This window comes from Antennarius striatus, chromosome 20 (genome assembly GCF_040054535.1).
Source record: "Antennarius striatus isolate MH-2024 chromosome 20, ASM4005453v1, whole genome shotgun sequence".
Classification (NCBI taxonomy): domain Eukaryota; kingdom Metazoa; phylum Chordata; class Actinopteri; order Lophiiformes; family Antennariidae; genus Antennarius; species Antennarius striatus.
Genome location: NC_090795.1, coordinates 2,574,272 through 2,707,606, shown reverse-complemented (window position 1 = coordinate 2,707,606; position 133,335 = coordinate 2,574,272). Strand labels below are relative to the sequence as shown.

Genomic DNA, 133,335 nt, shown 5'->3' with positions numbered 1-133,335 from the left:
ACCTGCTGTGTAAAGTACAACAGTATTTTATACATTTATAGGAACGTATGTCCAAAATATACTAACAAGACTTAAAAATGACTAAAAAAAGAATCGAATATAATGATTATTCCAACAACCATCATACAACTACTCAGAGCAATAATCAATAGTATAGACTATGAACTTTTGTTGATTATTAATTATTTTGCTTATGTTACGAGTGGAGGTATGTTATGTTTATGTTGTTTCCCCTTGGTTTGTGTTTGTGTTCACCAGATCCGTCACTTCTCAATAGGTTTCTCCCGTGTGATCAACCGAGGCCTTCACAGCTGAGACCAGTTGATCATCAATCAAGAACTCACCAATCATCTCTCCTCTGGTTTCTATATTACAGTTCAGTTGTTTGATTTGTGGAGAGAGGTGACAGCTCTCATTTCTGGCTCATCTTGTTTTCCCAGCCTTGTTACAGTTTAGTTGTGGTTTTGCTTATGACCATGTGTTTGCCTTTGTTTGATATGTTATTTTCACTTTGCACAGGTATACATCATGTTGCCAACTCACAGTCAACTGTTATGACCCCGGTCTAGGGGAACTTTGGACACAACACGCTTGTGCGCCCCCCCCCCCCCCGTTATAAAACATTTATAATGTTCAGCGTTTTAAAATGTCATTTGATTGTTACTGATTAATCCTTCTGCTCAGGCAATCAACCATGGGGCTCGACAACCAATCCCTGGCTCTACTCTAAGGAGGTGTTCAAGGCACGTCCGAATGGGAGGAAGCCTCTGAAAAGATCTGGGATGCGTCTGAGGGACTTTGTCTCTCGGCTGGCCCGGGAACGTCCTGGGATCCTCAAAGAGGTGAGATTGATGGAGAGAAATACGGGAATCCCTGCTGAGAGGTTTGCCTCCGGACGCGGCTCCAGATAATCCATTGAAGATGGTTCGATGGATAGGTGGCTGAGTTCTTCTTGTTCTTCAGTGCTGAAAACAGATTCAATGGAATTGTGTTGTGTTCTGAAACATGTCAGACTAAGGCAAGATGCATTATCATCTTGAAAAATGATTTCATCATCCCAAAACATCCTTTCAATTGATGGGTAAAGAAAAGTGTCCAAAATGTCAACGTAAACTTGTTTATTTATTGAACATGTAATGACAGCCATCTCCCCAGTGCCTTTACCTGACATGCAGCCCTAGATCTTCAATGACTGTGGAAATTTCAATGTTTTCTACAGGCAGTCGTCTTCATAAATCTCATTGAAGTCCCAGCATTGTCACTGAATATGACTTTCATCCAGTCAGCAAACTTCATTTGAACTCAAGAAAGCAGTGCATCCCTGGGATGCGCTTCAAAAAAATGTTTGCATCTCAACATGATGTTTATGCATCCCAGAAGTAATTACAAAATATACGGTAGAAGCCGTATGCAAGGATTGAGTTTTGCCAATAGTACAATATAAGGACTAAACAAACTTAATTTTAACAATTTTATTAATAAAGATGTCATAAAAAGTCAAAAACATTTGCACATTTTTATCAAAATGTTACAGCCTTTTAGTCATTTAAAAAAAAATCAGTTTTAGAAATAAAGATATAATGCCATTTTTTCCACTTTAGCTTTTCAATCGGTAGTTTTCTCAGCCTTAAATTCATATATTCATAATTAGCGTAACTTAAGGTAATTCAAAATAACAAAAATGAATCACAAACATGATCCCAAATTCCCCTGGACTTAACCAGTTCACAAAATTAACAACAGAAGGTAATGTAAATACATGAAAAGCCTGAAAAATCTCAATAATCCAGAAAAGGATTTTTATAAATGAGCAGGCCTCTGGATTGGACTCAATGAACATCAGGAAGAACTGAGAAGAAACAGTATAATGAATAAAAAACAAGCACAAACATGCCATGCAGCTAGCTGGATATGTCCAGCACAAAAATCACACACAAAAGCTTGACCTTTCTGGGGTTGGGGAGATAATCCCGAGCTGGAATCACAGCATGGACTCCACTAAAAAGCGACGGCAGCATGGAGCGGTCCCTTTTTAGTGGAGTCCGATACGAGAAACCAGAATCAATAACTCCATATCGATGGGTTTTAGTTCTTCATCCCCCAGACGTGATTGATCCCTCGATCACTGGAACGTTTTCTAACTCATCAGTAGTGCAGATGTCAGGGTTTAAGTTTAACCCTAACATCCCCAAAATGAGTGTGTGTGTGAATGGTTGTATGTCTTTGTGTGTGGCTCTGCAGTGCACTGGCGTCGTGCCCGGAGTGTCCCCCGCCTCACGCCCGATGCCACCAAGGTAGGCTCTGGTTCCCTGTGACCCGCTGAGGCGGATACAGCGGTGGTAATCTGAAGATGACTGACTGATTATTACTGCAAGACTTTAATCACTACATTCCCGGTGTTTTCATTCTCATCCCAAACATTTATAATGTTCAGCGTTTTAAAATGTCATTTGATTGTTACTGATAATCCTTCTGCTCAGGCAATCAACCATGGGGCTCGACAACCAGTCCCTGGCTCTACCCTGAGGAGGTGTTCAAGGCACGTCCGAATGGGAGGAAGCCTCTGAAAAGATCTGGGATGCGTCTGAGGGACTTTGTCTCTCGGCTGGCCCGGGAACGTCCTGGGATCCTCAAAGAGGTGAGATTGATGGAGAGAAATACGGGAATCCCTGCTGAGAGGTTTGCCTCTGGATGCGGCTCCAGATAATCCATTGAAGATGGTTTGATGGATAGGTGGCTGAGTTCTTCTTGTTCTTCAGTGCTGAAAACAGATTCAATGGAATTGTGTTGTGTTCTGAAACATGTCAGACGTCCCAATCTCATTTTAATTCTTTCTCATCATATCAAAATCCTGCAGACATTTGACGTCTTGCATTTCATTTACCTTGACTTGTATTCTTGTTGGATCTTTTCCTTCTTTTCTCGTGGTTTCTGTCATTCCAAAAAACATCCATATTAAAAATAACACAGACAATCACACCTTATTTTTCATGTTATTCGTGTCACTTACATATCTGTCTTTTTGACCAGTTTGTAATGTACGTATGATGTAGAGTAGGATCAAAACTACGACTACAAATAAAACACCAACCACTCCAGCTACAACCGTCAAATAAAATTTGTCTGAAATGGAAGCAGACAGAAAGATTAAAAACCTACACGTAAACATGGTGGAGTGTTAAAGAACATGTGACAGATAATAGAGGCTCTACTACCTTGACTCTCCTCTATCCTCAGGAAGAAGCTGCTCACATACGTCTCCTCATGGTTGCTGAGTTCACAGGTGTAGATTCCATCCTGGCTCAGCTTGAAGTCTTGTAGCGTGAGGCTGCCTGACATGGAGGAAGTCTTCACCTGCTGCCTCCACTCCTCTGAGACGTAGCTGACGTCCTTCTCCGTCTGCTTCAGGATGATGTGAGTGTGGTTGAACCTCCAGACGAGGCTGGTAAAGGAGGTTTTAGGGGCAGAGCAGTGGATCGTTGTCCCAGAGGATGAACTTGTCATCATCTTAGGTGGTTGAAACAGAGTGGCTGTCCTCCTACTCCTGCCACTGCTGACGGTGCAGCTGTAAACCAGATCAGTCCCATTGTCTGAAGGAATCACAGAGCTACTGATTGTGTAGAGCAGCTGTTCAGTCTGCTGGACTGTGGGTTTGTCTGGTGGGGTGATGCTGGATGGGGGGCTGGTGGACCAGGTGAGCTCAGGCTGAGGGTAGATCCCCTCAGAGCGGCAGGTGATCCGGTCGTCCACTTGCTGAAGGTCCACTTTAGTCACCGGAGCTGCAAAGAAGAAGAAGAAGAAGAAGAAGTGAAGCTCTGAAGCAGGAGACTGGATGATGTCACCTGTCAATCAAAATGTCAGCGACGCTCTCCAGGATTTACTATCTTCTTTCTGGATATTAATCATTAATATTAAGACAAACATCATCAAGGAGGAATCAACAACTGTCAAAGAATCTTTATTTAAAATAAAATATGAAGTTTTCAGTGATTTCTGTGTAAAACTCGAAACATGAAAAATATCATTGGGATTTAAAGATTTCCAGATGTTTACCCTGGATCTACAAGAGAACCAAGTCACATCTTTAATGTTTTCTCTACTTTGTTTTTCCCCACCTTCCACATCAAGGTTGATATATAAATCATCCTGGTCGGTGAGGGTGCTGATGAAGCACCGATATCTCCCCTGGTCCTGAACCTTCACCCCTCTCAGTTTCAGCGATGCGTTCCCCTTTGAAATCTGGTCCTTGAACAGAGATGTTCTGTTCCTGAAGCACTGGTCTTGAAGTGAGAGCTGGTCATTTTTTTGATAGTAAGAGTGGACCGAAGCGTCTCCTGGTAACCTCCTCCAATGGATGATCACATCTTCTCCAGGCTCAAATCTGCAGGGTAGGATGCAGCTGTCCATGAACTGGTAGAGCTCACAACCTGTGAAGAAACATCCATCAAAGGAGAAAACAACAGAAATGTATTTCAAACCTTATTTTGGGAGCATTGTTTGTACATTGTGTGGAGATGGGTGATGCTGGTGGGGCTGAAGCTGGATTTATTAGTTTCTCATTGGGTGCACCATGAAGGGGCGCCCGCCACTCTACCTCCCCATTATTACACGCCTACAGGCCCCCTGTGTGTTTGTGTGTTAAGGGACTCTACTCACATATATATGGGTGTGACTAACAATCAATGCACCAGAGTGGACAAATCATTTCTCCTACGGGGGATCAATGAAGTTGACCTCACCAACGTGTGAGCAGAGATTAAATATTATGTCTGGAAATTCAAAAACTTTGAAGTGTGCATTATTTTGAAAGGAAGTGTGTCTGAATGTCACCAAGGAGGTTCTGCAAGCTTTATTTATTGTCTTTACAGTCTTATTACTATAACAGACTTCACATTCATCACATTTGCAACATCAACAAAATCCGAAAAAGAAAAAAATTGCTGACAGGTAGAAGCCAATGGGCGTATAAAATTCCCGTCCTCATAATCAACATCATAAAGCTGTTCAACAGGTTGTTAAAATTTATGGAAGTATGATCCACATGTGCAATATCCACCAGCGTTAAGTCCACAGCAAACGTCAACGAATATTCTTAGACGTTATGCTGTGTGTGTGACTTTATCTTCATTCATTCATTCATTCATCTTCCAACCCGCTTAAACCGCTAACGCAGGTCGCGGGGTAGCCAGTGCCTATCCTGGCAGTCTCAGGGCGTGAGGCGGGGGACACTCCGGGCACGACGCCAGTGTACCGCCACATAGAAACAAACAACCACTCACACACACACTCACTCACTCCTATGGTCAATTTGGGACCGGCCAATCAACCTGAAGCGCATGCTTTTGGAGGTGGGAGGAAGCCGGAGAACCCGGAGAGAACCCACGCAGACACGGGGAGAGCATGCGAACTCCGCACAGAGCGGGACTCGAACCCGGGTCCGCCGTGTTGTGAGGCAGCAGCGCTAACCACTGCGCCACTGTGCCGCCCTCACTTTATCTTCACTGTTTTAAATGCGACTTACAGCAAAACAAGAGTTTATATTTCATAAATGTTTTTTAAAACTGAAGGAAGCACACATATAGATGATTATGATGATAGTCTTGGTTCACCACATGTAAAACTGTCTGAATCTCCCAAATCAGCTGTTACTGCTTTATCTGTCAATGTAGATCTAAACCTGTCAGCCATGTAAGACCAGAACACCATCAGACGTGATCGACTCACTCACCTCCTCTGGTCCAGGTCCAGGAAAGAATCAGGACCACCAGAAAAGACCATCTGAACACTGACATCCTGCTGAAGAGGTCCTCTGTCGACGCTCTGGTGATCAATATGAAACTAAAGCTGCGAGGATCCTGAGATCATAAAGAGTACGATATCTTCTGTTGGTGTGGGTAGGTTCATGTTATCAGAACTAAAGATTACGTCTCCCTTTGTAATAAGGTCCGTCTGCCTTTACAACTGATTTATTGTTTTACTACCTCCAAAGACTGGATGGTCACACCGAAAGCGAATGCACCTTGAGGTGTTTACAAAAGGTTTTAAATTTTCATCCAGAAGAGGTTCTTTCTTAAGACAAAATGTTGCTTTCTAGTATGGACGTGTATTTGGTGTTTATTTATTTAGTGGGTACGAAAACCTTTTGTACAAACAACAAAAACAACCAACCAGATAAAAACCCCAAAACTGTTTTCAGTCATGAGAACAAAAAAAATCCCCCGAGCATCAAAAGATATCTGAACCAGAAGAGACAGACAGACAGACAGACAGACAGACAGACAGACAGACAGACAGACAGACAGACAGACAGACAGACAGACAGACAGACAGACAGACAGACAGACAGACAGACAGACAGACAAATACTGCATCAATTCATGAGGTTGAAAGGGTCAAGGGTCTTTGGCTTTGCCAGGGCTCCTCTGCACTCTGACAAAGAGATGGGCAAAAAGCTACGAGGAAGATGTGAAGAACTTGTCAGCCATGACTTCAAGGTGGCAACGGTCAAACGGTTTGACAACAGACCAGTTGTCATGGCCTCCAACTTTGTTGGTGTTGGCAGAATGGATAAAGTCCAGCAGTAGGACAAACAGAGGGTTAAATATGTGATGGTGTTGCATCCAAAAGTGGTGAAGCTGTACAACGAAGCACCAGGACAGGATGTAATTCCTCTACCTGAAGCGAAGTATGACATGTTTGACCTCATGCCTACTTAAAATGAAAAGGAAGAGGATACCAAATACATGCTGTACAGGAAAGACACCTATTTCTGACAAGTACAATATCCACCTGGTTCAAAGCTGCTCGTTGTAAATATTACATAAAAACCTGATGCCTGCTCAAATTCGAGTTCCATTCCAAGTGTTATCAAGGATAACCACCATGTTAGCATTTCTTTTCTGCCCAATCAAATTACTTGGACTGATGCCAGATTGCCAGATCTGGAACAGATACTTCAGCTATGGCCCCATCTAGTGTTTAGGTCTGGAAGTACAAGTACTGATGCCTCTTGATGACTGACCTCTGACTAAAGGGAGACCTGTCACCTCCTCGCGATCTTTTCTGTGCTTCGAGGTGTTTCCTGGGTGAGAGATGAGAGAAATATATCTCGTGTGAGAATATCTGAAATGATAATTGTAGTAAAGTTGAGATTTAGCTCTTACATCCTAATCCAAATGAAGATAAATCTCTCACCCTTTACTCTTCCTCTAATCCCTTTATCCTGCAGCATACACATGCTGCTTACACTGATTCACCAGGATTGATGAACGTAGAAGTGAGAGAAGGAGGGTTATTTGCTTCATAGATTATTCTGTCATATAAATCCCAGAATATTTCTACCCAGGCTTAATTTAAGGATATGAATGCATACATTCTTCAGTTATTGTAATTTGCTTTCCTCGACTTCCTGAGGCCTTCAGTTGATTTTCACATCATCTTTACCTCTCAGCGTCAGGTAGGCCAGCATTCACACCAGAGCCAGAACCAACACGGAAATCACCAAACCGACAACCCACCAGTAAATGTCTGTTTCGTTGTTGCTTCACGACTGCAATAAACCTGGAAATACTTAAAATATCTCGTAGCTCCTGGTTTGACTTCAGCTCACCCGTGTGATCCGTGTGAGGAAACAGTTCTTAACGTTTTACATGCGTGATATAAAGTCCAGTTCATGTTTATATGAGAACAAAACATGTTACTGTTCCGTCATCTCACAGCAAGAAGGTTCAGGGTTCAGTTCCTTCCTGTGTGGAGTTTGTCTGTGTGTGTGTGTGTGTGTGTGTGTGTGTGTGTGTGTGTGTGTGTGTGTGTGTGTGTGTGTGTGTGTGTGTGTGTGTGTGTGTGTGTGTGTGTGTGTGTGTGTGTGTGTGAGAGAGAGAGAGACAGAATTACCAGCAAACTTTCAAGTTGGTCTCAAACTGAAACGTTTATTGAACTTTTATCTTTGTACAGTCAGAAACAGATAAGATAACAAGAGTTCCTTTCTAGTAGATGAAGGTCAAAAAGACAAACATAATTCACAAACATGATCCCCATTTCACCAGGGCTTAGTTCACAAAATAAACAACAAAAGGTGTTAAAAAAATACAGTAAAACACGTAAAAAATGATAATCCAGGAAAGGATTTTTTTATAAATAAGCAGGTATCACTTTACTCGTTCAAAAGAATTGAGTAGAATGAACAAAAAGTGTAATACACAAGAAATAGCAGAAAAGATGCCATGCTGCTAGCTGGGTATGTCCAACAAACAAATCACTCACAAAAGCTTGACCCCTTTGGGGTTGTGGAGATAATCCTGAGCTGGAATCACAGCATGGAGCAGTTGCTTCTTGGTGGTGTCCGATACGAGAAGCCAGAATCAATAACTCCATTTCGATGGGTTTTAGTTCCTCATCCCCCAGACGTGATTTCACTGGAACGTTTTCTAACTCATCAGTAGTACAGATGTCAGGGTTTAAGCTTAACCCTAACATCCCCAAAATAATATTTGATTATTACCAAAAGACTTTAATCACTACATTCCCGGTGTTTTCATTCTCATCCCAAACATTTATAATGTTCAGCGTTTTAAAATGTCATTTGATTGTTACTGATTAATCCTTCTGCTCAGGCAATCAACCATTGGGCTCGACAACCAGTCCCTGGCTCTACTCTGAGGAGGTGTTCCAGGCACGTCCGAATGGGAGGAAGCCTCTGAAAAGATCTGGGATGCATCTGAGGGACTTTGTCTCTCGGCTGGCCTGGGAACGTCCTGGGATCCTCAAAGAGGTGAGATTGCGAGAGAGAAATACGGGAATCCCTGCTGAGAGTTTTGCCTCCGGATGCGGCTCCAGATAATCCATTGAAGATGGTTCGATGGATTGGTGGCTGAGTTCTTCTTGTTCTTCAGTGCTGAAAACAGATTTAATGGAATTGTGTTGTGTTGTGAAACATGTCAGACGTCCCAATCTCATTTTAATTCTTTCTCATCATCTCAAAATCCTGCAGACATTTGACGTCTTGCATTTCATTTACCTTGAGTTGTATTCTTGTTGGATCTTTTCCTTCTTTTCTCGTGGTTTCTGTCATTCCAAAAAACATCCATATTAAAAATAACACAGACAATCACACCTTATTTTTCATGTTATTCGTGTCACTTACATATCTGTCTTTTTGACCAGTTTTTAATTTACGTATGATGTAGAGTAGGATCAAAACTACGACTACAAATACAACACCAACCACTTCAGCTACAACCGTCAAATAAAATTTGTCTGAAATGGAAGCAGACAGAGATTAAAAACGTACACGTAAACATGGAGGAGTGTTAAAGAACATGTGACAGATAATAGAGGCTCTACTACCTTGACTCTCCTCTATCCTCAGGAAGAAGCTGCTCACATACGTCTCCTCATGGTTGCTGAGTTCACAGGTGTAGATTCCATCCTGGCTCAGCTTTAAGTCTTGTAGCGTGAGGCTGCCTGACATGGAGGAAGTCTTCACCTGCTGCCTCCACTCCTCTGAGACGTAGCTGACGTCCTTCTCCGTCTGCTTCAGGATGATGTGAGTGTGGTTGAACCTCCAGACGAGGCTGGTAAAGGAGGTTTTAGGGGCAGAGCAGTGGATCGTTGTCCCAGAGGATGAACTTGTCATCATCTTAGGTGGTTGAAACAGAGTGGCTGTCCTCCTACTCCTGCCACTGCTGACGGTGCAGCTGTAAACCAGATCAGTCCCATGGTCTGAAGGAATCACAGAGCTACTGATTGTGTAGAGCAGCTGTTCAGTCTGCTGGACTGTGGGTTTGTCTGGTGGGGTGATGCTGGATGGGGGGCTGGTGGACCAGGTGAGCTGAGGCTGAGGGTAGATCCCCTCAGAGCGGCAGGTGATCCGGTCGTCCACCTGCTGGAGGTCCACTTTAGTCACTGGAGCTGCAAAGAAGAAGAAGAAGAAGAAGAAGAAGAAGAAGAAGAAGAAGTGAAGCTCTGAAGCAGGAGACTGGATGATGTCACCTGTCAATCAAAATGTCAGCGACGCTCTCCAGGATTTACTATCTTCTTTCTGGATATCAATATTTTCTGTGACTCAGAAGACAATTATCATCAAGCAGGACTCAAAAACTATTAAAAATATTTAAAATAATTTTTCAAAAATAAAACATGAACTTTTAAGTGATTTCTGTGTAAATCTCGAAGGATGACAAATATCATTGGGATTTAAAGATTCCAGCGAGATGTTTACCCTGGATCTACAAGAGAACCAAGTCACATCTTTTGTGTTTTCTCTACATGTTTCCCACCTTCCACATCAACGTCGATATATGAGTCGTATTTGTTGGAAATGATGTTGGTGTCACACGCAAAAGTCCCCTGGTCCTGAACCTTCACCCCTCTTAGTTTCAGCGAGGCGTTCCCCTTTGAAATCTGGTCCTTGATCAGAGATGTTCTGTTCCTGAAGCGCTGGTCTTGAAGTGAGAGCTGGTCGTCATTGTGATAATAAGCGTGGACTAGAAGGTCTCCTGGTAACCTCCTCCAATGGATGAACACATCTTCTCCAGGCTCAAATCTGCAGGGTAGGATGCAGCTGTCCATGAACTGGCAGACTTCACAACCTGTGAAGAAACATCAACAAAGGAGAAAACAACAGAAATGTATTTCAAACCTTATTTTGGGAGCATTGTTTGTACATTGTGTGGAGATGGGTGATGCTGGTGGGGCTGAAGCTGGATTTATTAGTTTCTCATTGGGTGCACCATGAAGGGGCGCCCGCCACTCTACCTCCCCATTATTACCCACCTACAGGCCCCCTGTGTGTTTGTGTGTTAAGGGACTCTACTCACATATATATGGGTGTGACTAACAATCAATGCACCAGAGTGGACAAATCATTTCTCCTACGGGGGATCAATGAAGTTGACCTCACCAACGTGTGAGCAGAGATTAAATATTATGTCTGGAAATTCAAAAAATTTGAAGTGTGCATTATTTTGAAAGGAAGTGTGTCCGAATGTCACCAAGGAGGTTCTGCAAGCTTTATTTATTTATTTTCTTTACAGTCTTATTACTATAACAGACTTCACATTCATCACATTTGCAACATCAACAAAATCCGAAAAAGAAAAAAATTGCTGACAGGTAGAAGCCAATGGGCGTATAAAATTCCCGTCCCCATAATCAACAACATCATAAAGCTGTTCAACAGGTTGTTCAAATTTATGGAAGTATGATCCAGATGTGCAATATCCACCAGCGTTAAGTCCACAGCAAAGGTCGTCAACGAATATTCTTAGACGTTATGCTGTGTGTGTCACTTTATCTTCACTGTTTCAAATGCGACTTACAGCAAAACAAGACTTTATATTTCATAAATGTTTTTTAAAACTGAAGGAAGCACACATATAGATGATTATGATGATAGTCTTGGCTCACCACATATAAAACTGAATCTCCCAAATCAGCTGTTACTGCTTTATCTGTCAATGTAGATCTAAACCTGTCAGCCATGTAAGACCAGAACACCATCAGACGTGATCGACTCACTCACCTCCTCTGGTCCAGGTCCAGGAAAGAATCAGGACCACCAGAAAAGACCATCTGAACACTGACATCCTGCTGAAGAGGTCCTCTGTCGACGCTCTGGTGATCAATATGAAACTAAAACTGGGAGGATCCTGAGATCATAATGAGTACGTGATCTTCTCTTGGTGTGGGTAGGTTCATGTTATCAGAACTAAAGATTACGTCTTCCTTTGTAATAAGGTCCGTCTGCCTTTACAACTGATTTATTGTTTTACTACCTCCAAAGATTGGAGCGAAAGCGAATGCACCTTGAGGTGTTTACAAAAGGTTTTAAATTTTCATCCAGAAGAGGTTCTTTCTTAAGACAAAATGTTGCTTTCTAGTATGGACGTGTATTTGGTGTTTATTTATTTAATGGGTACGAAAACCTTTTGTACAAACAACAAAAACAACCAACCAGATAAAAACCCCAAAACTGTTTTCAGTCATGAGAACAAAAAAAATCCCCCGAGCATCAAAAGATATCTGAACCAGAAGAGACAGACAGACAGACAGACAGACAGACAGACAGACAGACAGACAGACAGACAGACAGACAGACAGACAGACAGACAGACAGACAGACAAATACTGCATCAATTCATGAGGTTGAAAGGGTCAAGGGTCTTTGGCTTTGCCAGGGCTCCTCTGCACTCTGACAAAGAGATGGGCAAAAAGCTACGAGGTAGATGTGAAGAACTTGTCAGCCATGACTTCAAGGTGGCAACGGTCCAACGGTTTGACAACAGACCAGTTGTCATGGCCTCCAACTTTGTTGGTGTTGGCAGAATGGATAAAGTCCAGCAGTAGGACAAACAGAGGGTTAAATATGTGATGGTGATGCATCCAAAAGTGGTGAAGCTGTACAACGAAGCACCAGGACGGGATTTAATTCCTCTAACCCTGACCCTGATGCCTCTTGATGACTGAAACGTTTATTGAACTTTTATCTTTGTACAGTCAGAAACAGATAAGATAACAAGAGTTCCTTTCTAGTAGATGAAGGTCAAAAAGACAAACATAATTCACAAACATGATCCCCATTTCACCAGGGCTTAGTTCACAAAATAAACAACAAAAGGTGTTAAAAAAATACAGTAAAACACATAAAAAATGATAATCCAGGAAAGGATTTTTTTATAAATAAGCAGGTATCACTTTACTCGTTCAAAAGAATTGAGTAGAATGAACAAAAAGTGTAATACACAAGAAATAGCAGAAAAGATGCCATGCTGCTAGCTGGGTATGTCCAACAAACAAATCACTCACAAAAGCGGAACGTTTTCTAACTCATCAGTAGTACAGATGTCAGGGTTTAAGCTTAACCCTAACATCCCCAAAATAATATTTGATTATTACCGAAAGACTTTAATCACTACATTCCCGGTGTTTTCATTCTCATCCCAAACATTTATAATGTTCAGCGTTTTAAAATGTCATTTGATTGTTACTGATTAATCCTTCTGCTCAGGCAATCAACCATGGGGCTCGACAACCAGTCCCTGGCTCTACCCTGAGGAGGTGTTCCAGGCACTCTCCAGGATTTACTATCTTGTTTCTGGATATTAATCATTAATCATGGGGGCGGCAGTGGCTCAGTGGTAAAGCAGGCGGTAGAGCGGATCGTCCTATGATTTCAAGATCGGCGGTTCGATTCCCGCTCCCGCCCAAAAAAAATACCCGGAGGTGAGCTGACAGTGGGAGGTGTCAGCTCACCTCTGGAGCACTGCCGAGGCGCCCTTGAGCAAGGTGCCGTCCCCTTTACAAATTGCTCATTTAAGGCGCACCAAGATGGAGCTGCCTGCCACTCTACCTCCCCTGCATGCCTACAGGCCCCCTTGTGTATGTGTGTGTGTGCTACAGGGGCCTGTACACACTAATATATATATGCATGCGTTTGAATCAGTAGCTAGAGTGTGCGTTCTTAATTTCCCTTCGGGGATCAAAACAGTATATAAAATAAAAAAAAAAAAATTAATATTAAGACAAACATCATCAAGCAGGAATCAACAACTGTCAAAGAATCTTTATTTAAAATAAAATATGAAGTTTAAAGATTCCAACAAGATGTTTACCCTGGATCTACAAGAGAACCAAGTCACATCTTTAATGTTTTCTCTACTTTGTTTTTCCCACCTTCCACATCAAGGTTGATATATAAATCATCCTGGTCGGTGAGGGTGCTGAAGAAGCATCGATATCTCCCCTGGTCCTGAACCTTCACCCCTCTCAGTTTCAGCGATGCGTTCCCCTTTGAAATCTGGTCCTTGAACAGAGATGTTCTGTTCCTGAAGCGCTGGTCTTGATGTGAGAGCTGGTCATTTTTTTGATAGTAAGAGTGGACCGAAGTGTCTCCTGGTAACCTCCTCTGATGGATGATCACATCTTCTCCAGGCTCAAATCTGCAGGGTAGGATGCAGCTGTCCATGAAAAGGTAGAGCTCACAACCTGTGAAGAAACATCCATCAAAGGAGAAAACAACAGAACATTTAGAAGTTGGAAAAGACAAAGTGATTCTTTGGGATGCGGACGATGTGGATTCGACTCACTGTGACATCAGAGGCAAAATTCATTTTAAAACATTATTTGGGGGCATTGTTTGCCTTTCATGGAATAAAAACCTTTGTCACGGTTCGGCGTGGCAGGGAGAGGCCAAGCTGGTGGGTTTTGCACCTTGCCCGTGTAGTTGTTTGTTTTTGATTAAAGGTATGGACAAAACTGGTCTCTTTGGTGTTCTGCATTTGGGTCCAAACCCCTACCCTCGGACCCTCGTGTGTGTGTGTGTGTGTGTGTGTGTGTGTGTGTATGCGTGCGCGTGTGTATTTTGATTCCCCTATTGGAAATCAGATCCCATTCAATTTCAAGCAGCCAGGTCTTGTAGGAAGTGTCTTTTAGTCCTGTCTTTGTTAGTGTCTGGGACACTAGAGAAAATACTGTGTGCCAAGTTAAAATGATATATCCCATCAGCTGAAAAGACTGCCATTTCATGATCTGTACTAAGATTAACATGCTGTTATAAGGTTTAATATGATCACATGGTCATGAGAGACAATTCATAAGTTGTGTTTTAAAATGGGTTAATACGTTTATAACTCATGGTGTCTTTACAAAGGGCTAAAAAGTTGAAATACCAAAAAGTTTCTCACTAATTCATTGTTAAAAATTCAGATGTAACAGTGTTTTATCATCCATCCATCCATCTACATCCGCTCATCCATATTCCGGTCGTGGGGTAAGCAGCGTCAACAGCGAACCCCAAACTTCCTTTTCTCCGACCACATCAACCAGCTCTGACTGGGGGATCCCAAGGTGTTCCCAAGCCAGTGTCGAGAGATAATCCCTCCACCTGGTCCTGGGTCTGCCCCGAGGTCTCCTCAGAGCTGGACGTGCCAGAAACACCTCCCTAGGGAGACGCCCAGCTTTAGTTTCACATTGATCACCAGAGCGTCAGCAGAGGACCTCAGGCAGCAGGATGTCAGTGTTCAAATGGTCTTTTCTGGTGGTCCTGATTCTTTCCTGGACCTGGACCAGAGGAGGTGAGTGAGTCGATCACGTCTGATGGTGTTCTGGTCTTACATGGCTGATAGGTTTAGATTAACATTGACAGATAATGCAGTAACAGCTGATGAAGGAGGTTCAGACAGTTGAGCCAAGACTATCATCATGATTACAGTATTTTCATTTGTGGTTCCTTCAGTTTTGAAAAGCAACATTCATCAAATCTAAAATCCTGTTTTGCTGAAACTTGAATTTAAAACACTGAAACAAAATCAAGCATTCTCCAAAGTCAAATCGATTATTAGAAACAACAAAATAAATGTTATGAAGTACTATAAACTGAAGAGGAAGAGCTTTATGATGAAAGTCTAAAGATTGCAGAACCTCTTTGCAGATATTGTGACACATATTCTTTAAATGCAATGTCTGCTTTCATTTCTCCTTTTGAATCTTTAAGAATCATAATGCATCCCTGCTCACATGTTAACCCAATTTCAGCCCCACCAGCATCAACCATCTTCCTTGATGGATGTTTCTTCACAGGTTGTGAAGTCTGCTTTTTTATGGACAGCTGCATCCTACCCTGCAGATTTGAGCCGGACGATGACGTGATCATCCGTTGGATCTTGTTGACAGAAGACTCTCCAGTCCACACTTACAATTACAGCAAAGACCATCTCTCACATCAAGACCAGCGCTTCAAGAACAGAACATCTCTGTTCAAGGACCAGATTGCACTGGGGAACGCCTCACTAAAACTGACAGGGGTGAAGGTTCAGGACCTGGGGACATATGCGTGCTACACCGCCACCGCCACCAACTGGGATGGTTCATATATCAACGTTGATGTGGAAGGTGGGAAACATGTAGTAGAGGAAACGCAAGAGATGTTAATGGTTCTCTTGTAGATCCAGGGTAAACATCTTGTACGATTCATTGCAAACCATTGATATTTTTATCTTTCGAGTTTTACACAAAAATCACTGAAAGGTTTGTTTCATTTTGAATTAAGATTCTTTGACAGTTGTTGAGTCCTGCTTGATGATGAATGTCTTAATATTAATCATTAATACCCAGAATCCTGGAGAGCATCGCTGACATTTTGATTGACAGGTGACATCATCCAGTCTCCTGCTTCAGAGCTTCACTTCTTCTTCTTCTTTGCAGCTCCAGTGACTAAAGTGGACCTCCAGCAGGTGGACGACCGGATCACCTGCCGCTCTGAGGGGATCTACCCTCAGCCTCAGCTCACCTGGTCCACCAGCCCCCCATCCAGCATCACCCCACCAGACAAACCCACAGTCCAGCAGACTGAACAGCTGCTCTACACAATCAGTAGCTCTGTGATTCCTTCAGACCATGGGACTGATCTGGTTTACAGCTGCACCGTCAGCAGTGGCAGGAGTAGGAGGACAGCCACTCTGTTTCAACCACCTAAGATGATGACAAGTTCATCCTCTGGGACAACGATCCACTGCTCTGCCCCTAAAACCTCCTTTACCAGCCTCGTCTGGAGGTTCAACCACACTCACATCATCCTGAAGCAGACGGAGAAGGACGTCAGCTACGTCTCAGAGGAGTGGAGGCAGCAGGTGAAGACTTCCTCCATGTCAGGCAGCCTCACGCTACAAGACTTAAAGCTGAGCCAGGATGGAATCTACACCTGTGAACTCAGCAACCATGAGGAGACGTATGTGAGCAGCTTCTTCCTGAGGATAGAGGAGAGTCAAGGTAGTAGAGCCTCTATTATCTGTCACATGTTCTTTAACACTCCTCCATGTTTACGTGTACGTTTTTAATCTTTCTGTCTGCTTCCATTTCAGACAAATCTCATATTCCAGTTGTAGCTGGGGTGGTTGGTGTTTTAATTGTCCTCGTAGTTGTGATCCTACTCTACATCAGATATAAACAAATTTGTCAAAAAGACATATATGTAAGTGATAGTAATAACATGAATAATAATGTGTTATACTTGTGTTATCTTTAATATTGATGTTTTTTTGAATGACAGAAACCAGAAGAAGGGAAGGAAAACAGCCGACAAGACTCCAACTCAAGGTGAGTAAGATGCAAAAAGTCAAAGAATTAATATGAGATTGGGACGTTTGACATGTGTCATTAAATGTTTTCAGGAACAAAGAAGAAACAACAATGCTAATGGAGGGTAACACCAGTCAAACCACGGACATGAAGCAGAGAGACGATGCTACATGAATATGGACTTGTTCATTCATTTTGAATCAGTATGAATGGACAATGTAAAGGAAACAAATACCCTCCTCTCTCCTCTGTGTGTTCAGAACTCGTTTTGGGATTAGAGCCCATGGATAGTTTCCTTCATTTCTGTTTCCACCAAAGCTTCTGATGGCAAAATGTTGTTTGTTACACCAAGAGCACCTTGTTCTTGTATTAAAATGCTCAGTGGCTGAACTGTGCTTCTGTGAAACTTTTAACCCAACTGCATGTTGACTTGTACTTCTCAGTCCAATGTCCTTGTTATTAACTTCATTCTCTGCTGCAGCAACGTAAACTGGATGCAGAATAAAAGACTCAACGTTCCTTGTGATAGTCTTCATTATCGAAATTTCCCCAACAACAGAGCCCTTTGAGACTGAAAGATGAAATGAGGCACAGATCTTCTCTTAGATTGCTTTCATCCAGCAGGGGGCGCAGTCAGAACAGTGTTTGAGGCACATGTTGATAACGACTCTGCTCCTATGGTTGTGTTCATCCACAGTGGAAGTGAGACGTCATTTCACATGAGAGAATGTGTCCTGATCAGTGTCTCATGAGATGACGATCCCACCTGGTGTTGATTATGGTGAAGCGCAATTGTACCTTCAGGTCTCTTCCTAATAGACTAACAGGGCGAGTGTTTGACACTGTTCATAGGTCCATCAGGAGTTTACTGGATATCATGAAACAGATGGAGAGAACCCAAAAACACAACAGCAGAGGGAATTCCAAATCCAAAGTTTATCCAAGTCCGCAAACCAGGTAATCAGTCCAAACAGACATTCAAGTCTGACAAGGAGTTGGAAGAAGACAGGATCCAGGAAATCTCTGACTGTGTGTTGGGGATGGATGCACAGAGTAGATGTAATGTGGTGGTTGATTGCTGGATGAGTAACAGGTGGCTGGGAAATGAAGGGATTGCAAACAGGGGGGTGGAGAAGGATTCTGCAAAAGACAGGAAATGTTAATAATAACATAAAAAGAGAAAGGTGAATGAAATTGAACCTAAAGCTGGGTCATTTTGACAATGGTCATGGACTTACCATGGAGAACATAACAATCGTGATGACGTTTGTGGAAAACATGGACATTGAAGACGACACTGCCTGGACAAAAGGGATCGTGGTCAGGATGGAGACCAGTCCTGGCCCAGTTTCACTTCTTATTGGCTATCAGTGTCACCTGATGAAGACACAACAAAACAGATGAGTATCAAACACAAGCTGACTCGTGCTCACATTGAAGAAATACCTGGCCATAAAGAAGTGCTTTGCAATGACAGACTGCTTACACTGGTGAAAGATGACTCTAATGCCACTAATTCAGTCATAAAACAAGGCTGAGCCATTGTTCTGACTGGAAACACTGGTCGACATGTGCAATCAGTGCTGCTGGGAAGTAATTTTATACTCTTCCAGTGTCGTAACTTATGCCATGTTTGGATAACTGTGAGTGATTTCCTGGGTTCTGTCTTCTGCTGACCCCTTGACTTGGATACTTGTTCAGATTGATTACCTGGTTTGTGGACTCTATTTTGGATAAACTTTGGATTTGAAATTCCCTCTGCCGTCGTGCTTTTGGGTTCTCTCCATCTTATTCCAGTAAACTCTTGATGGACGCATGAACAGTATCAAACACTCACCTTGGTAATCTGTTAGACCGGACCTTATGGTACAATTGTGGATCACTCTACAATCGACACCAGGTGGCATCATCATCCCAGTAAACACTGATCAGGACACAGTCTCTAATGTGAAATATGGTGTCTCTCCTCCACTCTATGCAAGTCTCCCTGGTGGATGAACACAACCTTGGGAGCAGAGCTGTTATCAGTTGCCTCCCTGTTTCTTTCCTCATCATCAGTCATTATGAAACCAGACCAGTTACATTGTACTGCGCATGTACACGCAGGACCTGACCGTGACTTTAGGTAAACAGTTTTCAGAGATGTTAACGATACTGTGATGATAATATGATTTGTGCTACACAGACAGTTTTTGTGCAACCTCTGTGATCACCAAAGCATAGCAGGCCCCACGGACGGATGTGGGTTCCTTTATGTCACAATGTCACCCCGCAAACAAATGGCAGAAAAGATTTGATGATGAAAACACTCTTTATTCCAAATCTGCTGAATACCACACAACTCCAGTCACTGCTCGAGCTCACACCATGCGTTCAGCGGTGTTAGCACAATCTATTCGTCATCATCATTACCATTTCATGCTGCAAACTCGTTCAGCAATTTCATCATTGTTGGCACAAGTCCCTAAACATCTGAGGGCTTGTCAACAAGGAACAAGTTCTCTCCTTTATTCTGACTGCCGTCAGTTCATTTCTTTCTTATCTGATCTTGATTCCCAAGTGTGTGCTATGACACTGAGTCACACTCTGATGGCCACTTCTCATTTGACATGGACACCAGAAGCGCTGTCTGGAGGTAGGTAGGTAGACAAACAGACGGACAGATAGAGGGTTTTAACCAATCAGATTTCCACTTGATTGCCACCTCATGTAGGGAAATCAGAACAGCTATCACTTCCTTGTCTCAGTTTGCTAGGAGTCACTTTGCTTTGCTTTTTTCTGACATCTTTTATCCAAGTGTGGAGGAGATGAAGAAGAACAGGAAGACAGTGAACCTCTTTGGTGAAAACAGCAACATGAGATGATAGAAGCCGGTCCAGGCAGAGACAGATCCTAGAAAGCCTTGTAGTCTTAGTGCAGAGTCTGTTGTCCTTCATTTATCAGCTTGGATTAAGAAGTGAAGGTCTTGTACTCTGAAAGTTACCTTGACCAAACTACATGTGCCTCAAACCAGTGTTTGAGGCCTTCTCCAGTAGGGGGCGCTCTGTCTGCGCTCTGTCTGCGCAACCCTACTGGATGTAAGTCACTTAAAGCTTATGACTGGATATTTTCTCAGGACAAGAGGACATCTGTGCATTGTTTCATCCTTCATTGTCAAGAGTTTCTGTCCATTTCCGCTGGATTAAGGATAAATAAAAATGCCCATTTTCACGTTGCATCATCTTTCTGTCCAATCTTTCATTTCCATGGTTTGACCACTCTTATGGTTTTTTAACATTGTTGCTGCTTCTTCGCTTTTTTCTTCTTCTTCATCCCTGAAAACAGATTCAATGGAATTTAGTCCTGAAATATGTCAAACGCACAAATCTCATATTAATTCTTTCTTATCATATCAAACTTCTGTAGACATTTGACTTCTTGAATTTTATTCACCTTGAGTTGGGTGCTTTTCTTGTTTCCTCCCCTTCTGTTTTCTGTCATTCCAGAAAACATCAATATTAGAAATAACACAAAGAAACACACATTATTATTCACGTTATTAGTATCACTTACATGACTTCCTTTTTGACAATTTTTTTTTTTACGTATGATGCAGAGTAGGATCAAAACTACAACTACAAATAAAACACCAAGCACTCCAACTACGACCGGAATATAAGATTTGTCTGAAATGGAAGCAGACAGAAAGATTTAAAACGTACACGTAAACATGGAGAAGTGTTAAAGAACATGTGACAGATAATAGAGGCTCTACTACCTTGACTCTCCTCTATCCTCAGGAAGAAGCTGCTCACATACGTCTCCTCATGGTTGCTGAGTTCACAGGTGTAGATTCCATCCTGGCTCAGCTTTAAGTCTTGTAGCGTGAGGCTGCCTGACATGGAGGAAGTCTTCACCTGCTGCCTCCACTCCTCTGAGACGTAGCTGACGTCCTTCTCCGTCTGCTTCAGGATGATGTGAGTGTGGTTGAACCTCCAGACGAGGCTGGTAAAGGAGGTTTTAGGGGCAGAGCAGTGGATCGTTGTCCCAGAGGATGAACTTGTCATCATCTTAGGTGGTTGAAACAGAGTGGCTGTCCTCCTACTCCTGCCACTGCTGACGGTGCAGCTGTAAACCAGATCAGTCCCATGGTCTGAAGGAATCACAGAGCTACTGATTGTGTAGAGCAGCTGTTCAGTCTGCTGGACTGTGGGTTTGTCTGGTGGGGTGATGCTGGATGGGGGTCTGGTGGACCAGGTGAGCTGAGGCTGAGGGTAGATCCCCTCAGAGCGGCAGGTGATCCGGTCGTCCACTTGCTGGAGGTCCACTTTAGTCACCGGAGCTGCAAAGAAAAACATTTCTGTGTGAAACTTCTCTAATGTGTCAGGTTCATCACAGCATCAGCTGACCTGTCTCTTTGTTTTGTGCTTTGAGCCCAATTCTGACCCGTGGGCCACATTTGGCCCACAGTGTAATTATATTTACCCTACCAAATAAAGCATGACAGAGCTGGTGAAGTGATGCACATTATTTTTAGATCATTGGTTTACTGTTAGTTTATTTTTCAATGTATTATCAGCCTGTGGGGGGTGAAAAGATTACTTTTGAACTTTAAATCATGAATAAAAATAGAGACATGATTGTTATCTAGGAAATAAATGCCAATGCTTTTTATTTAAATTTCATTTTTGTGTGTAAAATATTAAGCTATATATTGAATACTAAGCCTTGCTTGTTCCATATTCAATATTTGCTTAGGACTGTATGAAATGGATCGTTGTTATATCCGAAGGAATATTTTTTTCCCAATAAGCATCAGTGTTAGTCCACGACTAAGTCCCGGCCCACTGTGTATTTGAATTGAGACACCTTCGGACTTTCTTTTGTACCACAGACTACCGATCAGGTCTGACCTGATTGTTGTTTTATAAGTTGGAAAATGTTTCTTAAGTTCAACTTCAGGAGAGACAAAATGTAGTATATCAAACTGTTGACTTAGGCACATAAAGATTCCAACAAGATGTTTACCCTGGACCTGAAACAGAACCATTAACATCATTTGTGTTTTCTCTACTGTGTGTTCCCCACCTTCCACATCAAGGTTGATATATGAGTCATATTGGTCTGCATCGGTGCTGGCATAGCATCGATATCTCCCCTGGTCCTGAACCTTCACCCCTGTCAGTTTTAGCGAGGCGTTCCCCTTTGAAATCTGGTCCTTGAACAGAGATGTTCTGTTCCTGAAGCGCTGGTCTTGAAGCTCGAGCTGGTCTTCGTGGTAAAAGTAAGAGTGGACCGGAGTGTCTTCTGGCAACCTCCTCCAATGGATGACCACATCATCACTTCCAGGCTTAAATCTGCAGGGTAGGATGCAGCTGTCCATTAACAGGCAGACTTCACAACCTGTGAAGAAACATCCATCAAGGAAGAAAACAACAGAACACTTAAAAGTTGGAAACGACAAAGTGATTCGGGGGATTTGGATTCGACTCACTGTGACATCAGTGAGTCACATTCACAGTCATTTTAAAACATTATTTGGGGGAATTGTTTGCCTTTCATGGTAGAGAAACTTTGTTGGAGCAAAACTGGGTTAACAAGTGTGAGCAGGGATTAATTGTGTTTAGGAATTAAAAAGGAGAAACGAAAGCATGCATTGCATTGAAAGAATGTGTGTCAGAATGTCTCGCAGCAGGTTCTGCAAGTTTTAGACTTCCATCAAAAGACTCTTCAGTTTATAGTACTGCATAACAGATTTATTGATAAATACTTGGTTTCAATTTGACTTTAGAAAATGTTTTAAAGGATATAAAGTTGATGTGTGACAGGTTATCTATTGTTAAAATGCTTATTCTGACATTTTTTACCAGAGTAAAGTCCACAGCAAGAACTGATAATGATTAAACTCAGACATGACGCTGTGTAAGTTTTGGCAGTTCGTTTTGTTTTTTTTGTTTTTTAAGCTTTAAATGTAAGTTTTCAGATAAACAGGATCAGACGTGATCGACTCACTCACCTCCTCTGGTCCAGGTCCAGGAAAGAATCAGGACCACCAGAAAAGACCATCTGAACACTGACATCCTGCTGCCTGAGGTCCTCTGCCGGTGGTGATCAGCTGAAACTAAACCTGGGCGTCGCCTCAGAGCAAAAGCTGGCCAACTGGTCTAATCTAGTATGTGTGTGTGTGTGTGTGTGTGTGTGTGTGTGTGTGTGTGTGTGTGTGTGTGTGTGTGTGTGTGTGTGTGTGTGTGTGTGTGTGTGTGTATGAAGGTCAAGTTTTTAAATGCCAGCATGAGTGGCAGGTTACACAATCAGCGATACAGCAGTGGAATTCCAAAGCTGATTTCTTTTTGTTCATGCTCAGGAACAGTCTGATCTCGTTTTGAAGGATAAGAAATAATTCCACAATGTAGAAAAAACCATTTTTAATTTATTTTTGACAGAAGTAGGGAAAAATTTGCTCCACAAAACATAAATTGGCATTGATGCTAATTGACACCTGCTCTAAGCGTGGGCCCCAATGCTAAACCTTTGGTGTGGACTTATTCTTAATTTAGTCTGGATGCCAATATTTGTATGTTAAACCCAACTGCCTTCTATTTCCCGATTTGTTTACAAGTTACTTTGCATGAACTTAGCATTGTAAAATAGCTTTTAGCTTATATTTAACTAGGACAAGACCAGAACACGATCAGACGTGATCGACTCACTCACCTCCTCTGGTCCAGGTCCAGGAAAGAATCAGGACCACCAGAAAAGACCATCTGAACACTGACATCCTGCTGAAGAGGTCGTCTGTCGACGCTCTGGTGATCAATATGAAACTAAAGCTGGGAGTATCCTGTGTGTGTGTGTGTGTGTGTGTGTGTGTGTGTGTGTGTGTGTGTGTGTGTGTGTGTGTGTGTGTTTAAGAAGAAGAAGTACACTGTAATGATCCCCGTAGGGAAATTATTACCCGTGGTTAGTCTGCAAGTAAACATGCATATACCGTGTACCCTCGTTACTCGTGGTTAATGAGTTCCAGTAACCACATGCGAATAACAAATTCCACGAAATAATCACAAACCATTAATTTTATTATTTATGGTAATTTAAACGTTTATGAACCCTCCCCATACTGTTATTAAACCACCCTCTATCTGTATTACCTTTTCCCACACTCTTATCGACTCTTGCAAACACTTTTGTGTCTCACGGAAATGCGCTGCGTTCTGAGACGCACGGATTTCCGGATGCCGTCAGCCAATAGAATGCACGTACAGTATCACGTGACTACCTACTAAAAATCCGCGATGAGGTGAAGTCGTGAGTGTTGATGCGCGACTGTGCGAAGGCGAACTGTACTTTGCATGAACTATGAGTTGTAAAATAGTGTTTAGCTTATATTTAACTAGGTAGGACAACTGTCTCTGTAGGTTCTCAGTTTTCCAGGTCATGGTTTAAATCAATCTACTGGACTTCAAGAAACTTTCTTGAAGTCCAGTGGATCTTGAAGTTTCTTGAAGACGTTTCACCTGTCATCCAAGAGGCTTCCTCAGTTCTCGTGGTGGTTGGTCTTGTCCCAGTTTATTATAAACCCAGTGGGGTGTGGTCAGTGCTATTCATATTGCATCGACCATAGTTGAAACCCGTCTTGCTCCTCAACAATGGTTGGACAATTGAGATCCAGTTCTCTGACTGGACGCCCGGACCACCTCAGATGACTCCGCTCAATCCGGAGGGGGAAATTTCTCTCCAGGGTGTCTGAGCTCTTCTCCTAACGTCTAAGGCCGGGCCCAGCCACCCTGTGGAGAAAAGTCACCTAAGACGCAACTCAAAAATCAGAAAGAGCAAGAAAAACAACAACCCTTGAGTAATTAGTCTTTTTAATAACATTATATAAATAATTATGACACATATTCAATGCAGCAACTTTCAGAATAGCGGAAACAGCCGAAGTTTGCATATCAACAACATATTATAACAAATGCTATTCTCTCACACTCGAGACGAAATCCCTTGTTGCAATCAAGCAAGACTCGTCAGAGAGACTTTGGCCTCCTAGATTCTTGAAGCTGATTGGAGGTGAACGCAGTATCAGAGTCTGGGAGGTTGGACTCACAGATAAAATGCTAGGAGATGCCTCCTTTTATTTCTCAGTCCTCTCTTAACTCAGAAGTGTTCCTCAGAGTTGTTCTCATATCTCCTTTTTTCTACATGGTGTCAGGAATGGCTGGTAATCAATAGTTATTGTAACTATAACTGTAACATTTCTTTAAAAAGTTCTGTACTCCATCTTCAACCTGAACTTTGAGAACTATTGTTTCTTTTTCTTATAGGGATTCTTCATGAGACATTATTTCCTTTAAGTTGTCTTGAAATAATACCTGCCTTTTCAGGGTCCACACACCTTTCATGAAGACAATAAAGCATTTTTGTGTATATTCAACATTTCACCCTATATAATTAAAAGAAGTCACTTCATCAGGGTAGAAGTTCCATGCGAAATATACCACAACAGTAGTTCGAAAGTTTTATAAATCCTTAAAAAATCTCTTAAATAAAATGTGTTTCCAAGAAGGGTTTACTTCTTTGTCGGTGAGCAGCTGTGTGCGTGTTTATTTTGTTAATGGTGTTAGTATTAGTTGTTTCCAGGTTGTTGTTTCAGGCTAACTGGGAACCAGTCCGGAGGCCTGATTGTCCGTTGGATCCACTCACAGTCAAAGGGTGGCTCTCCTGCTGGTTGTCGTCACCTTTAGAGTCTGTAAAAAGAACAAAATACGTCCTGAATGTTAAAGACTATTGATAAAAAGCAGGGGAAGGTAGCTTGTATTTCTAAAGGCTCACTGCCTTAGCTCAGTTAATCATTACAGCTCAATGGACAGGACTTACATTCTATGAGACAGGACAGGCTGTGGCTAACTGGTTAGCATGCTATCTCCAGTAACATCTTTGTCATAATTTCAACGTTGCTGTTTTTGGTCTTTTTTTTTTCTGTTTTCAGTCTCAAGTAAACACTTTCTTTTTTTAGATTTAGTAAAATAAAAAAGTTTAGACAGGAAATAGAATAAAGTATTAACTAATTCTGCAAACTAAAGGATACTTTTTAAAATCATGTGGAACTTTTTATTGACATAACTTTACACGAAAAAAAATACTTTATTAATAATTACAATAATCTCCTTTTGTATTTTCCTGTTAGGGGTTGCTACAGCGTGCTATTCCTTTTTCCATTTTAGGTGAATGATCACATTTGTTTGGCAAAGTTTTTTATGCTGGATGCCCTTCTTGCTGCAACCCTCTGCATTTTGGCCACGCAGGGCTGCAGATGCCAGGAATTGAACCCGGTGCAGTAGACATGCAAACTTCCACAAACTGACGTCTGTTCAAGTTCTATTTCAAGTATTTTAAATTTTAGCATTTATTTTCTGCCCCAATAAAATTACTTGGACTGGTCTGGAACAGGTGCCAAATACTTCAGCTATGGCCCCATCTAGTGTTTAGGTCTGGAAGTACAAGTACTGATGCCTTTTGATGACTGACCTCTGACTAAACGGAGCTCTGTCACCTCCTTGCGATCTTTTCTGTGCTTCGAGGTGTTTCCTGGGTGAGAGATGAGAGAAATATATCTCGTGTGAGAATATCCGAAATGATAATTGTAGTGAAGTTGTCATTTAGCTCTTACATCCTCATCCAAATCAAGATAAATCTCTCACCCTTTACTCTTTCTCTAATCCCTTTATCCCGGAGCATAAAAATTCTGCTTACACTAATTCGCCAGGATTATATAAGCGAGAAAAAGGAGGGTTGTTCTGCTTGATATGGAGTCACTGTTATATTTACAAAGTACAACATTCTAATAATATTTCTGTTATATAAATCCTGGAATATTTCTGGGATGTGAATGTATGCATTTTTTAGTTATTGTAATTTGCTTGCCCCGACTTCCTGAGGCCTTCAGTTGATTTTCACATCATCTTTACCTCTCAACGTCAGGTAGGCCAGCATTCCCACCAGAGCCAGAACCAACACGGAAATCACCAGACCGACAACCCACCAGTAAGATGACGCTTCTGAGATACTTCGCTCAGCTGCAACCAAACAAGAACAGGTTGAAACCAACAAGATAATGATAAATCACCAAACCTACTTTAAAATAATGCTATTTAGGTTTATTTGAACCTCGGTTCCTTGGTGACCTCACCTCCAGGGCTGCTGATGATGACGTCGGTCCGTTCAATGTGAGTATTGAATGGCGTGGTGAACACGCAAGTGTATTTGCCCGTGTGCTCCAAGCGCTTGGGGTCCATCAGTCGCAAAGAGCCGTCTCCAAAGGGAACCCTGAAGCCGTCCAGCTCCACATGGCTTTCCCACGGCGGCGAGGACACGGCGTTCCCCGTCTGGCTGTCGTAAGTGAGGATGTGGGAGGGATCCCCCCTGTTGGAGAAGCTCCAGTGGAGGAAGGGATTGTTCATGTAAGGAGGGGCGTAGCAGGGTATGGTGAGATCTTTCCCTTGATTTCCCATTATTTCTACCAGAGAGAGAGAAGATGGACAATTAGAAGTTGCCCTGAGATTAAAGAGTTGTTTGAAATAAGCTAAACTTCACCTTTAAAAGTGCATCTTAGCTAAAAACGCTATGCGTTTACCTCTTTCCCTGAGTGAGGTGGTCCACGCTGGACCACCGTAAGAGGTGGTGACCTTGCAGATGTAGATGAGGTCAGGCTTTTCATTCATTCTCTTGAGGCGGCTGTCGACCGTGTACAGCCCGTCTTTGTTGGCCAGCATGCGAGTGACCGGTCGGAGGTTCTCTAAAGTGGGCGGCTGGGTCGCCCAGGTGACGCGAGGAGCCGGGAAGACATTGCGGACGGTGCACTTCATCTCCTCGTAGCCGCTCAGCCTCGACATCACCAGAGACAGGTTCTTGATGGGCGCTGCAGACACAAAGAGCTCACAGCATGCTGAAATGTTTCCCCGCAGCCCCTCGTGATAGACTAAAGGCCAGGGCCCAATATAGTCGTGCATGCCGATAATATTACATAATGATGCCTAAATCATTCTGACAGACATTGGAAACAGGCCCACTTTACAGTTTTTAGTAAATATACCTTAGCCTTTTTGAGAACTCCAAAGTACCTCAAGTTCATTTCAATACAAAAAGGGTTCTACTTGAGAAAAAATACAAATCTATTTGTGTCATGATCATAACAAAAGCAGCAACTTTAAAAACGTCAAAGTTGGCGCCTTTTTTTATTAGCATTGTGAGCTAAATGCTAACACCAGCCTTGCTTTCAGCGACGATTCCTTTGAACCGGCTTCACTTGAGGCTTGGAAGCATCCTAAGGAATCTCTTACAAATCAGCTCCTCACCTTCCACCTTCAGGATGACCTTTGCGTCATGCACGCCCTTGGAGGTGCTCACGTGACACCTGTAGGTGCCCCTGTCCTTGAGGCTGCTCTTCTTGAGCAGCAGTGTGGCGTTGCCGCGGGGGATCAAGGGTAAGGAAACAGAGAAGCGACCATCGAGCTGCTTGCTCTCGTACAGCTCCTCGCTGCTATCTTCGTCGTCATCTTCTTTACGTTCAATCTTGTACACCACCTCGTCCTTCTTGAACCACTCGATGGTCTCCTTGCTGGCTGGTGGGAAGCGGCAGGGTAGCAGGCAGTCCTCCAAAACCAAACACGTCACGGTGACTTCTGTAACAAGACATGGAGCGTCAAGGTGAAAGTCAGGTGTTCCAACACTCTTGGGAAGGGATAACCTGAGGTACAATTGTAGTGCATAACATTAGGTGTCCACTAGATGGCACCATCAAACAAAAGTTTCAGGAAGTTCTTGTAGTCTCAACTCAATATTTTGCACAATTGGACCATGTTGGGGTTAGTCTTCCTGGGGCCCATACCTCTTCTTCTTCTTCTTCTTTTCCTTTCGGCTTTTCCCTTCAGGGGTCGCCACAGCAAATCAGTGTCCTCCATCTAACCCTGTCTTCTGCATTCTCTTCTCTCACACCAACTACCTTCATGTCCTCTTTCACTACATCCATAAACCTCCTCTTTGGTCTTCCTCTAGGCCTCCTGCCTGGCAGTTCAAAACTCAGCATCCTTCTACCAATATATTCACTATCTCTCCTCTGAACATGTCCAAACCATCTCAGTCTGGCCTCTCTGACTTTATCTCCAAAACCTCTAACATGTGCTGTCCCTCTGATGTACTCATTCCTGATCCTATCCATCCTGGTCACTCCCAGAGAGAACCTCAGCATCTTCATCTCTGCTACCTCCAGCTCTGTCTCCTGTCTTTTCCTCAGTGACACTGTCTCTAGACCAAACAACATCGCTGGTCTCACCACAGTTTTGTACACCTTTCCTTTCATTTTAGCTGAAACTCTTCTATCTCACATCACAATGCATGCTATCAGTGCAGCTGGGATGACTTTTGAAGTTACCAAAGATGGGCGGGACTTGGGTTGGTGCTTCTTGGACTATGATGTTCAAGACAAACTACTATCATGATAGCTGTCACACGTACTGGAATATAATGTTAAAATTTCCAATGCTGTCTTTTATGGGATGTTCAACAATCCAATGGCCCAGAGGAGGAAACCATCCATGCAAACAAATAATATATTAAACCCTGTGGTATTAGAGTTCCCGATGCTAGGCCACTCGAGACAGACCTGGAACAAGTTCAGCAATTCCAGGCGAGACGATTATTAGATGGTAGAACTCGGCACGACAGTTTGTTTAGTCTGTCATCGGGAAGACCACAAGGTAAACAGGAGAAACGCATTCGTGTTCCGTAGTAATCCAGCAGGAACGCGCGCTCGAAGGCATTCCATCGGGGCAGCAGCAAAAGTTGAAGCTGGTCCAAAGTTTTTTAGCGAAAAAGCCTTGTACCAATTTGTTAGACCTGCTGTAACAACAGACATGTTTCAATCAGTCAGAACACAGCCTGAGGTGGAGTGGGGCGGTGGGGGGTGTTCCATACTGATGTGCCCCCACCAACATCTCCAACATTCCATGCAGAATATACATGCGAGTTTGGTTGTGAGCTAAATGGGTACCAATAGTTCTCAAATGGGTGGTTTGTACTTGATATAACGTAATAAAATGCTTTTGTTTTCCTCGCCAAATGGGTGGAGCTAATTGCGGAATGGGGAGCATGTCTGGCTGAAAAAGCCATCTAGAGCTCCAGAGTCTGGTGGTTCTTTTGATTTGGTGCGTCTACAACCTCCTCGTCACTCCCCGCCGTAAGCCGTCCGTCATCCTGACTGTTTGACAGGTGCATTCAAACTAAACATAGCATCACGTCTGAGTCACAATAGGATCACTGCTTCAGCGCCCATATATGGGCGCCAAGTCATTTGTTCATTAGCATTAGCAAACTGTAATGCGCGAATCACGATCGGGTTGATGGTTTCCTCCTCCTGGTTGTGTCAACCTCTCTGGATGTGTTCCGATCCACAGCTGTTGCTTCAGTGTCGCTGACTAATGACTCAGGCCTCCGACTCACACCTGCATGACTCAGCACAGCTGACGGCGTACCTGCGCGCCCATCCCGTCCTGTTCCGTGGTCATGTAACATTACGTGACCTTGCAGAAACACTCGCTGTCGGTTTGTCAACAGTGGCCATTGAAGTGTAAAACATTAACTTTACATTTATTTAATTGAAAGAATGCACACTGCAACATGGTGGCGAACTTTACCTGATAAATACGGGTGCATCTGAAGGAGGTTAGCGATAGCGCTTATCTTGATTGTATTCCAGACTAAACTCGTTCCTCTAACTCTGCAGCAGAAAGTTATTTCACTCACCTAGCGATCTCTAAAAGCAAATTTTCATGCAGATTTCCATAAATGTACATCTTCTTTAGTAGTTATAGAGTTTTATCTGTTTTTTAATTTGGAAAAATTGTCTCAGTTTTACAATTTTTTTTATTCTTATCCCTAATTTTTACATGCTGTACATTTTTGTCATAACTTTTTTTTTTTTTTTGACATTTACAGTTTTAAATTTTATTGCCTCTTCTCTCCAGCTCCTCCTCCGAGGAGGTTATTAAATTTAAATTTAAATGTAAAAATTAAGTTAATTTTTAAAAATTAAATAAAAAAAATTAATTAGAATTAAATTACATTTGAAAAATTTAATTGCATTAAATTTAAAAATTTGGATATTAGCTTGAAGGATCATTTCAAATTACAACAACAACAGATTTCTCCACTAAAAGAAATATGACGTGAGCATGGGGGCGTGGAAAATTTTCCGTGAATCAATTTCCTGCATGACTTTCCTACAATAGTCATCAAGAACTCTCTCAAATTACAGTCCACATCTGGATAAAAGGGTGAATCGTGGACTTTCTTTACTGCTGAAATATGAGAATTTTTCTTATTTTTCCTTGATTACGCAAAAAACTACTGATTTAGTCCCCAGACTGACATGGAAATGAGCATCTTAGGTATTCTTTCTTTCTTTTCCTTCATGTATTTCATTTTTATTGTAATCAAAGTTCTTCCTTTTTCTGTGTTGAGGTGATTTATAAAATGATGCCTCAACTCCTGGGAATAATGGTCACATCTATCAGCGCTGCTTTCCTCCTGCTCCACTTGCTGTGGCTAGAGAATATTTCCAACCTGAAGTCATATCTCATCTCAGAATGTTTGGGAGAAAGTTAATGATTATATGATTAATAAGGGACAATCTTGCACCTTTTAAGATGCATATTGTACTTTTTCAAAAGCCGGATCCGTCTATCAACCCCTGTAAACAAACCCCTCGGTCTTTTAATCCCTGTGAATCATTCCCAGCTTCCAGATCAGCCGAGGCTCACCAGACAAAGAGGCGTTTGTGTCTTACCTGGAGTTTTGTCCTGTGTGGTGAAGCTGATACAGATGAGGAAACAGGCCCAGGTGTATATCACAGACATGGTTTCCTTCCAGGTAACAACTCAGACAGACTGATAGAAACGCATGCAGACAGGTCTTCAGTCCATAGCGCTCCCACACCCGTGGTTTCCGATCAAGCTATCCGCTGTTGGGTTTCCTTGCTGCAGGTTTTCCCTTGGATCTCTGTGGGTGGTTTGGAATAAGATGCACAAATACAGGGAAGACAAAGTGGTAATTACAGGGAACAGTCTTGATCACACACACAAGAGGATGTGCAGCGTAAAGCGTGATGGAAAGTGTGCAGTCATCAGAGGTTATAGGTTATTCTAAGGATTCAACCGTCTCACTTTTGATCACCCAAACTCTGAGAGATCTGCATCTGGAGTCCTAATTTTTTTCTTTTTGTTCTCCTCACTTCTCAGTGTCTTCATCTTATCCTCATCTGTTGGATCTCTGAAGTCCTTAGATAAGAGGAAAGGAAGAGGATGCATCTGTTGCTCATGCGCGACAAAATCCGCCCCATGTTATCGTAAACAAACGCAGGTGAACTTGGTACCGTTTCACGCAGGGCGCGAGGAAATGTGTGGCATCCTGCCACCGATAACGCCGCCAATCAGTGTTGAAGGTTAAAAGGGATTTACTCTAGCATGATTGACACGTCTACATAGGTAGAAAGCGAGCTGTGTGACATTGATGAAGTGTGTTTTTTGGCAGGAGGTGGATCGGGTGGCATTGAGATGAGTTTATGTTAGAAGTGGGAACACTTCACATACTGCAGGAGAACCTTATATCTACTGCAGACAGCAATCTGTTGAATGAAGAGCAGCAGCACATACATTTTTTTTCTCCTTTTGACAACAGTGCAAACATGCAGCAATGCAATATCCTGCATTTTTTTGCTTTTTTCCTGGCTCAAAAAAAAGTTTTTCCAATAGTTGCTGGAAGACTTTGGGCTTTTAAGGGCAGAAATTAGCTTCAGCATTTCATAATTGCTGAAAAATAGAGGAACGAAGGCAGCATCAGCTTCTAAAATCCAACTTTTGTTCACTCAAAAAAGGTCCGGTAGCTCCATTCATCACTATAATTTATGATATAATACAACAATTAAATACCTGCAACAACATTTCTCATGAAATACAAGAAATTGCAGGGACGAACTGCACTTAAAACATACAAACATGTCCCACTCTTGGTGTAATTTACAGTATATTTAATAAAAAGCCCAACTAATCCTATGCAATAACAGAAAATAAAATTTTCTCAGGTCTTAGTGATTTTTTACGCTGCTTGCCTCGGGTGCTCGATTGAGACCACATTTTACAACCTGCAGACCCGGACTCATGCTAATTAACTCATGTTAATTAAATGTGCAAAACAGCACAGCAGCAACATGTTGGCATATGTTGCATTCAGGATCACCAGGTACAGAATATTACTTCCAGCTTAGACTTTGACATCTGCTAGAACTTATAGGGACATCATTGGAATATATAGTTCAGTCAGGAGATAATTAAAACATTCCAGATCAGGATGATGATCCTGATCGCAACCAAAAATCTATGGATTACGTATTGTGCCATATCCCACATCTCCAGAAATACTGACCAAAATCCCTTAATGCCTTTGTGAGTAAAGCCTACAGACAGACAAACGAACCAACGCCTGCAAAATCAACCCCCTGGTCTAGATAATAACAAGTTATGAAGACATCAGCATCGACTGTCGGAGGTGAAGAAGGAAGCTAGAACCTGTGATTTCAATCTAAACACTTCTACTACTTTAGATGTCAAACTTCAAGACACTTTAAAATGAGTAGAAAAAAGAACCACCTCAACCTGAAACCACCTCTGAGTAAAAAATATTTTAAAATCTTCAATATTTAGCTTTCTGTAAAGAAAAAGAACACCACTTTAGAGATGATAAATCACGGCTGAGGTTCTACTCACACAAGCTTGTTGACATCAGCGGTGAAACATCTTTAATGACTTTGATAAGTCAACTGTTTATAACCTGTGATATCACATGACAGCTGTTATGGTGTGTCTGTTGGTGACATGCCTGTGAAATCAAAAGAAAAGCTGAGCAACACTCACGGTGACTCAGTCGCCGCCTCGCTTCAGATGAAAACCAGGAGGAAGAGGAAGAGGAACAGAACCGGCCCGCTGTCTCCGGAGACTGAGTGTGACTTGACTGGATCAACAGGTTATTTAGAGAATAGGCAGCACACACACACACATATACACACACACACACACACACACACACTCTGCTGCACACTGTGGGGAGGTCGCCTTGCTCTCACACACACACCCTCTGGATGGGTGGAGTTTGGTTGTGATTGACAAAGTCACACACACACACACACACATTCAGGACCCTCCATAGGAGTGAGAACCATCAAATGTCAGTGGGGTTCTCTTACAAAGTTCAGAGATGTTTCGGGTACCAGGAGGCTGAGCGACACCTACTGGGGGGAGGGGGGGCATTAAAAAAAGGACTTTTATCCTCCAGCATGAGGTTCCGGTGTGTTTTCAGTCATCTCTACTTCCCCACATTTCATTCATCCTTTAGTCAGGTGGAAAGAACCCAAACAGTCACGGATGACTAACCCTTTATTTTTAGCCTGCAGGTTTCACCGGTGTCTTTGGTTTTATTCCATCAATTTCCCGCCACAGGGAGCCAAACTGCTACCAGATCGATCTGTTCGGGTTTGAATGATTGAATTTCATTCAGGTCTTGACCAGCGATGGACTCTGGTCACCTGATGACGAACGCTGGGTCAGATTAAACTTGGTTTATCGTTTGTGAAGCACTCCGCCTCCATCATAAAAATTCACAGGGAACTTTTAACTATTGTTGAGGGCAATTCATTTCTGGCAAGATAGCTTTTATGGATATTGGAGGCATTTAATTCTGTGTTTTTCAGGTTAATTTGTGTATTTTTTACCTTTTACTTTTATTATGAAGTCCACCCATGAATCCCTGACCATATTGGGGGGAGTTCAGGGTGTCTTCATTCTGTCTTGTCCTCTGGAAGGCGACCCTTTATCAAGTTTTATCTGCCATCAAGAATCTAAGAGGGTAATGTAGTTCCATGAGGCGCCGGGCGGCTCTCGGCTCATTAGTTAAGTGTTGTTTTCCCATAATTAACCAATAAATTTGTGTCTTATCACTTAAATTTGCTGATCACAAATAAACCAATTACACAACATGATTTCACAAGGTACTCAAACCTGGGAAGGAGTGGTTGAGGAAATGATAATTAATAATTCCTGAATAGCTCATATGAAAACTATAGAATAGATCATCATCAGCTAATAGAGAACATAACTTGAAAATATGAAATATAAATGGACAGATAAATATTTATGTTCTTGATGTATTGATAATAAAACGAGCAGATTCCGCTTTAGTTGTGGAAGTAATCTCATTACTTTGTGACTTTATGGTTACTTTTTTTGCACCTTAAAGGACAAACGCCTTCCTAAGATCATCATCATCGCAGTAGAGAGTCTCGTCTCCTCAGGTTGACGCAGAGCCACGCCCTGTGATGTCACGGATGGGGCGTGGCCAAAGGTGTTGACTGATTTCAGATTGAGAAAAGCTGGGATTTCAGAAGAAGACCCTCAGGGATGAGGAGAATGACATTCTGAGTGGTGTGAAGGTAACAGTCTGTGGTCCGACTGAATGTTGAGATCATTTCAACATGTGATGACGTCAAAGTGAGGAAATTCATCCTCATTGTGTGTGTGTGTGTGTGTGTGTGTGTGTGTGTGTGTGTGTGTGTGTGTGTGTGTGTGTGTGTGTGTGTGTGTGTGTACTCCAGAGGTGTAAAGGAGGACGGCTGAGGATGGATTAGACTCCGCTCAGATCAAACCACAGCTGATATTGACCATCGTTTGTTTGCGCTGATTCCAAACCTGTGATTCATTTTCTTGCACAAAAGCTTGTGTCTCCACACACACACACCCACACACACACACACACACACACACACACGCGCACATAGGTTAAGGTGTGTGCCAGCCTCATACAATCCCACCAGGTGCCTCTTTTTTCATTGTCCTACTGAGGAAATCCTGATTACTGATTGGTTTGTGTGTTTGTGCGCGACTGTTTGTAGGTTAGTGAAAGATTGCTGTGGCTGTAGATAAGAGGATTAGGGTGGAATTAGTGTCGTTCCTCTATCGCTGGAGGAATAGATTCATATCGATTTTAATCAGACATAGAAAGAGAAACAGTGAGAGACAGACGGCGGGAGAGAGAGAGGAGGAGGAGGAGAGGATGAAGGTGTGCTGAGGGCAGCAGGGACATCAGGAGATTCCTGGAGATCATCCGGGATGTTCAGCTGGAGCTGCAGGAACATCTGCTGCAGGGATGCATGCAGACGCTCGCGTGGGTGACCGGCGGCGGACCCTCCGAGCGGCCGATCCCGCGTTCGCCTCACGTGGAGGTCGTCTTCCTTCGGAGCGCCGCCCTTGAGGTGACTGTGGGACGGTTGACCCGAAGCTCCATCGTTAGTCTGCAGAGAGGTCGAGGTGGAGTCGGCGGGGGATGCTGGATTTGCGTCGGTCGTGGCGGGACAACGTGTGAAGGATGAAGCTGGAACCGCTGGCCGTCGCCGTGGTGGTGGTCAGCCTCATCGCCATGGCGACCGGTGGCCGCCACTCCGGACGCAGGAAGCACAAGGAGATCTTCCTCGGGGAAAACAGCAAGTTCAAGTTTGGCGGGTGAGACGCGAACGAGCTAGCATAAGTTAACGGGAAAAAAGTGACAAATTCTCGGAGCAGACGATTAGCAGCATCTTTGTTAAATCAGATTTACTGATTGTGCTAGTTAGGGTTTAAACGTCCGACCACTAGGGGGCAGCAAAACAAGTCAACTTTGACGTTAACAACCAAAAGATTACTAAATGAAATCTAATTAATGTAACTACTATAATCAATACCAAAATCTGGTTTTCCTCAGTGGGTTTTAGAGTCAACACATGTATAGACCTTTAATTTTTAATGAAAAATACAGTACATTACCCCAAAAACCTGAAATAGAAACGTGAAGAAACATCATGGAAAGTTCCCTTCAAAGTTTGATGATTTCTTTGATGCCTCACTCTTCCAACTAGATTTAGTTTCTCAAGTATATTTTATGGAACGCACATCTAAAAATGTCAAATCCATCGATATATATTTAAAAAAATAAAATAAAAATCTGACCCTTTACCTATCTGGATCCTCTCCAAAAAATGCAATGGGTTCCTCTGTGTCATGTGACCAATCCTGTCATCAAGTTTAAAAAAAAAAAAAAATCATCAAAGTATAGTTATGTAATGCCACTAACAGATGGACAAACATCACCTGAGTGTGATGATGATAAAGATTGTAAAACTCCATTAAAGAGAACAATTGAGAACAAGCGTCACCCACTAAACACACACACCTTCCTCCTCCTCCTCCTCTTCATTCAGTAATGATTTCATTGATGAACACCAACATGATGGGGGTGAAATCTAACAGGAATGACGTATTAAGGAAAGTTAAGGAAAAGATGAGTTTGCATGGATTTTAATGCCATCAGGGGGGGGGATTACATCTGAGTCAAAAGAAACGATGGGAAGCGTTCTGCATCCTGCTGGCATCTGTGCATCCTGAGGGAGCACGGGAGGGATTAAAGTTAATATAGCAGAGATATTCTTCACGTATAAAATGACTCTAAATGGCTTGTGCATCATTATTTAAGTCCCTGGGGATCCTATATTTATTTGAGGGTGTTATTTACACCCATTCGAGCTGAAATCTTCATTGCATGATCTCTTCAGCAGATGTCACCGAGGCCTGTAGAGAATCCTGGAGCGTGTGCGCTCGAGTTAGAAAAGTCATGTAAAAAAAGAGATTTTAGAAGTTGTGGAAAGTCATCGAAAAAAAAAAAAAGAAGCTTCCACCATGCAGTTTAAACACTGAACACTGAATTATAATTAAGACGATACACGTATTGTTGAATAAACTCCAACTAATCCGTCTATCCTCACGGAACCTCGGTCCCACGTCAACCTGTGGGAAAATGTGAAAAATGTGACCAGGCTGTTTATTTAGATCTGAGGCGCTCGGCTCTGGAGGAACTGGTTGTTAAAATCTCTTTGTTGGTTTTTAAAGAGCTGATAGCTGATGTTTGTGCGGCGACGGCGAACAAAAAGAACCATGACCTTCATGTAGGAGGAAAGTCAGAGCCCCGCCCTCATTGTCTGAGTGACAGGTGAGATTATAAAGGAATATAGAGATGAGTCCTGCAGGTAGAGATGAGGTGCATGTACATGTAACATACAACATGTGCAGGATTCATTTTATTTTTTTATGCTTTAAGCACTTTTTCCATACTTTTCCCAAAAACAACGTTTTGAAGCTGGAGTTTTACGTGTAATCGAGTATTTATGGCATCAGTCGATGTATTCGAGTAGTCTCAGATCACTGAGCTGCTTCACCTCTACAGGTTTTTGGGTTAATTCTGCATCAGGTGACTTTAATTATCACCCGTTGGGATTAATGTTGAATTTGGTTTGTTTTAGACAATTGTTGTGTTTGTTTCAAGGTTAATTTAAGGGATTATGGAGATGGGATTTGGCTCAAACACAACCACGGAACTCACAATAATAGGACGGCCAAAGCCAAATGTGTGTGTGTGTGTGTGTGTGTTTGTGAGTATGTGTTCACTGGCTTGTTTGTTTGGCCAAGGTGTGTGACTTTCAAAGAGGCTTTTAATCCATCGGCACAGAAAAATCTCAAACACTTTTTATCTCTTGCCTCTGTGTGTTTCTCCGTGAACCGAACGCGTGTGTGTGTGAGTGTGTTTACACACTCACACACACACACACAGTTGAGTGACGCCGTCGTCAGGCGGGGATCACACCCTGTACGTTCTGTAACTTGTTGGTGTTTCCCTGCGTTGGCGTCGGGACGTTTATCGTAGCTTCGACGTAACTTTGCTGCACGATGTGTTCGGTTCTTTTTGCTTTCGCCGCCTGACGTCGTTTCTGATCGATGTGCTTCTGAAAAAAACACTCCTGATCCGTCACAGTTAGACGCCACTCCACTGGAGGTCAGAGGTCGCCCCACCTTAAACGTTTACCCCTCTTAGGTGGAGGCAATAAACATAAGATGGAAGGAAAGTTGAAAAAAACCCCAACTTCTTCCTTCCACCCTGACTTCTACATGAAGGTTGAAGAAGAAAGGTATCATGGGAAACGTAGTGTAAAAGATGTGTTATCTGCTTGTATCACTGCTGCCATGGCACCCGCGTTCAGTACAGAATGAAATGTTTGGTGTGTGAGATAAGAAACGGCACACGCGTGTGTTTATTTGTTCACGGAGTCGTGCCACGCCCTTTAAGGTCACGATGAGGGAGAGAAATTATTATGGTCCAGAAATTATGCTTTTAATGTTGATAATCTAGTTTTTTTATGCTTAAAATGAAGTTTTAAAAGAATATTATTGATTTGATTATTGATTGAATTATTACTTTTTAAATCAGGGGTGTCAAACTGATTTTCGTCGAGGGCCACATCAGCACCGTGGCTGTCCTCAAAGGGCCGGATGTAACTAATACATGTAACTAAATGTAACTCAATGTAATCTAAAATAAATGTAATGACTCTAATATTAATTTGTCAAGTTGTTAAACCCACAGAAGTCCATCAATCAAGGATCAAACTATTTAAGAGAATAAAGAAAAATAACTTCAAACACAAGTTAGGACATTAACTTTGTTCACTACGTTTTTGTCAATGTTAAAATGGGCTGAATTACTGCATTGTGGGAAATGTAGTTTTGGTCAAAGCAAACTTTTGACTCATTTATTTTTTAGATATTCTGACTTGTGCTCTCGCGGTTCACAAAAATTAATGTGGAGGGCCACATTTGGCCCCAGGGCCTTAAGTTTGACTGTGTGTGTGTGTGTGTGTGTGTGTGTGTGTGTGTGTGTGTGTGTGTGTGTGTGTGTGTGTGTGTGTGTGTGTGTGTGTGTGTGTGTGTGTGTGTGTGTGTGTGTGTGTGTGTGTGTGTGTTTCTGCAGGCGTATCGACTACAAACTGAAGAGGCAGGACAGCACAAAAACACTCCTGATAAAAAGTGAACAGCTCCTGAGGATCGAGGAGCACGACTTCGCCATGAGACCTGGCTTTGGAGGTCGTACACACACACACACACACACACACACACACACACACACACACACACACACAAAGCTACACCTCATTTCATCTCTCAACCCCAATGATTTAATCCACTCACACAATCATCCAAAGAGGCCAAATCACTCCTCGTCCCACGCTGATGATGCGTATGCGGTGGCGTGATGATGTGATGATGCGGCGATGGGCACTGGGTCAGCCTGACAAAGGATGTGTCAATCCCAAATCACCAAAAACTGACCCAGATTACAGCATCCCGGGGCAGCACGGTTGTGTGTGAGCATTAAAGCATTTGAAACGCAGCACTCTGTGTGCTCGCTCAAATGTCATTGTGTCCCTTCATGCGTTCTTGCGACATAATGCACCCGTGTGTGTGTGTGTGTGTGTGTGTGTGCGCGCGAATCGGGGGGAATTCGTGAACGTTAATCCGGATTATATCTGGAGCAGATGGATGTGTGGGAAACCAATGGACGACTGCAATGAAGATCATCTGAAGCAAACAATAGACGCAGACAAACAAAAGAATGATGCAAAATTTTAATATAATTACTTTTATTGTTTTGTAGTTTGTCTGTGATCACAATTCTTCACACTCTCAGGTCTAATCCCAATTGTAATTTTTAACTCTAACCTCTTTCCAGTGGCCCCTGCCCTAAAAAAAAGAGTAACAAAGAGATAGGAGGAAATAAAACAACATAAAATGTAATTAAAATAAATTAAAAATAAATAAATAAAATTAATTACAATTAAATTAAATTTAAATAAATGTAAATTGTGCAAAAATGCAAACTGCAAAATCATAAAATGTCATTTTAAGTGTCTTAAATTGATCCAGGTGCTTTACTCATTTGGATCTATTTGCATTAATCAGGTATCCCTCAATCTATTCAACATTTTATGATCAGTAGATGCTGAAAACCTTTCCCAAAGCATTCTGGGATATTTCTTCTTCCGTTCCGTGTGGATCCATCTTAAGGACTCGACGGGGTAGGGGGGGGGTCAGTCTGACAGGAGTTTGACCGTTCATCAGGTGTCCATCAACTTCCTGTTCCTCTGGGGTCAGCCTGCCGTCTCCGTGGCGACGCCTCTGAAGTCGTCCCATTCAAGTGTCAGACCACCCAGATAAACAGGATTCTGCCCTGCGGTGTCGAGGCGGATCCTGACCCGGGAGGTTTTCACCGCCATCACTTTCACGAACACGAGGACAAACGTGTCGCAGAAACGTAAACACTCCTTCTTAAGTTTTTGAACAAAAGACAATGCCGTCGTTTTTCTGGCGTTGACAGTCCCTTCCTGTCCGTCTTCCAGTGACCTCATCGCACAAAACCCCCCCCAAAAAAACCCCACATGAACTCTTTAACGGCGGCTAAAACTTCAGTCAAGCTGGAACTCATTAACAAAACTGGGAAATATTTTCAACCGAAAAGAGAATTTTTTCCATCTCCATCTACCGGATTTAAAAAAAAAAGATGTTTATTACAGTCCTATTGTTGAAGACACACAACTTCCTGTTGCCATGGTGTCTCGCTCTGAGTCTCAAGAACGTCCTGAGCTTAAATCCAGCTGGAGCTTTCCTTAGTGGAGCTCGTATGTTCAAAAACTTTCAATATGTCGTCCTGTGATTGTGAGTGTGTGAAGTTGTGTTTCTGAACACAAGACTGTCTGGACAGTCTAGTTTGATGATGATCAATCAAACGGATCTCAACATGTCCAAGCTGACGGTTCGACGATCACGTAATTGAAACAGCCGGTAATTGAAGGTCAGTATTTCCCTCTCTTAGGTGAAGCAACCTGATTAACACGTGAAGCCGCTGACATGCGTCCATAAAGGTTTTGAGACATAAAGGAGGAGTGTTTTTCTTGTTTTTCTGTCTGCTTTCATCACATTACGCCGTGTCAATCCCAGCCGGTATGGTTCTGCATGACTGACTAGAGTTTGTATGGACTGTGTAGGAAGCCGTGCTCCGAAAAAGTGCCAAGTATATCAACTCCTAATCCTCCACCTTTCACCGCCGCCCGTCTTTTTATTGGTGTCAGATCTGAACGGATTGACGGGAGGATGAGGCTTCCCATCAGAGCGGCGTTCTCCCGCTTATGGCTGCGTGAATTGATCCATGCAGGCTTGTGTTTGGAGGATTAAAGGAGTCGTTTCGAAACACGCCGCACACACAAACATTTGGGGGATGAAAAAAAGCACGACCTCAAAGCTTCACAAAAGCACAATTTTCATGTGTTATTAGGTTAAATCTGCAGCCGCTCGCTAAATGACATGATGTAAACCCGGAGCTGGATGAGAGATGAGCGAAACTTACAGAATCCAAAAAAAAATATTAAAAAATACCCGTGATTTTATGGTCGGATAATCCTGAACAGACAGAAGAGTTGTGTTAGAGTTAATACCATGATGATGAGCAGAAAACAAACAAAAAAAAAGCCTTCAAGTCCAGGTTGCTGCTTTTTTATTGCAATTTTATGAATGCACGTTTGCTTTTTTTGGATATTTAGAAGACATTCCGGACCGACTCCAGCGTGAGACAGGAGGATCAGAGTCATGGGGAGCACAGCGATGGACAGCCAATTGACCTTCTGTTTCAGGGTTCATCAGCGGTCGTCATGGTTACGCCAAATGTTGAGTCTGCAGCAGCGGAGGCTGTTAATGAATCACTAAAGCCAGGCTGCATCAGCAGCTTTATGGTCCAGCTTCATTAAATAAAGTGTTTGTTGAGCTGCAGGCGTTCTATAGGAATGCAGTGATTACACATTCAGAACAACCAGACTGAAGTGTCTTAACACTGAATCCATTGATTAGAAATTCCACACGATTTTTATTTTTCACTCATTTGTGAAAGCTGCTGTTAAATAAAAAGTGGTAAAAATTTCCATTAATTTTACAATTTGGAGCAAATGAGAATTTAATTTTTTTTTTTACAATTTTTAAAAAATATTTACAAGCGTCCTTTAAACGCAACAAAGAATCTGAGGATTTTGCTGCAGCCTCAAGATACTGGAGAAAATGATCTGATTTCATCGAGGGTAAAGAGACGACATTAAAACACCAGGCGTGAGTTTATAATCCAGGTAATAGATCAGATTATTGATCTCATTCTAACACACCTGGGGAGAATCCAAAAAACCAGACACGTGGAGGACAGAACTGGTCATAAATCCCTCCGTTACTGTTGTTTCAGGTGCCACCGCCGCTTCAGGGACCTGTACTTAACTATACTTTTGATTTATATATATAGATTATATATATTATGGTCTGGCCTCTCTAGATTTAAAGTTATTGTCAACCTTTGACCTCTGTGATTTGTCTCAGGTGTCACAAGATGAGGTTAGAAAAATAAAGATGATGGATTGGCCTCCTGTCCGCTCATTTGTTTTCTTTACCTTTGTCACTTTCATCATTTCAATATTTTACAGAATATTTATTTAAAACTTGTGTCTTACAAAATTAATTCTGCTTATAGATCTGTACATATATAACAGGAAGAAACTGGGAATTTTTATAAATACAATTTTATAGACATTTAAAGCAAAATTTTTTATATATATTGTAAATATTATTGTGAAGGCTTTTTTTATGTATATAAAATATCTTAATTAAATATAATTTAAACATATATGTATTAAAAAAAAAATTCCCAGCATCCTCCTGTCCTGACATCGTCAAAGCAAACACACAAAGTGAGGACAAAGTTCAGCTGACAGTCACGCCGCCGCCGCCGGCGCATTCCCCTCGTTCTCACAAACACCCTGAGAGATGTGTTTGTGGGTTTTAAGGGGCGTCTGTCAGCGGGGCGGCGTGGCGAACCGTTAGACAGCAGTGAGGACTGAACTCTGACGATGATGATGATGAGGAAGAAGAAGCTCAGAACGAGATGAGGAACCGTGGACCGGTTCCAATGAAGTTTTCCTGTCATCTTTACTCAAGATAGGGTGGAAAAAGAATTTGAAGCGACGTGATTGGTTCCCCATCCAGACTGAGGGGCCTCAGAGTGACGACATGTGGGTCGCACCTCGGTTGATTTGAGAACGTCGACTGTTTTGGTGACGGCTCGGCCTCAGACACGCCGTCGTTCCTGGAAGCCCGGTGTTGATTTATGGGTTGGGGAGTCAAAGGCTTTCAAACTAATGATGCTCTTATCTGATCTCAGGCGCTGCTATCCCCGTGGGCATCGACGTGCAGGTGGAGAGCATCGACAGCATCTCAGAGGTCAATATGGTGAGTGACGGCCGCTCAACGCCAGCACGCCATCTTGCAGTCCTACGTTTCTTTTGGATTTTGTTGGTTTTTTTGGGTGCAGAAATTTTCCCCAACTTACAGTTTTTACAATATTTTGAACATCAGAATCAGGCTTTGTGGATATTCCACGACCTTACGAATGTCCCCTCCAGGCAGCTCTGACATCACTTCCTGTTGGTCCGCCTCATCTGGTTCGTGACCCCACGGTGGCTCCGCTTTCAACTCTTACTTACTGGTGATTTACGGAGTTCCTGCATCCAAACAGAGATGCATTTTGGAAGGGGGGGGGCGGGAGGGGGCATTGTTTTTATAGCAGCGACACCCGAATGAGTTATCGGTGCCCAACGTCAGAAAACGCCTCATTCCTGAGCGCCGTTACGCCCAAAATACAACGAGACGTCCATCCGTCTCAGTTTGGACCAGGATAAGGATTTTACCTTAAAAACATCTTATTAAACAATTTTTAAAAAATTGTTTATTGGTTGAGTTCCATTTTTAACCCACACACAAGCACCAACTAATCCCACCTGATGTTCCTCCTCCAGGACTTCACCATGACCCTGTACCTGCGTCACTACTGGAAAGACGAGCGGCTGTCGTTCCCGTCCAGGAACAACCAGAGCCGGACCTTCGACTCCCGGCTGGTGAAGAAGATCTGGGTTCCCGACGTCTTCTTCGTCCACTCCAAGCGCTCTTTCATCCACGACGCCACCATGGAGAACATCATGCTGCGGGTTTACCCCGACGGAAACATCCTGTACAGCGTCAGGTAAGGGGAAAAGGGGATGGGTGGGGTTAAAGGTTAAATCACACGGGCGACAAAAATGGCTTGAAGAAACGTTTTATTACTGTCAGGAAATGAAGACATCAGCTACAGACTTCAGTCCCGGATTATTTTTTTCCGTGTCGTCAAAAATGAAACCATGAGATTCAGTTTAGTTCTGGTTTCCATGACGGCGGCGCAAACGTCTGTTCAGGATATGATGGCGTGCCGCCGTGTGTCGGTGTGTTTCAGGGCCACGGTGACGGCGCTCTGCTCCATGGACTTCAGCAGCTTCCCTCTGGACACACAGAACTGCTCGCTGGAGCTGGAGAGCTGTGAGAGACACACACACACACACACACACACACACACACACACACACATGATACTTATAGACCTCATAGTCTTACATCTTGAAGTACTAAACTCAGACTTTTACTTTTACTTCTCATCTTTCCTCTATTTTCCATGACACTGAACGCCCCCCCCCTCTCAGATGCGTACAATGAGAACGACCTGATGCTTTACTGGAAGAATGGGAACGACTCTCTGAGGACGGATGAGATTGTCCTGTCACAGTTCTTCATTGAACATTTCCACGCCTCCAGTGGCCTGGCTTTCTACAGCAGCACCGGTGTGTGTGTGTGTGTGTGTGCATGTGTGTGTGTGCATGTGTGTGTGTGTGTGTGTGTGTATTTTAATAACCTGAATTCGCCGTGAAAGCACACAGGTTTCCGTTTTCATATGGATGCAGAAACTGACCCACTTCCTTGGAACTGAATTTTAAAAAAATGTAGAAATCTTTTTTTTTTTTTTTTTTTTCAGCTCTGTGCTCAAAAGTATGTGGACGCCACCACCTGCACACACTTCTGGTGCACATGCGCTGAAAATAAATAAAAATGCATTGATATTTGACTCTCTCTGTCAGGTTGGTACAACCGTCTGTTCATTAACTTCATCCTGCGGAGGCACATCTTCTTCTTCATGCTGCAGACGTATTTTCCCACAATGCTGATGGTGGTTCTATCCTGGGTTTCCTTCTGGATCGACAGGAGGGCCGTTCCCGCACGCGTCTCTTTGGGTAACGCTTAAACCGTCGTGAGTTAACGCAAAAGTTCTTTTCCCTCAAACTGTCAGGATATTTATGAAGAAGACATTTGTTTTGTGACGCCGTCTGCAGGCATGACCACCGTGCTCACCATGTCCACCATCATCACAGGGGTGTCCTCCTCCATGCCTCAGGTACCGTTTGGGTTTTAGGAGAACAAACCTGACCTCCTCCAGCAGCTTATGGTCTTTTTAGATTTAATCTGTTTAAACATCTCTGTTTAAAATTTATTTTAAATCGACTTCTGAACGTCTGAAAAACTACTCAGATCATAAATTCTAGTTTAACAACTGCATAAATATATGCATAAACACAGTGACAACTGAAAACATGACCATTATGATCATATATTCTAAGGTTTAACTATATTTTTTTTGTGTGGAGTAAAACTAACACTATGCCTTAAAAAAAAAGTTAAATCAGTGTTATTTTCGCAGCCCAAGCCAATATAATAAATCCTATATTTACATTAATATGCTGTCAGTGTGCTTAATGTTCAGAATATCATGTATATAATTTACAGTTGGAAGCCTGTGACCACTGATTGTGTGATGATGGGGTTACTTTGTGGATGTGTGTGTTTGTTGCCCAGGTATCCTATGTGAAAGCCGTGGACGTCTACCTGTGGACCAGCTTCCTTTTCGTCTTCCTGTCTGTCATTGAATATGCAGCTGTGAACTACTGCACCACTCTGGAGGAGATGAGGAAGATGAAGAGGGGGAAGGTAGCACGGGGAAGGAGGAGGGATAATTGCTGCATGAAACAGCCTTCAGGGAAACAGAAATCGAGGAACTGACAGAGAATCGGGGAAAGTCATATTTTACTTAATGTCTCCCTCTAGTGGTCAAAAGGAGACATTACGGCATAACCGTATTGGAGTACTGTATTTCCAATTATTTTCACCTTACTAATGTATTCTTCACTTAATAGTAAAAAATTGCTTTTTTAATTTTACCATATTATAAATTAATGCCTTAAACCTTATTTAACCCTTTGAAAACTGCTCTCTGCACCGCTTCAGCTCCCATCCACCTTCAACGTCAGCCAGGCGATGGCCTTCGACGGCTGCTTCCATGACGATGACATCGAGCTGACTCCCTTCTCACATATGCCACCCACTCTGACCTCTGACCCCCTCACCACACCAACCCAAACCTCAGACATCCAGCCAACGGAGGGGACCCGGCTTCGACGGCAGCGTTCTGTGCGTGAAAACGTGGATTTGCTGGTCAGCAACAGCTACCTGATTGACTCGTACTCCCGCCTGGCCTTCCCGATGTCCTACCTGCTCTTTAACACCATCTACTGGGGCCTGTACTCCTGATGCAGCGCCGCAAACTCACCGTGAACTCTGGCGGGTTCCAGCCGAGTCTGACAGCGTGATGGAGGATTCCTCCTCACCGCAGGCCTGCAGCAAAACTGAATGAACTGGTGAACACAAGAGCTCTTTCAGCTCCAGCTTCATCACTAATCAAGTTCTTCACAACAGAGATAAAAGCACTTCAGTTCCAGAGAGCAGCAACTCCTAATTGTGAACTATTCCTCCCTGACATTTCTCTCATGGGAGTGGGTTACAGGGGAATTTAATGGATCCTGATGTGATTCTCCTCTCTGAGCTCCAGAAGATTTTTATACTCTTCTATTGGTACCTTTCTTTTTTCCCTCAGCTACAGGGAAATACTCCACGTAGCTGTAAATACTCCACCCCACAAAACATCCTCCCCATGGAATGAAAGACGTGAGCGGAGTTGACCGCTTTTCAATTTTGTACAAAAGTGAATTTGTGTGTGCCATATTGCAGTGTTTCCCAACGTTTTTTGAGCCACGATATACATTTCACATGAGAAAACTCACACAGCACACCATGATGAAAATATAATAGCAATTCAAATACTAGGGCCTGTATTGTTGAACACAAAAAAAATGATATTCTTGCAGGAATTGAAAAAACGCACACAGGAAGGGCTTTCTCTCTATTCTGTATAGTAGTCATGCTTGAACATCCCAGCTCGCACGGATGTTGTTGAGAAATGGAGGAGAGCTGAAACTGCTTTGTTTCCCAGGATAAGAAACTCCTTGGCAGCATTAAACTGTTCACAGGTAGGTCAGAAAAAAATCAGTTCAGGTAGTTCTTCCTGCTCCATAATGTCAAGTCCCTTCCACCTGCAGCTGAGATCCATGGGCTCCGAACCCAATTAGTGGAGTGATGGATTTGACTACTTTACGCATGCGTAATGCAGCATGACAGCTGCGCCATCGTTCTTTTTCTTCTAATTCTTTGCAAAACAAAGTTTTCTCTGACGCTTTTTCTCCGTCTACAAAGCGCACGTTTGCCATAAGTTGCGCATGCGCACTGACATGCGTTGATTCGTGGAATTGTAGTCCAAATTTACCGCTGATGCGCAACTTTTCCAAAACTCAACTTCTGCGGACACGTCTGTAAATTGTATATAAAGGAAGTTGAGCTATATCTTGAGGCTGTTTTGATTCGACGATGACTTCAGCTCGTTTTTAGATCTATTTCAGCTGTTTCTTGTTTTGAAGTGACGCGTGTTTTGTCTCTAAATGGGGTTTAAGTTTACTTGGAACCATGGCACTTTTGGATAATTTTCCAGTTGGTGCGCTTGTTTCCCCGGTAAACGTAAATCCTAAGGCAGGATGACTTTCATTGTCCTGTCTTCAGCCCACCCTCTTTGCTTTCTTCTGACCACTTCTCATTCTAAGGCCTTCATCTGGGTCGGAATGGTTTTTCAGGACCCAGGTCAGATTGAGTAGTTTTTCTTCTGTTGGAAGAGGATTTAATTGTTTTGCCTGTCACCACAAGCCGCTCACTTTGACTCTGAAGTGGGCGGCGTGTGGTGACAGGCAGAACAATCAGGTGAAATTGGATAATCTTCCATGCCACACCTGCTAATTGGGCAAACACTGCCATATTGTACCTTTTATGAGTGTGAATATTTTGGTTTTAATAACCTTTGAGACTGTTGAAACGTCAGGAGTATATACGGTGTTTAAATTAAAATGTCAAACATTACTAAGTCTGGTCAGTTTTTGTTTATATAACAATTCAGATATTACTAGAATAACATGATGTGTGTTCGATGATTTCAATCATACATTGCTGTTTATACTTTTAGATCAAAAATATGAAATTTTCAATTCAATAATATTTATTTTATTTATAGGAGTGCTGCAGAGGCTTTGAAACAGTATTTACACTTTTATAATGGAAAAAAAATACAGTACCGAAAGTCGTTTATTGTCAACGAGCTGCTGATTGGTCAAATTTAAACAGCCAATCACAAACCCCGTCTCTCCGTTACGCGTTCTCCCTTTTGTTGCGTTTGAGGACTCAACGACCAGGGGATTCGCAAATTTAAGGAAATTATTACGCGAGCGTAATGCTGAATTTTAATTGATGATATATACCTACTAAACTTTAAATTTCTGTAGTTATCAAGAGTTTGATTCGTGGACAAATAATCTATTCCAATCTATTTGAAAGGAGACAAGAACATATTAACTATTTACCACAAACTCACCACATAAAGCCAAACAGTCGCGCCTGAACCTCACGTAGCAGAGGACGAGTGACAGGTGAGTCCCACACACACAATCAACGAAACGATGCCGGACCGAAGTCGCTTTTGAGTGAATAATGTAGATTTATTGGCGTAACTATAACTAAATGTCGCTAGCAGTGGCAGTGATTATGTATTGACGTTGCTGTCAGGGCTCGGTTAACTAGCTACCGGCGGGAGGCTAATTGGGCGCCCGTTGATGTCAACTGTCTGGCTCATATATCGGTATATGCTTGGCTAACAGCTAACGTTTGTAGAAATATTTAGCCTCACGAACGCCCACATAGTTTAGGAAAAACTTAAACAGCAGAACTTGACTATAAAATCTTGTTTTCAGTCGTTTTAAAAGTGAGTTTTTTTTACGTAAAATGGTAGGAAACTAGCTTAAAACTCAAGCAAAGAATGAACCTTTAACGTAATAGCAGTTTGTGTTTGGAGAAATTACAGATTCGAACCCCCACTTATCATGACTTTGTCATTTAATTTAGCCAATTGTAGTCAAAACGGTGTTATTCTTACAAAATAATGTGTGATAAATTGAGTATAAACGTTATCTAATCTATAGTTGGATGTGTGGATTTAGCAAACGAAAAAGATGTGTTTTTATAACTGAACATCCGGGACATTGAAGCCAGAAGCCGGACGTGTTTGCTATTAGTCAGGTAGCATGTAGCGCTAGCTTTAAATGTTAAAATTTAAAGAATTGCTTAAATTATTTATTTACTGCTTAAATTATTTCCTGCTGTCGTAAAATGTGATTACCATCTGTTTTTTAAATTAAAAAAAAAAAATTAAGAAGGAAAAAAAAATTTCAACCGTAAAATTTTTACATTTATTAATAAAGTTGATGGAAATAAACAATCATTCATTGCATCTGGAGGTAGGGGTTTTATTTCTGGCTAGCAGAAAGAAGATTTACTTGACAGCACTTCAAGCTGCATCATTCAGAAATGTGTGACTCACTGTCTTCTTATTATTGCTCCCCCCACTAGTCTCCACTGTGATCATCGGTTGCTGTCACCCGGCTGAGTCCCCCACTGCCTGTCACATGACGACGTACAGATACCCCCGCCATCCAACGAATCTACAGGGGCAGTTCATGTTCGGAGAGCTTGGTCCCGGAAATTGCTTCCCCCAGGTATTGTCCCTAGTACTTGGCACACAGAAACTCTTACTGTACCTTAAGTAGTACAGCTACTCAGCAGTTAGTCGCCTCATACATCGACTTTATTCTCAGCTCCCAGTTTGGAAGGCAACTTTTATTGAAGTCAGATTTATTTATCTCAAATTTGCCCTGAGGCGCTTTGCAGTCTGTGCAGAATATAAATCCTTACCTGACCCTGGATTTCATGTTGAAAACTAAAGATTTAAACATCTTGTTTCTTGATTTCTGTTATCTGCACACACAAAAAAGAGTTAAAATATATGGAGACTAGAATGACATTTAAAAAAGTCATTAAAAATTTAGGCTTTTAAAATTGGAAGTTTTTTTTCTGTTGGTAACTAATTGTTGAGTCCAGACAGTACCTCAGGGCGCTGTTGTCCTCGTGAGGAAGATTAAGGAGGTTGGAGGAGGTAAAGTAGCACAGCGACGCGAGTCAAAGTGAAAACGAATCAGTGGGAGGCAAAGGGGAGTGAATGGGAGGACGGAGAGTGAGAGGAGGGGACGCTGCAGCGGTCCTGCTCTCTGATTGGTCACTGCTGGACCATGTGCTGACCCCTCTCAAACTGTAGCCTAACTAGGGCTCACACACACACACACACACACAGGGTGGTGTGTTGAGTGGCAGGGACATGTGAGCTCCTCCACATTTGCTATTCTGGGCAGGGGAGGGGGAAAAAAGGAGTGAAGGGGCTCTGAGCCGAAGCCGGGGGGAGCCGGGGGTCTTTTCTCTTGCTGCATGTGGCTGAGCTGTCGTGAGGAGCTGCTCATGGTGTTGTCTGGTGTGGGCTCTCAGTGCGTGTGGCCATAGCAGTCTTGTGTTTTATTCCCACTCCAGGCCAGAGAAGATGGGGTGCTGCTTTAGTAAGGAGCTCACCCCCGTGCTGCCAGGCGAGACGAGCTGTCTGATTGAGCCCCCGTGCCACGATGGGCTGACTGAAGTGACAGAACAGGTCCGGCAACACGCGCTGACTTTAGCCCAGCACGTGCGTTTGGCTGAAGAAGAGACGCGTGCGACGGAAGGAACGACTCAGACTAAACCTCTGGAAGATGACGGACACGAGAAACCAGATAACAAAGTTGGGACAGAGGCGTCCACGCCCGGCGGCAAGAACGACCTGAGATCTGCTCACCATCACGAGGAGAATGGGGCTATTCTGATCACACCCAGCACAAACAGACACACACATACAAACACGAATGCAGAGGCAGGTGTCGCACACACCGCGGGGCCCCGCTGCGCACCGGCGTCCTATAGGGAGGTCCCTACACTGAGTCCCGTCACACAGAACGCCGTAGTCAGAGCCGTCCGCTGCAGTCAGCCCCCGGCTGGGCCGAGGCAGCACAAACTTTGTTCAGCGCCTGTCAGGTTGCCGTCTGGTGACGGTCTGGGAAACGTCGCCGAGAGCGAGCCGGCGGTCGACCAGCCACCGCCGCTCAGCCCGTGTCACGAGGAACAGCAGGATTCCACCGAATCCGAGCACGAGGAGGCGCATGCTGTCACGGCAACGTCACGTCAAGATTTGGAAACGAGGACCCGCCGCTTTTACACCATATGTTCCATCGACACGGACGACCTTGAGCACGACCTCTTCCACAGCCGACCCCAAACAGCTGGAGAAACACCGTCAGAGCGCACAGCTGAAGCAGGAACAGCTGCTCCGGAGGAGTCCTCGGTCTGTGACTGGTCACATGACGTAAGATCCAGCCAATCACAGGATAAGGAGGAAAGTCCAGAACAGTCTCACACTGCCGTCCCGTCACAGACGCTCTCAGAAGAGCCGGTATCCCAGCATGCTGTGGGCTTGAACTGTGACCTGCTGCCCCTATGCAGCGGTCAGATGGGGGAGGAGGAGCCAGCGTCCACACACAACACACACGGGTCCACAGACGACCCGCTGGTGACGTCACACACGGATACAAGTGTGTGTGACGAGGGGTCAAAGGAGACCACGGTTACAGAGGACGGTGTGTGTTCAGTGGAAGGAAGAATGAACCTGGGGGGCCACAGAACCACAGAGGACGCAGCGGTCGAGCTCCAGGAGGATGAACCGGAGCAGGATGCAATAATCGGAAGTTCACAAACCACTGCAGCCCATATTCCGGACAAAGACGCGTCCAATCAGAGGCCTGTTTTTTTAGAGATTGATTTCACCCCTGAGCAGCTGATCGAGGAGATGGCTCTGCCTCTGTCTGAGGTGAGGGACACCATCCCCGCCTGCAGAAACGACAACGAGGAAGTCGATGTCTGCCTCAGCGATGCGGCCGGCACGACTCTTACCAACGTGTCCTCGGTTTACACCACCTCGCCCACGCCGTCGTCGCCACCCGCCGAGCTGACCGCCCTCTCCTGCCCTTCAGCTCTCTCACACCTAAAGGCCGCATCCCACCAGCATAATGCGATCGCATCTGACACAGCAGACGTGAGATCACATGACCAGTCTGACTTGAACAGCCGCCGTCCTCTTCATGACGCCGGGTTCGCTGAACGTGAGCAGCAGCTCAAGAGCTCTGATGCGGCGTCTTTTAGCAGTGACTCAGGCCAGTGTTTTCTGGACGTCCTCTTGAGGGAAGGTCACACACACACCGCTGGACCAGCAGAAGCAGAAGATGCTGAGGAAGTTGTTTCTACTGCTGTGCCTGAAACAGTTGAAAGTGCCTCTCAAGTTGAGATGGATGGAAGCGAGGAGCTGTCTTCAGAGTCTTCAGACGGCTTCATGGTTAAAAACACAATTACTGGAGATTCAGGCGTCGAGCAGCCGCCTCCCGCTGAAAGCGAGTTCGCCCCCTCCACCCCGCCCTCCTCTGCTGCGTCTCCCTGCACTTCTCCGGAGGAAGCTGAGCGTAGTTTTAGTTCAGACAACGAAGCCGTCACTTCTGCTTGCGGATGCACAGAAACGCAGCAGATGGTGAATTCAGCAGAGAGAGTCTTCCTGCGTGAGCGTGAGGAGGGAGACGAGACGTCAGCCGCTCGGGGGGGAGGGATTGATCTGCCTCTCACTATGCAAGACACCGATGAGGAGTGCAGCCGGTCTCCTCAAATGTCCCCCGAGGCCCCAGAATCCCTCACGTCAGACGTTCCATCAGACTCTGAGGTTGTCCTCCTGCAGAGAGGCGAGCCTGAGTGTTTAAATCCACTTAGAGAATCGGTAGCTGTCGCTCACACAGAACACGTAACGCCTGACGGGGGCACGTCGCCCACTGAGAGGCCGTCCCACAGCCCACACGTCCACCCTGACACCCGTGACTCTCTTGTGCTTTCTGATGATGAGCCATCACTCATAAACTCTCAGGAGGACCCCGCCCTGACCGTGGTGGACCCCGCCCAGATCGACGCCTACGCCTCGACCCCATCGTACGAAATCCACAACCTCTGTCAGGAGACGCCGGCGAACATGGAGGAGGGGGGCATGAGGGAGATGGTGTCCGAGCTGCTGGGGGAGGACGGCGGCGACTCAGTCTGCCGCCTCTTCCCCGAGCCCTGGATCAGACTGGGTCTGGGGGGGGGCAGCACGGGTTGGGCACAGGGGGTGTCAGATGCCCCGCCCCGGCAAGACGAGGGAACGACTGGTGCCGACGCGGAGCATATCCCAGACTCGGTGTCAGAGCTGCAGCCCTCCATGGCGCTGCTGGGGGCCTACCCCTACAGCACCGTCACGCCTCTGGGGGGCTGCGTGTGGGACTGGCACACAGAAGGATCCCAGTTTGTAAGTGTTCGCTGGTCAGTGGGGGGGGTGGGGGTGGGCTGCAGTGACGGCGTTCACTCGTGTGTCCGATCCGCAGACGCGTTCAGGCGAAAACGGGGTGGAGTGTATGTAGGATCCACGCCTACAGGAAGAGGATCTGTTAGCATCGAGGCTAACTAGCATTCATGTCTGCTTTTGTAGCGGAGCAACGAACACGTGTGGACGTGTTTTTACATCGTTCTGTTGAGAAGCAGGTTATTGTTGGCTGAAAATAATTCTGACAGAATTAACAGCCACGTGACGATTCCAGTAAATACACCTGACCGAACCTTTATTAATGGACCGCTGCTGTGTTTTTGTCTCGTTTCAGGGGCCCATCGCTGCCCCGAGCCTCAACCCCAACGCTGAGGTATGGCCCAACCCCAACGTTAATCTGAGCAACGGACCCCCCAGCTGCCTGCAGCCTCAGCAGCAATGCTCCCAATGTTCCATGGATCTGACCAATCAGGAAGGTACGCTGGAGTTACGGCTCATGGGATTGTTCTTTGAACAAGACAAAGCAGGTTGTCAGGTGAGTCTTAATGTTTTCTGCTCTGTGTTTTTAGGGTATCTGTCAGACTACATGTCCACTATGGATCTGGCACAACCTGGAACAGCAGAGTACCAGACCCTGACTGGCGGAGATCCTGGAGGTGATGTGGAGCCTCCTGAGCAGCCTGTCACAGGTATCCACCCGAACGCCTCCCGCTTTCTTTAAACCACTGCAACATTTATCTACCGGACCGCTTCAGGACACGTTCTCTGCTCTGTTGTGATCACCACTGCTGTTGGATTTCAGATGAGCTCAAACAGCAGCTGAAGACACTTTTGGAGTTGTATCTGTCCAGGTAAGAAGACACTGATTTAATGAGGTCACACGATGATGATCACAAGCAGGAATTAGAAATGATGCAACACGTGGTCTAAATACGCTGTTCTTCTGCACAGGGAGCGCCTGACCACTAACCTGTACCTCATGTCTCAAATGGACTGCGACCAGTACATCTCCATCAAGACAATGGCCAGCCTGGATGAGATCAGGCGCATCAGCACCAACCTGGACCTCATCACTGACATTTTGAAATGTTGGTGTTTCTTATTCTGCACGTGCAATCGCTCTGTCTGTGAAGTTGTGATTGGTTTATTGTGTGTTTTCTCTCATTGGCTGACAGCCTCGCCGCTGCTCCAGGTGTCTCCGTGCGGACAGAGGGTTCGGCCCACCCAGAGTCGCTGTGTTCTGATCCTGCGTGAGATCCCCAACAGCACACCCAAGGAGGCAAGAGGCCCACACACTCCTCTCCTGGTTCTAGTCCTGGATGGAGGCCATCATTGGTATTTCTGTTGTCCTGCAGGAGGTGGAGGCTCTCTTGGATGGTGACAACATCCCAGAGTTCCAGAGATGTGAGTTTGTGAACAACGATAACTGGTTCGTCACGTTCAAATCAGAGGCTGATGCGCAGCAGGTAGAACATCCTCCAAGTTTTTCTGTTGGTTTGGATCCCATTACGGGAACAGAGTCTGTCGTTTGGAGATGTGACTGAACACAAACCGTTCAGGCGTCCCTTTCAGGCCTACAGGTACCTCAGAGAGGAGGTCCGGCAGTTCAAGGGGAAGCCAATCATGGCGCGGATCAAGACCAGAACCATGGCCGTCACTTCCTACAGACCAAAGAATGGCTACAGGCTCAATGAGCTAGACCAGAGCAGTAGTCATTACAGCTCCTACGCCCCCCCCTGCTCCTACCAGCAAGCCTGCATGTACCGCGTCCCTGACGAGTGGGCGTACGGCTTCACCAATCACATGTGGACGTCGTCTGTGACGTCGTACCTCGAGGTGAGGGGCAGACAGCAGGAGGTTTTTACCATCCCATCAACCAGGAGGAGGACGCTCTTCTCTTGCGAACATGAGGCGCGTCTCCTGCTGGTTACGGCTCACTGAGTGTGTGAACAGGAGCTGTGGGGCCCGTCCTAACTCTGTGTGAATGAGCTCTTCATGCTTTCGTCAGCAGCATCCGGCGATGATGAACGGCTTCGTGGAAGGAGTCTCAGAGGCCTCCAACTTAAAAACACACAACTGGAATAAGTAGGCACTCTTTTCATGAACGGTTATTGTAATAAAGAAATGTTCCGTCTCTAATCTGAGATTAATTCACATCTTCCAGGAGGAACCCTCAGTGGACGAACCACAGAGACAACGGCGAGTATTTCCCACCTTCATCAGAGCAGGAACGGGAGTCGCCGCAGCACGGCTCTTATCAAGCGAAGCCGAGGCGAGGGCGGTCGCGGAGCCACATGCACAATCACAGCGGGGGAGGCTGGAGGGTCAACAGCAAGAAAGATAGGTCTCCCACTCCCGACTGGACACGGTAACGACAGCATCAACACACGAAACATCAGCCACCGGTTAGGATGAGTAGACGTGCTGCACATCATGGCTCTGTGTGTCCTGAAGCAGAGGAAACGTCAGCCAGAGGAGGAGGGGGACTCCAAGGCCCGGGTACAAGTACGCTAGAGGTGTGCGTGTAAGTAGCTGCTTAGCATTGTTAGCCTTAGCTCACTTTGTCCACGCTGCGCTCTCACACACTCCGGATGTTCACTCAGAATCCACAGAGTCAGTCGCCTCCTCATCAGCGGTCGCCTCCTCTGGAGCTCGGTCTGATCAGCTTCCCTCCTCTTCTCCCTGCAAACACTACCGTAGCAACCAAACCTGCAGCTAACAGGATCGTCAAGGTGATGGAGCGTCAGTGACACACACACACACACACACGGTTTGTCTCAGTGTCATGACTGGACAAGCTCAACTTTGGCACAGACGAGCAGCTCCAAGCCCTGAACTTTCTCCTGTCCTTCAGAGTCCAGTCAGCATCAAACTGTGTGAATCGGTACCAGTGACATCACAAGAGCCTCAGCCAATCACACGGCGGTAAGCATCAGGATTCTTCTTCGTGTTGCCGTCACATTATAACCAGCTGTAGTCAGACGTTTGGTTCGCTTCTGTTGCTGCAGGGATGCGAAGGATCACGAGGTGACCAGCGACTCTCCAGCAGCAGAGTTTACACAGGAACATGTCACAGTAAGAGTCCTCCTTCATGATGCCCAATTCTTCCTTTTGCAGCTCAGAACAGAGCAAAAAATACCAACTGGTGATATCTTTTATACGTAGTTAATGGATAAATCAAATTAAGTAAAAATTGTAAAGTCAAAGCCGTCGTTTGGAGAATGACGCCACCTTGTGTTCTGACCGTTCAGGAATCCAAGAGGCTGAGCTACGCCCAAGTCTGCCAGGGAGCGTCGCCAAGTAAGCCGGTGCCGTCTACTGTCCACGCCTCCCCAGAGGCAGACGATGCCCCGCCCTATCCGGATCAAGCACCCAACGCAGCTTTGATGTCAAAATAATTGTGCTGCGTAGAAGAAGAAAAAAAAAAAGACACGTGGGAATTTTTAAAAATCTTTTTGGTGTCACAAAATGAAAATGTGTAACTGTAGCGTCTTAAAGACGCATACCAGCTGTTTTTACTGCGAGGAGAAGTCCGTGTAGCAAGATGAGAGTATGAAACATCAAAGCTTTTAGATGCATTTACGTCTCGATTTCAGTTAATTAAAATTAATTGGATTAGCTTCTTCCGTAACCACCACTGGACGCGACCACTGGCCTGTTCGAGGCTGGCTGTAGCGTCGCCAACATCTCAGGATGTTTTAAACAACTTTTCAGTTGAAAAATAATATGCAAAGTTTGTTCTGCTTTTGTTTTATATCTGGGGTTGCGGTTCGGATCAGCCCGGTTTCATTTCGTTTTGTTTTTTTTTTTGCTAACAGGATGTTCTTTTCCTGTTTCGTGTGTTTGAGGATTTCTATCTGTTCACGATTTTTGTGCCACAAGTTTTCCACACATCAGTGTTTTTTGTGAACACGTGATGTTTTTTTGTTAATATTCATACTTTTCACTTCTTTTTTTAAATCATTTCCTGACATTTGCAAGAAGCCAGTACTGAATCAAGGTCCAGTGTGTGTTGTGATTACCTCCTAAAAATGGCGGAACTGAAGGCTTTATCGCTGCATGATTTTTTTAAATTTTAGAATTTAATTTATGTTGTATTTTTAATTTATTAGGCAAGAGTGATTTTTGTGCTTTAAAGCTTAAGTCTCATTTCTGTAGTAAAGAATTAAAGAATTCAGTTGTCATACCTACATGTCACTTAAGGTCAAAACTTCTTGGCACTTGTATTTCATGTTCTGGACTTGACCTGTATTTGAGAATTAGAATTTGGATTGCACTGAGTTTTTGATGCTCTTTTGTTTAAAACGCGACTTTTAATTGTTAAAACAGTTGTTAAAGAGAGTAGACATTGTTGTGGCGCGTTTTAATTGGTCTGTACAGATGTACATATTGTTGGACTATTAAACAAGTGCCTTTGAATTTAAAGTATTTTTCACTTGCTTTTTTTCTGCATTGATTTTTTTCAGTCTTACTGTATATTATTGATAAATCTTTAATATTATAGCACTTCTACCCAACATCTCCCCTGTAGTTCCATCTCCCGACCAGCAGGTGGCGAACGGGACTCGGCTAACCCGATGCACTTGTTTACAATGAGGATGATTTGATTCCGGGAGGCTATAGGCCTAATGAATGGCTGGATTATACTAATGAAATATGCTGCATTAGAGGCACAAATTGGTGCTCATTTACGTGTCACCGCCACATTAGGCTTGTTCAGCCACAATAGACGTAATTAAACTTAACTTGACCTTTGGTCATAGAGGAATAAAGACCAAACCTGGGTGCAGTAACAGACGCGCATCAATTCTGGTCTAATATTTGAAGCCACTTTGTTCTATTTTTAATTTTTAAATTATATTCCCATCGAAAAACTTTATTAGATTATTCTAAATCAAATCGGTGATTATATATAAAAAGTAAATACGGTGTTTAAAACCAACTTGGACGCGCGTCCTCGTCCCGCTTCCCCGTCCTGTAGGTGTGGTTGCCCGTGCGCGCCCCCTGTCGGTGATGACCGGCACCGCCTCCGTAGCGTCACGTGACGCCAGCGGGCAAGGAGCAGCGAACGGCGCTGAGTGTCGGGGCTGCGCGAGCGTCATCATCATCATCATCATCATCATCATCATTACCGACGGCACCACAAGCACCGCAAAGGCAGCGCAGGGAGCGGGACCGAGTCACCGGGGGGGGGGCTCCAAAGCATTCGCCGAACCGGGAGAGCGTCATGGCGGAGCTCCGTTAGACCACCGGGACCCACATTTATCCTCTTTGTTCTCCCTCGACGCCTCGCCGTGTTTTTACGCGCCTCCGCTGAGGAGGGGGCCGCGGGAGCAGAAGCCTCGCGTCGGGCAGCGGGGAGGCGGCGGCAGCAGCAGCGAGGCGGAGGGGGCCGCATCGGAACCGGGGGACGCGTTTTCGACGGGGCGAGCCGAATGGCGGACCGGGAGGCGTCGCCGATCCCGTTGGAGATCCGAGCCCGGCTGGCGGAGCTGGAGCTGGAGCTGTCAGAGGGTAAGAGATGGAGACCATCCGGGGCCAAAATAGCGCAATTGCCCCCCCCCCGCCACCCCCCCCACTCATCCTCCTCTTCCTCCTCTCGTTATCCCGTTATCTCATCACCACCATCATCATCCTCCACATCCACACCGGGATCCTTCCCCACTGACGGAATCTCACCCCCCCCCATCCTCCTCCTCTTCCTCTTCCTCCCTCCCCAAACGCTCCCCCCATCCAGATGTTTGTGAACCGGCCTGTCCGGCTCCCTGTAGCCGGACGGGGGTGAGTGGGAGCGCAGGGGAGGGGGGGGGGACACACTGCGGGACTCGGCCTCTCGGTCTTTGTTTCCGCGGCTACGTGACCCCCCCACTATTGCCCCCCCCCCACCACCACCACCACCGACCCGGTTCGGGGTGTGAAAAGCAACCCGTTGTTTGACCTTGAGATGTTGACATCCGAGTCTACCTGTGTGTGTGTGTGTGTGTGTGTGTGTGTGTGTGTGTGTGTGTGTGTGTGTGTGTGTGTGTGTGTGTGTGTGTGTGTGTGTCCGCTTTCACCGCAACACTGCGTGACAGGGGAGGGGGGGGGGCAGTTGATTCCCCTGATCTCAGCCTCCTGCCTCTTTTTTGGCCTGAGGATGAGGATGCTTTGCCCCCCACCCCATCATGAAACCTTATTCCCATAAATCTGTTATTCCAGCCCCCCATCAAAGATGGGAGATCTCTCCCTTATATAATGAGAATGGCATCTTTTATTCATCCAGGCTCTGGTTGGGGTGGGGGGGTACGTTGTGGTGTTCGCCACCCTGTTGCCTCACATGTGTGTGTGATCCTCCCTCCGACCAATCAACGCGGGCCATTTCTGCAGCGAGGATCAGATGTTTTCCTCATTTATCATTTCTGTCAGGTCTTGCTTAAAAAAAAAAATCTGCAGTGAAAACCTGGCGGCGATTCCACCTGGGGGGGGGAGGGTGTGAAGGGGTGGGGGGGGGCGTGGAGCGACCGTCACACGGCGCTCACCTGCTCACCTTTGAAAGAGAAATCAAGCTCCTCCGTCTCCATCTGATCGGCATCGTCGTTCAGAACAGGCTTTGTTTTCCCTGGCTGCAGCAACACACACACACACACGTCTATCACACACACACACGCACACACACACACACACACACACACACACACACACACACACACACACTCTGAGGTGGAAGTGTGGCAGCTGCAGGCCGGTCGGAGCTCCTAATCCAGCTGAGAGAGTTTATCAGAGCAGAACCTGCTGCTGGCAGATGTTGTTCGTGATGGAAAACGGCGACAGGAAGTGCGAACGTCAGACAGGGTGACAGTCAGTCGTGTGTGTGTGTGTGTGTGTGTGTGTGTGTGTGTGTGTGTGTGTCCGCGATGACACAGGTTGAAACAGGTTGATGGCGGCGTGATGAAGCTTGACAGGACTCCTGATTGTGTTGATGGACGAGATAGAGAGGAGGTGTGTGTCGCTGGAGTAAGAGCAGTGTTTGAGGCCTCAGAGAATCCAGCACACACACTTTGAATCCAACACACACACACACACACACACACACACACACACACACTGTTGGTTAATCCTCACAAATGTCATGGAGAAATTAAAGGATCCGTTCTTCAAGACCTGAATCACTTTATTTTGTCCTTGTGGAGGACGAGAGCCAGAAAGGTTGGAGCTGAGAGGCGTGCAGATCGATCAATACGATTAATATCATTTTGAAAATTGAAGTCGTTTTTAAGCAAAAGCAGAGTAAAATAAAATAAAAGTCTGTGTGTCTGCGATTGTTTTATGACCGTCTGTCATGTGCGATTCTTAATCAAACAAAAAGAGCCGTTTAAAAACCATCATTTCTAGTTTAAGCAGTAATTGACATTTCGTACTCGTCTTGATTGACTGATTTTGATTAATTAACGGGGAAAATAATTTCCAGCTCCGCCCCGTAGTGGAAGGAATGCTGGTGACAGTTATTAATCATCAGGGAAGAGCTGCCAGTCTTTAGTTCTTTGCATTAAATAACACTTAAAAGATGTAAAACGAAGACGGAGGCGTTTCGAGCTCGTTGAGTCAGGGAGAGAAGCTGGACTGAGGCGATTGGATGCGTCTAATCGATCATCCAGAGTTGTTTCGTTGATAGTCTTGAGGATTGACACGTTCTTCAAATGTAAAGACCTAGATTTCCACCCAAACCTGGTGTTTGAGGGCTCCCAACTCCTCCTTTTTATTGAAATCCAAGGTAATAAACCTCCGGCAACAATTTCCTGTCAGATGTGATGGGTGTTTGCGGCGGGAGGAAACTTTTTAGTGCTGGTCTTTGTGAGGGAGAAGCGGCGCTCCACCTGTTTATTAGATAAACTCAGCAATCAGCCCGGCTCTGACAGATAAGCCTCTCTCCCTCTTCTCTCGCATCGCGTCGCCTCAATCGCATCATCTCCGGTGTATCCGTGTGACCTCCAGGCATTAAGGCGCTGTTTTCCCGCTGTTTGGCCCAGATGGGATGGACTCGATGGGTCTGAGATGGACGGCGGCTCAGGGAGACCTCGGAGACTTTTAGAGGGAGCGTGAAGTAGCCGTTGAGGCCTTCTCGGGGTGAAGCTTTCGTCTCCACCCTTCCTTTGTGTTTTCCACGAAAAACAAGCTGAGCTAGGACTCGTGTGAAGAGGCGTCTCCTTGAATCTGTCAGACGCCATCGAGACTAAACTGCCCGAGCAGCAGAAACAAAGAGAAACAGATTTGGAGCGAGGGATTGTCCACACATGCATATTTAATCACCGGAGGGCCGTCCAGGTGTGAAACCGACGGCAACCGTCTCTCTTCTGATGAATATTTCACGTCGTAGCGACTGTCCTTCTTGGGACTCGCTGACGGTCCTCCAGATCCTTGTTGATTTGGGGTAACGCGTCTCTGAGGCGTCTTTATTCCTGCCCTTTCTGGTTTCTGTCGCCTGTCTGGTGCGTTTCAGGTCAGGGTGGGCTTAGTTTTATGGATCTGCAACACCCCACAATTGGTACAAAGGGTGTTCAGGAATAGTCTCTGATTAATTAATGTGTGCTATGTTGATGAGGATGGATGGACCAATCAGAAGGGAGGTGGAGCTGCCGCCTCGTTGGTTGTTCAGGAGGAATTTGAGACGGGGCGATCTGAAATCTGGAGGTTTCAATCCATCAAATCAGTCGTTTTTCCCACAAGTTTGGGATTGGAGTTAGCAGCTAACTAGCTACCCCGGCTACCTATGTCCTTCTCCTCAAAATATTTCTAAAACACACTTTTATTCACATGGACAAAGAACAAAAACTCACCAATGCTTGGGGTTAAGGGGTGAAGACAGTGGGGGGTTTGTGAAGGTTAGCAGGAAGTCGTCAGGGTCGATATAGTTTTCAATTGGACGAATCAGACGGTGAACGTTGTGTCGTTAATGTGCGATCGTGTTGCTCTCAGTATCTGTAATCCAACCCTGACCTGCGGCATTTCCTCTGCAGGGCTCCTTCAGAATAAAAGTCATCTGAAAGTCCTTACAGATTTAATTATAATGCAGATGTAAAGTCTGTTGTCAGAGGAAAGTTTTCACATTTCGTGTTTAGTGATAATGTCGTGACATCACAAGTAGTTCTCAACACCCTGCTTGTCAAATGAGGTAATTTACACTTTGAGGGGTAAATGTGAAGAAAAAAAAAAAGATTTACAGAGTCGAACATCCGAGCGTCAAAAAAAAGGAACAGATTTCTGAATGGAGAGCACTTAAAAGAGGTTTTATTTGTTAGCTCGTTTAAAAACTGATCCAAACCCATAAATAAAAAGACGACATATCTTCTGTCTCATCTATCTTCTAAATGACAATGGACGATCGTTGGGCACCTGGGTGGTTGGTCACACGGGGTAAATCTGGTCACGAGAAACGGAAGCAGCGGCGGATTAATGAGGGGTGTGTTGGCCAGTCTTTCATTAGTGACGTCCGCATCCATCAGATTCCCGCTGAGCTCCATCACCCACACGAGCAAACTGTGGGTGTGATGTCATGTGACACTCAACACGAGAAACTGAAAAATTAATTTTGCAATATTCATGAATGGCAAAACATAAAATACAGAACATTTAAGCTTTCATTTGAAAAGTCGAGGTCACCTGTTGGAAAATTTATAAATATGAAAAAGCAGATTTTTTTTGATAACTTGAGATTTCATTTTCGTCAATATGAAATGTGTATTATGCTATTTCAGACTGTGGCTAACAGCTGTTAGCCTTCCAATCTGCGAAATATAGAAGAAAAAGTGACAATTAGAGCCAATAGGAGCTCCTGATGAATAATATCTAACTAGTCATCCTGAACCAAAATATATTCAGTTAAAGATATAAATTAAATCCAAGGGGATGAAATAAAAAATACAGAAAAAGGCTAGATGACGACGACGGCCTATCAATGACGTGTTAAAGCGGAAAAAACCTAGAGTTTTATTTCAAGAAAGTTGTAAAAAGTCAGGAAGTGTTTTTCTCTTTTTCTGTCGGTTTGAATTTTACCGTTTCGGTCTGTAATTAGGAGTGAAGGGTTCAGGGCGAGGTGGAGGCGCTGAGGGGCCCCCGGTGCTCCAGTGGTGAATAGAGGAGCCACTCCACTGAAAATTGAATCTCATTGTGATAATTGACGAACAATTGGTGGCATTTATTGAGTGAAAACACCAAACATTATCTGAGAGTGACTTTCAAGGATGGAACATGGAACTTTATTCTCAGTTTACTCAATGATTTTTGTGAAATTGGATTATTTATTGATAAAAAAGGACTTTTAATGTTGTGGTTCCTGATGTGGTCCAGCTGGACGTGGTTGTGATTGGCTCGGTTTTCTCTCTGGAGTAACCGCTAACGCTTGTCGGCGCGGTTCCTCCTCTGATTGACAGGTAGCTGGTCGACACTCATCCATCGTTAGCGGCCCCATTAGCGGACTGGGCCCCGGGGCTCCCAGAGGCAGACACAGCAAATGAACCAGTTTTTTTGGGCCGTGCTAGGCTAGTTAGCATTCAGCTAACCAGTTGGACCAGCGTTGTAGGACGGAGGAACAAATGCTGTTTTTGGTTTGTTTCTGATTCTTTTTTTGGGGGGGGGTGGGGGGTTTCAAATCTAAAAGTAAGAATTTCCTTCAATGTATTTCACGTTTTACTTAAATTTACATAAATTTGGATTTTAAACTTTAAAAATAACACATTTAACCCTGCGTTAACTCTTGAACTGGATGGACATTATGGCTTCTTCCTGTCATTTTATAGATTAACTGATCGAGATCATCTGCAGACAAAACACACGGAACAAAATCAAGATCTGAAGCATTAATTGACGATTAATTGATAACAGAATGTGAAGGTGATCGTTCAATGTGACCAAAGTCGTTCCCACTGGTGGGTTTTTTAACCCGCTGACAAAGCTTTTCTGCTCTGGTGTGGCGGACGTGACACTTGGCTGCTACTGCCAACTGTGTGTATATCCGTGTGTGTGTGCGCGCATCTGTGTGTGGGTGTGTTTGTGTGTGTGTGTGTGTGTGTGTGTTGCCTCTGGCTCTGCTTTGGACTCGTTGTTGAGCCAGTGGACCCCCTGCGGTCCACACGGGTTCTTGCATGTGAGTGTGAGGAACCCAAGGTCCCAACGCATGACGCATGCTTCAGGCTTATGTGTGTGTGTGTGTGTATGTGTGTGTGTGTGTGTGTGCCTGCTGGATGTAGATTCGGTTACCATGGTGGCTTTGTGGGTGGACTGCCCGTTTTTTTTTTCCTGATGCGATAAGGAAGAGAGGGAGATCAAATGGAAGCAGGATGGAGGAGGAAGAGAGCAGGGAGATGAAAAGAGAGATGCATGGATGGATGCGATGGAGAGAGAGATGGAGGATGGGTACACTGGCATTCAGCTTTAAAAAAACCCCAAACATTTTAAATATGACAGGAAGTAGTTTGTGAAAGAAGAAAATTAGTTGTTGTTTTTTTTTTTTGTTCTTGTTGTGCGTTTGCGCACTGAAGGCGCAGACCTTTTTGGATACACAACCTCAGCCAGAGGAAAAACTCTGGTCTGCACTCGGCCGCTATCGATTCTCTCTCAGCTGTGTGCCATTAAAACAGCCGAGTGTCGGAGAGCAGGGAGGAGAGGGAGCAGGGAGGAGAGGGAAGTAATTAGTCTGCCAATACAGACTGGTATGACACACACACACACACACACACACACACACACACACACATGTAAACATATGCACTCACCCTAGCAGGTATCATTAGCCCACTTCTCGCATCTCAAGCTCCAAATCCAAGATGGCTGTCTCCAGCCTGCTCCCGGAGAACCGTTGCCAGGCAACTCCCTCCCTGCTCTGCAGCGCTGCAAGTGGAAGATGGCGTCTCCCCATGGACCCGTGTGTGTGTGTGTGTGTGTGTGTGTGTGTGTGTGTGTGTGTGTGTGAAGAGAGAGAGAGAGAAAGAGGGAAAGCAGGAATGTTGTTATGCAGTGGTGGATCTGAGAAAAGGCCTCAGCTATAACACACACACACACACACACACACACACACACACACACACACACACACACACACACACACACACACACACACACACACACACACACACACACACACGCAGATTGGACCCAGATGTTCTGACCATCCTCCACGGGGAAGACTCGTTCCCTGTCACTCAGTCTATCTATCTATCTATCTATCCATCCATCCATCCATCCATCCATCCATCCATCCATCCATCCATCCACCCACCCACCCACCCATATATCTGCCTGTCTATCTGTCTGTGGTCATAGTGTTGGTTTTGTTCCTGGGGGGTTCCGTCTATGTCTGTGTTATTGTCACTGATTTACTTCGGGGGGTGTCGGATGTCCCACCGGCGTTCAGTCTTGTTGAATCTCCCCCATCGGCGTTCGTCTTCCTGTCGTTGGCTGGTTAAACATTTCAGTGGCAATCAGGTTAGGATCAATAATCAGAGTTTAACGTCATTTAACGGCTGCAAACAACAAGGTATTAGTTCGCATTAGTCCTGCTGTGAGGCGCCGGGGGTTCTGTGATTGACAGATGGTGGTGGCAGTAGTTTAAATGTGTGTGTGTGTGTTTTGTGGGGGGAGGATGGAGGTCGTCAATGGTTGCCAAGGCAGCAAAAGCCCTTCAGGCATTGTAACTAGCTTCATCACGGCTGCCCCTCCACCATCGATGGACTTCATCAGTCACCTTAAAAGTTTAAAAGTTAGACAAGTGGCTGATGGGTAACAACTGAACTCTTTCCACTCCATCGTGATAAAACTGTATCTGTGACGTCATTGCGCGTCGTCTTTGTGATCATTTAAATCTGACAAAAAGTTCCCTCCAGTGCCTTTTCGAGATGCTGAATCTGACGCTGTGATTGGCTACGGCGGTGATGACATCACACGGCTCTGGAAGAACTTTGCTGTGGTGATGATGGATATTTTGTCCGTGACGGTATCTCTGGCTCACTTCTAGAGCGATTAATCAGGCGTGTGCTGCTCCGGTCTGACAAACACTTTGTCTTCAGCGTTCTTTGGCCTTTTGTGTGAGAAACACGTCTGGGTTTCTGGCTGTATTTAAATGTGGAGTCTTTAAAAAACACGGCGCAGCCATGACGCCATTTTTACATAATGGCTCCTCTTCACCTCCTGTGGGTTCTGGGCGAGCTCCTCCAATTGTTGCTTATCTTTCACAGCATGTTGAGCCTCACCCCGAGCTGTCATCCTGCCCGGTTCGTCCATCATGGGGTCATTTTTTATTCTCTACGCGATCATTTGTGTGGAGGAGTCTGGAAATAACCCCAAAACATGGAAGGAAATAAAGGAATAAAATGTTTTTTTATCTTAATTTCCATCATTCTTCATCCCACTATTTATGTTTTGTTGTTTTAGTTGAGTTTTACATCCTTATATATGATTAACATGAAGTTCAGATGTTAGTTAGTGAATAATACGGCTTATTTAAAGGGTTACAGCAAATAGAAAAATGAATTCATAGGAAACTAGAAGAGCATTTCCCGACAGGATCAAGTTTCAAGCCTCCAGAAGCCATCAGACATTCTAGGTCCACACTCACACACACCAGCCCCCTAAATGTGAGAGCTTTTTCCATTAAAATCCAAAAATTATTACCTTAGAAATAAAATATTTTTTTGTAATCCTTCTGAAAAAAACAAAAGAAAAACAAAACACGTCTTAAATTTCTTCCTGGACGATCCGATGATGGAATAAAATAATAATCCATCGATATATATATTTGTAGGCGCTAATTATTACTTAATTCCGCTATTTAAGCAACCTTAGAGACTAAATTGAGAACAGCAGCCCACGCCGCCATCGCTGGCTCTCTCACTCTATCTATTTTTTATTTGTTCGCAGGGGACATCACTCAGAAGGGTTATGAGAAGAAGAGGCTCAAGCTGATCAGGGCATATGTTCCACATGCTGGAGGTAATTTAGCGACCTCTGACCCCAACTCCCCTACATACACACACACACACACACACACGTCCCCATCACACAACTCGAGTATCGATCCGGTATCATGACGAATACAGTTGCACCGATCGATTCAGTCTCCAGCCGCCTCCGCCGCCGCCATTAGTGGATGTACGTTAAGACTCCCCAGAGCTCAGCTTGGGCCTGCTCCTCTGAATCTGAACATGCTGCCACACACACACACACACACACCTGCACACACACACATTATTATTATAATTTGATTCCTTCTGTTGTTATTTTTCAATTATTTTTTTTTGCTTTATGAAGTCAGAAAAAAAAAAAAAAATTTCTGCCAAATCAAATCATCCTCATGTTTGTGTTTCTTTCTTTCACTCTGGTTCTTTTTTATTGCTACTGTGAAACATGTCTGTGCAATGTGTGTGTGTGTGTGTGTGTGTGTGTGTGTGTACATATATGTGTGCGTCCGTCCGCCTGCGTGTCGCCTGTCTTGCCTCTTCAGGTATGGAGGGACCCCTGTCTCACCGGGCCCCGCTCGGACCCCCGTCCGCCGCCCGTTTCCACCGACGACGGACGTCCGGCACCAGAGACGAACGCTACAGATCAGGTTAGAGAAGCCGCAGCCGATCGGAAACGTATCGATCGATTAGGATCCATTCCCAGAATCCTTTTCTCTCTCTCTCGCTGTTAGACGTCCACACCGAGGCGGTCCAGGCCGTGTTGGCGCGACACGTGGAGAGGAAGGTGGCGGTGCCGATGCCATCCAAGAGGCGTTCGCTGGTGGTGCAGACCTCCATGGATGCATACACGCCTCCAGGTGACCACACACACACACACACACACATCCATCATCATCATCATCATCATCATCGCCTTCCTTCTGTCCTTTAGTTGAATCAGATTGCACTCAGACCTAGAATGTGACCCCAGAGACAGGATTATCTTTTAACGTCTGCGTCTCGGCTTCTCACATGGTTTCAATGCTGGAAGAGAAACGCGCTCATTTTACCAAAAAAAACTGCAAACACACACATTTTCCCAAGGCATGCAAAAAAAAACCACCGACAGATTTACAGTCACAACAAACCACAGACCGCCGAGAGGCTGCAGCCGGCAACGACGGGCTGCCAACGCTGGCTTCCATGCAAAAAGAGAGGAATTATAATTATTAGATGTTTTTTAATGTTTTGGCACAGATGTAATCACAGGAAGTGGAAAAGCAAATTTGACCTTTACCTCAAATGTGAGCTCCTTAGATTGAGTATAATTACGTTTGATAGCATAATTTGGGTGTTAATAGAATTGTGACGGACGAAAGCTAATAACTTTGCTCGCCTGTAATTTACTTTTCAACACTTGACTAAATTCTTAAACGGAAACGACGTTTTCTAAAAAAAATTAAAAAAAATTTTTTTGTTTTTTTTAATCCCGATCAGGTTTGTCACCTCTTTGCTCCGACTCGTCGTCGGGCTCCGAGGAGGAGGCGGGCCCCGGCGACGACATGTCGGGCATGGAGCACTGGATGAGCCGCCCTTCCCAGTTAGGCCCCACCCACCTGGGCTCCACCTCCTCCTCGTCCTCGTCCACGCAGAGCGGCGGCAGCGGCAACGCCGGGCGGCTGGCCGACTCGCTGGCGCACACGCACATCTCGCACCTGGCGCACACGCACCTGGCGCACACGCACCTGGGCCAGTCGCACCACCAGCAGAGCCACCTGTCGCAGTCGCACCACGGTGAGACCGCAGCGTCTGCTTGTTTGTTTGTTTACCGTGTTAAATATGAAATGAAATAGAATTCATTTATTTATTTACTGGTTTTCCTTGCAGGTATCGGTCACCTGTCCCTAAAGAGGAAAGGAGCTCTGAGCATCGCGGAGAACGGGGGCTCCCTGCGGCGGTCCTGCGAGTTCGGGTCCGACATGCTGTGGCCCCCGCCGCTAGAGTCAGATGGTAGGTCCGGGACCCAAGCGCATTGATCTGTGTTTTAATCAAACGTCAACATAAGTTACAAAAAAAGTAGAACCTTGAGATACGAGTTTAAATTGTTCCATCAAACGTTTCAATATATAAGAATGACTAGAATTATTTTAATCCATTACAACCTTGTAAAAAAGATTCAAAGCCCTTAAATTTTGAAAAAACATTTTTAAACATTTATTTTATTTTTTCATTTATTTTATTTATTTATTGACTTTTATTTAAAAAAAAATTATCATCCAATAAACACGCAGACTTGACCTGTGTATAATTAATTATATATAAGTTACGTAAATAATGATATACAATGAAAAGAAACACAAAAGTCACGAGAACACACGAGCTACGTCTTTATTCCACCAACGAGAACGAGATCCGGTCTCACTGATGTCGTATCCATCAGCCAACACGTGGTAAAGAAGGAGATCCGGTCTCACTGATGTCGTATCCATCCGCCAATTACGAGTATTGTCCCAAAACACAACTCGTATCTCAAAGAACTCGTACGTCCAGCAGCTCTTTTCTCGGTTCTACTGCAGAAACTTAAATTATTAGAATATTTCTCTTATTTTTAGGGGCAGAAAGGATAAAAGGATGAAAGAATGTCTTTCATTCTTTCATCCCACATCTGTCAAATCCTCTTTTTTGCTTTTTTGTGAAGGATTTTAAAAGTTATCGACACTCTTACGGTCAAATCATTTTGCTTTTGCTGCTTTTTTTTGGGGAACATTTCCGTTGAAGGGTTCAGTTAAATAAATATTTATCTGCTCATGTCTGGAAACGCAGGTCTGGAAACGTCATGGTTTCACACTTTGCATCAAATAAAATGTGCTTTTGCTTTAATTGTGGGCGAACAAAGGAAGCATTGTTTGGTATGGAAGACGCATCCCAGCATGCTTTGACCTCATTCGCTCCTGAATGTGACGCACAAACAAAAGCAATCCTCTCGTCGCCTTTAATCGTTCATAAGAGCCATTAAAGAATGAACGAGAACAATGAGTCACTTTGGCTGATCGTCTGTCTTTCTCCCCACTTCAGAAAATCACTCGGCCCCCCCGGATGTGACGGGCTACTCGTCAGACTCGCCCCACTCCCACACGGAGCGTCACCACATGTCTAATATGGGAACCATCGCCCGGAACACGCAGAAGTACGGCAACGCGGAGCGCATGGAGACGGGCGACGGTGAGGATGTGGAGGAGAGATGCTGAAGACGGTGGGGTAAAAATAGAAAGTCCTTAATCAGGAGGCCACTCAAACTGGACCACCGCCTTAGAGAACTGACCAATTACACACTTTGTGTTGGTGTCACACCCCTGGATGAACAGATGGGGCTTAAAAATGTGTTTTTAGAGCAGCTGGCCTCTCTTCCAGCGCGCCTCGCCATCAGTCAGGAAACAGGAAAACAGTTGAGCTGAGAAATAAATAAAATGTTAAGGCCCAAAATATCATCCTCAACCCATATGTGTGTGTGTGTGTGTGTGTGTGTGTTCCAGGTGTCCCAGTCAGCAGTCGGGTGTCGGCTAAAATCCAGCAGCTCGTCAACACGCTGAAGCAGCCCCGCCGACCTCCTCTCAGGGAGTTCTTCGTCGACGACTTCGATGAACTTCTGGAGGGTCAGGAATCGTCTTCAGTTCCCCTTCCTTCTGTTTCAAACCCGCGTCGTTCGATCCGTCCAAACACCCCGTATAAGAAGATGTCCTTTAGTTGATTTTATTTATTTTTTTAATGCTTCATTTCACCTCATTCCATCGAGATCTTTATATCAGAAAGGTGGGAGCAGAGCTGGAACGCTTCAGCGACAAATTGAAAAGTCAGAAAAGTCTCTCCGTTAAACCAATCACGTCTTTATTATCCGTGATAGAAAAAGAAAAAAAACTCTTTTGAGATGTCAGATTGAAAATTCTGAAAAGTCATTCAGAGGGTGTGAAGAAGAGGAGGATGAGGTAACGTCCTGACGGACACGCGTCGGCGTCGGGGGTGAAGAAACGCCCTCCGGGGGCGCGTATGGAACCGATAACGGGCGCCAGATGAGGAATCGGAACGAAACGTTCTCCGAAGCGAGCGTTGGGAGATTTATTTGGTGTGGAATCTGAAACATCTGCTTCCGATCGCGTTTAATCTTTAATTGTTCTCTTCTGCGCGTGTTTTTGTGGAAACTTGAAGGTCGATCCGGATCGAGGTCGATCCCCTCGGCGCCTCTCAGCCTCCCTCCGTTATGAAGCGTTTTTTACACCCTCTCACATTTCATCTGTGTTAATAACAAGTGCTCCTAATTAATCGTGTGTGTGTGGAGGTGTGACCCCGCCTCCTTTACGCCGCCTGCAACCTTTCGTCTCCCAATAAAAGCAAACAAACTGTTAATTATTATGGAGCTGAAGCGATGGACTCATCCGTCTCCCCGTCTCCAGTCCAGCAGCCGGACCCCAACCAGCCGCGGCCGGAGGGGGCCGAGATGATGCCGGTGCGGGGGGAGGCCCTGGGGGTGGTGACCAACTGGCCTCCGTCGCTGGAGGCGGCGCTGCAGCGCTGGGGGACCATCTCGCCCAAAGCGCCCTGCCTCACCAGCCTGGACACGGCGGGGAAGCCCCTCTACGTCCTCACATACGGTAACCACACCCCCCACACACACACACACACACACACACACACACGCTGACGTAATGAAGGGAGTGTGTCACGCCCAATCCAAGTCCACCTGGTCGCTTTTATGAACAGGATTGGCGGATTTTTGTGCTTTTATTTTGTAGCTGCTGCATGTAGATGTTTCAAAATAAAAGCTTTTTGGAATTGAAAGCCTCAGTTTGAATTATGCATGCGTATATTTTAATATACAAGCAAACGAACTGGCAGTAGGTGTGCAGGAACATGACACCACTCAGACAGACTTCCTGCGTCGCGTCAACAGAGACGCTCTTATTTTTTTAAGCCTCCTTCCTGTGCTCCAGGAGCGCGTTAGTTATTTTAAACGTAATCCAGGATAAAATGAAATGGATTCTCTCAGGAACGCTCCGGAATGCTTAGAACTCTATGAGGTCTCACTTTGGGCTTTTTTCCTTTTTTTTTTCTGAAATCGATTTTTGTGTCCTCGAAATGGAAGTCTCAAGAACACACACTCATATCCTCCTTCACTCCCTCCCTCGTATCCTGTGCCCCCCCCCCCCCCTGCAGGAAAGCTGTGGTCTCGCAGCATCAAGCTGGCCTATAACATCCTCCACAAGCTGGGCAGCAAGCAGGAGCCCATGGTGCGACCGGGTGACCGGGTGAGAATCACTCAGGAATGATTAGAGAGTTTTATTTTGAAATAAAGTCGATGTGACGAATACGTTTTTTATTATGAAATCTTTACCCCTCAGAACAAAAAAAAAAAAAAACAGCCAGAAAAAGTGGAACTATTCCTTTAAATCAGGGGTAAACTTATTTTCACCGACGTTTCTCTCTGTGCTCCCTCCCCCAGGTGGCATTGGTGTTTCCCAACAACGACCCCGTGGCGTTCATGGTGGCGTTCTACGGCTGTCTGCTGGCCGAGGTGGTCCCCGTCCCCATCGAGGTCCCCCTGAGTCGCAAGGTGCTTCACAACCTCCTCGTTTTACTCTCTAAACGTCACGGCGGGGGGCGATTTGTCGCCGTCGCCGCGGCTCTCTCGTCCCTTTTTGCTTTAGTTTTTCAGTTTTTTCAGGTTATTTCTTTTTTTTTATTTTTATTTTTTTTTTGCGGATGTCTTCATGTGGACGAGGCTTTTGGTTCTCCCGTCTGCAGCTGTTTGCTCGCCACCGGTGCGTCTGAGGAAAACAAAAGGAGGTGGAGAGATAAGAAACGAGTGCTCCCGCTGCCCCCGCCCCACGCGCAGAAATGCCGTCATGGATTTTTTACATTTTTTTTCTGGTCCCCTCTGGGAGCCGACAGGCTTTTAAAAGAAAGGGTTTATTTAGGGAGCGTCTGCAGCTGAAAGCTAGAATTTTATGACTTTTCTTCTCCCTCCTGATTGGAGCGTCTGTCGGACGCGTCCGCTCTGCAGCATCGTCAGCATGGGGTCGTCATGGTTACACTCTGATTACCGCTGCAGCAGAAAGCACCTTTTTTTTTGCTGCATGTTGCCGTCCTCTCTTGAACCCCCACCCCCCCCACCACCACCACCCCCTAATTCTACGTTTGTGCTGCAGGATTTTCCATAAAAGTCACGTTTGTCCGGAGAACAGGCGAGCGGCGCGGCGCTCCGGTCACGTCCGTCCTGCGTCTCCATTTAAACCCGTTCATTGTGTTATAATTAGTGTGGATGAGAAAGAATACCAACGCTCCCCCCTCCCCGCCTTCTCATTTCGTCCAATAGGATGCCGGCAGTCAACAGATCGGATTCCTGTTGGGTAGCTGCGGCGTTACCGTGGCGCTGACCAGCGACGCCTGCCACAAGGGCCTCCCGAAGAGCGCAACAGGAGAGATCCCACAGTTCAAAGGTCAGGGCGAAAGTCATCAGTCATCAGTGGGTTGAAAAGGCCTGATTGGTCTCTATGGGAGGGGGGTTGGGGAGGTGGGGGTCACATGAAGACAATACCAGCAGTGTTAGAGGAAGAGCAGGATGAGAACGGCCTAAAAACACGTTTTTTTTAAAGGTTTTTTTGCTCTTTATAATTTGATGGTCGCTAAATAAACGTCTTTTCCAGGGTGGCCGAAGTTACTGTGGTTCGTCACCGAGTCGAAGCATCTCTCCAAGCCCCCCCGGGACTGGTTCCCCCATATCAAGGACGCCAACAACGACACGGCGTACATCGAGGTGAGCTCAGCGACTCTCGACGTCAACTTCCTCTCAGATTCGCCTCGCAGTTTCCTGGATCTCCACGTGAAACCGGGTCCGGGTCCGGGTCCGGGTCCGGGTCCGGGTCCAGGTCCAGGTCCAGGTCCGGGTCCGGGTCCGGGTCTGCGTTCGCAGCGAGACAAAATAAATCCAATCGTAATCCGGTTTAAAGGCGGTGAACTCTTCTCACGACGGCGAAAATCAAACCAAATTTAATCAAAGAGCAGCTTTTTTTTTTAAGCGCTTCGTTTTATCCAGAAGTGACGCATTTTTAAAAAAAAATAAAAAGATTAACTTTGATATCTTCGTGACATTTTAAAATCAACGGCCGACCTTCTCACGCGGAGCCGAGAGGCGTCTCTGCTCGTCACTGATGCCACCATCTGTTGTTTCTCAGTATAAAACCTGCAAGGACGGCAGCGTGCTGGGCGTCACGGTGACGCGGATCGCTCTGCTCACACACTGCCAGGCTCTGACCCAGTCCTGCAGCTACACGGAGGGTAGGCCCACACACACACACACACACACACACACACACACAGTCTCCAGATCATCGTTTAACCCCTTCCCTCTTCCTGCAGCGGAGACCATCGTCAACGTCCTGGACTTTAAGAAGGACGTCGGTCTGTGGCACGGCATCCTGACGGTAAGCCCCGCCCCCCCCTCTTTTAAAGGTCAGAGGTCACCACCTTCATTTCCTGTTTGCTTCATCACCTCTCTTATCAGGGGTGTAAGAGAAATAAAGAGGAGATTAGTCGGTCTGCACAGACGACGATTAGATCGCTATCGTTAAAGAAAGACGTTTAAATTCCTCCTGGAAGCCCCCCAGCTGCTATTTCAGACCCGCAGCCTCTGTTTGAATATTTCATGAACAGATCCAGATGATAATCATCATAAAACACAAGTTGGTTCAATTTGAAAAGTTAAATGCACTTTTAAAAAAAAATCGACTAATGAAACACCTGAGGAGTAAAATGTGTGTGTGTGTGTGTGTGTGTGTGTGTGTGTGTGTGTGTGTGTGTGTGTGTGTGTGTGTGTTGTGTTGTGCAGAGTGTGATGAACATGATGCACGTGATCAGCGTGCCCTACTCGCTGATGAAGGTCAACCCGCTGTCCTGGATCCAGAAAGTGTGCCAGTACAAAGGTCGGGCACACACACACACACACACACACACACACACACACACACACACACACACACATGCCACCTCACTCAAACGGGTTGAGTCAGGTGGATGACACGCTAACATGATCCGTCTGTCTTTCTCTTCCGGTGTGTGTGTGTGTGTGTGTGTGTGTGTGTGTGTGTGTGTGTGTGTGTGTGTGTGTGTGTGTGTGTTGTTCTTTCTCCTGCAGCCAAGGTAGCGTGTGTGAAGTCCAGGGACATGCACTGGGCTCTGGTGGCCCACAAAGAGCAGAAGGACATCAACCTGAGCTCGCTGCGCATGCTGCTGGTGGCCGACGGATCCAACCCTTGTAAGGCCACCCTACCCCCCCCACCCCCCCCCCCACACACACACACCGCTAAGTGGAGTTCAGAGAGGTGCACTTTAATCCGAGTGATGCCGGGGAGGCGGGAAAACTCTCCCGGGACGCAGTGAATCTGGGTCACCTCGCGAGGAGTAGAGCAGGATGTCTGGAAGCGTTTGTTTAGCAGAATGAATGGGTTTCAGCAGGAGGAAGTGGAACAGGAAGTGGGACAGGAAGTGGCTTTTAGGGTAGCTTAGCATCTGTTAGCGCACTGGCTACATGTTCCGTGTTGGTGTTATTAGAAATTACAAAGAAATTTATAAATACGGTCTATAACATTATAGAAACAAATAAAGTAACAACACTGACGGTTAGATCCGTCTCTAATATGTTATTCTAAAATAGTTTACCTGTCGTCATGGCGATGTGTTATCATGAACAGGACCAAAGGTGTGAACTAGGAGCGTTCCCAAACGACTGATTCTGTTCTAAACAGCAGCATTGACTTTGTCTTCAGTTAAATGTCAAGCTTTTATTTTGAAAATACTTCATTTCCCCTCCAGACCACAGAGAATATCTGGGGTGTTTTGGTTCAAATGAGCACCAACAGGGATTTAAGGTGGATTAAATCTGAAAACTTCCTGTAGAAACAAGGTAAAACGGGCTCAAAGGTTCTGTTTTTCTCCTGACCGTTGGGGGGGGGGGGGTTCTTGGTTCCTTCAGGGTCCATCTCCTCCTGCGACGCCTTCCTGAACGTCTTTCAGACCAAAGGGCTGCGGGCCGACGTCATCTGTCCCTGCGCCAGCTCCCCCGAGGCGCTGACGGTCGCCATCAGGAGGTAGGCCCGCCCCCACGCCGCCTCGGCGAAGAAGCACCGCCATGCAAAGACACACACACACACACACACCTATGCAAACACACCGATCAACAGAAATGCAAATTCACACAAACCAGAGAAGCCCTATTCTGTGGCGCCGACAGGAAGTAAGTAATCATGTGGGTGAATGCTTGATTGTGATTGGCTGCAGACTCTCTGTTAATTCCTGGTAATGGACAGCGACTGAGACGTTTAATTGAACTGTTTTCTCGTGTGTGTGTGTGTGTGTGTGTGTGTGTGTGTGTGTGTGTGTGTGTGTGTGTGTGTCAGGCCCGTGGAGGACAGCAGCCAGCCTCCCGGGCGGGGCGTCCTGTCCATGCAGGGTCTGACCTACGGGGTCGTCCGGGTCGACACGGAGGAGCGCCTGTCGGTACTCACCGTCCAGGACGTAGGGACCGTCGCTCCAGGAGGTAAGTGCGTGTGTTCTCAGGAGATCGTTTAGATTCTAAACGAGTGTGTGTGTGTGAGTGTGTGTGTGTGTGTGTAACGTTAAAGCATCGACCTCGAGTGCCATTTTCGCACCGAATGTCAAAAAACCGATTTAATCCATTAAATCCTCAAACTGCTTTAAAGGCTTTGTAAATGCGCCGCCCCTCTTTTTTTTTACATCCAGCTGTAGGCAGGGCCGGGCGCCCGCGGCGTTTTCAATACGCCTTCAATCTGTCGTTTTCCCCTGAGTTTTGTCTCTCAGGAAAAAGTCGGACAGACGGTCGAACGAAGGTAAAACTCGTCGTTAAAAGAACTCTCAGGGAGGAATTCATCGTCTGTTCGGGGCCAGAATGTTGACCCCTGAACTGACCCTGTTTTAAGTTTGAGATTATTTTTATTATTTTCATCTAAAGAACAATCCTTTAAAGATTCGGTTCCCTTTGAGACCGTGACTTAAAGGAGGAAACCATTAAACTCTTTCTTCTCCAATGTTTCCTGGGACAAAGAGTCTCTATTTTTTAATAAATTTTTCCAACCAGCAGCATCGTTGGAAATATTCAGCTGATGCTGTTCTTATGGTTCCTTCTTTAGACGACTAACTTGGTTTTTGGGTCGACATAAACCTCACATCTAGGTCAGAACCGCCTACTTTAGCGTGCCTGTGGACTCAGGTGTGACCCATCATCCTTTACCTGTTGGCTCCGCCCCCTCCAGGCCTGGCGTGCGTGGTGAAACCAGAAGGGGTCCCTCAGCTGTGTCAGACGGATGAGATTGGGGAGCTGTGCGTGTGCTCCATCGCCACCGGCACCTCCTACTACGGCCTCACCGGCATGACCAAGAACACGTTTGAGGTGCGCGTCCTTCAAACAGGAAGTTTACACACACACACACACACACACACACACACTCCCTATTTGCGAGCCTGTGGTTGTGTTTTTTCCCTCCCCCGCAGGTTTTCCCGGTGAGCTCCGGCGGGGGGCTGATCAGCGAGTACGCCTTCGTGCGGACCGGATTGCTGGGCTTCGTCGGCCCCGGCGGCCTCGTCTTCATCACGGGGAAGATGGACGGGCTGATCATGGTGAGCGGGCGGCGGCACAACGCCGACGACATCGTCGCCACGGCGCTGGCGGTGGAGCCAATGAAATTCGTGTACAGAGGCCGGTGAGTGAAGTCACGGTTTGGGGGGGGGGGGGGGATTTCTGTCAGACTGATAAATGAGCACAACCCCCCCCCCCACATATAATAGATCTCATAAAGTAGAGCAATCATGGACGAATCCAGGAACTGTAATAGAGTGAAGTTTAATTGTGTCCACGGCCGGCGGGCAGGAAATTCATCTTCCAGCTGACAGCGAACGATGTTTCCTCCGAGCTATTTAAGGCTTGAGCTGCAGAAACCCAAAAAAAACATCAAATGTAGGACCGGAACCTGAAGGAGGAAAGTTTAAAGTGTTTAAAGTTTAACTTGACTTCATTTTTTTCATGTATTTATGTTTGTTCTTATTTTCCTTGAAGCACATTTTATTTTGAAAGGCTAGCCGCACGCTAACCAGCATTAATCCTAACGATCAAACTTGACTGATCTCAGATTTATTCTAATTTGAGGGCGTGTTCTTAGCACTGATGCCCCGCCCCCCCCCCCCCCCGTGCAGGATAGCGGTGTTTTCCGTGACGGTCCTGCGAGACGAGCGGATCGTGGTGGTGGCGGAGCAGAGACCCGACTCCACGGAGGAAGACAGCTTCCAGTGGATGAGCCGCGTGCTGCAGGTGACCAATCACGCGCCAGCGTTTGACCCTCCCCATCGCGCAATCGTAAAGTGTTGACTCCTCCCCTTTTTCCTCCTCCCCCCCCCTCCGCCACAGGCCATCGACAGCATCCACGGGGTGGGTGTGTTCTGTTTGGCCCTTGTCCCGGCTAACACCCTGCCCAAAACCCCGCTGGGGGGCATCCACCTATCAGAGATCAAGCAGCTGTATCTGGAAGGGGGGCTGCACCCGTGCAACGTCCTCATGTGCCCCCACACCTGCGTCACTAACCTGCCCAAACCGCGGCAGAAGCAACCAGGTAGGGGAGGGAGGGCGACCCATTTTGGTGTCACCGTGACTGCCCCCCACCACCCCCCCGGTTTGTGAATGTGAATGTGTGTTTGTGCTGCAGAGATCGGCCCCGCCTCCGTGATGGTGGGGAACCTGGTGTCGGGGAAGAGGATCGCCCAGGCCAGCGGGAGGGATTTAGGACAGACGGACGATAATGACCAGGTAGGACCCCCCCACACACACACGCACACACCCAGGTAGAACCCCCACCTGTGATCGAGACCAGACGTTCAGATTCTGAAGGGTTAATCCGTTGCTTTCTAGTTCCTGTTCCTGTCGGAGGTTTTGCAGTGGAGAGCTCAGACCACGCCCGACCACATCCTCTACACGCTGCTCAGCTCGCGGGTAAAACACACACACACACACACACACACACACACACACACACACACACACACACACACACACATTAGATTACACTAGATTACGCTCTCATCCTTCCTCCCGTCCTCCAGGGGGCGGTGTCCAGCTCCCTCACCTGCCTGCAGCTGCATAAGAGGGCGGAGCGAGTGGCGGCGCTGCTGATGGAGAGAGGAGGTCTGCAGGAAGGAGACCACGTGGCTCTGGTGTACCCCCCAGGTAAGAGAGGGGAGAGTTGGGTGTTCAGGTGTTCGTTTGAAGGTGATCATTCACACCTGTGTGTGTGTGTGTGTGTGTGTGTGTGTGTGTGTGTGTGTGTGTGTGTGTGTGTGTGTGTGTGTGTGTCCTGCAGGCATCGACCTGATCGCGGCGTTCTACGGCAGCCTCTACGCCGGCTGCGTCCCCATCACGGTGCGACCGCCCCACCCTCAGAACATCTCCACCACGCTGCCCACCGTCAAGATGATCGTAGAGGTCAGGGGTCACACCGCAGGGACGTCTTTAGCCCGAACTAAAAACACACACTTTTGAGCTCAGGTCTGACTGGACGTGACGCCGCGTGTCTCTCTGCAGGTCAGCCACTCGGCCTGCGTCATGACGACGGCGGTCATCTGTAAGCTGCTGCGCTCCAAAGAGGCCACGGCAACGGTGGACATCAGGAACTGGCCCCCCGTCCTCGACACCGGTAGGACACGGGATCGGATCCCAACCTCACCCTGGGAATAAAATAGCAGATTCACATCACGCGTGTGTGTGTGTGTGTGTGTGTGTGTGTGTGTGTGTGTGTGTGTGTGTGTGTGTGTGTGTGTGTGTGTGTGTGCACGCTGCAGACGACCTGCCAAAGAAGAAGCCTCCAGCTCTCTATAAGCCCACCAACCCTGACGGTCTGGCCTATCTGGACTTCAGCGTGTCGACGACCGGCATGCTGGCCGGAGTTCAGGTCAGCGCGGCGTTGATCCATCCCCACTCTCTCTCTCTTTCTCTTTCTTTCTTTCTTTCTTTCTTTTATTCATCACTTTATTTTCATCCCGGAGGGAAATTCGACTGTCAGCTGCAACAGAAAAAAAAAAAAAAGCCTCAGGAATCGCTTTGGAAAGACAGAAATTTGTTTTTTAACTCTCAGGATACGCAGGACTTCTGGTGTTCTTACCAAAAATAAATAAATAAAGAGAAAAAATTATTTCTGTGTGTGTGTGTGTGTGTGTGTGTGTGTGTGTGTTTCTCCTTCCTCCTCTCTCCAGATGTCCCATAATGCAGTGGGAGCCTTCTGTCGGTCGGTGAAGCTGCAGTGTGAGCTGTACCCGTCCAGGGAAGTGGCCATCTGTCTGGATCCGTACTGCGGCCTCGGCTTCGTCCTCTGGTGTCTCTGCAGGTCGGCGTCTCCGTCTTCTGCCATCAGCTTCCTGGATCGCTTCCGTCGCTCGCGTAACGCCGTTTCCCGTAGCAACGGGAGAAAGAGTCTTTAAAAACTCACTAGAAGCGTCAGACTCCTCACAGTAATCGTCTTCACATGTCCGGAGAGCCACATTCTTTCACCAGGAAGTAATGGTGGTTGTTCTGGAGCTGTTTTATATATAAAAGGTTTGATTCACGTTTTACACCAGCACTTATTTATTTATTTAATGCCATAAAATCGTCCTTAAAATTACCAGGAGAATCAAACGTCGTCGTTTCTGTTTAAAAATTACAGCCGCGAGTCGTTTTTACAGATCTCGGGTCTGTTTAGTCTCAAATCTTCAGCTCATAAATCGTGAACTTGGTGAGAGCAAATTTCTGCACGTCTTATAAATAAAACCGACAGCGAATCGCCTTCGTTACGAGAACGTCTCTCCTCGGTTCGTCACTGTGTGTGTGTGTGTGTTTCAGTGTGTACTCGGGCCACCAGTCCATCCTGATCCCCCCGGTGGAGCTGGAGTCCAACCCGGCGCTGTGGCTGCTGGCCGTCAGCCAGCTGAGGGTGCGAGACACCTTCTGCTCCTACAGCGTCATGGAGCTCTGCACCAAAGGGCTCGGCCTGCAGACCGAGGCGCTCAAGGTCAGCGAGACTCGAGTTTTTTTAAATTGTTTTTCAATCGCAGGAAGTTTTTGACTTTTTAGGGCAAATTATAACAGTGAAACTGCCAAACCGTCACTTCTCCTCGTAATCCGATCCTGATTGGTCAGCATCGGACTCGACCCGCTTCCTGTAACTCTTATGTGAACCAGAGGAACAGTAGTTCTAGCAAAGCGGCGTGACTCCAGCGCTCCGGCTCAGCGATAATCAACTCGCGCTCCGTCTCTGTCTGCGGCGCCCGAGGCCGAGTCTGAGCCGACGAGTCACCGCCGCCTCTGATTGGTCACCCGCGGAAGCTGCAGAGTTAATTTTAGTGATTATCATTCTTTAAGTCTCCATGGAGACTGAAGGTGGAAGACAGAGTGAAAAAGTATAAATGTTCTCTAGTTCCTGGGCTCTTTCCCCCCCCACACACACCTTTGTGTTTCGTTGCTTTCATCCACTTAAAGAAATCCTCTCTAGCCCCAAAAATCTTCATTCCAGAATTCCTTTCCTTTCCAGGCTCGGGGTCTGGATCTGTCGCGGGTTCGTGCTTGCGTGGTGGTGGCGGAGGAGAGGCCCAGGATGTCGCTGACACACTCCTTCTCCAAGCTGTTCAAGGACCTGGGCCTCCACCCGCGCTCCGTCAGCACGGCCTTCGGCTGCCGGGTCAACCTGGCCATCTGCCTGCAGGTCAGACGCTCCGCAGTTCAAACGCTCTTTGCATCGGGCTGCACGTCACTCTGCTCACCGCTCCTGTGTTCTGATTGGCTGCAGGGCACGTCGGGGCCGGACCCCACTACCGTGTACGTGGACATGAGGGCGCTGCGACACGACAGGTAACCGACCGCTCCGTCTTGACAGCTGACGTCTTTCGCGTCGATGGCGCGACGGTGACGTTTTCACGTGTGTGTGTGTGTGTGTGTTTCAGGGTTCGGTTGGTTGAGAGAGGTTCTCCTCACAGTCTGCCCTTAATGGAGTCCGGAAAGGTGAGTTGGAGTCAGGATTACCAAGAAATCATCTGGAATGTTTTAAAAAACAACTTCCAAACCGATTCGGTTGAATGTTCCCGTTTTTTTACCTCATTGAACTTTGATTTCACCAAAACACACTCAGATATTTTGGACCGTTTCTACATCCTCCCACATTCAGTGAGTCAAAGCAGACAGCAGGTTTGTGTTCACCATGTCCCCCCCCCCCCAAAAAAAAAGCATCCATCTCCTTGTCCTTCTGATGATGAAAAGCACAGCTAAACCAACAAAGGTGAAAGGTGATTCCATTTTTTGCTGGCTTGAAAAAAACATTCTTGATCCCGAACTGAAGATGACAAGATTTTTAAAATAAATTAAAAAAATAAATCCCGCAGCCACTCATGAGTCCCGGCAGATGGTGAGGAGGAAAATATCCTGCAGTTTATGACTCAATGAGCGCTGATTCCACCCAGTTTAATTATAGACGACAAATGTTTGGCCGGTTTGATTGCAACTTCTTAGAATTGTTCCTGATATTGATTGACATGTAAATGACATGTTGGTTGTTGCTGATGGAGAAGAAAACTAATAATAGAAGGTCAAATAAAAGTGGAATAAAAGCTGGGAACAGACTTCAAACTGACCTGTTTATCTCCTGCTGACTTTAATGTTTATTGGAGACAAATTATAGTTAACGTAACAAGCTTTTTTTCCCTAAATTTTACTTGAGTCGAAATGACAGTAAAGTAAAAGAGGTGTTCGGAAAATATCCTGGATATTTTTAATCATATCCCCAGATAAACATGAAGAATGTCCCCTAAAAAGCTTCTTTTTTCCCCCAATCATTTTTTGTAGTAGAAGAAAGGACTCATGCATCGCTGTGAGTCCTCCTGCTTTCATCCAGGAGTTAATTGTGTTGTTCTCTGCTGATTGCTGAGCAGCGCTTATTTCAGTTTCATTCCAGATCTCTTAGCAACTACCAGAACTCCGTCAGTGAGGCCGCTAACAGAGCTAACACACGGCTAACCTCAGTACATACTGTACCTGAAACAGCTCAGTATATACCAGATAAACGCCTCAGTATATACCAGATAAACGTCAGTATATACCAGATTAACGCCTCAGTATATACCAGATAAACGTCTCAGTGTATACCTGATAAACATCTCAGCATACATACAGATAAACGTGTCAGTATATACAGATAAACATCAGTTTATACCAGATAAACGACAGTATATACCCGAAAAATGTCTCAGTATATACCAGATAAACATCTCAGCATATATCCAGATAAACATCTCCGTATATACAGATAAACGTCAGCATACACCACATAAACGTCTCAGTGTATACCAGATAAACATCAGTATATAAACAGATAAACATCTCAGTATATACCAGATAAACATCTCAGTGTATACCAGAGAAACATCTCAGTATATGCAGATAAATGTCAGTTTATACCAGATAAACGCCAGCATATACCAGAAAAATGTCTCAGTATATACCAGATAATCGTCTCAGTGTATACCAGATAAACGCCTCAGTGTATACCAGATAAACGTCTCAGTGTATACCAGATAAACGTCTCAGTGTATACCAGATAAACGTCTCAGTGTATACCAGATAAACGTCTCAGTGTATACCAGATAAACGTCTGTATAATCCAGCACCACTAAAATAACTGACTAGAACTCAGTGAACTTGACTTTCAGGCGGTGACGGCCGATGCTCCTGCTTAACCGGGGCTGAAACCAGCGACTAAAGCGTTGGTCCGCGGGGGGCGACATCAAACTGGTTGAACGGGTCCTTTCACGGCGCCGGATGAAACGTTTGAATGTCTTCGTCCTCCACGCCGACACACAAAGAGGGAACACGATGTTTCAGGGCTGCTCATTGATCAGCCTGCTGTTTATTTTGACTCACTCTGTGGGAGGAAGAAAGAAAAAAGCACGTCTGTGCGCCGGTCGGTCCATCTTGTCATGAACAGAACGTCTGGGCGCGTCCACTGGTCTCTGCGTTGCGTCTTTTCATGTGTGACATGAAGCTGATTTCAGACGTGATTTCAGTGATACCGTGTTAAATGATTCCAGCTGGAGGAGGTCGCTGAGTTGTGTTCCAGCCAGTGTCAAAGGAACGTAACCATGGAAACTGATGTATTTTGCGTTCCAGATCCTACCTGGAGTTCGTATCATCATCGCCAACCCGGAGACCAAAGGACCGCTGGGAGACTCGCACCTCGGAGAGGTGGTGTTTTTATCTACTCTTTTTCTTTTCTCCTGTTCTTCCAGTTGTTTCCTTCTTTAAGATCATCTCTTCTCTTTCTCTTTATCTCACCTGGTTTTGCTTCTCTTCCTCCAGATCTGGGTGCACAGCGCTCACAACGGCAGCGGCTACTACAGCGGTTACGGCGAGGAGGTCCTCCAGTCCGATCACTTCAACTCCAGGCTGAGTTTCGGGGACACCCAGACGGTCTGGGCCAGGACGGGCTACCTGGGCTTCCTCCGCCGCACCGAGCTCACCGACGCCAACGGAGGTCAGTGTCCCGCCCAAAATACGTTCCCCTCGGCCGTTTCCTCTTTACCGACACCGTCTCCGTTTCTCACCCCAGAGAGGCACGATGCTCTGTTTGTGGTGGGGGCTCTGGAGGAGGCCATGGAGCTGCGGGGGATGAGGTACCATCCCATCGACATCGAGACCTCCGTCATCCGAGCCCACAAGAGCATCATGGAGTGGTGGGTGTCAGTTAGAGGGAAATAACACAAGAGGTTTTTGTTTCTAGTCCTGACATAGTGAGTAAAATACTCTGCTGCCCCCTGCTGGTCCAGAGAGGAAACGACAGCAGCGTCCTCCTCAAACCAAACCTGTCTTCCCTCCTCAGCGCCGTCTTCCCCTGGACCAACCTGCTGGTGGTGGTGGTGGAGCTGGAGGGCTCCGAGCAGGAAGCTCTGGACCTGGTTCCCATGGTGACCAAGGCGGTGCTGGAGGAGCACTACCTGATCGTGGGCGTGGTGGTGGTGACGGACATCGGCGTCATTCCCATCAACTCCCGCGGCGAGAAACAGCGCATGCACCTCCGCGACGGCTTCTTACAAGACCAGCTGGACCCCATCTACGTGGCCTACAACATGTAGCTTGAGTGTGTGTGTGTGTGTGTCTGTGTGTGTGTGTGTGTGTGTGCGTGAGAGAGCTAGCATGCGTTTGTATGCCATGCATATCGCCGTTGTTGTTCATTTATCCCCCCCCCACAAAATCAGGATGTACTGTATTTTCGACCCTGCGTGTGGTGTGGTCTGAACTCGTCTGTTTTCTTTGGCGTCGTTTCGTGCCGGTTGATTGGTCGATTGATAGATGGATTGCTGAGCGGTGATTGGATGGTTTCTTTTTCTTTTGTTTTTTGGCGCCCCCGTCCAATCTCGTGACCCTTCCCAGGAGCTCGTCACACTGCAGAACGCCTTAGGGGGGGGGGGGGACGACACTGTGTAGGGGGCGGCGGCTCCAAGGTTCGGTTTAGGGGGTCCAAGAGGAGAAAGAGACTAGAGACTGTATCCGGCGTCACGTTTTCCTGGTCCAATCAGAAATCACAGATCTGTGGAATTATTTCGATTCGAACAGGGGCAGCCAGTTTAGTGTAAAAATATAAATATTGTACATAGATATAATAATCTATATGGAGAGGTACCGAAAACACAGAGGTATAGTAGCCCCTATATGCAGCTCTCTCCACCTGCACCCTGTGTGTGTGTGTGTGTGTGTGTGTGCGCGTGCATGTGTGTGTGTTCATCCGTCTGTGTTTATGTGCGACAGGGACGTTTCTAATAGTTTTAATGTGATTCAGGCGACAGATTTTATCCCTAGATGAAACAGATAACACATTTTTATAAAGAGTAAAAAACAGAAAAAGAGTTTAATCTAAATGAAAGTTAAAAAAAATAATTAAAAAAAAAAAAAACACTGAAAAATACTGCTTTCAGTGTAAGCGATGCATCGATTCAAGCTTTATGTTTTTTGACCTTTCTGAACTATTTTAAGACAAACAAACAAACAAAAAACACATTTAAAGTGCAATGTTTTTGACTAAAGTGCGCCTCGCCTTCATCGTGCACACGCCATCATCCTGTGAAAATCAGGCCCCTAAACGCATCGTCGTCAAGTCGAAGTGCACTGTGTGAATAGAAGAGAAAGAATATGAATATTTAAAGAGAGTTTATGGGAGAATCAAAGGAAACTGGAGACTCGACAGCCGTTTATTTATTTGTAGTTTGCATCTCTAATGGAACTTCGGTGCAGCGACACCTGAAGGCTGTTGAGACAGAAGTGATCTGTGGGTGACGTTTACAGGAGGAAGCTCATATTGTAGCAATAAACGCCCAAAAAGGACTTTCTTCACTGCTGAGAATCAAGTTTTTTTTGTAAAAAAAATAAAAAATAAAAATGCATATTTCATCTAAATTTGTTCATCTAAAGGTGCAAACAGCTCTGAGAAGTTGGGAAAAAGCTGAACTGCAGAAAAGCTGCAGGATGAAATCAAACAGGTCATCAGTTGTTGTTGTTTTTTTATATTTATTATTGCTGGTTTAACGTTTAATCCTTTTTAACACAAGCTGCTTCAAACTGGATCTATAGATCAGACTCTGTTCTCATCGGTGATTCTGAAAGAGAAAAGTTTCCAGCTACCAAGACCTTATAAAAACTGTATGTCTGAGGTCGCTGTAAATGTCACACGGTCATAAATAGTCCGTTTATTTTTATTTAGTTTGACCATCCGGAGAGAGGAGATGTTATTAAGTGCATCGTAAATCCGTCTGGGCGGTTAGATCTATGTCTGTAGCTGACCATGTTCACCTCAGCAGACGTCTATATATGGAAATGTAGAATAAAGTGATAGCAGGAAGCAATCAGCAGCTTGTTAGTGCAGGAGAGGCTTCATCCTTTTTGAACAAACCCAGATCAGATCTTTTATTTTATGGTTCTGGTCAGTGAAGAACGTCCTCTGGGCTTTGGTACCGCAGCGACCAGCTGGTGTGAAGCAACACATATGATGAGTATGCATAAGATTACAGATGAATATTCAACTTTAATGTACTGTTAATGTGTGGCTGACCTCATCTTCTTCATCATCGCCATCATCGTGTCTCATCTTCCATCTGAGGAAAAGAAAAACTTTATGCATATCAGAAGTTGCTTAGCGCTCATTTGGCTAACAGGAAGCAGCGTAGTGGTCATGTTTCAGTCCCTGTGTGTGTGTGTGTGTGTGTGTGTGTGTGTGTGTGTGTGTGTGTGTGTGTGTGTGTGTGTGTGTGTATGTGTGTGTGAGGTGAGATGCTCCAGGAGAAGGGAATCCCAGAGGAAACGTCTGTTCATTCAGGCCTGAGTGGGAGACAGAATGCTTTGTGTGTGTGTGTGTGTGTGTGTGTGTGTGTGTGTGTGTGTGTTAGGTGTGTGTGTGTTAGGTGTGTGTATATTGTATGTAAATAGTGTTGATTTTGTACGGTAAAAGTGTGTGTGACTTGTTTTGTACACATGATAAAAAGATTAAATGACACTTTTATAAGAGCCTGCTATTGGCTCACCGTCACACTATACAGTGCAATAAAGTGCTTTGATTGGCTAAAACACGGCCTTATTGTTGTTGTTGTGTTTGTTTTCAGATTGATTTATCTTAAATGTTCAGGAATTTTTACACAGAAATACATAAAATCAGGTTATGACATATGAGCAGCTGATTTGTGAAAATCAAACTTTTATTTATCTGAATAAAAATTACAATTAGAAATAATTGAGTATTTTATAAAGTTTATTATAATAAAAAACCTCAGCGAAGATAAATAAACACCATAAAAACTTCCTTTCCATTTCTCCTGCTTTTACCACTCCGAGTTTCCCAGACATCTTTATGGGCTTCACATTCAGCATCCTCTGAGTATTTGTCGTGTACATATGACATGTTTACAAGGACAAACAAACAACAACACAGAGATGTTGCAGCTGCTGGTTAATGAGAAACAAACTCCGGCTTGGTGAAACTTCCTATCTCGTTCCCTCTGCTTTGTAATTCCCTCTCGTCTCTGATCGGACCGGCGCTCTGCAGTAAAAGCATTCCTGAATGATTTATTTATCTGGAGTCATAAATGACTGAATGATCTGTGGGTCATGTGTTTGCTTCCCAATCCTTCATGCTTTCATCTGCCTCAGACGCCATCGTTAAATTCTCCAGAAGGCCCTGGTTTATTTCAGTCAATAGTTACAGAAACAGGCAAAAAGAAGAAGAAGGATGATGTCATAGAAGCAGTTCAGAGTCTTAATTTGAACAGAAACACAAGTGTCACCCTGTAAATGTAAATGTAATTAAAAACAGACAGTCAGGTGTTATCAGATCAACTGTAAGTTTCCTTGTTTGGGACAAATTTAACCCAATCAGAGGACCTGGACCTGGGAGGTGTGGCCTATTAAATATACTTGCTGATAAAATCTAAGTGGCAGAAGCCCTGTGACGTCATTAATAAAATCTGAAATCTACTTAAACTCAAACTAATTAATAGGTCATAATTAAACTGTAGTGGCAGCCTTTGGCCGCTTGGCGTCGCTGTCGGTCTTCTCATTAGCTCACGCTCAAGCGCCTCCGTCGGGTCAGGAGCGCGCGGCATCGAGACGCGCGTGTCGAGGACGCGCAATTGTTTGAAATGGACCAGGAGAGTGCGGGCGGGTCTCACATTAACTCCGGACTCTGAACGCATCACAACTCCAGAACTGAGGCGTTCAAGTTCGCGTCTTCTCCTTGGACGTTTACTGTTTGGGGATTATTTTATTCGTGTTTTTTTTTGTTTTTTTTGTTTGTTTTTTTTGTTTACAAACAAAGCGGGTGACGTCTCGGCGCGCTGACGTCACCAACCTGAGTTGACAGGCTGCTGATCGGTGTGGTTTCGGCGCACGTGTTTCCTGTTGGTTGGCGTTAAATGAGCGGGGAGCAGCTGTTCGGGGACTGGACCCTCTGCTGGACGGGATGCGACCATGATGACCCCCCCGCACCTCGTCACGCTGCTGCTGCTCGGCGCCGCTCTGAGCCACACGGTCAGTCCGTGAACGCATCATTAATAATACCTGTTTAAAAGTGAAGATAATTACTCACGTTTATTAGTCACGTGACTCGCGCTTTATCATTCTGAGCTTTTTTTTTTTTTTTTTTTTTTTTAACCCAAATCGGCATTAAAAGGTAAAAGTGGTCAATAAAATAACTTCATCCATGGATTTATTTGTACTTCCTCTAATATTTCTGCTGAAACCGCATTTTAACGTTTCTTTTACTCTGGAATTTACCTTTTTTTTTTTGGTCAAAACTGACGTCGTGCTGCCTTCAGGGTCATCAGACTCTGTCTGCTGTGGGTTAATTTTTAATGTTCTTGTCTGGTTCTCGTAGACTTTTAGATAAACCATTCAAGTGGATGATTAAGTCTGCAGTTATGTCTGTAGAAATGTTATAAAAGTGACATCACGGGGTGAGTAACTTTTCAGCAAATCAGGAAAAATTCAATTGGAGTTGGAAAAAAATAAATTTTTTGGACTGATATGGAGTCAAGGCTTTTCTCTATAGATAAAAATTTAATTTAAAGGTTTAAATGAAGGCTTTTCATGTTTTGACCCTGGACTAAATGAACTTCAGTGACATCAGCAGGAAGTTGCTGATCTGTTGTGTTTTAAAGGTATTTAAAGAGTGAAGCTCGATTCGCCTCTGGGCTGAATTCCATTTAGCAAATGAAGGTTTGATTTAAAGCTTTAATTCGGTTCAGTTTGTGTGTCGACACAGCTGGAATGTCACTTGTTCTCTTTTTTTTGTCAATTTTAATAAATCTTTTTAACATTTAAACATTCTTTTGGAGATAAAAAGCTGATTTATCACATTTTAAATCCAGTTTTCCTTCTATTTTTGAATTTATCTCCAAACACAAAAAACTAAAAAAAAAATTTTTTAAATGCTAATTCTTTTTTTTGTGTGGCAGAGTATCAATCACAGAATATCACCTCCTTAACTTTAATTAATCATCTATAAATCTCTTAAGAAGCTGAACAGACGTGTTTTTAGTAGAGCGATGATGTCATCTCGAAAACTTCTATAAATCCACCTTGGCATGAAAAGACATTCCGTATAAGCAGAACATTCCAGATGATGAGGTTCAGGATTAGAAACTGGATTTAAAAATGACCTTAAATTCAGTCTGAAGTTTCATCTGTAATGGATCTGTGTGTTTGTGTGTGTGAGTTGACTGGATGAATTAGATTTGTTAGACAGCAGCGGATTAAATCAGGTCAAACGCTTTGTCCTCCACCCGTTTGCCTTCTCCTATTTATAGCTTCTGTTTTGAGAAGCAAATAAACTGGAAATGGGAAAAGACTTGAATCAAGATCAGAAAGATTTAAAAGCGGAGCGGAGCAAAGAGTCCTCCCTGAGGAACACCTGGAGTTCACGTCATTAATGTCATTTGTCAGTCTTCAACCTGGTGTCATTTATGAAGCCTTTATGCTAAAAACAAAGTTTCACCTTCAGATTTGGGATCCCTTCTTTCAAATCCATCTCTCCGAAGGATAAAATGTTCTGAAAACGGCTCCAAAAAGCTGCAGCCTGGGACTAAAATCCTCCAGCTCTTCTTGTTTTCTCCAGCGGTTTCTGCCAGAAGAGTGACTCATCGGGAGTTTAGAAGTCAGGAAATCAATTTCCTTCTCTGAAGCCTGACTGAGTCGGTCGCCTGATGCGCCTCAGCCCCCCTCAGATTATTACCAAACCACTCCATAGGATAGTTCTCTGACAAATGGATGCTAAGCAGAGAATAAAGGATGGATGGGGAGCTGTGAAGTGATGTTTTGATTGGTCGACAGGCAGGATGTGTTTGTGTGTATCCATGGTAACCATCAGCCGTACCAGGACACCCTCACGCTGCTGGTCTGATGTCAGAAACGTCATGGGTTGTGGTCGATACCAGAGCTGCTAATGAGGGGCGGAGTCTGCTGTCGTCATGTGACGCAAATAATTACGATATTTAACATTTTAATCGTCTTGCTTCGGAGACTTCTGATTGGATGGAAGCGATTCGGTCTCTCTCTTCTATTGATGCTGAATTATTTCCAGACAAAGTGAGCTGTAGATGTGTGTACTTCAGGTACGATGCTGACGTGTCGGAAAAATGAGACTTGCTTGAGATTTTAGGAAGAAATGAAGTGAATCGGTTGCAAAACAGGCAGGAATTTCTAATCTGGGAAACAATTTATCTAAAATTCCTCTCTTAAGACGTTCTGGATAAAATTCCAGACACAGGAGCGTAAACTTTAGTGCAGAAGCACGTTTGTTAAACAGCCGACGGACCGACAGACGCTGGTTTTGTTCACGCTGGAGATAATCTTTCTCTTTACTTCCTGACAGATTGATGGAAAGTTTCCTCACTGCCACTTCTTGTGGGAGATGCAGAGATCCATGAGCGAGTGTATGACGCAGCTCCAGCAGCAGACGCCTGGTAGCACAGGTACACACACACACACACAAAGAATTCTTTACAAATGCAGTGTGTGTAATGTTGGGGGGGGTGGGTGTGTCCAGATGCCGTTTCAACACACACTCTGTTAATCATTAATCTGGACTGCAGGAAGTACCTGTGCACAGGTGTGTGTGTGTGTAACAATACACACACACACACACACTTGTGTTTTCTTAAAGGTCCTGTGTTTGAATGTTTTGCCAGAGTGATAAAAGTGTGTGTGTGTGTGTGTGTGTGTGTGTGTGTGTGTTAAATCCAAACCGTGACATTCGTCATTGGGTCACATTTTTTGATCCATTTTCATTTCCACTAAATATTCCAGTGACTTTTCACACCAGAAAAAGTGTTTCAGAGGTGAAAAGTAACTGATTATTGATTGATCGCCTCAGGTGCAGGGTCACGGCGCTGAAACGCCAAACAGGAAGTGGCGTGCGGCGTGAGTGATGCGTCTTCCCTCTGTGTGTGTCCAGGATGTCGTGGTGAGTGGGACAATGTGTCCTGCTGGCAGAGCGCCGCCGTGGGCGAGGTGATGACCCTCCCCTGTCCCTCCGCCATCGTGCACCTGTTTGGAAAGAACGGTGAGTCCCCTGGCGCTCCATCGGCCGTCACCGTCAGATCTTGTTTTGGGGGGGGGGGGTTTATCCAGTTTTAGAAGCAGAGCTGCTTGAGTTTTGGTGCTGATCCAGAAAGACGGACCTTGATGTGCAGACACACACACACACACACACACACACACACACACACACACACCTCTTCTGTTTCCCCCCTGCTTCCCTTTCCGCCCCATCAGCCCTTCCTCAAATTATTCACTTCCTGTCCCTCTTCAGCTTCTGATTCTGTTTCTATCAGTCGTTCTTACTCAAATTTTTTAATTTTCTTACCTTTTTAAGATTTCAGAAACTTATTTTTCACCCTTATTTTTTGCGCCGATGAGGGCGTTCCATTTTCAAATCGATTGGATCTATTGAGTGCAGGATCTGCAAATTAAATGAAGAACAAAATTTCTGAAAAAAGGAGCAAAAAAAAAAAAAGTGAGAAATAAAATCCTCTTAATTGTCGCTGACGGTTCTGAAATCTGTTTGTGTGTCTCAGGGAACCTGAGCAGGACCTGCACGGCGAGGGGCTGGTCACGCGTATACCCCGTCATCACCATCGCCTGCTGGTCCGACAACAAGGATGGAGCCAGAGAGGTGCGTTCACTGTCCTTTTTTTTTTTTTTTAGCTGTACGTTTTTTTAAAAAAACGTCCAAAATGAGATTTTACAAACTTGATCTTCTAGGTTTCATCTCTTTGTTTCGTAACTTCTTGTAAGTATTAAAAAAAAAGATTTCATGCAGGCATCTCTGCACGCGTGTTTATCCGATCAAAGCCCACGCTGACAGAGATCGATGCTGAGGAAGGTCGGGGTTGAGGGAGCAGATCGGACGTGAGGAAGGAGGGGAAGGGGGGGGTTTTGGCTGACAGATCTTTGACCTCCGGTCGATGGCTGGGCTCAGACTCTCCCTGTAGGACCCCCGTCGGGTTCATCAGGTCTGTTTTCACCTGGGAAGAACTAGTTAAATCCCAGATGGATGGATGCACTCAGGATCGGTGGACTTTGTTTCCACACCTTCTTAATTTTTAGTAGAATTTTTCCTTTTCTCTTCACTTGTCGCCCATTTTTATCTCATATTCTGGAACACAAGACGTTTCCCAACCTGGAAGTGGGGGTGTTCTTCCAGTTTGCATGACCCAACTCTGAGCATTTTAACCCTCCGTGATCCTGCGCGGAGCAGCTGAGACTTGTGGCGAGACACGGGCTTAGACTCCCCACCCCCACCCCCAGCCGAGTCGTGGGGTTCGGTTCCTCTCTCTCTCCTCTAATCCTCCTCGTTTGTTCCCATTCCTGTTTCTCTACAAATGGAAAGAAAAACGGCAGGAATTCCTTCCCTTCTACAGACGACTCCTCCGAGGATTTCAACCCTCCTGGAAGTTGCAGGTGGTTGTAGGAATGAAATAAAAAAAACACACCACCTGTGTTTAACGTCCCGGCGCCGCCTCGGGGCGTCCCCTGTGACGTCACCGATTTAATTCTCTGACCTCACCAGTTATTGCTTGTAGTCGCAGCTGCATCCCCCCCCCTAAGAGCGGGCCTTAAACCAGCGAGGAACATCCAGGTTTACGAGAATCTTGTGTCCGATCTGCGCCGTGACTCGCGCTGCGCCGCTGCCTCGTTGTGCAAACTTGCAAAAGTTCCAACGCTCTTATAATCTGGTTTACGATCGCTGTAAATCTGATTACGGCGCATAAATTCAGATAAACGTATCAGAGGCTCACGAGGAGATAAAGAGTGTGTGTGTGTGTGTGTGTGTGTGTGTGTGTGTGTGTGTGGTGTTGCAATGCATGCAGAAACACACCAGCGTTCCGAACGGGCCGTCTTGTATAAACTACAGTGAGTGATTTACGTGTGGCTCAGGATTGGGTGAAACCACCAGAGGTCAAATAAATATTGGGGCGGATCGCCGTCGCCAGGTTTATGTTCACCACTTCAGCGCGGCGGCAGCTGTCGCTACGTCACCGAGTGTTTACATCTGATGGGATTGTTTGATCTCATCTGTCAGTTCCCATAGCGATTAATACGAAGCGGATGTTGACGGCCGCTGTGACTTCCTCTTTTTTGCGTTTTTGCCAAAGCCTTCAATTAATAGGAAATGCTTTCATTTGCAAAGCAGAAAGTAGGAAAGTTGACATTTTTGCTTGAAATATTATTACTATTTAGCTTTAAAGAAAAAAAACTAGTTAAGATCCTTTTTCGGAGGCCAGCTCCATTACAGATTTTGTTTAGAAAAACGAGGGAGTTTGAATGTGGCATTTTGAAACAATCCTGATATCAAAACTCTTTACAAAATCTAAATCTGAACAAGTTTTTGAGGTGTAATCTAATAAATAGAGGGAGAATCCAATAAGTCGGGTACTGTACACTGTGTGACAGGAAGCAGTGGAACAGCACACACAGCTGCCTGCTGATCCAGTCCAGAGCCCTCAGGTGTGGGATCCTCGCTCTTTGACTGTCTTCTATTTGTTTCCTGTTGAAGAGGACGGAGGTTTTCCGTCTGGAAAACATTCAGCCGAGTCCAGACGTCACCGCCGGCGCTCGTCGAGACACTTCAGACGTGTCCTCGGATCGCTCTTCGCCCGCCAGACGGGACGGACTCCCGTTTTTTTTAAAAATAATGCACTAACATACCCAGACGTCATCGGATGAGCAGGTTTTACTTAATAACCATGAAGCTGACTTGATTTTGAGGAATCAAGGTGCAGAAACGCTTCGCTCAGGAAATGAAAAGTATCTGTAGGAAGGAGCGTTGGCTTGAATCCAACATGCACGGCGTCTGCGAGATGGTTTTGTTGAATATTTCATGCGACTCGCTCCAATTCCTTCTCTCCGGCTGCAGCGACGGCTCTTCGAAATCGTGTCACGGCGTCACTTTTCAACCCCCCCCCCCCACCCCCGAACGCACTCTACGATGTTTCCGATTCACCGAACTGTTTTGTCTCTTTCTCATTTCCTGTCTTTTTCAAATACATCTAATCTAATTTTCTATTCTTAAACCGTTTAGAGCAGACATAAAACTGGGGCCTGCGCAGGATCAAAATAGTCTCCGTCCAGATCGCAGCGCTCCGGGGACGATCGATTTATTCCAGTCCGATCAGATGTGAATAGAAATGTTGAACGTCTATCCGTATTTTAAGCATCTCCAGGTTTCCTCAGTAGATGACCCACCAGATTTGGAGCGCTGTCCTGACCAGGAGGTTCAGCGTGACTCTCTGCTGTCGGAGCAGGAGACGGGAGGAGAGACGGGGTTGATGGATGGGAGTCGTGTTTGGACATAGAAGGCAGTGAGTCTGGGCCAGCAGGTCATCAGCTCCCAGCCAGAAGGCCTGAGAATCGGGCTCAGGAATGTGTGTGTGTGTGTGTGTGTGTGTGTGTGTGCAGACTGAGGTGGAAGAAGTGCAGAAGCCTTTAACTTAAAGTACTAATGATGTGACGGAAAAATGTTTCCTAGAGAGTCTGGATTTTAAAGTGAAAATACAATGACTTTTATTCTGAAATGTTTCAGTGTTGATTGAATCACGGAGGAGGATAAACACAAAGGAAGATGTGGTGAACGCATGCAGAAAAGGGAAGTGAGGGTCGAGTGTAATAAAGTGGGAAAGGATGAAAGGCGGGAAGTAAGGATGAGGGTCAAACAAAAGAAAACGGTACGGTGGATGGGAGGAAGAGCGAATCCACAAGTGGAAGTCTTTAGAGCAGGAGTGTTGCTATGGTGATGGAGCTGCATGTACCGTAAAGATGGACAGGATGTTTCCTGTGTGTGTGTGCTTCTTAATCCCCATGGTTTAAACGTTAACTGGTTTGGACTAGTAATATTTTAAGCCGAGGTAATTTTCTGAAGCGTGTAGGCTTTGGTGACCTCTACTGGTGAGGTTGCTGATTGCAAGACGAGAACCCGCTCCCTGTGTTGATAGAAAAGTCCAACCGCGATGTGTCAGAAACAGTTCTGTCCCGATGGATCATCCTTTTCTTGTTAAAGTGCTTCTGCTCATGAAAGTCCAAATATGCATACTGTACATCGTGTGTGTGTGTGTGTGTGTGTGGTTCATCGCCAGATAGTGTCTCACAAGTGGGGAATGTTGTTTAGAAATGACAGCGATGAGTGCCAGGCACCATCACACACACACACACACACACACACACACACACATATACTGCTGATCCTAATCATGCTCTTATTGTGAAAGAGCCTCTCCTGTCTGTGAAAACACAGCTGGGACTTGAAGCTCGTGGGTTGTGTTGACGTTTCCACGTCGACTACAGGCCTGTATGTCATCGCCGCCATGTGTCGTCGCCACGGAGATAAGGATGCCATGTTTTGGCAACATCAGATTTTATTTATTTATTATTACGATAAGGAAGCTTGTTGTTCCATAAAGGTGGAAATTAACTGAGGGCATGAGGTCATGTTGTCCAAACACAGATAAATGAGACAAATAACGGTTAAATTAATCGAAGCAGCTTTCCTTTGCGTTTTTGCACGTCTAACGTGTCGTTCGTGTGTGTGTGTGTGTGTGTGTGTGTGTGTGCAGCTGGTGTTCTACAGGGTGGTGAAGATCCTGACCACTCTGGGCCACAGCCTGTCCCTCGTGTCTCTGCTCACCAGCATCGCCATCATCTGTTCCTTCAGGTAAACACAAACACGGACGTTTATTTGCGTCGCCCTTTTTGTTTGTTTTTTCACGTCTGAATATCGTCGTCTTGCACCATTCTTGACCCGTTGATTTATATTTGCTGTTTTATTCTAGGCTTCGTTAAAAATCGCTCCGGTTTAGCCTCAGAGATGCTGCTGGAAGGAATTTAAAGAACATTAAATTCTTAATCTCATGGATTTAATCTGGCGTTTAATCTAATTTTAGCTCAAACACCAAACTGAAATCATTCATGTGCAAAGGTCTTGACCTTTAACTCCAGCTGGTTTCTACACAGGATGCATGAAGGATTATTCAGGATATACAATACATAAACACACACACGCTGCACACTTAAACACACTCTAACTCAAAACGTTTCCCAACACGCCGAGCCGTGACGGGATCTCCATCCCCGTCTGGACGCGCTCCAGCCGTTCACTCGCCGCTATCGCCGTGTTTAGATCCGACGTCCTCCAGCGGCTCCGCGCACCGACACCCTCTGTAAACACGCTTCTTAACATTCTTTTGTGTGTGTGTGTGTGTGTGTGTGTGTGTGTGTGTATGCAGGAGGCTCTACTGCACCAGGAACTACATCCATCTCAACTTGTTTGTGTCGTTCATCCTGCGCGCCGTGGCCGTTCTCATCAAAGACGCGCTGCTCTTCTCCGACGACGAAACCGTCGACTGCAGCACGCAGCCGTCGCTGGTGAGCGCCCCAAAATACGGCCGTGGACTCCTTTTTTTGATGCCAATCCTAGCTGTAGGGCTAACGTGTGTGTTGCATGTGTGTGTGTGTGTGTGTGTGTGTGTGGTCCTCCAGGTGGACTGTAAGGCCAGCCTGGTGTTCTCCAACTACTTCATCATGGCCAACTTCTTCTGGCTGCTGGTGGAGGGTCTCTACCTCCACACGCTGCTGCTCGTCATCCACAACTACTCCATCCGCTTCCCCGTCTACCTGCTCATCGGCTGGGGTACGCGACCAGGGGTGGGGGGGTTGGGGGGGTTTCCAGCAGCTCTTCCTCCTTTAACGCGTTTTAGCGCCACTTGCGTTTCCTGGTGAAGCTAAGCAGACTCTCTGTTACCCCCCCCCCTGTCTCTCAGGAATCCCTCTGGTCTTCATGGTGGCGTGGATCGTCTGTCGGGTGAAGCTGGAGGACACCAGGTGAGCGACCCGTCGGCGCTGCAGGGCGAAGCGACAAAAGGAGATCCGGTAGAACTTAACATTTCCTGTTTGTGTTTACAGGTGCTGGGAGATGAACGAGAACCCCGTCCCCAGAAGACTCATCAACTGGCCCATCATGGCGTCGGTCATCGTGAGTGTGTCCTACAACGTCTTTTTTTTTTTTTGTGAAGTCGAGTCATTACTTCTTTTTGTTTTTAAACTAAATTCTGACTTCCTGCTTTTTTCTTTTTTTTTTTTGTCTATTAAGATCAACTTCATCCTCTTCATCAGCATCATCCGCATCCTGGTGCAGAAGGTGCGATGCACCGACGTGGGAGGAAACGAGCAATCGCAGTACAAGTATTTAACCTCGCACTTTTTTGATTTATATAAAGATTACATCCCAGTGATGAAATGTTTAACAGCTTTAAAATGCATTGTGTGTGTGTGTGTGTGTGTGTTCTCCAGGCGTCTGGCTAAGTCCACCCTCCTTCTGATCCCTCTGTTCGGGATCAACTACGTGGTGTTCGTCTACCTGATGGAGCCGACCAACAAGACCTTGAACTACATCAAGATCTTCTTCGAACTGGGGCTGGGGTCTTTCCAGGTCAGGAACGCGTCACCGGTTTCTCTCCCCGCCTCTGGAGGAACTTTTCTTTGCAGTGTTTTTTTTTAACTTGCGTGTCGTTTGTGGGTGTGTTTTATAGGGTCTGATCGTGGCCGTCCTCTATTGTTTCCTCAACAGCGAGGTGAGTCGCAGCTCAATCTCACGTTTTCTAGATTCTCTGCTTCAACTTAAAGTCGGTTTTGTTTGAAAAGGTCCAGATCGAGCTGAGGAGGATGTGGAGACACCTGTCCTTCAGGGGCTTCCGGGGGCGGGACTACAGGATGCACACCTTGTCCGTCAGCAGGAACGGCACCGAAACCTGCGCGCCGTCTGCCAGGCACGCCAGAGCCCAGTCCATCCTGCAGACGGAAACCACCACACTCTGACCGGCCCTGGTTTTTATATTTGGGAGGACATTCAGAACCAGTTCACCTTTTTAAAGACTCAGACAAACCTTTTGTGGACATATCGTTCGCTGCTCCAGAGACCGAAGCTGTGTCTTCAGTTCAACACGTGTGTCAGAACAGTGCCTGCTGAAATCATTCGTCATTTGAAACCATATGTTCAGTGGTTGGATGCTTTTCCAACTTTTTTTTTTTTTCAATTATCTTTGAATTTTTAATAGTTTAGATTTTTTACACTAGTAATAGAATTGTTTGCTTTGATTTTTCTTTTCTTTTTTTTTATTGGTCTTAAAGCTGTTGGAGAGGTTTTCAAACAGATTTACCAACAGCTCTAAAGTCCACTTTAGAGGAAGTTAGTTGACCTGTTTGATTGGCTGTTATTCTAGCCAATAGGGTTACGCCTCCCAGCCATCCAAGTTCCCCATTGAGCGACGCTCAATTTTATGACTTTTTAACTTTCTAGAGTGGGTCCAAGGAAACTAGATATTATAGAGTTTAATTTAGTTGTAGCCTGATTAGCTGACTCACCATGTGACCTCTGGTCCCTCACCATGTGACCTCTGGTCCCTCACCATGTGACCTCACTGGTCCCTCATGTTACAGGACACACGGATTATTCCTCTGGTCATTCATCTCACTACCTTCATCCGTCTTTCGTTGTAGGATCTCCATCTGAACCTGAGGTCAAAGGTCAGGAAGTAAACTGTTACTGCAGCTCACTTAAAACAAGGGGTCCCATTCAGGTTTGAATTTTTTTGTAAAGGTGCTTTTGTGCCTTTTTCCCCCCCAAACTTTGAGGTCTTCATCCAGAATTTGACAATCTATGATCTGAAATCAGAATTTAAAAAGGATGTTTATGGATGTTTGTGCTTTAATGCAGAGATGCCCAAAGGAAAGCCAAAAACCATTCTTGCCTTGATTGTGTTTTTTTTATTGTCTTTATTAACAGTTGTATTGATGTTGACTGGGTTCAGATGTAAACCTGTGAAACTGTTTTTCTATTACATCTTTTATCAAACTTGAGTCATGCTTGTTTTTTATGCACAGATGCATATAAACTACATTTTTTATTAAGGGTGTACTCTGTCAGCAATAGTGTCCAATATATTGAAAAGAGAAGGAAATATGTATAAATAAAACATAAATGCTGTAATAATAATGCAATAACCTCCTACACATCCTAAAATTTTAAATTCATGTAGTTGTCGAGTACTTTATACTCTAATTCATCAGTTTGTTCTTTCCCTGTTTGAATATTTGACCAGAATATTCATCAGCTTGGTTTTAGTTGAGATTGAATAAAGTAAATATTTTAAATGTTTTTCGATGAAAATAAACTGTGTTTCTCAGAAAACTTCCACATCTTTTTATGTTTGTTTCCATTGGCTGACAGTTAATTCGCTGATGCGAGGCGTTTATCTGATCTTGACAGCTCACCCTGACCCATCCTGTCAGAGGTCACCGGTGTTGTTCTGTTGGTAAATAACAAAATAAACCCAATTCTGAAAATAAATAATAAATAAAAAAACATTATTTTTCTCCTAGGGGTCATGTTTGCCCTGACCTGAGAATATTCTCTGTGTTTACCTGAAAGTGAGTCTCATGTTTTACTGGATCTCCTTTAAAGGAGTTGAGTTTGATCCACCAGCTGATAAATGTTATTCTATTGAACTTTATGGCAATAAACTTTGGTTTTAAAATAAATGTTTGATTATCTAATATAAACCGAAAGAAACTCCAATCTTTACTTTCAAAAACACATTGAAATCCGGAAATCTAGTAGATAATTATAATATAATTGGTTAATTTCCAGAGATCCCGCCCACAAAGTGCATGATTGGACAAACTCAATCACGTGACTGGACGAACCCGTCGTGCTTAACTATCCGTACGTTCTTTTCATTTCAACCCGGTGGAGTTCAGCGTCAATTATGGGAATTCTGTGAGTGTTGTGGTAAGAATTGACGTCAGTGGCTGCAGTCTGACGTCAGAAGTCATTTATTATTAATATTTTAAAATGTCCTTTTGCGTTACTCCGGTTTACGTGAGTATGTCATTGCTAACATGATTAAACTCCAAAAGTGCTGAACGGTTCAACGGAATGACGCAGGCTCAGCCTTTGTCCACTAGATGGCAGCAAAGACGAGATTAAAACTCAAAATTAACAAGTACTGTACTGTCCAATACTGTACAGTATAAATATTATTCAGGTTCAATTGATTTGGAAGTGGATTCGCAGTGTGACCTAAATATTCTTAATAATCTAAATAAATTCTAATGTCAGGGAAGCTGTTTGGCTAGCAATTAATTCTTAGTTTTTATATATTTAACTTTTTTTTTTTAGATATATTTCTTATTATCTTTCCGAGAAGTCTTAAAATGCTGGAATTATATCCAGCATTTTGGCCTCTTGAGAAGAAACTGTTAAAAGTGGAGCTTGAGTTTTCTCCAACTGAAAGTCGAAAGAAAAATGGAAATGAAAGTGTTGACATAAAGTAAAATAAAAAATTCTCTCGTTCCAGTTTACGGTCATATTTGATTTAAAGATAACTGAAAGTTTTTTTTGAGAAGGTGGAGTTTTTCCTTCTAGTGGCATATTTAATAATTGTAATTCTAATTATTCTGTATTACAGTTGCCTGCAGACGCTGCACGGCAGGCCAAGAGGAGGAGGAGGATGGACAGAACCCTCGTTTGCATCTTCATCGCTGGACTCCCTGGTGGACTGAGCATTTAAGAGGTTGGCTTGAAACTACTAAAGGTAATGGATGCTGATATTTCCTGCTAGTTTCACAGAGGTTGGGTGGGTTTGGGGTGTGAGCAACACCCACAATGCATCACTTTCGTGATATGAGCGTAGGTTTTCTCACTGACGTTTAAAGGTACAATTATATTTAGATGCTTTTGTCACTCGATGCGTGAGGAGAAGTTTCAATCAGGCGAATCTGAACCCGTCAGCAGATGAAGCTGAAGCTTCACGATGGCTGGAGTTACCCTGATGAACAGCTTCAAATCAGCTCCTCACCACTTCCCTCCGATTTCCCGGGAATCACATGTTTTCAGATAGTGATAGAAGTGACTCAGCAGTGATTCAGCAAAGTGATGTCAGCGTTTATTGGACCTCAGTCACATGCAGAGTGACGCGATGAAGCTGGTGATTAATGTGACGATGGTGATGAAGACCCTCAGCCTTCACTCGAATGAACAGGTGTGTGTAAGGAAGCCGGACTTCCTGGTCTGGTAGGGGTTAAATGACCTCTTGACCTTCAGCCACCTTTTAGCTCCGCCCATCCAGACTCTGGGTTTAAAGGATTCAGGAGAAACTAGTGGATGGAATCACGTGAACGTTTCACCAGAGGACGCCTCAACTGAGAATCTTGATTTTGTCGGACAAGATGAAGATAAACACAAACAAACAAACAAACAAACACATATGCAGACTCTCAGATGCAGCATTTATTAATTACCCTAATAAATTTTTACAAGTTTAAATATCAATAAATATCTTAAAATACTTTCTTAGAGCAGTTCAAGTCAAGTTGAATTAAATCCATGATAAAGTTTTGTAAACATCAGTAAACACATTTAGTAAACAACACTTCGGTCAGCTTTGGTCAATTAAAATAAACTAATAAATCCTTACAATGAAAAGGTTTTAAAAGAAACTAAATATTCATCTAGAGTTAACAATTTAACACGATCATTTTGTTCGAGTACGATCTAAAGCGTCAGTCTGATTGTTAGCGTCTTGACGCACTCGTTCTCCGTTCTCATTGGCTGGAAGAGGAGGGCGTCTCGTGGGTGGTCGCCTCGGACGAGGAAGGGTAGAAGGGAGCAGAGGAGGAGGAGGATGAAGGAGGAATCGAGGATGAGGAGGGTGGAAGAGATGAAGGTGAAGGTGAGGCGGCGGATGTGATGATGGCGAGGAGGGAGACGGTGGACGAAGGCGGGGCAGAAGCAGTAGCGGTCACAGCTTTTGCATTCCTGCGAGGAAAAGATCGTTTGAGATTAGAGATTGAATAAAATCAATATTTTTTTTAACATATAAAATTTTAACAAACTCACCGAAACGCCTCGATCTTGCGGCGAACCCAGCGAGCGCCGGGGTAGCTGCAGAAAAAACCTTTTGCTGTTTGAAAGCTGAAGGAAAAACAAACGTGACGGGAGATTAAAAACCATCGTAATTCAGACACATCATGTGGAAATGAAAAGAATTCTTCTTTTGAGTAGTTTTTTTAGCATTTACACCATCAGATGTAGGATGGAGCTGGTGAAACTAGATCTAAATCCGTGTAGTCGTGCTGTACTTACATGACAGCTGGGGGGTGAACTCTCTGGACCCTATATCCCAGGATGGCGTCGGTGATCTCCTGTCTGCTGGTCACGCTGCAGTAGGAGGTCAGCTTATCGACTGGAAGTCAAGAAACGGACAAAAAGCTTTTAAAATAAATGGAAAAATATTTCAAACCACTTCATTTATCCGCATCCAAATATCCTTACCCGCTGATCCAGAGCGAACCAGCGCCAAGAGGACGACGGCGACCAGCGCGCTCTTCATCAGGGTTCCACGTTCCATCTTAGAAGAAAAAGGATGAATGAAAGAAGGGATCGCTGCTGGTGCTTCCTGTCGCTTCCTCTTCAGAGATCTCGGTGTGCAGACGGCCGGCTTGAGGATCCGTACTTGAGGCCGTAAAAGCAGAAGCGGCACCTCCGGTTAGTCATGACCCACGGTTTTTCTTCATCCACCTCGTCTGCATCAGAATGAATGAACCCTGAGATCACAAGGGATTTCCATGAAGTCACGGACAGGAAACGCTTTCATCACGACGTTTCATTTGGAAAATGTACGTCTGGTTTGAGGGAATCCACAGTCAGGGGGTCACTTTGGATTAAAGGGTCAAATAAGCAGAAAACTGGTGGAGATTATTTTAAATACAGCTTTATTAAAGTTCTGAAGAAGTTCAGGTTTTATTAAAGGTGATGGTTGGAATCAATCGGTCGCCTGTCGCTGTCACACAGAATGACTAAACACACACGTTTAGTCACACACACAGTGGGAGGGCTGGTGGAGGGTGAAGTAATAGATTACATCTGGAAATGAGAGGATGTGATGTCCTTTAACCCTCTTAAGCCTGAACTATTAAAGAATTACCAGAAAAAAAATAATAAGATTTTTTGGAAAATAAGGTTTCAATGGAACCGTCTGACGACTTTGTCCAAAAAAACTTCTTCACATAAATTTGTAAAAAATTAGTATAATGTTTGCTAAACCTGGAATTTTATCATATGTAAAATGCAGAGGCATGTGTCTGATTGTCTACGTCAGGAAACAAATAACAAATTTATGTTGTAGAAGTCTCAAAATTCTGGAAGGCTTTTGAGACTTTTTTCAGGCTGGTGGTACAAAGATGAGTTAAATCAGGTGAGTCGATGACCAAATAAGGAACAAAAGTCGATAAATCTGATCTCGTTCACAGGATATTTATAGTTTTTTGTCCTAAACAGCATTTAAACAATCCTATTACACATTTATTTTTCCTTTTCCTTTCCTTTTCTTTTTGGGGAGGGCAGTGGCTCAGCGGTAGAACGGGTCGTCCAATGCTCCGGAGATCGGCGGTTCGATTCCCGCTCACGCCCCCCCCCCCCAAAAAAAAAAAACACCTGTAGTGTGAGCTAACAATGGGAGGTGTCAGCCCACCCTCCAGATTACTGCCGAGAAACCCTTGAGCAAGGCGCGCCCCCCCCCCCTTCACAAGTCGCTCATTAGAGGCGCTCCACAAACGGTCTGCCTGCCACTCTACCTCCCCATGTAAACTACATTTCCCACAATGCAGTACTTACAGTAAGTCCATTTTAACATGGACAAAAACGTTTTAAGGTCTTGATTTGTGTTTGATGTTATTTTTCTTTATTGATTGATAGTTTGATCCTTGATTGATGGAGTTCTGTGGGTTTAATAACCTGATAAATTAAAAGGATTAATGTTAGAACAGAGAAACAAACAAACATGTGTTTTCTGTGTAACTGTAATGTTTGTAACTTGAATAAGTAATAAATTCAGGGTAATTCAACATTAAGGGGTAGTTATATTTATTTTAAATTATATTGAGTTACATTTAGTTACATTTATTAGTTACATCAGGCCCTTTGATTACAGCCATGATGCTGATATGTAAAGGTAAAGAACATTTAAACACCTCCTCTACCAGAAAGCTCGTCGTCTTTAATATTTGCTGCCTCTGTTTGCAAAGCAGGACAGAAACGATATCCTACATGCAAAACGGAAGGGTAGGGCTGAGGGGCGGATTGGAATTGGAATTAGTCCTTTCTTCTTCTGAAGTGTGTATCGTCTGCATGACGTTTGTCTGACTAACATATGCACACGGATGCACAAATCGACAACGCAGGAGGATTCTCTCTTCTTTCCTTTACAGCAATCAAGTAGAGATTGTTCACGGAAATTGACTGGAACTGGCATATTTCAAAGCTTCCTGTCCACACGGGAGTTCAGTTTTCCGTTATTGAGTAATGATTGTGGTTGTTGAATGAACTCAATTAGAGGAAGTAAATAAGAATGAATCACGTTTTTCATGTTTGATTCATGTTCGGATGAAACTACCAGAAACTTTAGAGCTTCCTGCTTTTGCAAGAAATGAAACTGTCACAACAGATGAAGATAAACACTCGGAACGTCTTTTGATGCAACGTTTATTCATGAGCAACAAGTTTTCACAAGCTTCAAAAATGAATTTAATAAATATATAAATACCTCAAAATACTTTCTCAGGACAATTTCAAGTTAAGATGCATGATAAAAATTTAAATCTTCTCCCAGCACTGGTCAGTTAAATTAAACTCATAAATATTTGCGTTCAAAATGAATTAACAGAAATTAATAGTCATCTTAAGTTAAAGGAGGGAGTGAGAAGGAAGGAGGAGAGGGGAGGAGAGGGCGATCAGAGGGAGGGAGAGGAGGCTGAAGGAGGTGAGGCGGTGGATGTGATGATGGAGAGGAGGGAGGCGGTGGACGAAGGCGTGGCCAGAGCTTTGGCTTTCCTGTGAGAAAAAGAGAAAAACGAGAAAAATGTTAACAATGGAGAAAAGAAAACGAGTGCGAGCAAAACAACGGGTGGAAACAAACTCACTCGAAGGCGATGATCTTGCGGCGAACCCAGGGAGCGTTGACCTGACTGCAGAAAAGACCCTGTTCTGTTTGGAAGCTGCAGGAAGGACAGAGAAATGAATGAACTGTTTCTCTCTGAGCCGGGAAATGAATGGAAAGGATTTCTTCTGATCAGAATCGATTCAAAGGAATGAAGATGGGACTCACATGATGGCTCGCACACATGGGGGGCTGGCCTTCTGCACCATGTAGCCGGTGATGGGCCCGCTGATTGGCTGGCTGCTCACCGTCTTGCAGCAGGAGGACAGCTTGTTGACTGAGGAGAGGAGAGAAAGTTCTTCAACACCAACAAAAAACCACTTCCTGTCAGGATTTAAGGCCGATTGGTCCAAACCCGGGTCTCACCTGCTGATCCAGAGCCAATCAGAGCCAGGAGGACGACGGCGACCAGCGCGCTCTTCATCAGGGTTCCAGCGTTCATGTCGGAGAGAGGATGAGAGGATTGTGAGAGGGATGGATGGAGGATGGTCGTCTTCCTCTTCAGGAGCTCGGAGTGCTGAGGCTGACGGAGACGAGGGATACTTAAGGCCTGAAAAGCAGAAGCGGTCCCTCCGGTTCGTCATGCTCCTCTTTCTTTCTTTCACCCCCCCCCCCTCGTTCTTCCGGGGAACGCCGTGGAGTTACTGAAAGCTAGCAAACGGGAAGAACTTTCATCATAATGTATGGTTTGGAACATTTGGTCATGGGTTTTCCTAATTTCCTGATACGACTACATACAGAATGTTGCATCATTCATTCAGGAATCTGAGGATTGTCACTTTTTGTCCCAAAGAATTTTGACATCAAAGTCAGAAATCTGACTTGATTCACTGAATAATCCCTTTAGAATAATCCCTTTAACATCAGGATTCTGACTTTGATCTCAAACTCATTACATTATCCTCATAATTCTGACTTCACTCTCAAAATTTGGACTCAAATCTCAGAATCTATAAAGCCAGAATTCACTTCCATCATACTTTATTGAACATAATTTTATTTAATCACCTCAGGTAGTTTATTTATTTTTATTTTATTTATTTATTGATCAGTGATTTCATGATTACAAATTCAATATTTGATTTTAAGCCCGAGTCAGCACAATGGAGCTGTCGTGAGTTCTATTCCACCTGAAGGCCTTTGTGTACAGAGTTTGAATGTCCTCTCCGTGTGTGTGTGTGTGTGTGTGTGTGTGTGTGTGTGTGTGTGTGTGTGTGTGTGTGTTTGTCTTCCTGTGTGGCCCTGCGATGAACTGGCGACTCATTCAGGGTGTACCCCGCCTCTCACCAGTGGCCTGCTTCAGCAGAACCCTCAGCCTGTGTTCTGGGTAAACAGCTGACGATGATTGAATGAATGAATGAATGAATGAATGAATGAATGAATGAATGAATGAATGGTAGCATGCAGGCAGCAGGCGGCTAAGATGAAGAGGTAAAAGAAGGAGGAGAGGAGGATGAAGGATCTTTGGGGGTAGCTTTTCCTGTGTGAAAAGAAATAAGAGACAAAGAATTAGGGTGCAGATTAGGAATTGAAAGACAAAATTTTGCAAGTTGGAAGCAAAAAAATAAACTCCCTTGAATTTACATGCAAAATAATCTCATGTCAGACCCGTCATGCTGCAGCATGCTGGAGGCATCTGGTCGTTCAGGCCTGAAAAAGAAGAAGCGGTCCCTCCGGTCAGGCATCTTCCCATTTTTTTGGGGGTTGTTTTTCTCTCCTCACACTTCTTCTCAATGAATGAACCATTGATTTTATTTTTTTTTAGTGGGTGAAGATACTGGCAGCTTTTAAACAGGAAGCACTTTCATCTCTTCATTCCAAAGTCAGGTGTCAGAAATGCTGCTTCCTCCATGTCAAATCTATCGGTGCGTTTATTAATTCACAAAAACTTTAATTGAAATACAACTAAACTGGTAATTTATTGTAAATCTGCATGTTTTCTTTCCATGTGTGAATTTTCTGAAAATGACGATGAGGAAGTTTTGTGAAATTCATGTCACGATGATCTTGTCGAGCGGGGCAGGACGAGGTCATGATGTCACGGTCGTGTCCCAACATGTTCCTCCGAGTCGCCACCCAATCCCAGCGAATGACACGCCAGCGGGGTTGCATATTGAACTTTTGAGGATGAATTCTGCCTTTAAAAAAAAAAGTTTTCATCTTTGTCTTTGAGCAGAACAGCAAGCAAAGATATTTACCACATGTACAGAAACCCAGCGGTCATCAGGAACACTGATGGCAGAGGAAACGTGCTGCTTTATCTAAAATGAAAAGATTATATGAAGGGAGACGGAACCGCGTCAGATTGAGAGCAGAATCAGGACTTTGTTGCACTTTTAAGATCTTAATGTGAAAGTAAGAACAACTTTTTAATGATTTTTTTTCTGGGAAATCATCTAAATCTCTTTCTAACAACAATTACTTATTAAATATCCTTCAAGTTGCCTCATTTTTGATTTTGTAGAAGAGGAACTGGACGGTTGGTCTCAGCGACACGATGGCTCCACGATCCGGTTTGTAATCCTGCTGACTGTCCCCTTTTTTAATGTGTGTGTGTGTGTGTGTGTGTGTGTGTGTGTGTTTCTATCCGTAAATGATTAATTTCCTGTCAACAGCACTTCTTCCTCCCTTTCTCCAGTCGCATTTGAACAAAAGATTTATCATCATCATCATCATGTCTGCAGAAGGTAGCAGGGCAGCATGTGATGTTGCAGACGGGACTTCCTGAGAAATAACCCCGGGTGGGGTGGGGTGGGGGTGGGGTTACAGGGGTTGACAGTGCTGAAGTTAACATCTTCATAAACTTGCACACATTGTATTGACACGTTGATGGAACAGCTGGTTTAGAGTAAGCATGAGTTTAGAACTTTCCCTTGTAGGACTAATAAAGGATTATCTGATTTTATCTGAGTTATAAAGATACAGAAGGAGGATTTGAGAGCAGAAGGAGTGAAGGAAGAAATAAAACACGGAATCATGCAGATCAGAGATGTAAAAATACTTCATAGATACCTCAAATGTTTGTGCATTTTGTCGAGCATGTATTTCTTTTGTGTTCAGACATAAGACAAGAATCTGAATGACTGATCTCAGTGTTGATGGTAGGAATATTAAAATAAATGAAACTTCCTTCCTGATTTCGTTTTTTTCCCCACTTCTCATTTGGAGTTGTGACATGTGGGGTGTTTTTGACGGGGCTTCAGATCCACAGTAGAATGTTTTGTTTTTACTGTCAGAGTTTCTCCATTTACAGGAAATCACTTTAAAGGAAAATACATTTAATAAGTTGTAGAATCAGGTATATTTAAAATCAAACTCTCAGTATTTGCTGGAAACAGTTATAGAATAATATTAAAATGTGCTGCATCAGCTGTAAGACATCAGCTTATTTGCTTAAGTTAATCTTTTCTCTTTTCAAGTAACCACATCCCCCTTAAACCATATCCTGTTTGCAATCGACACGGAGTGAATATCTGGAACTGTTAGCATCTCAAAGTCACATTTAAAAAGAACGCAAGAAATTAAAATTTGACCAATTTAGTGTTCGTGTGGACTTTAATGACAAGTTCAATCGTCACAAGACCTTACTTCACCAATACAAATACATACCAGGCCTCACCTGCGGTCACGACCTCTGGAAAGTGATAAATCATACAGTAATCCCTCGCGCATTCGCACATCAACACACACAGCTTCACTACATCTCTGATTTTTAGTAGGTAGTCACGTGATACCGTACGCGCATGCTATTGGCTGACTGCATCCGGAAGTGCGCTGCGTTCCGTTAAGTCTCGGATCGCAGCGCACTTCCGTGAGACACAAAAGTGCTTTAAACAGTCTATCAAAAATGGTGATACAGACAGAAGGTGGTTTAGTATCAGTACGTGGAGGGTTCAGAAACATTTTATGTTAATTACCGTAAATAATAAAATAGTTTGTCGCTATATTGCGGAATTTCGTTTTTGGGGGTGGTTCCTGTAACGCATTAACTGCGAGTAACGAGGGGTTACTGTATTGAAAAGTGAAGCTAGTAGGAATTTAATTTAGTGAGAGCCATATTTTAGTTTATCTACTTAGTGAAGACTTTTGACCTCAGCTGGATCTGGATTGCGACAATTCTGAACCACGTTTTCTGTATGTACAACATATTTTAGCCCATGTCAGTATTACTGATAACTAAGTCGTCACTACATTAATGAGTAGCTTTTGAGGAAGTGTCGCCATCATGTATGACTGGGAGGACGCCTTCATGTGCTTCGCCGATCAAACCGCGTGTTTTCCTAGAAGTTGATGTTATTCAGTCTTTTTCTGAGAGAGAAGACATTTTCATTCACCACAGCAGAGCGGATGTCGTCTCTGTCATTAAACCGATGGGAAGTGATGAACTGATGGTCAGTTTCTCTTTCACCAGATGTCACTGATTCACCACCAGAATCAGCTGCTGTCTGCTGCTGCTGGGACTTGGGAAATACTGGCAAGGGGTTGGAATGATCTGCATCGTCAGCGCATTTTAAACGTTGATTGTCAAGTCCCTGGAGTGTCCATCCACCTGATTGGCTTTTGTCAGAGCTAACAGTCACATCACGTGGTCTGTAGCAGCACACGGTTGTCATAGAAACAGGTGTGTGGATTTCCAGGATGGCATGTGACGACAGGTGAAACTGGGAGGATCGTCTGATGTGACTGAAGGCAGCAGGGTTACTGGTAAACCGCTGGTTTAGGTTTGTTCTTATTAAACCAGATGAATTTTCATGCGTGACCTTTAGAAGGAAAAGTTCATCCTTAAAGATTTATTTAATCTGTTGGTACCAACTTTGTTCAGGATGTAAACACCAAAATTCTCATTTGTGCTTTTAGAAATATCCATGTCCAAACATCCATTTGTTGTGTTGTCTCTACTATTCTGTAATTTAATATGATATATCAGCTACATCCATTTGTTGTGTTGTCTCTACTATTCTGTAATTTAATATGATATATCAGCTACACACACACACACACACACACACACACACACACACACACACACACACACACACACACATACACACAGCTGCTTGATCAGTATTTTATCGCCATCAAGTGGGGAAAAGAAAGGTTGCGGCTAAAAAAAATTTGCTGTAAAATGGTTTTAATGCTTCCAGAAAAGGTGTATGTTTACCAGTTTGATTATTGACCTGGTAAAGGTGTAACTAACGTGATATTTTTTTCACTACTATTTCCATCTTTAGGCATCACACGGGTAGAAAACAAAGAGTCAGTCACCTTTTAATCCATTTTAAATAAGATTTATTTTTGGCTCCAGGGTCAGTAAGAAGAAATCGGTTCAATCTGTTATTCACAGCTATAAAAAAAAAAACAGCCATAAAATATAAATTTAAAAAATAATATAATAATAATAATAAAAATAACTTTAAATATTTAATTTATTTTAAATAGAGTGCTGTGTAAAATGAATAAATAGTAAATCAGCTGCTGCTCTGCTGTAGCGTTTCACAGGCCTGGTCAACGACCTAACGTCAGATCAGGAGGACATGCCAGTCTGCCCTACAGCGGAGAGGAAGGGAGGGACAGTAGAATGAGATATAGGATAGGAGACAACGCTGTCATTTAAGTAGCATTAATAATACTACAAATTAATTCACGTGTGGGATTGCATAAATAAAGTAAACTGTAGCTAAGGACGTGCAGATACAGTCTGATGAAGCTTTATCTGATCTGTTCCAGGAGAAATGATTCCCACCTGCTGAATCTCCTTCTTGAGCCACGCCGCATCAGGATGGATACACCACTGTTTTTCGTTGGAGGTTTTAACCCTATTAACAGACACAAATCGGTCACACGCGGTCCTGATGTTGTGTGGTATTCAGGTTCAGATGTGTTTCTCTTACAGGAAAGTGTGGTGGTGGCAGCCCTCCCGTGGCTTCTGCTCGTAACACTCTCTGATTCCGGTTAACCTCATGGAGCTGACTTTGCGACAGCAGGGGAGACTTACGATTGGAATGTAGGAATCCACTGCAAGAAGCACACACGAGGAGCGGTCAGCATCATGTCGATGGAGTTGGAACGACCTGCAGCCACGTCGTTCTTCATTTAGGTTCAGGATTTGTTTTAACTGAAAACCATCTGACTGTGTTTTAGGGGTGATAGTTATTCAATAATAATAATAATAGTAATAACTGATTGATTTGAGGGTAATAATGATGAAGAAAAGTATGACATTTTTCTATTTAAGCACCAGAAACATCAAATATTTGACATCTGTGCTCACTGAAGTTCTAAATGGATTAAACTTCTTTCATTGTTACATAAAGTTTATCCCGGTTTTGCACGGTTTTAAAGTTTCACAGGACAAAATTCAGACAATTCATATCTTAGTTTAATTTACCTTGTGACGCAGAGAAGAGCAGCATCACAGCCAGGAGGAGCAGACCCACACGGCGGCCTGCAGATAGAACGGTCCACGTCTTCATCTTTGTTCCTCGGTGAGTTGCAGCTCAACCTCGCTGACGGTTTGTGATGAATGAAGCTGGGAGGTGTCGTCTTATATGAGGAAAAGAGGAACCACCGCTGTTATGAGCAGCATTGATGGAAAAACTCATGCTGGAGTCACGACGAGACACATGCTGAGAATCACACACAGATTTGTCCAGCGTGTCCATATATGTACAGATGTGTGTCTGTAAAGGGATTCACCTTCTTCACTCATGATGATGATGATGATGTCATATTTTGTCTTATGCTTGAATACAAAGAGAACATTTTTCACCTGTTAGCGCTGGTTTGGGTTCCCATGTTTCCAATGAGAACTACAGTGATCAGTGCAGATATTGTTTCTTTTTTATTTTATTTGCTGAAGGTTTTTCCAACTCTGTTTTCCATAATCACAGAAGATCAGACTCCAAGCCAGGTTCCCACAAAGTTACAAATAATTCAATCGATTTTAAAGGACTTCTGCTCAATCCAGCCACACTTTATTTGTACGAATACGAGAAAGCTTTAGCGCAAGCATACATCATTAAAACTCTTTTTATTCAGTTTGCCTCGAATTGTAAAGGTGTTCTAAAAAACTGAAAATGTCATGCAAAACCAACACAAACAAAAGGCTATAATTGTTAATTAAAATTCTGTCCCTCACTTGCTAAAAAGCTTCCATGCAGCTACGTCTTATATCAATACATAAAGTTCCATATACGTAACACCACAGCCTTTAGTATATAAAGAAATTTACACTATTTAAATTATTTCTACTGAATGAATGAACTCATGACCTCATTATCACGGCTGATCACATTTATTATTTTAATTAGTCAGCCATTAAAACATTTCAAGTTTTAATCTGTATTGTGGGTGAACAAGCAAAGGGAAACTCCCTGTTTACAGACGCACTAAGAATAACCCTCACAGGCTGACAGAAAAGTATTCTTAGCATTCAGTGTTACCAGAATAACCTCAAAACCAGTCATGATGGCATAAGACAGCACTGAAAACCCTAAAGGAGGAATTACTCACATGAATGGAATGCATCCTGGTCACATCATTAAACTTACTCCACATTTAATGGTGTTCATAGGCAAATGGGGTTTCACGGTTATTTGTTCCACTTTGCTTTTCTGTAATGGTCAAAATTATATAAAAAAACGTTGCATCCCAACACCTGATGGCAGTTCAGGAACTTGGAGAATGTTATTTGCAGTTGTCATCAAGCTCTTTATGGTTAGACTAAAACCTCAAGGTGGCTTAACTTAAAAAAGAAACCCTGACAGAATTTGACTATTGACTGATTATTTTCTATTAGTCTTGACTTATGGAAGTTGTAAATGAATGAAAAAACTAACATATATTTGAACGCATGAGGTATTTTTATCCCTAAAATATGTGGAAAGTCCCCAGTGGTCAGCACTGTAGCTAAGGAAATATTTTGAGTGTATGTGCAGATACGAGTCAAGGCGTGTTCAGAGAAGCTGCAGAACAAGCAGAATAAAAAAAAGAGGAAGAGAAAATAGTTGAATTGAAGCAGGAGCAGTGATAAATATTTGTGTTTACATCATAAAAGGGTCACTTGCGTGGGTGAGTAGTTTATCTTTTCTGAATTATAATGTATTTATGATCCTTTTAGCTTTAAAAATGAAATGGATTATTTTTAGACATTTTTTGTGCTATATATGAAATTATTTTTCTATCTTTGCTGTATAATTTGTGTAAATCCCCTTAAATTCCCACGATAGACAGCCCCTCCATTGTCATTTTGAACAAACCGCGTCACGTGATTTCTCGCGAGATTTGGGCCAACAGCGCCCCCTTGTTTACGTGTGTGGAAAAGCGACAGGAAGAATGAGGAATGCTCTGCGGCTAACGATAGCAAGGTACACAAATTGGGATTTAATTCACTTTGGGTCTTCCCCGCCGCACTAGACCACTACCAGTAGCTGCACAGGAATATATTTTCACATAATTTCTTGATTTTCTTGCTACATTCTCACCGAGACGGGAACGAAAGAGTCCCGCTAAACCCGAGAAGAGCGAAGCGGCCTGGTTTTGTAGCCCACATCCGGGTGCATCTCAGACGGCTAGCGGAATCACGAGAGCCCGGTGCTTAAGATGGTTTATTTTTTTGTTTACCCCATCAGCAACGTCGAAGCTTAAAATCTTTATTTTTTTTTTATTCGAGTAAACACACAACACCCGTCACTTGTTTTTCCTGTCATATTTGCATAGCTGTTGACGTTCCGCTTCTGAAGGAGGACCTTTCGGAGCTGGCGCGGCCTGTTTTGTTTTCAAGCCGCCACGAACAATAACACAACCCCGAACCAGCCTGCCGGGACTGCGCTGCTGGCGATCAGACAGTCCCGGCCTGGGGATCACCGGCATTTACGATACCGGTTCTGGTATGGACGTGAAAACCTGGGACGAGCATTTGGATTATGGATGTGTTTTTGGGGAAACCGCTGCAAATCGAAGCACGGAAAGCGTGAACGTCGGAGCGGTCGCTAGCTAACCAGCTGTAAGTGAGGTTATAAGGCGGAGGACGAGGCGCCCACAGGATGCTTTGTCCGGTCATAAGTTACGGATTTTCTGGAAACAAACACAACCGACTTGGGTGAAAGCTACATTTTTAATGCGTGGTTGACTTTGTGATGCACTAATCATATCATCCCACACCATCGGAGGCAACCGCGCTTTTTGGAGCTTCGCATTAGCGATGGGTTGGATGTGACTGGGATGAGTAGCCTCGACGGCTCCCTGCACAGACGGTTAAAGCTGTGGGATTCACCGACGGGGGAGCGTTTCTGTCGTCTATGCCCGCTTCAAAGACGCCTTTGGGCAAGCAAGTGATTCCGCTGGAGTATATGGTGCACGGCTGCTTTTGTTATTGTGACACTTTGGTGTTTTAACACATTCATACAAGTTCACCGGACCGGACTGGAGCACCGGGACAGGCAGCTGACATGAACCCGGTGAATGCGACCTCTCTCTACCTGTCCGCGAGTCGTTCGGTGCTGCAGTGCGACCCCAGAGACCCCCGGGCCCTGGCGGAGCTCTGCAAGCTACTGCCGTTCTTCCGCCAGTCCCTGTCCTGCTTGGTCTGTGGTGAGTGTGTGTGTGTGTGCATAATGTTTTTAATTGGTTTTTAATGTGATTCTGCGATTGCATGTGTTGGAAGACGCTTTCCGTGCTGTGCTCAGTTGTCAGCTGTGCTAAACCTGGCAATGAGGCTTCGGAAAAAATGATGCCTTCACTGACAGTCGGAAATACAGGAATCGGAAGTAATGACGAGTGACCGAGTGTTGCAGCTTTGTGGTTTTGATGTAGTTTTACTCCCATTGAATTTTTGACATTCATGCAGCACTTTCTGCAACAGCACAATTATTTAGAGGAAGCTTTTACACGGAAATTGCTGTGAAAAATAATTTTATTGCTGGATTTTTTTTTATGACAAAGAACCTGCATACTGTGCATTTATTATAAGAAATGTGACGTATTATTAAAAAAGCATTTCATCAATGTAAGGAGTAAGTTTAACCTGAAGAATCCAACTTTTTAAGTATGAATTGGAGATTTAATCATGTTTAGCCTTACATCTTTATAGCTAGACCAGTGTTTTATATAAAGAATTTAAATTACCATCCGCGTCTATTAGCTGCAACTTTAAAATTCTGATTGAATGAAATTCAAATCGCCTACAAATAACAACCTTTAAAAAATCCGAGGGGTTTGAACGCCTCACTGCGTACAGCTACACCCATCGTGACACACCCCCCTCTGTGTGGCGTTTGGTTGCAACGGGGCGTTTCTCTGTTTTGTCGTGTTGAATAACAGCCCCTCCTCGTGCTGGATATTGTGCTCCTAACCCCCCCCCCCTCCCCATCCCATGATACACAACACAAGAAAATATATGGACGGAATAAAAGAAATCGATAAAAGGAGGGAATGCTTTTTATGCCTTCCGTATAAAAGAGGTTGTAAATCACGCAGGCTGCTCCGGCTAGTTTTCTCAAGTAATTAAACCTCAACTTTGATTAATTTTGCAGGATTATTTAATGCACTCTTCTAACTGCTCATGCATGATGCATCAACCCCATCTTAACTGGAAATGCGCGTCCTTGTGAAAGGAAAACCGACTGTTGATAAAGGAGGTATTTGTCTTGTGATTGCTCGAGTATTGAAAAGAGCAGCTGCTTCGTTCCACTCATATCTATTGCACCTCCACGTCCACCCTATGAATAATAGATCCATATGAAAGCAGACCATACATCAAGTTAAATATAGACTTCCTTGTTTTCAGTAGGCGCAGTGTTTCTAAGGTTGGTTGATCCTCATGAATGCACCTTGGTTCTTTTTTTTTTCCAATCTGCAGCTGCACTCCCTAGTAACCAGTGTTGCTAAGGAAGCCCCACTCAAAGAGCAGTTGTCAGCCGCGCTGGCGAGTTGCCATCCACCACTCAGGTTTACAAATAGATAATCAGTGGAGGAAGCTGTTGGAATGACGCAAAGTGGAAAGCAGTCTTTTTGAAATGCAAATATTCCAACTTCATTTACTGAAAAATGTTTGCACGTCTGAATGTATGGCATGTTTGGGTTCTCATGTGGGATATTTGTCTTCTCACACCTTCAGGTAACCTGCTGCAAGACCCCATCGCTCCCACCAACTCGTCATGCCAGCATTACGTCTGCCGAGGCTGCAGAGGCCAGAGGATGCAGCTGAAGCCGTCCTGCAGTTGGTGTAAGGACTATTCCCGCTTCGAGGAAAACAAGCAGCTCTCCTTGCTCGTCCACTGTTACAGGAAGCTTTGCCTCTACATCACTCAGTCGCCGCTCGCCTCGCACATAGCCAGCGCCGCCAGCGACTCGCCGGACCTCCAGGCCGTGCTCAACGAAGGCCTGACGGTGGCTGAGAGCGAGCCGGAGGTGGAAAACGTTTCTGATTCCTTCTGCCTCTCGCAGGTGGCCTCCACCTCCAACCTGATCCAACCGGATGAAGCTCCTCTGACGAAGGAGCTGAAGGTGGAGGAGCCGAGTCCCGTGAGCGTGAACGGTTTGCACGACTGTAACGGCCTGGTGAGTTTGGACGCTCTGCAGCCCGTCACCGTAGAAACGGGCGGAGGGGTCGCGAAGCAGGAGAGCTTTTCGGAGGAGATCCCGGTGTGTGTGAGCGTCACGGGGACGGGGGAGGCAGCGCTGTGTGACATCAGTCCTTTCGGGGATGACCTGAAACACGGAGGGGGGGCCTTGTTGTTGAGCGTGGAGGAGGTGCTCAGGACTCTGGAGACAGACCCCGACCCGGAACCGCTCCCCCAGCCGGACTGCCCCCACCCGGTCCATCACCAGAGCCTCAACGGGCCCCACTGCCCGTCCGGGCACAACTCCTCCCGCCTCATCCCCTCGTTACCCCCCGAGAACGGCCCTCGGACCCTCCCGCCTCACCCGCAGCCCTCGTTGCAGCCTCCCCCTCAGCCCTCCGCGGCGATCCCCCACGTCCTCCCCCGGTGCAACCGCAAGCGCTCCCGCTCGGAAAGCGACAGCGAGAAGGTGCAGCCCCTCCCCATCTCCAGTCTCCTACGGGGGCCTCTCCTCGGTGCCAACAGCTCCCCCCATCACCCCAACCCTACCACCAAACAAGAGCCCAAGTTCCCCGCGGCGATGTCCCACCCGCACCTGGCCCCCGTGCCCAACGGCGGCCCCCCCAAGGTGGGCAAGACCCTGGTGGTCTCCAACAAGGCGCTGAAAAAGACTGTGGAGCACCACGGGGGCCCCAAGAAGGCTTACACCAAGGCTAGGCAGGGGCCCCCCAAACCCAGAGCACAACCACGCGACAGAATACCCCCGCATCCCCACGCGCACCCCCTGACACACCCCCCCAGCCCCTCGAAGCCCCTATATAAGAAACCGGTGGAGAAGAAGGGCTGCAAATGCGGCCGAGCCACTCAGAACCCCTCCGTGTTGACCTGTAGGGGGCAGCGCTGCCCCTGCTACTCCAACCGCAAGGTGGGAATGAGGCTTTAACTTCACGTATTGCATGTTGTTGTTGTTGTTGTTTACTGATGGTTGTTGTCCTCAGGCGTGTCTGGACTGCATCTGCCGCGGCTGCCAGAACTCCTACATGGCCAACGGCGAGAAGAAGCTGGAGGCGTTCGCCGTGCCGGAGAAAGCTCTGGAGCAGACCCGCCTCACGCTGGGCATCAACCTCACCAGTATCACCGCCGCGGCGCTCCGCAGCCCGGCCACCAGCTCCCCCGCCAGCACCCTCCTCAACGTCACCACGGCGACCGGCGCCCCCGTCACCGCCACCTTCCTGTCCGGGTCGGGACAGGACTCCCGGGGCTTCGACGATTCGCTGGAGATGCGCTTCGACTGCTGAAGTCCCGCCTCTCCTCCAGTCAGTCACGCACATTCACCTCCCCCACCCCCCAACCCTCGACACCCCCCGCCCCTCCTGTCGGTTGGGTGTGACCCGCGGAGGCGGAGCCAGAACAAGGCAGCTACAGTGACACGCGACGGCGAGGGTAAACTTCAAGTCGCCACCAAGGAAAAGTGCTCCACGCTCGGTGGCGTTTGCGTACCGACGCGGCGCAAAAGAGGGGGTGTAGCCTTTCCAGTATGTGCAGAGATTTAATTTCGGTTTTCTTTTCCCGTTTCTCTACGACGGGTAACGTGTAGAGTACGTCGTGTAGCTAAGTTGTGTTTGCGTGCATGTGAGAGTGTGTGTGTGTGGATGAGGGGAACGTTTCGGCTCGGGAGGGGAACAGGACGAGAGACGACATCATCATCATCAGAGACTGGTGTAATTTATATCAGACAACTTTTTGTACATGTACTCATCGGTTTCCATTTAAGAGGACATTTTATTCTATATTTTATAAGTTACGTTCAGAAAAGATCAATGGAAGCTGGTGCAGGGGCAGACCTGCACTCAACCAGAACATTTGCACACAGGTTAAAGTCAGATTGTATTTTTTAAACTCGAGGACGAATCAAAAACGGGAAGCTCGGTTATTTTTGATAACTTCTGCTGCGAGAACTGGGATGTGACTTAAAACGCCACCAGCTTAAATGCGAGTTGAATGTTTAGAAGCGAACGTTAATCTGAGATGTGATTGTAAGCTAAGAAACGAACCCTCAACCGACCCGTTAGACGTTTTTTAACCGAGCTTTACTCGCTGGTGGGAACTGTTCCCTTTTTTTTCTTTTTTTTTTTTCTTTTAATTTAACGCTGTCAAATCCACAAATGAACTTCTTCTCGTTTATTTATCTTTAGCACTTTCCCCCCCCGTGGTTTCACACAGTTCTCACTTGTGTTTAAAATCTCTGGTTGATTGCAGGCCCTTCACATTGTTTTTCACATTTTTGTTTTCTGGAAGCCACACACGTGCTGCTAAAGACGACAACGTTCTTGAGAAGGAGAACACGCCCGTTTTCCTTGACTTTTTTCTTTTTTTGTTATAATAAGATTTGCAGTATTTATTGGATGTGTCCTAACAGGTTACGCGTGGGGGCGTCGGTTCCGCCCTCTGCCCCTTCGAGTCTGTTGACCCAATCTGGACTTTCTCATCTCGGTTAATAGGCCGTCTCCTCCTCCTCCTTCGTATTCGTTTCTGGTGCGTCCAAACGGTTTTTGTTCTCCCCTCTGGGCATTTAAATACCTGTAATATAAATGTAACATATTTCCACAAAAAAGAAAGAAAATCAAACACTTATGAAGTGTTGTGTTGTCTTGTTTGGACGTGTTGTGCCAAAAATCGCCACTAGGTGGCAGCATGGAGTTTCATTCCAGCCAGAATCCTCATGATCGATGTGATCATGATGATTAATCCAAGGGTTAGTTCATCTGCTCAGGCTGCTTCCACTCTGTTTGTGTTTTCCCATCAGCCCCCTCTTCAAGCGGCGTTTGTTTGCAGCGAAGTCAGTGACCCCTGGCTAAACGACCACCAGTACATCCGCTACCACTTAAACCTCTCCTCTGATTTATGGTGAAAACGTCGCAGACCCAGCGTGAAAGCTTTCATATAAATACAAAAGGCTGAATCGGATTATTTCGTGGTTTCATACAAACTGGAAAAAAAAAAGGCAAGCACACACAAAGATTAATTTACCAAATGTGTTTCATTACCCAGCCAGAGGAGGCCGGATCTGGATTCTTTTAAACAGTCCATTTATCAGTGGTGGATTTTACGTCACCTTATAAAACATACTTCTTTAATTTTTTTACATGATACCAGATCACTCTGAGGGAATAGAAAAATGTGAGCCATAAAAATGATTGTTTGTTCCATATGAAGCAATTCCACAGGTAATACTCACAAATATTTAAAATATAAGATCTGTTGGTGATTGATTGAGGTCCCTGGATCATTTGTGTAACACTAGTGGAATGTAACTAAGTACTTTTACTCAAAGTACTGCACTTGAATGCTTGATAGATGCATTATCAGATCATTTCATGGGGTTTGTCTTTTCCACTTTTCCATATTTCATTTGACGGATTTAGTTAATGTTGATTTTTAAAAAGTAAAAACTAAATTAGACACATAATGCATGAAGAATCCAAACACTGTCAAAGGAGGCATAAGATTGTCTTTTATTTCACATATTTACAGACAAAAACTCAGTTATTTACATGAACATTCAGTTTTGGTCAAAGTGAAAAAACATGTTATTTGTTCGAATCCTTTTTACATCCGTCCCTCAGCTGTGGATGAAAATATTTCCACACATTTAAGTCTTTTCAAATAGTCTATACAGTTTAGAAATGGCAGGTTGTTGGGTTTTTTTTGAATGAATCTGTGACTCTGGTCTTAATCATCCAGTCAGTTCAGAGTCACGACAAAATAAGGTTTAAATAAAGACACCAGTAATGACGTTCATGACGCGTCCGTCCCTCCACGTTTACTGAGACCCAGGAGGCAGGATGGTGAGTTCAGGGGTCATACATTCATCATCTCACGGAGGGAGTTCAGGTTGGAGCTCCACAATTTACCGTTTGGGAAAAATAAGAATATTTTGTAGAATATTTACATCTTTACACACACGCACATCGCTCCACATTTACACGGGTAAATGTCCACATTTACAAACATTTCTGATGACCTTGAACACAACACATCCAGGAACACATTACTTGTGGATGAGATCCAGCTGGGGATGAAGGTCAGATGAAGCATGGAACCACAGCTAACCTCAACGTGTCAGCTTCAGAGCAGACAAGTCATGGGTTCTCTGTTCCAGAACCAGTGGGGTCCATGTTTTCACTGAAAGGGGAATGGAACCCAGCCCCGTTTCCGAACCAGTGTCATCAGATCCTGGATTTTTTAAAAGAAAAGAAGAAACAAAGCTGCAGATTTTTCCCCCCCGGACCGGGACGCGAACCCACGTCCTTCCTCTGCTCCTCTAGCTGATGAGAAAGGCGCCGAAGAAGCTGCTCTTCTCGTCCATGTCCACGGCGGTGGCGTTGGTCACCGTCACAAACAGGCGGTCGCCGCTGCTCAGAGGGAACAGCCCCCCCTGGTGGGCGGAGTGCAGAGAGAACTGAGAACCCCGGGACCAGCAGGAGGTCCGGCTCGTCTTCATCAGGAGGATGGGCACCGGGTAGGAGCTCACCTGTAGGGGAGGAAGACGAGGAGAAGGTGAGTCACAGGAGGTCAGTGGTGCGTTGGGGGTCGGATAAAAACGTGGGAATTTACAGCTCTACCACATCTCTACCTGGTATCGTTTAAATTCAAAACCAGGCAGATGTTTGATCATCAAAAACTTCCCTCCAAATCTTTTGTGAACGTCCTGCTGCAGTATTTATCAGTATTATTTACGACCCAAGAGCGGAAACAAACAGAACAATCTGCAAAACAGTCTTTCGCAACAGTTCATTTTATTTTTCTGTCATAATTCTCAACATCTTTACTGTGAAAAAATCATCAATCAACACAGGCCGGTCGGATGTTTTGCTCCGTACCGTAGAATTTGAATCCGTTTTATAAAAACACAACATTTGTTCCATGTTTGGACATAAGGCGATTCCTGGAAGGCACACATCTGTTCTCCAAATGCAAAGGGTCATTGAAAGCACCAAATAGAAACATCTGGGATTGAGTCTGGGATTATTTTGAGTTAAAAAGAAAAAAAAAAGAAAAAAAAAAGATTTGATTCACCATAAATTGGGTGAGAATGTCGGTGAGGTGCTTGAAAGACGTTTATCACGTTAATATCTGAGTGCAAACGCTTTGACTCGACGCTGAACTGAATAAATTCAACATTAAAATCGATTTGTGCCACGCTGGGATGGAACACCCCCCCCCCCCATTGTTTTTGCGGAGACCACCGTCCGGCTTCTCATCTGTTGTGCATCACCCGTCTGCGGCTGAACGCTGCGAGGAACGCGAACATATGCTGATGACATCAGGCTTGCATTTCCTGTCTGGGATTCCCACCTTTTTCCACGTCTGTGAGGGGGGGGGGGGCACCGAGACAGGAACCCTCACCTTTTTGTAGACGTACTGCAGGAGGGGTCTCCCCCGGTCTCCCGAGTCCTCGCCGTCTTCGCCCTCCTCCTCCAGCGCGTGGGTGTGTCTGAAGTAGGTCTGGGCGTAGACGTAGTAGAGGCCCGGCTGAGGCACCACCAGCTCCCCGTCCACCAGCCGGACGTCCTGGAGGAACGCCAGACCCTTCTGGCCCTCCCACCAGGAGATCTTCTGACCCTGAACTCGACGCCCGGAGGAGGCCGGAGCTGAGGAAGTAAAAAAAAACATCGAACAGTTCCTTCAAATCTTTTTCAGCATCAGATGTTCTTATTGTGTCGTTTCAACAATTTATGATTTGGAGATTTTCTGCCGAACAACTAACTCGTCACCCAGATCAGGATTTATCCCATAAATTTCCTTCGAGAACATAAAAACCGCAGATGGATATCAGGAAAACATTTTAATATTTATTGCGAAAGTCGTGAAAGGATATAAAAGAAATACTCCTGAGATTAAAATAAATCAAGTCTGAATTTTATAAGCTATTGTTACGAATTTAAAAAAATAACAAAAAACGCTGCAACACGAGATCCAAAATTCTGACTCCAAAAAACCAGAATTGTAATCTCAAGATACTGCTCACTCGGCGTTTTTTAGTCGTTTCTGCTTTTCTTTCGTCATAAAAAATTTTAAAAAGGAGAAGAAAATATGCTTTTCTTTCCCAAACACATTGTTTTAATAAGTGATATCCGTCGCAGCTGCATCGTAGCGTCAGGACAAGTCCGCACGCAGCAGATAATCGGTTTTAACTTTTCAAAAACTTTATCGACTGCTGATGTTCAGTCGATAAAGTCGTAAAGGCCTTTCGCAACTCCGGCAGCAGTTTTGCTGGACTCACCTCCGTTTTGCTCCAGTTTGGGCACGAAGCTTCCGGTGACGTGGGCGGCGACTTTGGGTCGAGGCGAAGCCCTGTCCACCATCACCAGCGAGGGCAGCACCCGAGACACTTCATCTGAAGAAACTGGGAGTTAGACAACATTTCTGAATGGATTCCATAAAGGTTCATGGAGGTGTTTGTGTTCTCACCTCTGACTGCTGAGGAGAGCTGCCTCTGGTAGCGCTGAGACAGAGACTGCAAGGAGAAAAAAACAAAGTAGACATGAACACGATGAAATTCTTTCTCCTTTATCTCGAGGCCGCAGCTGGCAGGACGTCCTACAAGTCCAACCTTTACCTCAGGAAGTCCTCCGAATAAAAATCAAACTTCACATTCAGGCTGGTAACAGATCTACGTCTGCTAATTGACCCAACCTCCTTCCTCTGGGGTTTTTGGGTTTTTTTACGTTCCTCTTCCTGATGTCTTGGCTCAGAAAGACGCGCCTGGCTGCCAAACCGACAAAAACAATTCCCTAAACTATAACGGGCTCTGGACGTCGTGTTTATTTGACTTTCTTTTCTGTCCAGAAACATATAGGAAAAATGAGAAAAACATGGCAAAGAGGGAGGAGATCTGAAAGCATCCAGAACGTCATCGATTAATCGTGCATCATCGTTTGAGCCGTTTCGTTAGGTACGAGGTTAGCGGCGCTGCTAGAAGAAGAAATCCAGCCTTTATCGTCTGACGAAATGATGAATCAGCTGGGAAACTATTATAAAAAAAAAAAAATCTGCACATGTCAGAATAAATTTATCTCCCCGACCGCTAACCACGAGGCTGGACGGCACCTGAAGCCTCCCCCCCAAACGGATGCCAGCGGATATTTTTAGCCTCAGTTTAGCTCGGTTTTAGAAACATCTCAGCAGCTATTGGACGGTTTGTCGTGAAACGCGAGTTTTTCTTTTTCTTTTTTTCTTGCAGCGGATGCGTCCCACTGACTTCGCGACCCCCCCCCCCCCCGACAGTTCATTTGGCTCCACCGTGACTACATTTGTGGTTTTTTGAAAGAGAAACGTCTCAACAGGATCCAAATAGGATTGCCGTTACTTTTGGCGCCAAAAAAAAATAAAAAATTGACGGTTCCCCCGGCGGATGAAACGCAAGAACTTGGAGAAACCAGAAAGACCAAGAAGTTAGAAGTTTTTATATGTAACTGAAAAAGAAATCCGCTCTATTTTAACATTTTTCAGCCTGAAAGTGATTTTTTTTTAAAAATTTTATGAGGCCTGGATCTTTCTGCTAGCGGATGCTAACATCTGCGGCTACGTACGTCCAACACAACTTTGAACGACACGCTTGATTTCTTTTCAAAACAAGTTTGTGTTTCCACTTCTGGAGTTCAGTTCGATCTAAAACGGCGCTAACTTTATTCGGTTCCGCTTCGAGGATGTTAACATTTTTATTGCCTCGGAGGAATCTGGGTACAAACTTAGAAACGAGCAGTTTGTGGCACTTTATTTCCCACACGTCGTATCTTTGTGCAAACAGATTTCTACTTTATTTAAAATGCTAAAGACGATTTCTCAACTGCATTTTTGGCCAACAATTTCTAATATGCAATCTGTTTTCAAACTTGCGCTCCCATTGTTTGGCTCTCTGCAGGGTTTCCCTTTAAGGGCGTTGTGTTTTATGGACTCGGAGGAATTTATTTACAATGCATGATTAGAGACAAAGAGTTCTTTGCGTTGTTTTTCATAGCTGTTCTGTGTCATCACAGTATTTTCTACCCTTTCTGAGTTTATTAATCAGTCTTTGCAGCCTGGATGACAGAGGGAGTGTTCACAAGCAGATTTATTCTATATAAATGCAGACAAATACGTTTTATCTGCAGGTTTCTAAACGTCTGGACCTCAGCAGGGGAGACGGGATGAGTTATCAGACCTCCTCCGATTCTAACCGAACACCCCATGTCTAGACTCTAGACGTATGATTTCACTCTGAGTAAGAATTTCAAACCGTCCAGCGTGATGTTTACGCCATGAGTCGATTTTAATCTAGGGTGCCGGTCGGGAAAACACCCGAACAAACACTTGTGTTTGGAAAAATATCAAGAAAATCACAGGAAGGGAGGAAAAAAAACAAGAAACAGAAATGCATTCATAAAGAGATAGTAGTGTGTGTGAGTGTGTGTGAGTGTGTGCGTGAGAAAGAGAGCAGGTAGAGACATTCCTGCACTGATTAAACCACATAGGATCACATCACATCTCCGGCTATGAAGGAGTTCATTGTGCGTCGGCGGACAGCGATTTGGATCCTTTCAGCATTTTTTTTTTTGTTTTGTTTCCCGCTCATGTTCCCAAGCCAAGATCAGGAAGCCGCTAATAATGATAATGATAATAATAATAACTTTAAGATGTCTTCACTGAAACGCACAAAAAGTTATGTCGGGTTTTTTCCCCCCATTTTCTTCAACTTGATTCCGGGAAAAGACAAAAACAGAAATCAAGTTGCATTCTGGGTAAAATCAAGGTACCAGATTGTAAAAAGAATGAATGATAATAATGAAATAATTTTTTTTTTAAATGATTGTGAATCAGTTTTAAAACAGTTTTAGCAGAACAGCGATACCCGGAAGACAAAATAAATCATTAATTGATTTGTTTCCACAACTATAATTCACCTACTTCTTTTTAAAATGCATTCCATAATCAGTTTACGTCACGCATTAGTCACTTCATGAATCAATGAATCTGTGCAAAATCAGCGTTATCATTTCCAAGAGCCCAGAGAAGGACCTTCAAATGTCTTCTCTACTGACTGTCATGACTAGGATTCAAAGAAAAACGGCACATTCTCACATCGGAGCAGATAAACAAACCGAAACAACTACCAATACAATTCAGTTATTTCAATAACAAGGAGATTAATGAAGTGTTTCTGGGCTAAACCGCTCAAATCTCCAATAAAAGTCACCGATACTCTCCATGATGGCCTCTTAAATCCAACCTAAAGTCGACCGCTTTCTGACAGGGTGATTACTAAAGAGAAGCTGGAATAATTATCATAAAAATGTGTCTTCATTGGCTTCTCTGTTGACAGCGTTGGCTTTCCCAGATGAAGTTTGGGGAGATTAGTAATGTCTCCAAAACTCCAGTGGGTGGGGAGTTTCTGATCCAGTACAGGCCAGAGGAGGAAGAAGAAGGGGAAAAAAAAGGCCTGAACTCTCAGCAGCTTGCCAAATAATCACTGAGTCATGAACACTGATCGATGCTTCCTGATAGGTGGAAGCACTTTTGAGCTGCAGGGCAGTGAGGTGATTAAATATAGGCTGATACTGAATCTTAAACTCGTGTTTCCTGACTGGAATTGCGCGTTTTACGCGCGGTGAGGTCAGCGTTCGAGGCTACCGCCTGTTCCAGGCTCCCGCTCTCGTACCTTCTCGATGAGCAGGTGAAGCTGCTGAGTGACCTGCCAACACGGATCCCCACGCACGGCCGTGATGCTCTGCAGGTCACCGCCCGTCAGGCAGGACACGCTGCTCCTGGCGAACGTCTCCTTCATCTGCAGCGAGGGAGGTGAGGGAGAGAGAAGCGCATGGAAGGGTTGGAAGGAGAACACAGAGGGAGAGAGAGAGAGTCACCAAGATGTGAACCAGCAAGGAAATAAACCTGTTTTCACAGTATCACTATCAGTTCGTGAAGTCCCCCCCCCCTGAGTCGTATTCATTTCTTGGCGCGCAACCCGTTTTATTCTGTCATGTGTTTAGGTTTCATTTCAACCCCACATGTCATGCGAGTTTATTATTAACTCCTGTTAACAAAGACAGAGTTGAACTGGACCGATGCCAGGTACAGGACTCTGGATTAAGCCAGCAGTGCCACACACACACACACACACACACAAACACACACACCCTTCCGCAGAAACACACACATGCAACTGAAATCTCTTCCTGGCGATCCCAGCAGATCATACAAATAAGCTGTCGTTACAAGAAGCTTTTTTTTTTTAAATATTTTTTTACTTCCTTGTTTCCTGATCACACATGCAGACATGGCTCCATAACCCTTCATTGTGCGCAACGTTGTAATTTAACTGTGAGAGAAGAAAAACGCAGTATGTGGCCAGAAATATGCAAATACAGGAAATTAGACGCGTTCCAGTGCGCAAAGACAAAACCAGTGCGGATTAAAAAAAACCCAGTTCTGCGCCAGATTGTCAGCAGCAAACCACCCACTGAAGTCTTGTAGGTGTTACAGAAGAGTGATCGAGGTCGGGCATGAAGTTTGATTTCCTTGTTTCTGCAGTCGGTGGCCCCGGAGCTGCGCGCCCACCGCTCGGTGCGCAGCGCGGAGCTGCGCGTAAAAGCCTCCGCGCTGCGCACCCCCACCTCCAAGTTCGTCCATCCGGACTCCCACTTTTCTTTTCTTTTTCTTTTTTCTTTTTTAATATTAATTTAAACTCACCGAGTTGAGAGCCGTGGTGAAGTGCAGCACCGTGATGGTGACGACCACCGTCTGCAGCAGAACCGCCAGCAGCAGCAGGACCCCGAGCTTCGGACCAGAGCCCGTCATAACGACAGACCCGCCGTCCGGTACCCGACCAGCGTCGTCCCCGCTCCGTTCCCAGACTTCCAGAACAATGGCAGAGGAGTTGACTCCTTTAACTTCTACCCTCCCAGTCCCCCTGCAGGAGGAGGAGGAGGAGGAGGAGGCGGGGCCGCCGTGCAGAACAAGAGGCTTTTTCCTCCCTATGAATTTCTCCTGCAGTGATTATTATTTTTATGTCTGCGCTGGAAAAACACAGATAGGAGCTGATTGTTGGTTCCATTATCATGGATGTCCATCTGAGCTCTGAATGAGAAAAATGCTGTAGAGATTGGAGCGTGATCGGTGATAACGACCTGAGTTTTTCCCCAGTTTGGCACGGAGGTTCTAATCACATTAAAACCAAACTTTTAATCATTTAAATAATATTTATTCTACATGAATAAATATGGAATGAAACACGTGGATCTAAGCGACGCAGGATTCTTCTCTGGGGTTGAGTTTGACTTCAAATTCTTTGTACCTGACTTATTTGCCACTTGATAGATTCAAACCACATGTAAGAAACATCAGGACTTTCCTGACATCCCCCCCCAACCACCACCACCACCAACTCTAAATCATTTTAGTTCCACTTTTGTCCAGATTCGATCTAATCCCACACTGGAAGTCCATCGTTGTTCTGAGAATTCTGTGAGGGAAAAGGTTTTTATTAAGACCATGAATCCATCCTGGTGTTCCTGACATCTGATGAAGAGACGTCTGAAGGGACATCACTGCTGCTGAAGGACAGCATGATGAGTTAAAGGTGGTCAGAATAAACCTGGAGACTCAGACGGACCAATCAGAATAGATGCATGTGAATAAACCAGCTTTGTTACTGATAAACATGTTTATTCGGTCATTTTTATTCCTAAACAGCCCGTTAGATGAGTTAACTGCAGGTTAACCGTGGCATGATAGTTTATATGCTGATGATGTGACTGTAATTACATTTTTCTTTCATCTGCGTATCTCCGCAAATAATCCAAAAACTTTTCCCCTCCATCTCTTCACTGAACCCGTCGTTTAAAACCCGAACCACACATTTATTTTAGACCTCGCTCGAAAATCATTCTCCGGCTAAATCCGGCTAAAAAAATTTTTTTTTAAATCTAGTGGTGTGACATCCAGCTCTGGTATCGTGTCCTGCTGGGTCGTGAGGCGGGCTCAGCCTATAAATGGATCCCGGTTCTGAGCCCTTGTTCCTGCATCTGCAACATCTGGCCTCAATCTGGTTCCTACGCCCCGGCGTCCCACGGGGGACGTCCCCACTTATGTTTCACCGCACTCCAACGCTGAGCCTGCAGGGCCTGCTGGGGGTAACTGAGTGTGTGTGTGTGTGTGTGTGTGTGTGTGTGTGTGGGTTCTGTCACGCTGACTGTTATTAATTCCCTGAAGATTTAACCTGAACAGCATCGGTCACACGTCTCACCCCAAAAACTATCTAACCTAATCCACCGCCTTAAAATAAATCTGCACCTTCAGAGGACGGGGGTCTTTGTTTAAGTCTCCATATCATGAGTCCCCATGTTGTGATTAATACAGGCTTACACACACACACACACACACACACACACACACACACACACACACTCCTGAGTGTGTTTCTGAACGGCGGCCAAGTTTTGATAGGGATACGAGGAGAACCGACTGACTCCCACACATAGTCGACTCCCTCCCTCCCCTCAGCCATCGCTCTCCTCTCCCATGATCCTTTGTGCCTCTCTCCTTCATCTCCTTTGTCTTTCTGCCCCCATCTCGTCGCCTCGCGTTCACAGATTCACAATGAGTGGGTTTATTTGTAGATGTAAAAGACAATAACAATAGAATTGTTGATTTAATTTATTAATGTTTTAAAGGTTCATTGTGATTGGCTGTCCCTTAAAGGCCACACCGTCGTGGCGTTGGTTCAAAAAAATCGCAGCAATCCTGTGGAGAAAAGTTGAAAAGGCCCAAACGCTGTCACGGTTCGGTGTTGGTGCTCTGTTGCTCTGCTGTGCTGGGGTGTGGCAGGAGGCGGGGCCAGATTTGTGGGCGGAGCCTGGTCTCCACACCTGTGGTTCCTGTCAACACCTGGATGTGATCAGGATGATTAGCTTGAAGCTTTTTAAGCCGGGTTCTCTGTCAGTTCTGGGCCAGGTGGTTTGGTACCTCAGCCTGTCCTCACCTGTGGCTCTAGTTTGGTTTTTCTGATTAAAAGATGGTTAAGGCTTCTCCATTTAGGTCCTAATCCTGCCCCTGGAGACAGATGTAGCCAATCAGAAAAAAATTGGTGATTTATTAATCAATCAATAAATCACCTTGTGATGACGGGCCTCAGAGCCATCATCATCGTTCCACCACAAAGGGAAAGGAAAGGCCTGGAAATCTGGAGCAACCCAAACGATGGCGCTTTAACCATGTGCTCTGGTGACCCAGTGCTAATCAATAACCTGATTTATACAGGTCCTTCTCGAAAAAATGAGCATATTGTGATAAAGTTCATTATTTTCTGTAATGTACTGATAAACATTAGACTTTCATATATTTTAGATTCATTACACACAACTGAAGTAGTTCAAGCCTTTTATAGTTTTGATGATGTCGGCAAAAAAGTCAAGAAAAAACCTGTATCCCATTTCCTGCCCACACCTGTACACGGTGGCTGTGGATGTGTTCCCCGGGTCCCCTAAGGTCTGGAATCGGCCCTTCTCTACAATCTTTCTCAGGGTCCGGCCACTTCACTCACAAATTTCTTTGTGTCTTACCTTCTTGCTTGGAGGTGTCAGTGATGACCCCCTGGACAGCAGTCAGGTCGGTGGTCTTACCCGTGATTGAGGTTTTGAGTAATGAACCAGGCTGGGAGTTTTTAAAGACCTCAGAAATCTTTTGTAGGTGTTTAGAGTTAATTCGTTGAATCAGATGATCGGTTAGCTTCGGCTAACAAAACTACTGGTTGAGGATGATGTCATGGTTTGGAGTTTAATCGGGGTAATGGATTAGAGCTCCAGCCAATCACAGCGCAGCGGGGGTGGGGCTAGGGTGTTTAATTGAAAACAGAGTGATGGGAATGAAATTTAAATGCTGTCATGTTTTCGACATTTTTGAGGCCCGATCTGACTCCGTGTTGTTGTCTTCCGTTGCCGTGGGGAGTTCACGACAGCGGCTGCTAATCCCACCGATCCCACTCCCAGCGTTCTCGT

General features: G+C 44.9%; 7 protein-coding genes and 1 long non-coding RNA gene across 17 annotated transcripts; 6 read left to right on the top strand and 2 right to left on the bottom strand.

Annotated features, from left to right (window-relative positions):
• Window positions 1-36,154: 36,154 nt before the first annotated feature.
• LOC137587535 (gamma-aminobutyric acid receptor subunit rho-3-like) lies at window positions 36,155-49,232 on the top strand. The gene is made up of 10 exons (XM_068304008.1): window positions 36,155-36,647; window positions 39,979-40,091; window positions 44,254-44,321; window positions 44,888-45,111; window positions 45,358-45,440; window positions 45,602-45,739; window positions 46,034-46,186; window positions 46,286-46,347; window positions 46,806-46,937; window positions 47,235-49,232. Exons 1-10 carry the CDS (start codon window positions 36,514-36,516, stop codon window positions 47,535-47,537), a joined length of 1,410 nt encoding a protein of 469 aa, XP_068160109.1. The 5' UTR covers window positions 36,155-36,513; the 3' UTR covers window positions 47,538-49,232.
• A 2,472-nt stretch (window positions 49,233-51,704) lies between these two features.
• LOC137587685 (uncharacterized) lies at window positions 51,705-59,030 on the top strand. Its single transcript, XM_068304269.1, has 15 exons — window positions 51,705-54,663; window positions 55,013-55,154; window positions 55,248-55,367; window positions 55,481-55,529; window positions 55,630-55,766; window positions 55,854-55,957; window positions 56,034-56,144; window positions 56,251-56,514; window positions 56,687-56,763; window positions 56,843-57,046; window positions 57,133-57,202; window positions 57,282-57,410; window positions 57,533-57,603; window positions 57,687-57,753; window positions 57,930-59,030. The coding sequence occupies exons 1-15, from the start codon at window positions 51,805-51,807 to the stop codon at window positions 58,074-58,076; spliced, it is 4,551 nt and encodes a 1,516-aa protein (XP_068160370.1). The 5' UTR covers window positions 51,705-51,804; the 3' UTR covers window positions 58,077-59,030.
• A 705-nt stretch (window positions 59,031-59,735) lies between these two features.
• LOC137587541 (disco-interacting protein 2 homolog C-like) lies at window positions 59,736-89,261 on the top strand. Of its 3 annotated transcripts, XM_068304029.1 has the most exons (38): window positions 59,736-60,192; window positions 68,566-68,637; window positions 69,149-69,253; window positions 69,338-69,463; window positions 70,083-70,379; window positions 70,473-70,595; window positions 71,661-71,807; window positions 72,119-72,238; window positions 73,034-73,231; window positions 73,794-73,885; window positions 74,080-74,190; window positions 74,953-75,076; window positions 75,284-75,393; window positions 75,812-75,914; window positions 75,996-76,060; window positions 76,465-76,558; window positions 76,771-76,890; window positions 77,608-77,722; window positions 78,032-78,171; window positions 78,905-79,041; window positions 79,143-79,351; window positions 79,842-79,956; window positions 80,053-80,254; window positions 80,348-80,448; window positions 80,551-80,631; window positions 80,742-80,865; window positions 80,999-81,120; window positions 81,220-81,331; window positions 81,477-81,586; window positions 81,888-82,018; window positions 82,513-82,681; window positions 83,201-83,371; window positions 83,456-83,517; window positions 83,610-83,667; window positions 85,825-85,899; window positions 86,014-86,188; window positions 86,264-86,387; window positions 86,534-89,261. In XM_068304029.1, the coding sequence occupies exons 1-38, from the start codon at window positions 60,114-60,116 to the stop codon at window positions 86,784-86,786; spliced, it is 4,872 nt and encodes a 1,623-aa protein (XP_068160130.1). In that variant the 5' UTR covers window positions 59,736-60,113; the 3' UTR covers window positions 86,787-89,261. The 3 variants fall into 3 exon arrangements, with proteins under 3 accessions (XP_068160130.1, XP_068160128.1, XP_068160129.1); XM_068304027.1 differs by having other exon boundaries at window positions 83,201-83,517; XM_068304028.1 differs by lacking the exon at window positions 68,566-68,637 and having other exon boundaries at window positions 83,201-83,517.
• Window positions 89,262-90,350: 1,089 nt separating this feature from the next.
• LOC137587664 (vasoactive intestinal polypeptide receptor 2-like) lies at window positions 90,351-102,195 on the top strand. 4 transcript variants are annotated; one of them, XM_068304241.1, is made up of 13 exons: window positions 90,354-90,723; window positions 93,065-93,164; window positions 93,647-93,754; window positions 94,269-94,366; window positions 98,304-98,401; window positions 98,973-99,111; window positions 99,226-99,376; window positions 99,507-99,567; window positions 99,649-99,718; window positions 99,836-99,927; window positions 100,036-100,174; window positions 100,275-100,316; window positions 100,387-102,192. In XM_068304241.1, the coding sequence occupies exons 1-13, from the start codon at window positions 90,664-90,666 to the stop codon at window positions 100,558-100,560; spliced, it is 1,332 nt and encodes a 443-aa protein (XP_068160342.1). In that variant the 5' UTR covers window positions 90,354-90,663; the 3' UTR covers window positions 100,561-102,192. The 4 variants fall into 4 exon arrangements, with proteins under 4 accessions (XP_068160339.1, XP_068160340.1, XP_068160341.1 ...); XM_068304239.1 differs by having other exon boundaries at window positions 90,353-90,723; window positions 99,649-99,927; window positions 100,387-102,194; XM_068304240.1 differs by having other exon boundaries at window positions 90,353-90,723; window positions 99,836-100,174; window positions 100,387-102,193.
• Window positions 102,196-102,453: 258 nt separating this feature from the next.
• LOC137587585 (uncharacterized) lies at window positions 102,454-114,513 on the top strand. 5 transcript variants are annotated; one of them, XR_011033948.1, is made up of 5 exons: window positions 109,854-110,093; window positions 110,203-110,251; window positions 112,150-112,459; window positions 113,466-113,835; window positions 114,139-114,513. It is a non-coding gene; the product is annotated as an uncharacterized lncRNA (long non-coding RNA). The 5 variants fall into 5 exon arrangements; XR_011033946.1 differs by lacking the exons at window positions 109,854-110,093; window positions 110,203-110,251 and adding exons at window positions 102,454-102,532; window positions 103,212-103,337 and having other exon boundaries at window positions 113,466-114,513; XR_011033947.1 differs by lacking the exons at window positions 109,854-110,093; window positions 110,203-110,251 and adding exons at window positions 102,455-102,520; window positions 103,212-103,337 and having other exon boundaries at window positions 113,466-114,513.
• On the bottom strand, window positions 104,011-108,272 carry LOC137614228 (uncharacterized). The gene is made up of 8 exons (XM_068343913.1): window positions 108,105-108,272; window positions 107,907-108,015; window positions 107,722-107,796; window positions 107,545-107,632; window positions 105,077-105,284; window positions 104,888-104,987; window positions 104,642-104,716; window positions 104,011-104,560 (listed from the first exon to the last, which is right to left on the bottom strand). Exons 1-8 carry the CDS (start codon window positions 108,178-108,180, stop codon window positions 104,347-104,349), a joined length of 945 nt encoding a protein of 314 aa, XP_068200014.1. The 5' UTR covers window positions 108,181-108,272; the 3' UTR covers window positions 104,011-104,346.
• A 1,566-nt stretch (window positions 114,514-116,079) lies between the features above and the next one.
• msl2b (MSL complex subunit 2b) lies at window positions 116,080-121,933 on the top strand. Its single transcript, XM_068304094.1, has 3 exons — window positions 116,080-117,329; window positions 118,855-120,224; window positions 120,298-121,933. Exons 1-3 carry the CDS (start codon window positions 117,188-117,190, stop codon window positions 120,595-120,597), a joined length of 1,812 nt encoding a protein of 603 aa, XP_068160195.1. The 5' UTR covers window positions 116,080-117,187; the 3' UTR covers window positions 120,598-121,933.
• Window positions 121,934-122,790: 857 nt separating this feature from the next.
• Window positions 122,791-130,215, bottom strand: tnfsf10 (TNF superfamily member 10). Its single transcript, XM_068304503.1, has 6 exons — window positions 130,031-130,215; window positions 129,000-129,125; window positions 125,774-125,819; window positions 125,586-125,699; window positions 124,709-124,953; window positions 122,791-123,833 (listed from the first exon to the last, which is right to left on the bottom strand). The coding sequence occupies exons 1-6, from the start codon at window positions 130,136-130,138 to the stop codon at window positions 123,624-123,626; spliced, it is 849 nt and encodes a 282-aa protein (XP_068160604.1). The 5' UTR covers window positions 130,139-130,215; the 3' UTR covers window positions 122,791-123,623.
• Between the last annotated feature and the right edge of the window lie 3,120 nt (window positions 130,216-133,335).

Bases quoted from the DNA above. Each gene is read 5' to 3' on its own strand.
- LOC137614228 (XM_068343913.1), bottom strand. From the start codon at position 108,180: ATGAACGCTGGAACCCTGATGAAGAGCGCGCTGGTCGCCGTCGTCCTC. The intron at 107,797-107,906 runs GTGAGTCCCATC...TCCTTCCTGCAG, and splicing joins CCATGTGTGCGAGCCATCAT to CTTCCAAACAGAACAGGGTC. The intron at 104,988-105,076 runs GTAAGGATATTT...CTTGACTTCCAG, and splicing joins GGTTCGCTCTGGATCAGCGG to TCGATAAGCTGACCTCCTAC.
- msl2b (XM_068304094.1), top strand. From the start codon at position 117,188: ATGAACCCGGTGAATGCGACCTCTCTCTACCTGTCCGCGAGTCGTTCG. The intron at 117,330-118,854 runs GTGAGTGTGTGT...TCACACCTTCAG, and splicing joins CCTGTCCTGCTTGGTCTGTG to GTAACCTGCTGCAAGACCCC. The intron at 120,225-120,297 runs GTGGGAATGAGG...TGTTGTCCTCAG, and splicing joins CCTGCTACTCCAACCGCAAG to GCGTGTCTGGACTGCATCTG.
- LOC137587535 (XM_068304008.1), top strand. From the start codon at position 36,514: ATGAAGCTGGAACCGCTGGCCGTCGCCGTGGTGGTGGTCAGCCTCATC. The intron at 40,092-44,253 runs GTCGTACACACA...ATCTGATCTCAG, and splicing joins CATGAGACCTGGCTTTGGAG to GCGCTGCTATCCCCGTGGGC. The intron at 46,187-46,285 runs GTAACGCTTAAA...CGCCGTCTGCAG, and splicing joins TCCCGCACGCGTCTCTTTGG to GCATGACCACCGTGCTCACC.
- LOC137587685 (XM_068304269.1), top strand. From the start codon at position 51,805: ATGGGGTGCTGCTTTAGTAAGGAGCTCACCCCCGTGCTGCCAGGCGAG. The intron at 55,958-56,033 runs GCAAGAGGCCCA...GTTGTCCTGCAG, and splicing joins CCAACAGCACACCCAAGGAG to GAGGTGGAGGCTCTCTTGGA. The intron at 57,203-57,281 runs GTAAGTAGCTGC...ATGTTCACTCAG, and splicing joins AGTACGCTAGAGGTGTGCGT to AATCCACAGAGTCAGTCGCC.
- LOC137587664 (XM_068304238.1), top strand. From the start codon at position 90,664: ATGATGACCCCCCCGCACCTCGTCACGCTGCTGCTGCTCGGCGCCGCT. The intron at 98,402-98,972 runs GTAAACACAAAC...GTGTGTATGCAG, and splicing joins GCCATCATCTGTTCCTTCAG to GAGGCTCTACTGCACCAGGA. The intron at 100,175-100,274 runs GTCAGGAACGCG...TGTGTTTTATAG, and splicing joins TGGGGCTGGGGTCTTTCCAG to GGTCTGATCGTGGCCGTCCT.
- tnfsf10 (XM_068304503.1), bottom strand. From the start codon at position 130,138: ATGACGGGCTCTGGTCCGAAGCTCGGGGTCCTGCTGCTGCTGGCGGTT. The intron at 125,820-128,999 runs GTACGAGAGCGG...TTCTCCTTGCAG, and splicing joins TTCACCTGCTCATCGAGAAG to TCTCTGTCTCAGCGCTACCA. The intron at 125,700-125,773 runs GTGAGAACACAA...CAGTTTCTTCAG, and splicing joins GCTCTCCTCAGCAGTCAGAG to ATGAAGTGTCTCGGGTGCTG.
- LOC137587541 (XM_068304027.1), top strand. From the start codon at position 60,114: ATGGCGGACCGGGAGGCGTCGCCGATCCCGTTGGAGATCCGAGCCCGG. The intron at 75,394-75,811 runs GTGAGCTCAGCG...GTTGTTTCTCAG, and splicing joins ACGACACGGCGTACATCGAG to TATAAAACCTGCAAGGACGG. The intron at 83,518-83,609 runs GTAACCGACCGC...TGTGTGTTTCAG, and splicing joins AGGGCGCTGCGACACGACAG to GGTTCGGTTGGTTGAGAGAG.